Source organism: Molossus molossus, unplaced genomic scaffold (genome assembly GCF_014108415.1).
Source record: "Molossus molossus isolate mMolMol1 unplaced genomic scaffold, mMolMol1.p scaffold_m16_p_2, whole genome shotgun sequence".
Taxonomy (NCBI): Eukaryota; Metazoa; Chordata; class Mammalia; order Chiroptera; family Molossidae; genus Molossus; species Molossus molossus.
This window is the reverse complement of record NW_023425355.1, coordinates 65935943-66080121: the sequence shown is the minus strand read 5'-3', so window position 1 is coordinate 66080121 and position 144179 is coordinate 65935943. Positions and strand designations below refer to the sequence as shown.

The 144179-nt window shown below is 36.4% G+C and overlaps 1 protein-coding gene and 2 pseudogenes across 4 annotated transcripts; 1 reads left to right on the top strand and 2 right to left on the bottom strand.

The window, feature by feature from the left end:
* Positions 1 to 18724: 18724 nt before the first annotated feature.
* LOC118635336 lies at positions 18725 to 20088 on the bottom strand (annotated as a pseudogene).
* Positions 20089 to 25019: 4931 nt separating this feature from the next.
* Positions 25020 to 25751, bottom strand: LOC118636649 (annotated as a pseudogene).
* A 35931-nt stretch (positions 25752 to 61682) lies between these two features.
* MBNL3 (muscleblind like splicing regulator 3) lies at positions 61683 to 138849 on the top strand. Of its 4 annotated transcripts, XM_036270690.1 has the most exons (9): positions 61683 to 61934; positions 114025 to 114189; positions 125821 to 126012; positions 127079 to 127315; positions 130899 to 130944; positions 132553 to 132588; positions 135151 to 135242; positions 136442 to 136515; positions 138377 to 138849. In XM_036270690.1, the coding sequence occupies exons 1-8, from the start codon at positions 61758 to 61760 to the stop codon at positions 136496 to 136498; spliced, it is 1002 nt and encodes a 333-aa protein (XP_036126583.1). In that variant the 5' UTR covers positions 61683 to 61757; the 3' UTR covers positions 136499 to 136515; positions 138377 to 138849. The 4 variants fall into 4 exon arrangements, with proteins under 4 accessions (XP_036126583.1, XP_036126582.1, XP_036126581.1 ...); XM_036270689.1 differs by lacking the exon at positions 136442 to 136515 and having other exon boundaries at positions 61722 to 61934; positions 130794 to 130944; XM_036270688.1 differs by lacking the exon at positions 138377 to 138849 and having other exon boundaries at positions 61758 to 61934; positions 130794 to 130944; positions 136442 to 136498.
* Positions 138850 to 144179: the final 5330 nt, after the last annotated feature.

Below are 144179 nucleotides of genomic sequence, written 5' to 3'. Positions count from 1 at the left end.
CCTCGCCAACACTTGTTGTTTGATGATTTGTTGATGGCGGCCATTCTGACAGGTGTGAGGTGATACCTCATTGTTGTTTTGATTTGCATCTCTCTCATGATTAGTGATGATGAACATTTCTTCATATGTCTCTTAGCCATTTGTATGTCCTGTTTGGAGAGGTGTCTATTTAGTTCCTCTGCCCATTTTTTAATTGGATTCTTTGTCTTCCTTTTGTGGAGTTGTATGAGCACTCTATATGTATTGGAAATTAACCCCTTATCTGATATATCATTGGCAATTATGCTCTCCCATACAGTGGGTAGCCTTTCGGTTTTGATGATTGTATCTTTCGCTGTGCAGAAGCTTTTGAGTTTGATGTAGTCCCATGTGTTCATTTTCTCCTTTGTTTCTATTGCCTTAGGTTTATTTTTACATGAAAATAACTTGGGTTTCCTTGGATCCCTATAAAAGGAATTTAATAACACGTATCCAGACTTCTGAGACTTTATTTACTTACTTTTTTCCCCTTTATTTATTTTAGAGAGAGAGGAAGGAAGAGAGAGAAACAGATAGAAACATCAGTGAGAGAGAATATCAAGTGGCTGCCTCCTGCATGCCTCACACTGGGGATTTGGTACACAACCTGGGCATGTGTCCTGACCAGGAATCAAACCAGCGACCTCTTGGGGCATAGGTTGAAGCCCAACCACTGAGCCACATCTGCTGGGTGAGACTTTATACCTTTATCTTCCTGGAGCAGGACAGTCTTAGGAAATAGGAAGTAAGAAAATAAAATAAACAGCCGGTGATTTTCTGTCATTAAGGGTCCCTTTCAGATTTGCTTGGTATAAATAGCAGTATAGAATTAAACCACAAGAGATGTCAGAGGTCTGTGACTTCCCTGGACCCTTGACATTTATGCTAGCAGGCCTGGCAGAGTGACATAAGCTCTTGGAGCTCTTGGGTGGCAGCTTTTTCAACAACCTTCACCTCCAGGAATGTAGTCTAATTTTTTTTTTTCTTCTTAATTTATCCTTATTGTTAAAGCTACTACAGATGTCCCTGTTTTATCCCCCATTGACCCCCTTCTCGCCACTCCCTCCCCCTCTTACCTTCCCACACTATTATCTGTGTCTATTGGTTAGGTATTTATGCATATCAGTTATTTGGTTTATCTCTTCCTATCCCCTCCCCGCCCACCTTCCCTCTGAGGTTCCTCAGTCTAACAACCAATTTGTACTTCTGAATCCCTTCACTTTTTTCACCCATCCCTCCAACTCACCTCCCATCTGGCAACAAACAAAAAAGTTTTCTGTATTTATGAATCTATTTTTGTTCTGCTTGTTCATTTTGTTTGTAGATTCAATTGTTAATAGATATGCATTTATTGACATTTTATTTTTCATATTTTTTATCTTCTCTTTCAAGAAGACCCTTCAACATTTCATATAATTCTTGTTTGGTGGTGATAAACTCCTGTACTTTTTTCTTGTCTGGGAAACTCTTTATATGTCCATCATTCTAAGTGATAGCTTTGAAGGATAGAGTAATATTGGTTGTAGGTCCTCCTTGCTTTTCATCACTTTGAATATTTCTTGGCACTCCCTTCTGGCCTACAAAGTTTCTTTTGAGAAATCAGTTGACAGTCTTCTGGGAACATACTTTGTAGGTAACTACTTTTCTCTTGCTGCTTTTTTGCATTTTAATTATGATACATCTTGGTATGGGCCTCTTTGTGTTCATTTTGTTAGGAACTCTGTACTTCCTGGACTTGTATGTCTGTTTCCATCACCAAGTTAGGGAAGTTTCTGTCATAAATTTTTCAAATATATTTTCAATTTCTTGTTCTCTCTTCTCCTTCCAGCACCCTCTTGATGTGAATGTTGGTGTGTTTGAAGTTGTCTCAGAGGCTCCTTACCCTATCTTCAGTTTTTTTGGATTCTGTTTTATTTTTGCTGTTCTGATTTGGTGTTTTGTGCTTCCTTATATTCCAAATCGATGGTTTGCTTCTAGGCTTCACCTACTATACTATTGATTCCCTGTAAATTATTCTTTATTTCAGTTAGTGCATCCTTCATTTCTGACTTGTCTTGAGGTTCTCACTCAGTTCATTGAGCATTCTTTTAACAAGTGTTTTGAACTCTGCATCTGTTAGATTGCTTATCTTCATTTTGTTTAGTTCCTTTCCTGGAGTTTTGCTCTGTTCTTTCAGTTGGGACATGTTTTTTGTCTCATTTTGGCTGTTTCCCTGTGTTTGTTTCTATGTATTAAGTAGAGTTGCTACATCTCTTAGACTTGGTAGGGTGACCTATTGTAGTAGGTGTCCTGTAGGGTCTGGTACCATAGCCTTCTTGATTACCCTGGATGAGCAGTCAAAGTGCACCCCCCACTGTGTAAACTGTACACCACCTTTCAGTTGTAATTGAGTCTTGATTGCTGTTGGCCCATCAATGGGAGGGATTTACTCAGGCTGATCAGCTGCAAGGCCTGGTTGTGACCACCGACAACCAACCTCTGCCTACGTAGGAGGATCAGCTGTGCAGGGGCCCACCACACAGAGCAAGACTTACTTCAGCAGGGCTCTGTTATCCAATGAGGTCACCCCTTGAGTGTGTCACTTATGAAGGTTATTGGGTGGTGGTGCTTTGACGTAGTCTGATGCTGTACACTGGGTGTGTTGGCTCTGAGGCCTCCCAGGAGGTGCAGGCCAAGGTCAGCTACTGCCTGTGTTCTACCTGGGGACACAAGGCATAAGCTACAAAGCTATCTGCAGGTGGCTTCTTCTTGTGGTGAGCTTAAAGGCGCCAGGCAAGGCCAAGCTGTGAACTAAGGCCTGCTGCTGCTAGTGCTGGGATAGATGTATGGGGCTCGCTGAGGCCAGATGTTGCTTGTTTGAGAGATTTTAGGAAAATCCAAAGCATGAACCCAGAGAGGTCATTTCTATAATAAAGCCACTAGAAACAGCTTGGCTGGGCCCAAAAGTTGGGTGGGGCAGGGCCTCAGGGAATCACCAGGACAGAGAAAACAGTGTGAGCGAGGTTGCTGGAGTCCCAGGTATGGTGCTAGTCTACTGTTTCCATAGGCATAGGGCTCATCAAAGGAACAACAGCCTACACCAGCACATCTGTCCAGGAGAAAGCTGCCTCCCCAGCTCTTGCCCTAAAGACAAACTACTCAGCTCTTCCCAAATGTCTTTGGTGACTTTCAAGCTTCCTTCTCTGTGCTGGAGCCTGGAGGGAGTGAGTCAGAATAAGTCTGTGCAGGGGACTTTTAAGAGGAGCTGCCTGGGACTCTAGAAGCCTCAGCCTCCCTCAGCCTCAATCCCTGCTGTTTTTTGTGTGTGTTTTTTTTTTAAATTTTTTTTCTTTGTTGATTTTTTAGAGAGAGAAAGGAAGGGAGAGGGAGAGAGACATAGAAACATCGATGAGAAAGAACATTGATTGGCCACCTCCTGCATACCCCTCATTGGGGATTGGCCCACAACCTGGGTATGTGCCCTGACCAGGAATCGAACCATCAACTTCTTGGTGCATGGGTTGACACTCAACCACTGAGCCACATCTGTCAGGCTCCCTGTTGGTTTTTAAAGCCAGGAATCATAGGGACTTCTCTTCCTGGCACTGGAACCCTGAGCTGGGGGACCTGGTGTGGGACTGGGACCCTTTGCTTATTGGAGAGGACCTTCACAGCTGAGCTATTCCTCCTGATTTTATCTGCCATACATGGGCGTGGGACCAGCCCTCCCATGCCTCTACACCTCCTATCAGTCTTGATGTGGCTCCTTTAATTTCGCAGTTGTAAGACTTCCATTCATCTGTTTCAGGTGGTTCTGAATGACAGTTGTTCTTTAGTGTATTTGTAATTTTGATATGGTTGTAGGAAGAAGTGAGTACCATTTTTACCTATGTCACCATCTTGACCGGAAGTCCTCAAGTAGTCTACTTTTAAATCAATCTTAATATCTGTAGGAGGAGTTTATATATAGGAATACAATTTGAACCCCTATTTTTACACCCATTAAAAACATCCTATAATAGGTATTTATTTAGAGTCAACTGACGTTTATTGAACAATGACTATATATTATATGCTCTACTAGATGCTTTTATTTTGTTATGACAAAATTTTCTTTAACTGTGAAATACAATTGGTTCTAGCCAGGCAAGTAGTCTCTTTGGCATCTCATAGGTATCAAGCCAAGGTTATACCTTTAATTCTTTGCTCATATTTTAATGCAACCTCACCCCTCATACATAATAATTTCTTCATTATCTAGTCACATTATTTTCATCATTTGGAGACCATGTCATGACCTCATGACCTATGGCCTGCCTCTTCCATCAGTGAAGACATTTATTTCCTTATAGTTCAAAGCCAACATTGATCTCTCACTCATCTTGATAGAACCAACACCAGTTTAGCTATCTGGTGGATGGTGTTGCAGTAGCACAGGAAATATCAGAGGATGTGTGAAATTATGTTGAGTGAAAGTGCTGCTAAAAAGCCATGTAAAAAAATCTAGAGCAAAGTTGGATTAAATGTGTCCAGAATATAGAGACAATAACAGAGCAAGACCTTGGGAGTCAGTCTCTTATACCTAGGAGTGGCCAGCCAAGGCACCCCAAGGAGAGCACCAGAAGAGGAATCTCTTTGTGATACAGAAGAAAAGGAGAAGAAAATTTCTAAAAGAGCGGGGCAATCAATAAATACCATCAGGATTATATAAATTGATGCTACTGGTTTTGGTATTTAAGAGGTCTTTTGTGATATTTTAGAGATAAGAAGTCAACTTAAAAGGTTAAGAATTAAATGAAAAGTTGGGAAATGAAAGTGGTAATAATTACTTTTTTGAGATATTTGATGATTAATTATGAGAAATGTTGGAACTTCACAAGGAAATATGATCAAGGGAAGGAAGAAATTTGTTTTTAGGTTAGCAGTGACTAATATATGCTTACTGGCTGTCAAGGAGGCCAAAGTGAAGCAGAATTTGATCTTTGACCCTATTTTTACTCATCAAATGTAGAATATAAGACGTGTCTCTAAATCACCAAATATGTATTGAGTGCCTACCCCACTTGCCCAGTATCTTTGTTAATATGCACTATATTATGGTAAAGTCTGATTAAGTAATCCATGAAGAACTCTGATATTTATTCCTTTTGCCCTTAAGATGCAGGATTCAGATTGTAATAAAAGGAAAGGGATAGGTTTTTGCACCAACTGAAAAAAGATGGTGAAATTTAACCAAAATATTAGCTCAGATTGTTTTTATTTATTTATTTTTTTAAATCCTCACCAGAGGATTTTTTAAAAATTTATCTTCAGTTTAAGTGGGAGGTAGGGAGGGAGAGAAAGAGAAGCATCGACCAGAGAGGGACACATTGACAGGTTGCTTCCTACACGACCCCGACTGAGGCCAAGGATGAACTGCAACCAGGGTAGGAGCCCTTGACTGAAATCAAACCCTGTGATTCTTTGGTCCATGGTCCAAAGTTTTAACTGCTGAACCAATCCGGCCAGGGCTGGATAAGATAGTTTTTAAATGGCAAAACAATGCTACTGAATTAGTAAAAATGTGACTGACATCTTTGTATGTCCGGCTCAACAAAAACAAAGAGAAGATGGAGAAAGCTATTAAAAATAATAAGGATTCAATTTTAACTACCAAGGATGTACTTTTATTCTATCATTTTCCTTTAGACTCAATTTTAGTATCAGCCTGTCATAAAGTTAGAAATTTTAACATGGGAAACACCTTCCCTGTGTTGCATCGGGCAACTTCAGTTTTTCAGGGATTTTATATTTTAACCTATAATTTAAAAAAATAAACCTCAGGTCCAGATTTATTTCCCCTAATTTTAATCACCCACCCCACTCTGTCTTCCAGAACATATTTTGTTCTTTTTTCAGAAGCTTATGATTATTGGTATAAAATATCTCTAATGTAAGTCTTGTATTTAATGTCTAGGTTGATATTGATTCTACTGAAAGAGAAACGTTTGCTGTTTTGTAGTTCTTAGAATCCTTTTTACTCTGAAAAGAAAAATGAAGCCCAGTCCTTGTAGCTCAGTTTGTTAGAGCATTGTCTCGATATGCCAAGGTTGTGGGTTTGATGTCTGGTCAGGGCACATACAAGAAGCAACTAATGAATGCATACATAAGTAGAACAAAAAATATCTCTCTCAAAATCAATCAATAAATTAAAAAAAAAAAACATGATGCAAACTTTGTAACATGTTTAAAAACTTAAAGTTTTGAAGTTATTTTTTCCCTCCCCACCTTTATTGAGGTCTAATTAACAAATAGGAAATATATATATTTAAGGTATATAATTTAATGTTTTGATGTATGTATACATTGTGGAATAAACTCCACAATCAAGCTAATTAAAATATCCATCATTTTACATAGTTAACCATTTTCTTTTTCTCTCTCTTTCTATTTTTTTTTGCAGTACAATACTTAACATCTACCTTATTAGCAAATCTCAAGTGTATAATCTGTATTGCTAACTATAATAAAAAATACTGTCTATTAAATCTCTAGAATTTGTTCAGCTTGCATGACTGAAAATTTATGCCCTTTGACCAACATCTACCCCTGATCTTAACAGCCCCATTCTATTCTCTCCTTCTATTGACTATTTTAGATTCCACATGTAAGAGATCATATAGTTTATATCTTTCTAATATCTGACTTATTTCACTTAGCATAAGGTCCTCAAGATCCATTCATGTTTTCACAAATGGCAAGATTTCCTTCTGGTTTAAGGCTGAATAATATTTCATGGTGTATATACCACATTTTCTTTATTCATTCATCCAGTGATAGACTATTAGGTTGTTTTCATATCTTGGTCATTGTGAATAATGGTGTAAAAATATTAATCATCTAAACCAGTATTTCCCAAACTGTGTTTATTTCGCCACATATTCTAGGAAAAAAGAAGTTTGTTTACGTGGAATGCCTGTGAATGTATAGTTAAAGGGATTATCACATTCTGAGAATTAAATTGCATTAAAGTTACATTCCCCCAAAATATGTATTTTTATTTCAACTTTTATAGTTTTATGCTGTATTTCAAGTTACTGTGCAAACACTAATGATTGATAAGAATTTAAGAATACTACATCAACAGGATTCACAATAGTTTAAAAATATCTTCCTGCCAAGAAAGCACACTGCACAAAATTAGCAGTAACTTAGATGAAATGATTACCCCTACTCCAGAAAAAAAAAAAAAATTGTTAAATGTATTTCTAAAATGACTGTGAAAATTTTGGTATTAATTTCTTGTTTATGATTTCTAATTTAAACTTCTTCCTTACCATTTTATACTAGAGAAAATAGATTTCTATAGTATAAATAGAGAAGCAAATCAAATGGTTTCATATTTAAGTTATTGATGATATCTTTTTACTTTGTTTAAGAAAAAATATTCAGCAAAACCAAACTTATAATAATAGCATAAATAGGCTTATTAAATATGTGATCAACAATTTTCAACTCTTTTGCTTTATAATTGGAAGGATTACAAAGAAAAGCAAGTTTATTTGGTTGGTTTAAATTAAGTCTATTGTTTTGACAGAATTAAACAGCTTGATAATCAAGTTGTGGACTCTGTATCTCTTAACTAATTAACTTAGTCTGACATCTCTTCAAAGGCTTTGTTCCATGCTACCAATTAACTGTACCTCTTAGGCATCTCAGCACCTCTTTCAGGATATGCTTTCTGGTATATTATTACAATTTCTTATTATATTTAGTAAAGGAATTGAATTTGCAAATGGATTGTTTTTGGATTTCATTAGTATCGATAATAACACATTCACAGAGTCCTTTTTCTTAATGCAATTATAGTTTTAACAACAAGGTTTACACGTTGAAATAAAAATGATTAAAATTGTTAATAATTAAAATAAAAATACAGTCCAGCTGGTGTGGCTCAGTGGCTGAGCATCGACCCATGCACCAAGAGGTCACTGGTTCTATTCCCGGTCAGGACACATGCCCAGGTTGTGGGCCCAATCCCCAGTGGGGGTCATGCAGGAGGCGGCCAATGGATTTTCTCTGTCATTGATGTTTCTGTCTCTCTCTCCCTCTCCCTTTCTCTCTCTCTAAAATCAATATTTTTTTTTAAATAATATAAAAATACATAGGAAAATATTTTTTCCAAAGGTTTTTACTGTGTTATCTTTGTTTGTGGGTTTATTATTAATATTGTCATAAATACCAACAAAATGACAACTTGTTTGTTGAGTTTCAAATGGAAAACTTGCAGCAAAAAAGACAAAAGTGAGTGATAGAGTATTTCCAAACAAACCCCTCTTAAAATGGCTTTTCAGTAAAAGCCTCTGCCTCCACTTATGCCAAGCTACATTAAGTTGAGAGGAACATTCACTTTAGGATGCCAAGTACCTTGTCTTTTTCAAAGGTAGGGAAGTCTGGTTTTATGGGACTTGCAGCCTTTGAGAGGTAATCTTTCACTTTTTTTTCAAATTCAAATTCCGTTTGATTTCTCTTGTGTATATTCATCATCGAAGATCCCTCTTTGTAAAAGGAAAGCTTACATTGGACTCTAGCCTCAGTTCCTGGTACAACGTTAATGTTGCTAAACACCCATGCTGACATCCAAAAATCTGTAGCCCCTTTTCTTGGCAAAAATTTGATTTTTCCAATATTCTAATTGAAAATTGTAGCCTCATATATACAGAACATTTGACAAAATAAGGGAAGGGGGCAAATTTATCTAACTCCAGAAAACAAACTACATAAATTCATATAAAAAAGAAAATCTGCAAAAATATATGAGGAAAAGTTAGGTATACCGGTTGTGTGTGACTTTTGCAATTGACTTTTACAGCATATGGATTCTGGCATCCTTCCAAAGCAGTGGCTAGGAAATCACTCACTATACTTATAACCTTGGATAATTATTGCAGCAATAAATTATATTAGACATGGTATCTTCTTTTTGTTTGAAAAGCACATTTACAAATTACATATTTATTAGAAGTTTATAGTAGGGCATCCAAACTATTAAATGCACCCTCCCCCCAACACATGCACACAAACACACATAGGAACAGTTTTAACTTCTATGTAAACCTGAGTTCTGTACTAGATTGTAGTTGGATTGTGAGTATGTGGTGGCTATGGATCTTTTTAAATTGTGTCTTCCCATGTACTATCTGGCCACTCCCTCCCTAACCTGTCCCCAGCTTTTTGTTGTCCATGTCCATTGTTCGTGCATACATGCATAAAAGTTCAGTGGTTTATCTCTCCCCCACCAACTCCTATTCTGGGGATTGTCAGGCTGTACCCCACTTCCACGTCTCTGGGACTACCCCATTCTTCAGACTGTTATATTCATTATATTCCACAAATAAGTGAGATCACATGATACTTGTCTTTCTCTGTTTGGCTTGTTTCACTTAGGATAATGCTTTCCAGGTCCCTCCATGTCATCTCAAAAGATAATAGATCTTTCTTTCTTACAGCTGCATAGTACTCCATTGTGTATATGTGCCACAGCTTTTTTATCCATTCGTCTACTGATGGACATTTGGGCTGTTTCCAGATCTTAGCTATTGTAAATAGTGCTGCTACGAACATGGGGATACATATATTCTTTCTGATTGGTGTTTCAGGCTTCTTAGGGTATATTCCAAAAGTGGGACCACTGGGTGAAATGGAAGTTCAATTTTTAATTTTTTGAGGTAACACCATATTGTATTCCATAGTGGCTGCACCAGTCTGCATTCCCACCAGCAGTGTACTAGAGTCCCCTTTTCTCCACACCCTCTCCAACACTTGTTTTTTGATGATTTGTTGATGGAGGCCATTCTGACCAGTGTGAGGTGATACCTCATTGTTGTTTTAATTTGCATCTGTCTGATGATTAGTGATGTTGAGCATTTCTTCATATGTCTCTTGGCCATTTGTATGTCCTGTTTGGACAAAAGGTGTCTATTTAGTTCCTCTGCCCATGTTTTAATTGGGTTCTTTGTCTTCCTTTTGTTGAGTTGTATGAGCACTCTATATATAGGAAATTAACCTCTTATCTGATATATCATTGGCAATTATGCTCTCCCATACAGTGGGTAGCCTTTCCATTTGTTTTGATGATCTTTCGCAGTGCAGAAGCTTTTGAGTTTGATGTAGTCCCATGTGTTCATTTTCTCCTTTTTTCTGTTGTCTTAGGTGATGTATCAGTGAAAATTCTGCTGCATATGATGTCTGAAATTTTGTTGCCTACACTTTCTTCTAGGATTTTTATAGATTCATGAGTCACATTTAAGTCTTGCAAAGCTAGTCATATGCAGACAAGCCACTATGCTTGCAATTCTGTTAGCTGCCACTAGGTGGTGGCTGTAAATTGTAACCATTTGGGCTTTCCATAAGTGAAAAATAGTGAGAATAGGTTTATAATATACAACTAAATCAGGTTTTTTCTTTCTTTGAAAATTAATTTATTATTAAAATTGTCAGTACAAATATTTAGTTATCAATTATAGACAGATTGATACACAATTTTAACAATAAAAAAATGAAAGTGCATAATTATGGGTACCTATCTCCCGCCAACTTTTGTTATTGATCATCTCAAAATACTCTGTTTTAAGCTTTAGGCCATATGCCTATACATAGCTTTGTGTAGGCTTTCTGCTTATAGCTTTCTCTTCTACTGCCCTAGTTAATTGTTTTGCTGATAGTTCCAATTGTCCTAAATAACTAAAGGCTGAATTTTTTAGGTTTCAAGTGATGTATTATTTGTTAGCACTTTTGATAATAGGAAAGAACTTGTCATGTACTCAGTGCAATGCCAAACTATGCTTGGTTCCTTTTCAGCCAACAGTCGTAAGATTTTATCCCTTCTCCCAATAACACATATACACACACCCTACGTGCACGTACCCCACCACCACCACCACTATGCACTGGTTTTCAGCATTATTATATAAACATGTAGATATGTGGCTGGATCTTCCTTTGATCTCTGACAAATTCTGTCTTGGTCTCTCTTCCACCAGTGAGCTGCCAGCTTCTGTCTCTCATTCTCACTCCTCCTTTCTTTTGGACTTTGATGCTTGGATTGTATTGAAAAGCCAATTTGTATCAAATGATAAAGATTATCTATTCTATTTTTCTTTTTTAAATTAATTTACTTTTGTTACAGACATTTCTTCTTTTCCTCCACTGATTCCCCCCTCCCACACCCTCCCCGCTTTGACCTCAACTTTGTTGTCCATGCCCATTGTTCATACATACATGCATATAAGTTCTGTGGTTTATCTCTCCCCCACCACCCCCTCTTCTGGGGATTATCAGTCTGTACCGCACTTCCATATCTCTGGGACTACCTCATTCCTCAGACTATTATGTTCATTTTGTTCCACAAATAAGTGAGATCATATGATACTTGTCTTTCTCTGTTTGGCTTGTTTCACTTAGGATGATACTTTCCAGGTCCCTCTGTGTCGTCTCAAAGCATGAGAGATCTTTCTTTCTTACAGCTGCATAGTACTCCATTGTGTTTATGTACCACGGCTTTTTTATCCAATCATCTACTGATGGACACTTGGGCTGTTCCCAGATCTTAGCTATTGTAAATAGTGCTGCTATAAATATTGGGGTACATATATTCTTTCTGATTGGTGTTTCAGGCTTCTTAGGGTATATTCCCAGAAGTGGGATCACTGGGTCAAATGGCAATTCAATTTTTAATTTTTCGAGGTAACACCATAATGTTTTCCATAGTGGCTGCAATAGTTTGCATTCCCATCAGCAGTGTACAAGAGACCCCTTTTCATCTATTAACTTCTTTAGAAGGTTCCTGACAGTTTTATAGTCTGCTATGTAAAAGGAAGCTATCACTCTGTTTCTTCTTTTGAAAGCATTTATTTCAACTTCCAGTTCAAATCAACAGAATGGTTTTAAGTAGAGACATAGTGACTTAAGTTATTTGAAAACATGTATTTTCATTATGAAAATTAAGAATTTAAACATGAAGAGAGGAAGAGAGAGAAATTAAAATGTCTCCAAGGTGTAGAACACATAGAACAAAGTGTTCAACTCTGGCTATTAGTACTTAGCTCTTGCACTGGCTGTATCACTAACTCTCTTTGTGACTGAGACCAAGTCTTTTATCTTTACAGTACTGTTGTCTTGTCTGAAAAAAGTGGGAATTGGTCTGTAGATCATCATTCTCCACATTGTGAGTCTGTGACTCAAGTTCACATTAAAGCAAAAATGTGGAGAATGCATCTGAGTTTCAGGTCTGTTTGAGTTTGTAACTGAACAACTCTACCAATAAAAAACACAGATGTGTATGCATAATGAAGATGTATAAGTTTGTTGTTGTTTTCTTGCATTTCTTGACCTGCTTCTATCAATGTATCAAGTGCTTTGCCCTTGGGAGACATGGGTAGATAGAGTAGTCTCATATTCACATCAAAAGAAATCTGCAATTTTTTTTTTTCATTTGTTTAGATACAGACATTGTGATTTACTAGAAATATTACCTTTGGCCCAGCAGGTGTGGTTCAGTTGGTTGAACATTGTCCCATATACCAAGAGGTCACTGGTTCGATTTCTGGTCAGGGGTACATGCTTGTGTTGTGGGCTCTATCCCCAGTAGGAGGTGTGCAACAGGCAGCTGATGGATGTTTTTCATAGATGTTTCTATCTCTCTATCTCTCTCTAAAGTCAATAAAAACATATTTAAAAAAAATTATTTATTTATTTTTAGAGGAAGAGGAGGGTAGAGGGAGAGAGACAGGAACATCAATGAGAGGGAACATCAATTGGTCGCCTCCTGCATGCCACCTACTGGGGATTGGGCCCACAACCTGTGCATGTGCCCTGACCAGGAATTGAACTGGTGATTGCTTGTTGCATGGGTTGATGCTCAACCACTGAGTCACACCAGCTGAGCAATAAAAACTGATTTTAAAAAAAGAAATATTACCTTGCATAAGAGAGTATTCTAAGAGACCACAGCTTGTCATTCTATATTTCTTGGAGTTTGTGGTTATAAAGCAAGTGAGATTCAGAAGCTAATCATATACTACCTCTAATAATTTAGAGATGTGAGAATGTTGCTCCAACTAGATTATAACGTTACTGAGGAAAGATCATCTGCCTCATATATGCATTTTGTGTCACCCAAAAACCAAATGCAGTGCTATGCACATAGTACACAAGTTAGGAATGCACTTCCTTTCTGATACTAAGTTTCTGACTCATGACATCTTAGCCTTGTTTGGTGATTTTGATATTCTAATCCAACTTCAGATGTAATGTGGTAGAAACCAAGTGAAGAAGAGTGTACTACCTAGTGAAGCAGTCCAATGCACTGTAGAAAAGCCAGCCCTACGCTGTGTTGAGCTAAAATGTGTATCTCCTTGACTCTCTATAGTTTTTCACCAATAGAACCTTCTAAAGAAACAGAAAACGAGTCAACTTCTTGCCTTTATTTTTTTTCTTGTTCATTTCTAGAGTTTCTCATTTTTAAGTATTTATGTAAAGAACTTAATTGGCTTCAGAGTAAATACATAGCAAAACATTAAAAAATTAGTCATCATAAAGTGATGGGATGAGGTCTGTCAGATGCCTATTTCCATATTGAGCAAGATGAGTTCAGGTGATTTATTTCAGACGCAGTTGATTAGTGTTAAATTTGCACCATGCATTATTCTAAGTGCTTTACAAATATTAACACATTCCAAACTACAAAACAAACCTATGAGATAGATATTATTATTGACACCATTGTATTGATGAGGAGATGAAGTACAGATTGTTTAGGTAACTTGCCCAAGGTATTTCAACTAATAAGTGAGAGGTAGTATTATGAACAAGGCCTTCTGCCTATCTTCTCAACCATTATGCTATGGTGGGATATGTTTCATGGTTTATTTGTTTTTAAAGCAGGGATATTTCATTTTTTTCTCTTTTTTGTTCTCATAGGTAAATACCTAGTTGTTTAAATTTTCCATTTTTCATGAGACATTATTTACTTAATTTTAAATTGTTTCCCTTTTAAAGATCTGGAAAAGGTACTGCTTAAATATCTGAAGAAGATACTGCTTTTATTTACTCTGTTTTTGCTAAGTTGAAGCACTATACCTTTATTTTGATTATATAAATTTTTTTCCTAATTAATTAACTGATGTTGTTAATATCTGCATAAATTTTACTCTAGTCTCTAAGGATGCTGTTAGATCAGCCAGCTGTTTTCTGTCCTTGGGGAGGCTCTTTACTTTTTCCCATCTACGTCCTTTGTACCCTCCACAATGAATTTATTTAAATGTTCACTTTAGCTAAGATCAAGTATAAAACATCAAATAAATACCATAATTTGTTTATTTATATTTTTCATTGTCTTTAAATTCCTAACAACCCACCTATGATGTCTAACCCCAGTTCTATATCATTAACTGGGAACTTGGGCTTATTGAGTGCCTACTTCATACCAGAGTTTTTTTACATTTGTCATATGATTTAATTCTGCTAGGAAATGGAAATTCTGAGGTTAAATATTTTGACCAAGGTTCAAATTCAAGTGTTTGTGATTCTATAGCTCATTCTTTACAACACAGAAAAACTAACCTTTCTTTAATTTTTTAGGCCCTAGTTCCCTCATATATGCAATGACAACAAGTATATTGAGAGCATACTAAGTGTCAGGCACCAGGCTAAGTCCTGTCCCAAATTAGTTCACAGAAATAGGTGCACAACTATGATATAATGGGATCAGAGTGGATACTTCTAGTCAAACAGTGCTTTGAGAACCTGATGATCCCTTCTTCTTGGTGGAGTTGAGAAGCAGGCTTTAGAAGAGCAAGGTTGATTTCTTCCTTTCTAAGGAGGTACATTCATACATTCCATAATTATATATATATATATATACACACACACACACACACATACGTATGTATGTATCACTTGAAATCCATGAGAACAGGAACCATGTCCGATACTTTGAACATAGTACTTAATTTATATTTGGAAAATGAAGAAAAGCATTAGTTTTTGTAAATAAACTTTTGCCTATACACAACTGACGATACAAAGATTTTTAGATGAATAACTACTATGTTATGTGTACTGCCATCTTTATTATTTATATAATATTCAACTCAGCTAGTATTTATTGAGAACCTAGTTGTGTAGGTACTGTGTTGGGAGAGGTAATAGTAAATATGCCTATGGTTCTATTGATGTTTAAATCAAATTAGTGTTCTTGAATTCCACTGAACCTAGGGCAGTTTATTTTTTTATTATTAATTTATTTTTGTAAAAGGTGTTTCTCCTTTTTTCTCCATTGACACCCTCCTCCCCATCCCCCCCCCCATCCTATAACCAGTTTTGTTGTCTGTGACCATCGGTTATGCGTACATGTATATAAGTTCTATGATTTATCTCTTCCCTCCCACACACCCCCTCTTTTTAGGGTTGTCAGTCTGTACCCTACTTCCCAGTCTCTGGGTCTACCCTATTCCTCAGACTGTTAGGTTCATTATATTCCACAAATAAGTAAAATCATGTGATATTTGACTTTCTCTGCTTGGCTTGTTTCGCTTAGGATTATATTTTCTAGGTCCCTCCATGTCGTCTCAAAGGATAAGAGATCTTTCTTTCATACAGCTGCATAATATTTCATTGTATTTATGTACCACAGCTTTTTTATCCATTCGTCTACTGATGGACATTTGGGCTGTTTCCAGATGTTAGCTATTGTAAATAGTGCTTCTATGAACATGGGGTTACACATATTCTTTCTGATTGGTGTTTCAGGCTTCTTAGGGTATATTCCCAGAAGTGGGATCACTGGGTCAAATGGAAGCTCAATTTTTAATTTCTTGAGGTAACACCATTTTTTTTTCCATAGTGGTTGCACCAGTCTGCATTCCCACCAGCAATGTACTAGAGTCCTCTGTTCTCCACACCTTTGCCAACACTTGTTGTTTGATAATTTGTTGATGGCGGCCATTCTGACAGGTGTGAGGTGATACCTCATTGTTGTTTTAATTTGCATCTCTCTGATGATTAGTGATGTTGAGCATTTCTTCATATGTCTCTTGGTCCTGTTTGGAGAGGTGTCAATTTAGCTCCTCTGCCCATTTTTTAAATTGGGTTCTTTGTCTTCCTTTTGTTAAGCTGAATGAGTACTCTATATATTTTGGAAATTAACCCCTTACCTGTAATATCATTGGCAATTATGTTCTCCTATATAGTGGGTTGCCTTTCCATTTTGGTGGTTGTTTCTTTTGCTGTGCAGAAGCTTTTTTGCTTGATATAGTCCCAAGTGTTCATTTTTTCCTTTGTTTCTGTTGCCTTAGGTGATGTATCAGTGAAAATTCTGCTGTGTATGATGTCTGAAATTTTGTTGCCTACATTTTCTTCTAGGATTTTTATGGATTCACAGGTCACATTTAAGTCTTTTATCTATTTTGTGTTTATTCCTGTGCATGGTTTAAGTTGATGGTCTAGTTAATTATTTGCATGAAGCTGCCAATTTTCCCAACACCATTTATTAAAGAGGCTGTCTTTGCTCCATTGTATGCTCTTGCCACCTTTGTCAAATTAATTGAGCATAATGTCTTGGGTTCATTTCTGGGTTTTCTGTTCTGTTCCACTGGTGTATGTGCCTGTTCTTGTGCCAGTACCAGGCTGTTTTGATTACAGTAGCTTTGTAATATAACCTGATATTCAGTATTGTGATCCTGGTACCTACTTTGTCCTTCTTTTTCAAGATTGCTGTAGCTATCCAAGGTCTTTTTGGTTCCATATGAACCTGTGAAGTATTTGTTCTTGTTCTGTGAAATATGCCGTTGGTATTTTGATGGGGATTACATTGAATCTATAGATTGCTTTGGGTAATACGGACACTTTAATGATGTTAATTCTTCCAATCCATGAACAAGGTATGTGCTTCCACTTTTTTATATCTTCCTCTATTTCTTTTTTCAATGACCTGTAGTTTTCTGTGAATAGGTCCTTTATTTCTTTGGCTAAGTTTATTCCTAGGTATCTTAATTTTTTTGCCACGATGGTAAATGGGATTTTTTTTTAGTTTCTCTTTCTGTGACTTCATCATTGGTGTATAAGAATGCCGTCAATTTCTTGATGTTAATTTTGTATCATGCTATTTTGCCAAAATCACTTATTAAGTCTAGTAGATTTTTTACTTCTACATATAGTATCATATCATCTGCGAATAATGACAGTTTCACTTCCTCCTTTCCAATTTGGATCCCTTTTATTTTTTGTTCATGCCTGATTGCTGTGTCTAAGACTTCCAGCACTATGTTAAATAAGAGTGGTGAAAGTGGGCATCCCTGTCTTATTCCTGTTCTTAAGGGAAATGCTTTTAGTTTTTGCCCATTGAGTATGATGTTGGCTGTAGGTCTTTCATATATGGCCTTTATTATGTTGAGATATGATCCCTCTATTTCCACATTGCTGAGCATTTTTATCAGAAGTGGGTGCTAGATTTTGTCAAACGCTTTTTCAGCGTCTATTGATATGGTCATGTGATTTTTATTTTTCATTTTGTTTATGTGGTGTATCACATTTATTGATTTGCAAATATTTTACCAGCCTTGCATTGAACCTAGGGAAGTTTTGCTAGAATGTTTTAGATGGAAGCCATACTGTAGTGCTTGCAGGAGTTATTGGGAGTGAGGAAGAGGAGGTATCAGATGGGACATATTTCAGCAATGAAGACTTAGGAAGCTGTCCCTGAGAGAGATAAAGAGCTGACCTGTAGAAAAGTCACATGGATTTTTTTTTGCAGGGGTGGAGAGCAGAATTTCAACTTAAGAGATAATGGGAAGACATCTGGAAAACATGGTCAAGAAATGGATGAGTTCTTCATTATATGGGTTGACCTCTAAATCAGTAACCTTGTGGTCATAAACATAAGTTTTAAAAAATGATGTGTTTATAAACATGGATTTCAAAGTTCATGTCACTAAGGTTATCTTTTAAAACTTTGTTTGAAATTTTGAAAGTAAAATGTAAAAACAGTGGGCTGCGGCTTATTAAAGTTTATACATCTTAACATCTAGTTTACTAAAGTAGTCTTCAATACATATTTGTTCAGGGAATATATTTGTGAGAGATAAATTATAAGGAACTACTATTGATGTGCATTCAATAGTTGAATATTAGCTGTTTAGCCTGAATGATTTAGTGTACTTCCTTTACTTGCCTGATGGTAATGAGACAGATTTTATTTTTCATGGTTACTTACAAATCTAGAATTCTTAAAATACTTATACTCTGAAGCATCTTATTTGACTTTTGACAAACCGGATAACCCAAATTGTGCTGTTCCAGTGATTACTAATATGAAAGCCACTTTGTTACTTGTGATTTGAATGTTTTGTTGTTGTTGTTTGTTTGTTTTAGCAGATTAATGAACAATTTAATTTTTTCTTAAAACTAGTATTCAAGAAAGATGAACCCAAAATGCATCCTTGTATACTGACCAAAATAACTAAATACAAATGAAGTCAATAGTGTACCCCATAGCATGCTGCAGTGTATGTCAGTGAAATGAGCCCTACCCCACCCAGAGTCCGGACCCCCTGGCAAACACAGATATATGATTATGCACTGCGTAATGATACCATTAGGTGAGAACTTTGGTTCATGCTGTCGGCTGCCAAAGAGGTTGCACTCAAAACTGGAAGCCCGGGCAGTCAGTCAGCGGTGGTGGCTCATGGCATCATCTGTGCTCCTTCCACAACACCAGGTTAATACTGTGGTCAGGCATGCTTGTGGCAAAGACCAAGCCTGTGTCATTGTGCCCATCCAGACCATTCAGCCAGAGAGCTTTGCCTGCTAGGAAGCTTGAGCCTCTCTTTGATTTCCTGTACTCTGGTAAGGGCCAGTGACTAATCAGGCTCTGTCCGCAAATATACATGTAGCGGTTGTCAAACATCAGGGCAAAGACATCTCCAAAACCAAACAAGGCCAAGTTTGCTATCTCAGGAGTCTTGATGACTCTGAGAATATCGTAACTGGCAAAGTCAGGTTTGTAGAGGCCTAGTGCTGAACTACAGACGATGTATTTGCCATCAAAATGAAGTCTTGGTTGCAGACAGATACTTCTGTCCTCAAAGACAGTATCTTTAAACACATGCAGTTGATTTCTCTCCCATTTGGCCAAATCTTGATCTCATATTTGTCTGCATTTAAGAGGATGTAGTTTCCAGAGCTGTGCAAGAGCTTTTTTGCACTTCTGCAAAACCACCTTGGTATCCCATTTTGTGTGCCTGGTGAGTGTGTTCAAGTATATCACAGCAAATAAAGCCCATACTTTTCACAGTGAAGTCTGCAGAACCACTCACCAAGATATCCAGTTCATCATTGTAGTCAACACTGAACACCACCCCTGTGTGCCCCAGAAAGTGCTGGGTCCTGGCTCCAAAACTCGATTCCTAGCAGGCCACAGTGTTGTCAAAGGAACCTGTCACAATCTTCTGCTCAATAAACTTCACCACCTCACAAGCATGGATCTGGATACCATAAATGCACTGTCCTGTGCTCACATCCCACAGTTTTGCAGACAAGTCATCTGAACCTGTACTTATCCTCCATCTTTGTAGAAAGGTGCATCCACTGTGGCACTGTGCCCAATTAATGATGAGGTTTCAAAGGCTTCATGGTCCTCCAGTTGCTTCATTCTCAAAATAGCCTTCAAATAAACCTTCTTCCAATGCAAAGAGTCCTGAACAGAGTCATCTATCTGTCAACCCAAATTTTTACATGCAGTTTGACACACCTCTGTACAGGAACTTACCACCTATTCCAATGTTTAGAAACAAAGCAGCATGTGAGTAAAGTCTGCGGATCGAGCCATTTTAACAAATAAAAACTAAGTTCCAAGGACAGGGGTTTGAGGAAGTCCCGCTTGAGGAGAGTCTCCAGGTTATTGGAGAGATTACTGAGCTGGACTGCCCCACTCAGACTAATCAGGTGATCCAGTTTCATTCTCTGCAAGTCCATCAAAGAAAGAAATGTAACAGAAATCTTATCAAGCCATGTCTCAAAGTCCTTTCTCTCCATGAGGTTATAGAAAAATTTATCTGAGCGAGTGCCCTGGAGCCCTGGACCTCCCACAGGGCTCACACCTCCAGAACATTGCAGCGGCAGGGTCAGCTCTGCTGCTTGCCCTGTCGCCTGGACCAGCAAACGCCCCTTACCGTCCACAACTCGCAGGGGAGCCGGCTTGAATGTTTTTAGTGATACTACTGTTTAGTTGTACATAGGATTAATAATACCATTCATATTTAGACCCTGGGAATTTAAGCTCAGTTTCTGTCTTTGTGAGTTAAAAAAGTTTGTATTATGCTGAGAACCTTTATGATCTTTTGTGAAATTACATTGTTATTTACAATAGAATCAAAGTATTTTGGTCTCCTTCATTGATATATGGAATTATATAGCAGTCAAGTTTAATCATTTAAGTCATTCAGTACTTGGTGATATAGATGATAGAATATTAACCTTAATTTCCTCATCATCCCTGTGAGGTATATTTACCTGATTTTATTTATTTTTTTTCTTAATTTATTTTGTTACAGATGTTTCTCCTTTTTCCCCCATTGACACCCTCCTCCCCACTTCTGTCCCCCCTTAACAGTATTGTTCTCTAAGTCCATTGGTTATGCATATATGCATATAAATTATTTGGTTTATCTCTTCCTGCCCTCCTAGCCCATTTCCCTCTGAGTCAGTCTGTTCCCTACTTTCATGTCTCTAAGTCTATTTTGTTGAAAAGCTTATTTTGTTCATTATATTCCACAAATAAGTGAGATCATGTGTTGTCTTTCTCTGATTGGTTTATTTTGCTTAGCCATGATTCTTAATCTATAGGTATCTTCTGACTTTCCATATATGTTGGTACTTATTTTAGTGTACAGATTTCTTCCTGGCTATACTTAAGCATTTTGCTTGAGTTTTGCTCTCAAATTCCTGCTTTCTTTTCAGGCTTTTACTCAGATCTTGTACTGAAACCTTCCTGTGGAGAAATTTTTATTTTATTTTTCTAGTGTTTATGATTTGTATTCTCCAAATTTTGATATAGCAAGCTTACACATTAGCAACAGAGAGAGGACTCTTTGAAGGCGCTGGCTACGTTCACAGTTTTTTTCATAATTTCTAAATCTTGGTTCAAAGCTTTCACTTGGATTTGGATATCCATTTATCTTTTGTAAATAAGTTTTATTATTGGGGGAAGAATTTAGTAATCCCAAAGGCTTTTATACTTACCTTCTGCCAGCTGGATGCCAGATTTCTGGGCCACATGTTCTTTTGAATAGCAGATTTTAAACCCAATGTGTCAAGAATTTTCTAACTTATATGCCAGACATGTATGAAATGATATATTCAAAAATTATAACCAGTTCAGGATTCTCTGGCTTCCATAGATAGGCAGTACTGAACTTTTACATTATAATTTCAAGAAGCTGGGAAGAACATTGAGAGCCTGAAGATTTTTAAATTAGTGTTCATGACTCTATTATTATGACATCTGAGAACTTTAAAGATTGAAAAACTCAATATCACTATTTGGTGACAAGTTTAGAGTTGAGATTTGCAACAGATATATATTTTTTAAATGAGACTTTAAGAGTGCTCCTTGTTATTATCTACTTTGCATGGTGTTGGAGTGAATGAATGAGATAATGAATATAAAAACACTTAACACAGTGTCTGGCCCAGAATAAAAGCACTGTAAGTATTAACTGTTATTAACATCTAGGAATACCAATTTATTCTGATTGTGTTTTAGTGGTTATTTTGTAAATCCTAAACTCACTTTTGGAATTTTTACTCAATAAAATTCCCAATATCCTAATTGATTAGAAATTGATATGGAAAAATTTTAAATTTAAGTATATAATATTATACTAGTTGTATTAGTTTCAGGCATACAATATGGTGATTCAACATTTTTATCCCTTACTATGTGATTGCCCCAATAATTCTAAGTCATCTGTCATCATGAAAACAAACCACAATATTATTGACTGTATTCCCCTTCACACTTTTCACTTATCCCCCTATGCCCTCTGTTTTGGTAAACATCCCTATGGTCTTTGTGTTTGTTTGTGTGTTTGTTTAAATATTACATATAAGTGAAACTATATGGTATTTGAATTTCTCTATTTGATTTATTTCACATAGCATAATACCTCCTAAGTTTATTCATGTTGTTGCAAATGGGAAGATTTAATTCCTTTTTAATTCTGTGTAATATTACAGTGTGTGTGTGTGTGTGTGTGTGTGTGTGTGTGTGCCACTTCTATATACATTCATCTATCAGTGGATATTTAGGTTATTTCCATATTTTACATATTGTAAATAATGCTTCAATGACCATAGGGTGCATGTATCTTTTCAAATTAGTGTTTTGTTTTCTTTGGATAAATACCCAGAAGTGGAATTGCTAGATCCTGTGGTAGATCTAGTTTTAATTTTTTGAAAAAGCTCTGTACCATTTTTCGTAGTGACTGTACCAATTTGCAATTCCACCAACAGTGCACGAGAGTCCCCTTTTCTCCACATCTTCACCAACATGTTATTTATTGAATTTTTAGTGATAGCCATTCCGACTGGTGTAAGGTGGTATATCATTGTGATTTCGATTTGTATTTCCCTAATGACTAGTGACATTGATCATCTTTCCATATATCTGTTGTCCATCTGTATACCTTCTCTGGAGAAATGTTTTTTTGTGTCCTTTGCCCATTTTTTGATGGGATTGTTTATTTTTTGTTAATGAGTTGTGAGTCCATTGTATTTTTTAATATCAACCCCTTATCATACATACCATTTGCGAATGTTTTCTCCCATTTCATAGGTCGTCTTTTTATTTTGTTGATGGTTTTATTCACTGTGCAGAAGCTTTTTAGTTTGATGAGGACCATTTGTTCAATTTTGCTGTGTTTGTCTTGCTTGAGAGAATATATTTAAATAGATACTATTACGTTGATGGTACACAGTTTATTAACTATATTTTCTTCTAGGAATTTTATGGTTTCAAGCCTTACATTTATATAATATTCTGTGTGTATGTTTATCCTGACCAGAGGATAGTAGAAGAAATGATCTTTCATAAGATAAACAGGAAATAAGAGATCAAAACCTTTAACATTTGGTTAACAGGAGAAATATGTTAGATGATATATTTTAGCTAGCAATAGACTTTGGCCAGGAAGGTCAGATTGTTATAAGCTGGTAAACTGAGTCTGATTCAAAAAGCTTTTCAGAAATTAAAGTGGATCAGGTAGAGTATGGTAGAAAAGAAGAGTCCAAAGTTTGGATAACCTACATTAGAGAAGCAGTTGGGACAAAACCATATGTGCCAAGAAGATGGTGTTCTCTGAAACTGAAAGAGGGTGTCAAAGCAGTTGCATTGAAATTAATGATTAGATACAGACCAGCAACAGTCAATAAATCCTTATAATTTCAGAGGCAAAGTACTGCCTTTCCCCAGGGATTCAAAGCTACTGAGAGTGCCCTTCTGGTTTTCAGTGGTGTGAAATGCAACCACAACCAGGAATTAAGCTCCAATATATATGACTTGACAATGAAAGCAATGAATCAGGACAATTAGGTTAAACTTTTGGGAATCTGCCTACCCATTCTGAACACAGATTGCCAAGATACCAGATATGATGTAATTAGATCATGAGCTCTTCATATGTACACTAACAATTATGTCATTTTAGCCAAGTAGATGAACTTTTCTGGTCAAACTAATAAAAGGATATTTTATTCATCACTGGCTTTGATAACTGTTGTGAGCTCATTTAGAGTTATTTGGACTATTTTTATATTTGATGTGGACTTGGTTTTTGACACTCTCCTTTTTAAAATCTGAAATTGATTTAAATTACACACCATACAAAAGTTGGCATATAAATTATTTCACTATTTTTTTAGTCAAACCAGAGTTGGAATTGATAGATTTCACAGAGTTGTTTTTATTAAAGATGACTATTACTTTTCAGGATTAAGGTTTGACTTTCTATTCTCATGGTACAGTAGAACCAATCTTCTTTCAGGTCTCCACTGCTTTGAGGGTTTTGTAATGTTTCCTTTGAGACTTGTTGAGATTGACCTTGAGAAATAGAATAGAACTATTATATCTGAGCCAAGAAGATGACTTTATAATGATTTTATTATAGTTACACAACCGTCTTTAACATTAGCAAGAACACTGACTGCTTACTTGTCCAAAATTCGAAGAAATGTTTAAAAGCCAACTTATTTTACATTTTCTTTAAATTTCTCTCTAAAGAAGGGTCCATCTTTCCAATCCAGCATAAACCACTCTGAAAAATCAAGAGAAAAAATGGAATTCTTATTTTAGAGGTCTTTAAGGAAGGATACTCTAAGGCCTGTGTGAATACTGGGACATGTAGAACGTAAGGTTCTATACTGTCTGTGCTCCCAAAAACTGTATTTGTAACTGTTTACTAAAGCAGCCATCTCTTCAATTAACTCTAGACAATATATATATATAACATATATATATACTTTACCAATGCATATAATATGAATGTGAAATAATGCCTCTAGTAGGAGTAACTTGAGACACAAAAGGTAGAACTCTTGTGTACACTTAGATAGAAAACTTACTTTCCCAGAAAACTCCCTTTCAGTGCACTAGAAGTATTGTCATTGATGTATTAAACTACTTGGTCCTTGAAATCAGAGTACATTTGGTCCTCTATCTACATTTTGAGCCACAAAGTGTTTTTCTCTATCTGTTCACTATTTTTCTAAGTACTTCTAATGAGGTGTAGGGACTTTATTTTATTATATATATATATTTTTACTTTCCCAAACATTATTAAAGAAAAATAAATGATAGTAAATCTCTAAAACATAATTACTTTTCTGGGATTCTTCCCTTGAAAATGTGGTGTTTGATTTCAAAACATATACCAGGGCATGCCTTGTTTCCAACTGTACTAAGTAGGCGAGAGGCTGAAATCCTAAAATGTTCATCTTCCAACTTTCCCCAGTCTGTAGTCTACTGTTGGATTGGCAATAATTGCCTGAAAAGCTACTATGGCTTCATTATTTTTTGTCTGTAGATATCTGAGCTCTTCTATATGCAACAATCTCAGAATTTGAGCAGCTGCATTAAGAACTGCATCTCCTGTGTCAAAACCAAGAATATGCTTGTCTAAAGCAACAGGCAATCCCTCTTTTGCTTGACTTGCTTTAGCAATTGCTTCCTGTGTCAGGCGCTCTTGCACAAAAATGCGAATTGCCTTGAGCATTACCAGGTAATCATCATGTCCTTGAATATGAAGGTTAGCCAAAGCCATTACACCAGCCTTAAAATCAGGATTATTAACATCCAAGTTGATCAATGGCTCTGCATTTTTAGCTGCACTGTCAGCATTTTTTTGTATTATCAGCTACTGAGTTCTTGTATTTTACAGCATTATCTCCATATTCAAGTCTAACAGCTAAACAAAGAAGCCAGTCAATTTCTTCTTGTCGATCTTGAATCTTGAAAGGACAGTTAACATCTGTGAGATAATTTTCAAAGAACTTGGCCAGTCACTGTTGTGGATGTTTCTTAAATTACCTCTGTCTTCAATCTTGTAGTGTCTGATTTTCTGGTCTTCAAGCCAAACAATGAAGTTTCTAAATTCTGTTTCGTCTTTGCAGTTGAAGCCCGCAGGGTTGTGGTAGTCAAGGGCCATTAGCTTGCCTCAGATCATGGTCCCAACTTCTCACTCTAGTCCTCAGGGCTTCCTCCAGGAGTTGACAGGCGAGAAGCGACGGACTGTGGGCTACGAGCAGCGAAGGTACCAGCGACATGGCGAGGGGCCTATTTTTTTTCTTTTTAAACTTATCTTTATTGTTGAATGTATTACAGATGTCCCTCCTTTTTCCTCCTTGACCCCCTCCTCCTCACTTTCACCCCCATCCTGCCTTCCCCACACTATTGTCTGTGTCTATTGGTTATGTATATATGCATATAAGTTCTTTGGTTTCACTCTTTCCATCTGACCTCCCCATTTCCCATTGAGTTTCATCAGTCTAAAAAGCAATTTGTACTTAATCCCTTCATCTTTTTCACCCATTCCCCCAAACCCCCTTCCCATCTGTCAACCAACAAAATTCTCTGTATCTATGAATCTGTTTCTGTTCTGCCTGCTCATTTTGTTTGTACATTCAAGTGTTGATAGATATGTATTTATTGCTATTTTATTGTTTATATTTATTTATCTTCTTCTTCTCCAAGAAGACCTTTCAACATATCATATAATACTGGTTTGGTGGTGATGAACTCCTTTACTGTGTTCTTGTCTGAGAATCTCTTGATATGGACATCGATTCTAAATGATAGCTTTGCAGGATAGAGTAATCTCGGTTGTAGGTCCTTGCTTTTCATCACTTTAAATATTTCTTGCCATTTCCATCTGGCCTGCAAAGTTTCTTTTAAGAAATCAGCTGACACACAGGTAGAAAGATGGTTGCCTGCAAGACCAGAGGGAGGGTGTGTGAGAGAGTGAGTGAGTATGTGAGAGAGTGTGAGCAGACATGAAGGTGGACAACTAAAAGCCTGCAGTGCAGGGAAGTGTAGATGAAAGTTCCTGTGCTGTGAACAGGAGAAGCCGGCTACCATGGTAAGCAGCCCTTCAGGGCACTTCTCCCTGCACCACTGGGAGGTCCCACCATTTTAGAAGATCCTGGGTGTTCCCTGGGAGGAGGCAGTGGGAGCAGCTAGGGCCCAGCAACCTGAGCCCACAAGTGCACCTGGCACCATCGGACCAGTAGACATTCTGTGTCAAAACAGAACAATGCACAGTAGTGGAGCACCCAAGCTACTTGTATTAGAAGCAACAGACAGCCTGGAGCTCAGCACCATCCCACATAGTAGCAGCCTAATCAGGGTCGAGATATACCCGCAGCAACAGAGGCTGGGGAGCATACATCCATCCCCAGGCAAAAGAAACACAGAAGAGCAGCTGAGACCTATCCCCAAAAACTACAACAAAAACTGAGCAGGATTTGAACCCCACTGGGCAGCAGCATGCCCCAGCCACCAGCGGCTGGACCTGGGGGTCCAGTAGCTTACAAGTGCAGTGGGAAGTCAGAGCCCCAGAGAGACTGGTGCTATCCAGCAGATCACCATCACAACCTGCGGGGTGCTGGGGTACCAGAGAAGCCTGTGTGACCCAGCAGGGACTGTGCAATGCAGTTAGGCACAGAACCTGTGGGGTGCTGAAGCACCAGCGAGGCCTGTGCGACCCAGAAGGGACTATGCTATGCAATTACACCCAAGACCTGCAGGGTGCTAAAGCACTAGAGAGGCCTGTGCTACCCAGCAGAGACTGTATGATCTAGTTACCCCCAGGAACTGCGTGGTGCTGAATGACCAGAGAGGCCTGTGGAACCAGTAGGGACTGTACGATCTAGTTACCCATGGGGCCTGTGGGGTGCTGAAGCACCAGAGAGGCCTGTGCAACCCAGCAAGTACTGCACAATCTAGTTACCATAGGGATGTGCAGGGTGCTGGGGCACGAGGAAGGCCTGTGTGACCCAGCTGTGCACAAGCTAGGCATAGAGGATGTGAAAAATGAAGGTGAAGTGAATAAAAGCTATGAAGATGATCTCCCCGGACCAAACAGGAATTACAACAAAAATAAAGACAAATCTTCAGAAAAAATCAACAGAAAAGCAGCAGTACAGGACTATATAACCAGGGACATTGGAAGGATCTGCAGAGGCGTGAGAATATGGGAGGCTGGGAACCCATGAACAGCAGCAATATTAGCTGTGAGCAGCACCCTTGGGGAATAAAGACCAAGCCTGCTCCACAGCACAGAGAGACATGACAGAGTGCTAAAATAGCCACAGCCACTCACCTGGGGGCTACAGCATAAGGAGGGCAGACTGGGTTAGATCTCTGTGGGGACACCTGGGATTTGGAGGGCACTCTGAGTTTTTGCTGTGTTGCAGCCAAAAAGAACAGTGGCCAGTGTGCTCCTTCCCAGAGCTGTGGGGAAAAGCAGCAGGCCCTCACTTCGAATATTCAGCCTTTACCTAGTGAGGCAAAAAATGCAAATGAGGCCCATTAATAACCAGCATCTATCCCACTCTCTGGAAATCCTCTTATGCAGAACACCAGGGCCACATTCCAAATCACTGAGTAACTGAGAATACTAGGTACAAGGAAAAAAACTAGAGGATAACTGAACCTTTCCTGGGCTTGCAACTCTACCCAGGAATGTAAGACTTGACAGTATGTGTTTAACGTGGGCCCATCCAGGCTCATCCAAACCCAGTAGAGGGAGCCACAAACAGCAGAACATCAACACCCACAGGGAAAATTTGGCAGTCTCCAAACCCACTGAGATAGCCAAAATGGTGAAACAAAGAAACAAATCCCAAATGAAAGAACAAGAGAACTTTATCAAAGATGAGATCAATGAAATGCAGCTAAGAAAATTATCAGAGGTAGAGTTCAGAGCCATGATCTTAAGAAAGCTCAACAGCATGAGTAAGGACATCAGCACCATGAGTAAAGATATGGAAAACCTTGAAAACCAACCAAGTGGAAATGAAGAAAGACATAGCAGAAATAAAGAACACATTGGAAGGACAAACCAGCAGAGTAGAGGAAGCTGAGGACCAGATCAGTGAATTAGAAGACAGGGTAGAAAAAATCAACCAATCAGAAAACCAAAAGGAAAAAAAAAACAATTAAAAAACAAGAAGATAGCTTAAAAGAACTATGGGACAACAGGAAACGTAATAACATTCATAACATAGGAGTCCCCAAAGAGGAAGAAAATGGGCAGGAGTTAGAGAATATATTTGAAGAAATAGTGACACAAATCTTTTCTATCTAGGTGAAGGAAGAAGGCATTCAAATTCAAGAAGCACAGAGAGCCCCAAGTCAGAAGAACCCAAACAAGCCAACAACAAGTCATATAGTAATTAAAATGCCAAAAAGTAAAGACAAAGAGAGAATCCTAAAAGCAGCAACAGATAAGCAACAGGTTACCTATGAAGAAAACCCTATAAGGCTCTCAACTGACTTCTCAACAGAAACACTACAGGCCAGAAGGGAGTGGCACGAGTAATCAAAGTCATGAAAAACAAGGATCTGAATCCAAGACTGCTATAGGCAGCAAGGCTACCATTTAAAATAGAAGGTCAAATAAAGAGCTTTTCAGACAAAAAAAAAAAAGGCTAAGGGAATATATTAACACCAAATCAAAACTGCAAGATATGCTAAAAGAACTGCTGTAATTAGGAGAAGTAAAAGGAAGAAAAATAGAACTACACTAAACAAATATGGCAATACATAAGTACATATCAATTATCACCTTAAATTTGAATGGTTTGAATGCTTCAATAAAAAGACACAGAGTAGCTGACTGGATAAGAAAGCATGACTCACATATATGTTGTTTACAATAACCCATCTCAAAACAAAAGACTCACATAGGTTGAAAGTGAAAAAATGGAAAAAAAAAAACCTTTCGAGAAAATGGAAAGCAAAAAAAAAAAAAAAAAGCTGGGGTAGCTATACTCATATCTGATAAAGTAGATTTCGAAATGAAGACCATAACCAGAGGCAAAGAAGGCTACTACATAACATTGAAAGGATCTATCCAACAGGAAGACATAACCATGGTAAACATATATGCACCAAATTTAGGAGCACCAACATATATTAAAAATCTTTTGTAGGACTTCAATGGAGAAATAAACAGCAATACAGTCATAACAGGGGACTTCAGTACCCCGCTGACATCACTGGATAGATCTTCTAGACAAAATATTAACAAGGAAATACAGACTCTAAATGAAGTGCTACTTCAATTGGATTTAAGAGATATCTACAGAGAATTACACCCCAAAACTGCAGAGTTCACATTCTTCTTTAGTGCACATGTGACATTCTCAAGAAGAGACCACATGTTAGGGCACAAAATAAGTCTCTACAAGTTCAAGATTGAAATCTTATCAAGCATCTTCTCAGATGACAATGGCATGAAACTGGAATTCAATTGCAACAAGAACAAGCAAAGAAATTTGAAAATATGGAGGCTAAATAGCATGTTACTGAACAATGAATAGGTTAGCATGGAGATCAAGGACGAAATTTAAAAATTCCTGGAAACCAATGAAAATGAACACAACACAAAATCTATGGGATGCAGCAAAAGCCGTTCTGAGAGAGAAGTTTATAGCACTACAGGCCTACCTCAGGAAGCAAGAAAAATTTCTAATAGACTATCTAACCTCACAACTTAAAGAACTAGAAAGCAAACAGAAAGAAATCTCCAGAGCAAGTAGAAGGAAGGAAATAGTAAAAATCAGAAAAGAAATAAATGACATGGAGACCAAAAAAAAAAAAAAATTCAAAGGATCAATGAAACAAAGAGCTGGTTCTTTGAGAACATAAACAAGATTGATGGACCCTTAGCTAGACTCACCAAGAAACAAAGAGAGAGAACCCAAATACACAAAATCAGAAATGAAAGAGGAGAAATAATAACTGATACCAAGAAATACAAAGGATTGTTAACAGATATTATGAACAATTATATGGCAACAAATCGACAATCTAAGCAAAATGCACAAGTTTATAGAAACACATAGCCTTCGAAAACTGAACCGGGAAGAGATAGAAAACTTGAACAATCCAATAACAACAAAAGATATTAAAGATGTAATCAAGACTCTCCCCAGCAAACAAAAGCCCAGGCCCGGATGGCTTCACGAAGGAGTTTTACCCAACATTCAAAGAACTAATACTCGTTCTCCTCAAACTATTTAAAAAAATTCAAGAAGAAGGAACACTTCCAAAATCGTTCTATGAAGCCAGGATAATTCAAATTCCAAAACCAGAAAAAGACACTACAAAGAAAGAAAACTACAGACCAATATCCCTGATAAACATAGATGCTAAAATTCTGAATAAAATACTAGCAAATTGAATCCAGCAACAAATAAAAAATAATAATAATAATAATTCACTATAACCAAGTAAGATTTTTCCCAGGATGCAAGGCTTGTCCAATATTCGCAAATCAATAAATGTTATACACCACATAAACAAAATGAAAGAAAAAATCATATGATTATGTAAATAGATGCTGAAAAAGCAGTTGACAAAACCCAGCACCCATTTCTGATAAAAACGCTCATCAGTGGGGGAATAGATGGATTATATCTCGACATAATAAATGCCATATATGAAAGACCTACAGCCAACATCATACTCAATGGACAGAAACTAAAAACATTTCCATTAAGAACAGGAACAAGACAGGGATGTCCACTTTCGCCACTCTTATTTAACATAGTACTGGATGTCTTAGCCACAGCAATCAGACAGGAAGAAAAAATAAAAGGGATCCAAATTGGAAAGGAGAAAGTTAAACTGTCATTATTCGCAGATGATAAGATAGTATATGTAGAAAATGCCAAAGACTCCATCAAAAATTTACTTGACTTAATAAATAAATTTGGCAACGTAGCAGGATACAAAATTATCGTCAAGAAATTGATGGCATTCTTATACACCAATGATGAACTCACAGAAAGAGAAACTAAAAAATAATCCCATTTACCATTGCAGCAAAAAATTAAGATACCTAGGAATAAACTTAACCATAGCAATAAAGGACCTATTCTCAGAAAACTACAGGTCATTGAAAAAAGAAATAGAGGAAGATATAAAAATGTGGAAGCACATATCTTGTTCATGGATTGCAAGAACTAACATCATTAAAATGTCCATACTACCTAAAGCAAGCTATAGATTCAATGCAATCCCCATTAAATACCAATGACATACATCACAGAACTATAACAAATACTTCAAAAGTTCATATGGAACCAAAAAAAGACCTCGAATAGCCACAGCAATCTTGCAAATGAAGAAAAAAGTTGGATGAATCACATTACCAGATTTCAGGTTATACTACAAAGCCACTGTAATCTAAACAGCCTGGTACTGGCACAAGAACAGGCATATAGACCAGTGTAACAGAACAGAGAACCCAGAAATGGACCCAAGGCAATACGCTCAATTAATATTTGACAAAGGGGGCAAGAGCATACAGTGGAGTAAACACAGCCTCTTTAATAAATGGTGTTGGGTAAATTGGACAGCTACATGCAAAAAAAAAAAAAAAAAAATGAAACTAAACCATCAACTTACACCATACACAAGAATAAACTCAATATGGATAAAAGACTTAAATATAACTCATGAACCCATAAGAATCCTAGAAGAAACTGTAGGCAACAAAATTTTAGATGTCATACGCAGCAGAATTTTCACTGATACATCACCTAAGGCATTAGAAACAAAAGAGAAATTGAGTACATGGGACTACATCAAACTTAAAACTTTCTGCACAGCAGATGATACAATCATCAAAATGGAAACGCAACCCACTGTATGGGAGAGCATAATTTCTAATGATATATCAGATAAGGGGTTAATTACCAATGTATATAGAGTGCTCATACAACTCACCAAAAGGAAAACAAAGAACCCAATTAAAAAATGTGGTGAGGAACTAAATAGACACCTCTCTAAACAGGACCTACAAATGGCTAAAAGACATTTGAAGAAATGCTCAACATCTCTAATCATCAGAGAGATGCAAATTAAAACAACAATGAGGTATCACCTCACACCTGTTAGAATGGCTGCCATGAACAATCATCAATCAAAAAGTGTTGGCGAGGTTGTAGAGAAAAGGAGACTCTAGTACACTTCTGGTGGGAATGCAGACTGGTGTAGCCAGTATTGACAACAATATGGTGTTACCTCCAAAAATTAAAAATTGAACTGCCATTTAACATAGTGCTCTCACTTCTAGGAATATACCCTAAGAAGCCTGAAACACCAATCAGAAAGGATATATATAACCCCCATGTTTATAGCAGCACTATTTACAATAGCTAGGATCTGGAAAGAACCCAAGTGTCCATAAGTAGATGAATGGATAAAAAAGGCATGGTACATATACACAATGGAGTATTGTGCAGCTGTGAAAAAGAAAGATCTCTTATCCTTTGAGACTACATGGAGGGACCTGGAAAGTGTCATCCTAAGCGAAACAAGCCAAACAGAGAAAGACAAGTATCATGTGATCTCACTTATTTGTGGAATATAATGAATATAACAGTCTGAGGAATGGGGTAGTCCCAGAGACGTGGAAGTGGGGTACAGACTGACAGTCCCCAGAATAGGAGGTGGTGGGGGAGAGATAAACCACAGAACTTATATGCATGTATGCATGAACAATGGACATGGACAACAAAGCTGGGGACAGGGCTGGGATGGAGGGGGGAGAATAGTGGTGGAAAAAGTACAGACATCTCTAACAAAAATAAATTAATTAATAATTCAAAAAAAGAAATCAGCTGACAGTCTTATGGGAGCTCTGTATTAAGTAACTAATTTTCTCTTGGTGCTTTTAAGAACCTTTTGTATTTTGGTAATGAATTGTCTTGTTGTGGACCCCCTTGGGTTCATCTTGTTTGGGACTCGTTTTGCTTCCTGGACTTGTATGTCAGTTTTCTTCACCAAGTAAGGGTCTTGTCTTTATTTTTTCAAATAGGTTTTCAATTTCTTACTCTTTCTCTTCTCCTTTTTGCACTCCCATGATGTGAATGTTGGTACCCTTGAACTTGTTTCACAGGCTCCTTATACAATCCTCATTTTTGGGGATTCTTTTTTCTTTTTGCTGTTCTGATTGGGTGTTTTTGCGTCCTTGTATTCCAAATTGATGGTTTGCTTCTTAGTTTTACCTACCCTGCTATTGATTCCCTGTAAATTATTCTTTAGTTCAGTTAGTGTAGCCTTCATTTCTGACTCGTTATTTATTATGCTATTGAGGTCCTCACTGAATTCTATGAGCATCCTTATAACCAGTGTTTTGAACTCTGCATCTGATTGATTGCTTATCTGCATTTTATTTAGTTATTTTCCTGGAGCTTTGTTCTGTTCTGTCATTTGGGACATGTTTCTTTATCTCCTCATTTTGGCTGCCTCCCCGTGTTTTTTTTTTTTTAATTATTATTATTAATTTATTTTTATTACAGATGTTTTTCACTTTTCCCCCATTGCCACCCTCCTTCCAATCTCCCCCAACCCCCACCCAAACTCTAGGTTTGCTGTCTATGCCCATTGGATACACATACATGAATATAAGGTCTGTGGTTTATCTCTTTCCTCCCCCAACTCCTCTTCTGAGGTTTTTCAGCCTGTACTCTGCTTCTATGTCTCTGGTTCTATTTTGTTCATCAGTTTGTTTTGTTCATTGTATTTCACAAATAAGTGAGATTATGTGATACTTGTCATTCTCTGCTTGGCTTGTTTCACTTAGGATAATACTCTCCAGGTCCCTACATGTCATCTCAAAAAATAAGAGATCTTTCTTTCTTACAGCTGCATGGTATTCCATTCTGTATATGTACCACAGCTTTTTCATCCACTTGTCTATTGATGGACGCTGGGGCTGTTTCAGATATTAGTGATTTTAAACAGTGCTGCTATGAATATAGGGGTAAATATATTCTTTCTCATTGGTGTTTCAGGCTTCTTAGTGTATATTCCTAGAAATGGGAATATAGTCTCAAATGGAAGTTCAATTTTTAATTTTTTGAATTAACACCATTGTATTTTCCATAGTGGCTACACCTGTCTGAATTCCCACAGGCAGTGTACTAGAGACCCCTTTTCTCCACACCCTCGCCAACACTTGTTGTTTGATGATTTGTTGATGGCAGTCATTCTGAAAGGTGTGAGGTGCTACCTCATTTTTGTTTTAATTTGCATCTCTCTGATGATTAGTGATGTTGAGCATTTCTTCATATGTCTCTTAGCCATTTGTATGTCCTGTTTGGAGAGGTATCTCTTTAGGTCCTCTGCCCAATTTTTAATTGGGTTCTTTGTCTTCCTTTTGTTGAGTTGTATGAGTACTCTATATATTTTGGAAATTAACCCCTTACCTGATGTATCATTGGCAATTATGCTCTCCCATATAGTGGGTTCCCTTTCCATTTTGATGGTTGTCTTTTTGTTGTGCAGAAGCTTTTCAGTTTGATGTAGTCCCATGTGTTCATTTTTTTTCTTTGTTTCTCTGGTCTTAGGCATTGTATCAGTGAAAATTTTGCTGCGTATGATGTCTGAAATTTTGTTGCCTACATTTAGTTATAGGATTTTTATGGATTCAGGAGTCACATTTAAGTTATGTCAACTTCTCTTTCTGGCACTGGAACCCTAAGCAGGGAGCTTGTTGTGGGACAGAGACCCCTCACTCCTATGGGAGGACTTTCCCAGCTGAGGTGCCCCTCCTGATTTTTATCTGCCACATGTGGGTGTGGGACCAGCAGGTCCTTACCTCCACCCCTCCTACCAGTCTGGATATGGTTGCTTCTTTAATTTTATAGTTGTAGAACTTTCATTCAGCTCTATTTAAGAAAGTTCTGAATGATGAATGTTCTGTAGTTTAGTTGTCATTTTGATGTGGTTGTATGAGGAGGTGAGTACAGTGTTTACTTACACCGCTATCTTGACCAGAAGTCTAGAGTAGGGACTTTGAATTGAAACTGAGAATCTGAATTTATTGGCTATAATACCAGTGTTGAATTCATGTAAGGAAGCCTTCATTGAATGCCTACTAGATACAGTGATGAATCCCTTTATACCAGTGATTTTCAACCAGTGTGCTGCAAGAATTTTTAAAACATGAAATACCTGACTATTTAGTCAGGAGCACTGACCTCTTTCCCCTAACATTATCAAGTAAAAAACATGACAGCCCACACAATAATAGACATCCTGTATGAATGAATAAAAATTATATCTATTTTTTTCGTATTGGCAAAAATATTTTTTTGATGTGCAGAATTTTAGTATTTAGTTTATGTGTGCATGAGATAAAGAAGGTTGAAAATTGCTGCTTTACACCATTTAATGTGTTAGATGCTCCTTTTGTTCACCTCTTTGACAAATAATCATCCTTATGTGATTGACAAGTTTGACTACAGACTTACTTGAGCTGTTTATCTGTATTCCAAGAATAAATAAACATTTAATGATAGCTTTTGATTATTGTTTTGCTGTGTGTGTGTGTGTGTGTGTGTGGGTGTGTGTGTTCGTGAATAGTGAATGCTCAACCAAATCTCACCAGTGAGAAAATTGGCCTTGAAAATTCAGTTGAGTTAAATTCAGTATGTACTTTGGGAGGACCATGAACCTTTTCAAACCACTGGAGTGCTAGTTAAAATCCTGTAGCAGGAATTTACAGGGTGCCATTATAGTTTAAAAGTTATCATTTTAATTTAACTCATGGAGTGAACTTGTTCTGTAACAAAATCTAACTGAAAGAAAATCATCATTGAAATTTCAACTACATTTTAAAAAAGCATTTCCATTATAGAAATTAAGATTGAAAAATATTTGAGTCAGTAACAAAAATAGGAATACAATTGTTTGTCTTTAATAACTGGGGTCTTTGATAAGTGGGTAGTTTCAACACTTCTTCCTAATAACTATTAACTTGAACCAGTCACTGAAATCTCTTGGCCTCAACTTCAACAAGTGAACAATTGCCTGCTCAATTAGAGGTTGCCATTTAAGTTATTCTATAATCCTGTGTGCATTAATAAAGATGATACAGAATGCTTTTTAAAATGCAACAGAAAGCTTTACTTTTCAGTGTGTTTCTGTACTTACTTTTCTTGCTGACCTAACATGAATCACTGCCTGTCTTGGCCTAAGAGAGTCTGTGAATTGGAGAGAAACACTCTCACCTGCATCCACTTCCTTTCACCTTTGGTTCCTTGAGAATATGTTGGATGCATAAAGTTTGCTCAGATTGTGTGTCATAGGCTACTTAAATAAAACAATTTTCCAAGAGCAGATCATTGTAGCATACTACATTTATGGCCACAAAGTTTTTACTCTGTTTAAAATCTTTGAGAGAGGCTTCTGTTTTATAACACAGATACACTCTTTGTGTCACTTTCAAGGTCCTTCAGAAGCTAACCACACATTATTTCTCTTCCGCAGTATGAACCTGCCATCCCAGTCAGCCCACTTATGCTCACAATCCTACAAATATCAGGTGCCCAAACTTCTCTTCTCACACTCACTCTTGCTGTTCTCTCTGATGTTTCACCCTCACTTAAGTCCTCATTATTTAAGGCCCAGCTCCACTTTCTCCTGTTTGAAAACTCTCTTAACTACTCCAGGCCTGAATGACATTCTCTTCTCATTGTTTTTGTTGTTAATGCTACCGAATTTTGTTCTTATTTGTCTAGATTGTTTGCTTTTATTTTATATTTTTTGTTCTTGCCTCCCCAGCTCAGTAGAGGCTTCTTGAGTGCAGAGGCAGTGTCACAGAGCTCTTCTGGATCCCCAGAAGCAAGACACACAAGTCTGTGCATATAGTTGGTACACAATAATGTTTGTTGACTGATTGATATTTCCCCACATGAATATTTTAAAGGCCAAATTTTCATAAATTTTAGGGAATTACAATAAATATTTGTTAAATGGATAAAATGAACAATGGATATATTTACTTGTTTATTTTCACCCTTCCCCCATCCTCATCCATAGCAAACCAATTGATTGTATGATTCTCAGGACAGGGATTTTCTTTTGTTAACTTTTGTATCTCCAGCACCTACACAAGTGCCTAAGTCATACTAAATGCCCAATAAATATCTGTAGAATTAATATTCAGCAAAATCACCCCACATATATTAAATGCAATGAGTCTTGTGACTCATTTTGTATTTTACTAATCTCAAATACTTGAACATTAAAAGACATGAATTGCCAAATGTGTTACATTTCCATTGTCTTCAAGTTTAAATCCAGTATTGGGTGAATGAAGATGTTTTACTGGCATGGGGACTTCTGTCCCATGTACATAAGCAAGCAGTTAACCTATACTGTTTAATAACAGCTATGTTTAGAATCTATATTTTAAGTTGTTCTTATATTAATTTGGATTAGTTAAAAATATTTAAATGACAGTTGTTAGCAAGTTCTTATAATTTTGTATACTATTTAAAAAGAGATAAACCTTTGGCCCTGCTGGTGTAGCTCAGTGGTTGAACGTCAACCCATGCACCAAGAAGTTGCTGGTTCAATTCCCAGTCAGGGCACATGCCCAGGTTGTGGGCCAAATCCCCAGTGAGGGGCATGCAGGAGGCAACCAATCAATATTCTCTCTGACTGATGTTTCTCTTTCTCTCTTCCTCTCTCTTCCTCTCCCTTCCTCTCTCTCTAAAATCAATAAAGAAAAAAAACATAAAAAAGAGACAAACCTTTAAAAAGATAACTTTTTTTTTCAAGTAATGGCATGCTCTTTATTAAATTCTGTGTTTTTAAATGTAGTAAATTTTATAAAAAGATATTTTATAAAAAGATATTTTCAACATGTAATGCATTTATTTTATTCTTAATTTTTAAAATTAATTTATTTATTTTTGTTACAGATGTTTCTTTTTTCCCCCCACTGATCCCCCCCCCACCCTGACCCCAGCTTTGTTGTCCATGACCTTTGTTCATGCATACATGCATATAAGTTCTGTGGTTTATCTCTCCCCCACCACCCCCTCTTCTGGGGGTTGTCAGTCTGTATCCCACTTCCACGTCTCTATGACTACCCCATTCCTCAGACTGTTATGTTCATTATATTCCGCAAATAAGTGAGATCATATGATACTTGTCTTTCTCTGTTTGGCTTGTTTGGCTTAGGATAATACTTTCCAATTCCCTCCATGTCGTCTCAAAGGATAAGAGATCTTTCTTTCTTACAGCTGCATAGTATTCTATTGTTTTTATGTACCACAGCTTTTTTATCCATTCATCTACTGATGGACATTTGGGCTGTTTCAAGATCTTAGCTATTGCAAATAGTGCTGCTATGAGCATGAGGTTACATATATTCTTTCTGATTGGTGTTTTAGGCTTCTTAGGATATATTTCTAGAAGTGGGATCACTGCGTCAAATGGAAGTTCAATTTTTAATTTTTTTGAGGTAACACCATATTGTTGTCAATACTGGCTACACCAGTCTGCATTCCCACCAGCAGTGTACTAGAGTCCCCTTTTCTCCACACCCTTGCCAACACTTGTTGTTGGATGATTTGTTGATGGCGGCCATTCTGACAGGTGTGATGTGATACCTCACTGTTGTTTTAATTTGCATCTCTCTGATGATTAGTGATGTTGAGCATTTCTTCATATGTCTCTTAGCCATTTGAACTTCTTTGACAAAAACCAGTCACATACATTGCTAAAGCTGTTTGAAAGAGACACTGTAGAACCTATCTGTATTTCTTTCTATCACCATATGTATGAACTAAGATGGGTCTTTTAATCATTGCAAAAAATTAAATAACTTATTTGCTTCTTGTAAAAGATATACTAAATTTAGGACTCTGGGAGTATTGTGGGAAAATGTAATTAAGCTTTTAAAAATATAATGAAAATGATTCTGCACATAGACAAAATATCCTTATTTTTACATTTTTTTTTTTCGGAGAGAAAACTCAGTTTTCCATAGGATGCCTGTGAAATCATGGTTTCCATCTGCAGTGCTAAGCACTTCTCATAGGCCTTAAATAACGAATATTAGTGGACCACTAACCCTAACAAGCAAGGGAGATAGAACCTAAAGCAAATACGAAAACTTGAAAGCTTTTAAACTTTGTTAGTCTGCCTATTCAAGCAGCATGTGGCAAGTGTGTCATATATTTGTAGAGCCAAAATAAATGGCCACAAGAAATTGCAAGGTAATACAGATAGAAGGAAAGTTTAAAATCGAAAGAAAGAAAACATTTGTTTTCATTGTTTATTCAGGAGGTTGATAAATGTATTTAAAGAAATGCCTCTTCATATATTCCTTTAGGTGCCAAATAATATTTTTGTGATCTTCTGGACCAGCCATCGGCAATGTTTCTGTTATATGCTGGTTTGTGGAGAGAAAGCAAAAGAAAGGAGGAGACAAGGAAAATGTAGGAAATGTGGGCAAAAGTAGCTGCTAGCAAACACCAATCAGAAAGAATATATGTACCCCCATGGTTGTAGCAGCACTATTTACAATCGCTAAGATCTGGAAATAGCCCAAGTGTCCACCAGTAGACGAATGGATAAAAAAGCTGTGGTACATATACACAATGGAGTACTATGCAGCGGTAAGAAAGAAAGATCTCTTATCCTTTGTGAGGACATGGAGGGACCTGGAAAGTATTATCCTAAGCCAAACAAGCCAAACAGAGAAAGACAAGTATCATATGATCTCACTTATTTGTGGAATATAATGAACATAACAGTTTGAGGAATGGGGTAGTTCCAGAGACGCGGAAGCAGGGTACAGACTGACAATCCCCTAAAGAGGTGGGAGGTGGGGGAGGGATGAACCACAGAACTTATATGCATGTATACATGAACAGTGGACATGGACAAAAATCTGGGGAAAGGGCAGGGAGGGAGGGAGAGGGGGGAATCAGTGGGGGAAAAAGGAGAAACATCTGTAACAAAAATTAATCAATAAAAAAAAAAAAGTAGCTGCTAGCAGTTGCCGTGCAAACAGCTCTGGAACAAGCTACTATTTCCAGTAGATAAGTAGAAAATATTTATTCTTTTGTTTTACCAAGACTTCCATGACAAAAGTTGTGAATCTTTAAAAAAAATAAAAAATAAAGGAGATATATATATATATCTCCTCCTTTTTAAAAAAGAAGCACTTAATGAATCCAGTGTGTATGTACTTTTAGAGTAAAAACTTGTATATTTCCTTATGTTATGGCTTATTAAGAATTCTTATAGGTGAACATTAATTAAAAGTCAAAATTAACTTTCATTTTCAAGGAAGAATGCTTTGGAAATGTTTATATGACTCAAAGTGAAGTCTCCTTCACCCCATGCCCAGTTCAGTTTCATGACACTGATTTTTAAACAAAACATTTCAAAGATTAACCTACTATCCAAAGATATAGGCAGAAATTATTTGGGTATTCCACTTTTTTTTTTACTCTAAATACAGGATAATCTGCTGCTGTCAAATGAGCAGGGACAGATTATTTGTTATGGAACCTGAATGCTCTACAGATCAAGAATTCCAGGTATTAACATTTCAATTTAAAAGCTAGAATTGTGAGGAAATAATCAACTTTACAGGTCTAATAGATTCAAAACTGACAGAGGTGGCCAAAGTTCTTCCAGCCTCGAAGGTGCTCATCTGACAATACTTCTTGTTAGTGTGGTACAACAGAAGGGTTAATGTTGAATTATCATTTAATCTTTGACTTTTCAAAATAAGAATCCTAGCGAATGCTATAACATTCTAACTTTCAATGAGAAGATAGAGCTAACAAAACTGAGTAAGATATGATCTCTACCCTGAAGGAATTTACAATCTAATAACAGAGAAAAGCTAAGGGCTATAATGGAAGAAGGTGATACATGCCATAGGGGATACAGTATTTGTGACATGCTTAAGAGGGTGGGCTCTGAATTCAGACTACTTGGGTTTGAGCCATGGTTTGATCATTTACCAGTGACATGAAAATGTGCAAGTTCAAATTACTAAACCTCTATCCACCTCTGTTTCCCAATCTTTTAAATGGGAGCAGTACTGCACTCTCCAAGAGGGATCTGGTGAGCATTAAAACTTCATGCAATTCTAAGATATTCCTTTTGGTTACTATGCTAAGGTGTTTGAATGTGTGTTTAAGGGTGTTCTTAAGTCATAGTAGCTGGTGTACCATTCATGGTGATTTAGATGCTGATGTTGAAGTTAGAGTACCAGTGTGTGCTTCTAGAACTTTATTAACTCTCATAAACACTTTGCTTCTCTGTGTCTTGTTTCTCCTCTACTTAAATGAGCAAAGGAAGTTCCATGACAGCAGTGACCTTACCAGTCTTATTTAACATCTAAAACAGTGCTTGGCACATAGTAGATGATAGATAAATGTTGGTGCAGCACAACTCGGGGATATTATGAAGATGGTGATACCACAGACATTAATGTAATTTTGAGAAAAAATAATGGGTACTACCACAAACATGACTGGATTTTCTTGTTTAAGATTCCCAAGAGAGATAATAGATAAGAAATGACCTCTATTACAGTTCCCTGCTGGGATTTAATCATGAATTTGGAGTCAGAGGATCTTGCCTCAACTTGTGGCTCTACCACTTAAGGCTTTGTAACCTCAGATAAGTAACCTCTATGAGCTTTCTTCATCAGTATTTTGGGGTTACCACCCTTGCTTTAGAGTATTTTTTAGAGCCCCAATGATGAGTGAAATAAAAGCTCTTGTAAATTGCAAATACTATAGAAGTACAAATGTGCCAAGCAATGGTAACTTTATGTTCTACAATAGAGGACCACAAATCATAAAAAAGCAAAACTGTATTCCTATTACTCAAGTCTAAGGTAATGAAGATAAAGATGTATTGTCCCTCAAAATTGATCTTATTTAAAATACAGAGAAAAATGGACACACTCCCTGTTTCTTAAACACAGACAAGCAGAGCTGCATGAGAGAAATTATTTTCATTGTCACAACAGTTACCTTTAGTTGTTGCATCTAGCTTTTTATATGCCAGCTCCAAAAATAGTTCCAGTCTAAAGGCAGTGTTTTGAGGATTTGGCAAGGGACCCAGCAAAGGTTACAGGCCGAGTTAAGAAAACAAATATGAAAATTCCTTCTTCACTTACTATCTTACATAAATTGCATGGCCAGAGTCCATTTTCTGTTTACATTTTCATTTGTAAAAGTTCAAAATTTAATTTATTTATTATTTATTATCTGTTTCTATACTTCATGAAACCCTGTAGAAAAATATTTCTCCAGTCTGTTTGTATTTTGAGCAAATTACACACACACACACACACAGTTACACACACACACACATACACAAACACTCTTTTTCTTTCAAATGTGTTTGGGCAGCCTATATAATTTAGTTGTCAAAATTTTCTTTAAATATACACTTATTACCTCAGAATATACACATTTACAGTATTTTCCATTATACACTAAGTCAGTTACAGTACGGGACTTAATGTACTTTGTTTTTTTTATTTATGTTTATTGTTGAAAGTATTATAGATATCCCCTCCTTTTCCCTCACTGACCACTTCCTCCCATTCCAACCACCCCCTGACTCCCATCCCAGACTTCACTGCACTGTTGTCTGTGTTCATTGGTTATGCATATGTGCATATAAGTTCTTTGGTTTATCTCTTCCCACCTCCTTTCCCCTTTCCTCTGAAGTTCCACAGTGTGTTCCCTGCTTCCATGTCTTTGGATCTATCTTGTTCATCAATTTATTTTGTTCATTAGATTCCCCATATAAGTGAGAAATAAGCCAGTAAGAGAAAGACAAGTGTCACATGATCTCATGTACAAGTGGAATTTAATGTACTCTTTAAATTCAGTTTAGCAGCGCTAATTACAAGAATTTGTGTCTAAGGAAAATCTAAGAAAAATAGGTATAGCCAATGTCATCAATCATGAAGCTTTATTTATGTCTGTTTTTTTTTTTCATGTCTCTGTAGACTTTTAAAAATATAATAACATTATTAATATAAAATACATGTACTATTCAATTTACCCACTTAAAGAGTACAAAGTAGTGCCCTGGCCGGTTTGGTTCAGCGGTTAGAGCATCGGCCTGCGGTCCGAGAGACCCGGGTTCTGTTCCCGCTAAGGGCGCATACCTCGGTTGCAGTTTGTCCCCAGCCCTGGTCGGTTGTGCGGGTGGCAGCCACTCGATGTGTCCCTTTCACATCGATGTTTTTCTCTCTCTCTCTGTTCCTCTCTCTCCCTCCCACTCTACCTGAACAAAGGATGGAAAAATGTCCTCGGATGAGGATAAAAAAAAAAAAAAAAAAAAAAAGAGTACAAAGTAGTAAATGGGACCATTATCACTATCTAATTCGAGAATCATTTTTTCTTACAATATTTATTAATTTATTTCTGTTACAGATGTTTCTCCTTTATCCCCCCTAGACACCCACCTCCTGATCCCACCTCTCCGAGCATTGTTGTCTATGTTCATTAGTTATGCATACACGCATACAAATTCTTTATCTCATTCTTCTTCCCTACCCCCCTCGCCCCTCTTCTCTGAGGTTTGTCAGTCTGAACCTTACTCCCTTCTGTATCTCTGGGTCTATTTTCTTCATCAGTTTATTTTATTCATTATATTCCACAGGTAAGTGCCATCATGTGGTATTTGTCTTTCTCTGATTGACTTATTTTGCTTAGCATAATACTCTCCAGGTCCCTCCTATGTCCTCTCAAAGGATAAGAAATCTCTCTTTCTTACAGCTGCATAGTGTATATGTACCACAGCTTTTTTATCCACTCATTGATTGATGGACACTTGGGCTGTTCCCAGATCTTAGCCATTGTAAATAGTCCTGCTATGAATATAGGGGTACATATATTCTTTCTGATTGGTGTTTCAGGCTTCTTAGTGTATATTCCTAGAAGTGGGATCACTGGGTCAAATGGCAATTCAATTTTTAATTTTTTGAGGAAGCACCATATTGTTTGCCATAATGGCTTCACAAATCTGCATTCCCATCAGCAGTGTACTAGAGTCCCCTTTTCTTCCCACCCTCCCCAGCACTTGACATTTGATGATTTGTTGATGGCAGCCATTCTGGCAGGTGTGCAGTGATACCTCATAGGTGTTTTAATTTTCATTTCTCTGCTGATAAGTGATGTTGAGCATTATTTCATATGTCCCTTGGCCATTTATTTGTAAGTTCTTCTTGGAGAGGTGTCTACTTAAGTCCTTTTCCTATTCTGTAATTGGATTGTCTTCTTTTCTTGAGTTGTGTGAGTATTCTATATATTTTGGAAGTTAACCCCTTATCTGATGTATTGTTGACAATTATGCTCTCCCTTATAGTGGGTACCCTTTCCATTTTGATGGTTGTTTCCTTTGCTGTGCAGAAGCTTTTGAGTTTGATGTAGTCCCATGTGTTCATTTTTTTCCTTTGTTTCTCTTGCCTTAGGCATTGTATCTGTGAAAATTCTGCTGCGTGTGATTTGTGAAATTTTGTTGCCTATATTTTCTTCTAGGATTTTTATGGATTCACAAGTCACATTTGACTCTTTTATCGATTTTGTTTTTCTTGTGTATGGTGTAAGTTAGTGGTGTAGCTTCATGTTTTTACATGTAGCTGTCTAATTTTCCCAACACCATTTATTGAAGAGGATGTCTTTACTCCACTGTATGCTCTTGCCCCCTTTACCTAATATTAATTGAGCATAATGTCTTGGGACAATTTCCAGTTTCTCTGTTCTGTTCCATTGATTTGTATGCCGGTTCTTGTGCCAGTACCAGGCTGTTTTGATTACAGTGGCTTTGTAGTATAACCTGATATCAGGTATTGTGATCCCTCCCACTTCGTTCTTTTTCAAGATCACTGTGGCTATTCAGGGTCTTTTTTGGTTCCATATAAACTTTTGATGTATTTGTTCTAGTTCTTGAAATATGTCGTTGGTATTTTAATGGGGATTGCATTGAATCTATAGATTGCTTTGGGTAGTATGGACATTTTAATGATGTTAATTCTTCCAATCCATGAACAAGGTATATGCATCCAGTTTTCTATATCTTCCTCTATTTCTTTTTTCAGTGACCTGTTGTTTTTCTACAAATGGGTCCTTCACTTCTATGGTTAAGTTCATTCCTAGGTATCTTAATTATTTTGGCACAATAGTAAATGGGACGTTTTTGTTTCTCTTTCTGTGTGTTCATTATTGGTGTATAAGAATGCTGTCTATTCCTTGATGTTAATTTTGTACCCTGCTACTTTGCCACATTTGTTTATTAAATCTAGTAGATTTTTTATGGAGTCTTTGCAGTTTTCTATGTACAATATCATGTCATCTGCAAATAATGATGGTTTCACTTCCTCCTTTCCAATTTGGATCTTATTTATTTATTTATTTATTTATTTATTTATTTATTTATTTATTTTTTATGTCTAATTGCTGTGACTAAGACTTCCAGTACTATGTTAAATGAGAGAGGCAAAAATGGGCATCCCTGTCTTGTTCCTGTTCTTAAAGGAAATGCTATTAGTTTTTGCCCATTGAGTATGACATTGGCTGTAGGTTTTTCATATATGGCCTTTGTAATGTCGAAATATGATCCATCTATTCCCACATTGCTGAGGTTTTTTTTTATCAGAAATCGGTACTGGATTTTGTCAATTTTTTTTCAGCATTTATTGATATGATCATGTGGTTCTTATCTTTCATTTTGTTTATGTGGTGTATCATATTTGTTAATTTGCAAATATTGTACCAGCCTTGCATTCCTGGGTTGAATTCCACTTGGTCATGGTGAATAATTTTTTAATATATTGCTGAATCAGATTTGAAAATATTTTGTTAAGGATTTTGTCATCTATGTTCATCAGGGATATTGGCCTATAGTTTTCTTTCTTTATAGTGTCTTTAGCTGGTTTTGGAATTAGAATTATGCTGGCCTCATAAAACGAGTTTGGAAGTCTCCCTTCTTATTCAATTTTTTTTTTTTTATTAATTTGAGGAGAATTGGTGTTAGTTCTTCTTTGAATATTCAGTAACACTCCTCTGAGAAGCTGTCCAGGCCCTGGCATTTGTTTGCTGGGAGATTCTTGATTGCTTCTTCAATTTTCTTAGTTGTTATTGGTCTGTTCAAGTTTTCTATCTCTTCCTTGTTCAGTTTTGGGAGACTATGTGTTTTTAGAAATTTGTGCATTTTGCCTTGTTTGTTCAATTTGTTGGCTTATAATTGTTCATAGTATTTATTAATGATCCTTTGTGTTTCTGTGGTGTCATTTGTTACTTTTCCTCTTTCATTTCTGATTTTTTTTCTTGAGTCCTCTCTCTTTATATCTTGATGAGTCCAGATAAGGGTCCATCAATCTTGTTTATTTTTTCAGACAACCAGATCTTGGTTTCATTGGTATTTTGAATTGATTCTTTAGTCTCTATGTGTTTTTGTTTTTATCCTCACCTGAGGACATTTTTGCATTTACCTTCAGATAGAGCAGGAGGAAAAGAGAGAGAGAGAGAGAGAAACATCGATGTGGGAGAGACACATCTACTGGTTGCCACCCACATGACCCCAACCAGGGCCGGGGTTGAACTGCAACCAAGGTAAGTGCCCTAAGTGGGAACTGAAACTGGGACTCTCTGGTCCACGGGCTGATGCTCTAACCACTGAACCAAACCAGCCAGGGCTCTTTGTTGTTTATTTGTGCTCTGACCTTAACTATTTCTTTTCTTCTACTTTCTATGGGGTTTTCTTTGCATTTGCTTTCCAGTTCTTTAAGTTGTGAGGTTAGATAGTCAATTAGAAATTTTTCTTGTTTCTTATGGTAGGCCTGTACTGCTATGAACTTCCCTCTGAGTACTGCCTTTACTGCATCCCATAGAATTTGTGTTGTTGTGTTTTCATTTTCATTGGTTTCCAAGAAGTTTTTAATTTCTTCCTTGATCACCTCGGTAACCCATTTATTGTTTAATAGCATGCTATTTAGCCTCCATATGTTTAAATGTTTTTGTTGTGATTGATTTCTACTTTCATGCCACTGTGATCTGAGAAGATGCTTGATATAATTTCAATCTTCTTGAACTGGTAGAGACTTAGTTTGTGTCCTAACATGTGGTCTATCTTTGAGAATGTCCCATGTGCACTTGAGAAGAACGTGAATTCTGCAGTTTTGGGGTGTAGATATCTATTAAATCCATTTTACCTACTTCATCATTTAGAGTCTCTGTTTCCTTATTAATTTTTTGTCTAGAGGATCTATCCAGTGATGTCAGCAGGGTGTTGAAGTCTCTTGCTATGTTTATATTGTTGTCTATTTCTCCTTTGAAGTCCTCCAAAAGTTTTAAAATGTATTTTGGTGCTCCTATGTTGGATGCATATATGTTTACCAAGGTTATAACTTCCTGTTGGATAGATGGTTTCAATATTATGCAATGTTGTTTTTTTTTTTGGTCTCTACTTATTGCCTTCATTTTGAAGTCTGTTTTATCAGATATGAGTATCACTACCCCATATCTTTTTTCTTTTCTGTTTTTTTTGGAATATTTTTTCCATCTCTTCACTTTTAACCTATGTGAGTCTTTTGTTGTGAGGTGGGTCTCTTATAAACAACACATATATGATTCATGCTTTTTTTTTTTTATTCAATCAGTTACTCTGTCTTTTGATGGTAGACTTTAATCCATTTACATTTAAAGTGATTGTTGGTATGTACTTATTTATTGTCATTTTTTGTATATTGTTGTTCTATTTTTCTTCTTATTTCTTCTACTAATTACAGTAGTCCTTTTTACCATATCTTGCAGTGCTGGTTTGGTGCTAATATATTCCCTTAGCATTATTTATTTATTTATTTATTTTTGTCTGGGAAGCTTTTTATTTGACCTTCTATTTTGAATGCTAGCCTTGCTGAGTAGAGCAGTCTTGGATTCAGATCCTTGTTTTCCATGACCTTGATTACTTCATGCCATTCCCTTCTGACCTTTGTGTTTCTGTTGAGAAGTCAGCTGATAGCCTTATGGGGGGGTTCCTTTGTAGGTAACCTGTTGCTTATCTCTTGTTGCCTTTAAGATTCTCTCTTTGTCTTTAATTTTTGTCATTTTAAATATTATGTGTCTTGGTGTGGGCCTCTTTGGGTTCTTCTTACTTTGGGCTCTCTGTGCTTCTCATACTTATAAGCCTTTTTCCCTCATCAAGTTACAAAAGTGTTCTGTCTTTATTTTTATATATATATATTATCTAACCCTTGTTCATTTTCTTCTTCTGGAACTTTAGTCATATGTATGTTGCTTAATTTCCAGTTGTCCTACAGTTCTCTTAAGCTGTCTTCCTGTTTTTATTTTATTTTTTAATTAATTTTTAAAATTTTTATCACAGATATTTCTCCTTTCCCCCCAGACATCCCGCTCCCTAACCCGCCTGCTCCCCAAGCATTGTTGTCTATGTCTATTGGTTACATATACATGCATGTAAGCTCTTTGGTTTATTTCATCACTTCCCCCGACCCTCCTCCTCTGAAGTTGTCAGTCTGAATGGTACTCCTATCTATGTCTCTGGTCTATTTTGTCCATCAGCTCTTTTGTGTGTCTTCTTATTTTTTAATTGTTTTTTCTTTTTGGTTCTCTGAATGGGTGATGTGTTCTACCCTGTCTTTTAATTCTCTGATCCAGTCCTCAGCTTTCTCTACTCTGCTGGTTATTTCTTCCAGTGTGATCTTTATTTCTGCTATGTCATTCTTCATTCCTGCTTGGTGGTTTTCATTTCCAGTTGGTCAATTTTCAATGTTTCTATATCTTTACTCATGTTCTTGAGTTCTTGATTCATGTTGGTGAGCTTCCTCATTATCATCACTCTGAAGTCTACCACTGATAACTTGCTTAACTGCATTTCATTTATCTGTTCTTTGGTAGAGTTCTCTTTTTCTTTCATTTGGGTTTTGTTTCTTTGTTTCATCATTTTGTCTGTCTCAGTGGATTTTTGCACCTGCCAAAATGTGCCTGTGGGTGTTGGTATTCTGCTGGTTGTGCCTCCCTCTACTGTGTTCAGATGAGTGTGGGAGGACCAACATTAAAAAACACTGTCAAGTCTTACTTCCCTGGGTATATTTGCAAGCCCAGGAAAGATTAAGTTATCCTGAAGCTTTTTGCCTAGAGGCTATAAGTCTCAGTTACTTGTTGAGTCTTGTGTTATAGCCCTCAACTGAATGAAAAATCCCTCTGGTGTTCATGGTAAGTTGATTTCCAGTGGGTGGTTCAGATGCTTGCTGGCTGTTAATGAGCTTCAATTTGCATTTCTCTTTCCTGGCTGGGTGGTGTCAAATTATTGAGGGAAGAGCTGCTGCTTCTCCCTGGAGCTCTTTGAGTAAGATGCCTACCATTCGGTGGGGGAATGATATAGCACAAAACTCCCATTGTTATTCCAACTCTCCAAGCTCCCAAGTCTCCACAGAGTTCCAGTCCAGTCTGCCCTCCCTCTGCCAGAGTCCAAGGTGAGTGGCTGTAGCTAATTTAGTGTGCTGTCCTGGGCCTCTGTGCTGTGGAGCTGGCTTGGGATTTTAACCCTGAGGCAGCTGCCTCAGGGTTAAACAGCTGCTGTCTGTGGGCTCCCATCCCACCCTCTCATGCCTCCACAGTTTCTACCAGGTTCCATTTAGTGTTGTCTTTATGTCCCTAGTTATTGCATCCTCTCCGGTTGCTTTTCTGTTTTGTTTGTTTGTTTGTTTTCCCTGATGATTTGTCTTTATTTTATTTGTAATTCTAGTTTGGTACTGGGAGATGGTCTGTGTAGATTCTATACACTCCACCGCCATTTTGGAATTTAGTTCCAGAATATTGCCATGATCTCCAAGGAGACTGCATACCATTAAGTTGTAATTCTACTTTGTCCCCTTGCCCAGGCGCTCACAAGCACTAATTTGCTTTCTGACTCTATGGATTGCTTAGTCTGGATATAAATATAAATTGAACCATGCAATATACGGCCCTTGTGACTGGCTTCTTCCATTTAACATAATGTTTTTGAGGTTCATTCATGTTGTAGCATCTATCAACATTTCATTCCTTTTGATGGTGGAATAATATTACATTTTGTGGATATGGCACATTTTGTGTATCTATTCATTTGTTGAGAGAAACTCTGGCTTTTCTTCTATTTTTTGACTATTGTGAATAGTGCTGCTGTGAACATGACTGTATAAATATCTCTTTGAGACCCTGCTTTCAATTATTTCAAGTATACACCTAGGAATAGAAGTGCTAGGTCATAAAGTAACTGTTTAACATTTTCAGGAAGTGTCAGACTGTTTTCCACAGCAGCTACACTATTTTATATTCCCACCAGCAGTGTAGGACAGCTCAAATTTCTTCTCCATTTTTTCTTTTATTATAGCTATCTTGAAGAGTATATATATATATTTTCCCCCAAGAGGTCATGAGGTCATTTGCATGGCAACCTTAGTTCTCTAGAACATGCTTCTGCATGGAACATATTGTGAAATGACCCCTAAATAAATAAGAGAAGTCATAGACCTTCTGCATGAAAGCCCTGCACTTTGTTGCCTGAGGGCCCTCATTGACTGAGTAACTAACTCTTATTCAACATTTATGATCGGCTATTACAGAATGCTATCATGTTGACAGTCCACTGTGACAAGTAAGAGCACAAGTCTAAACCCTACAATGTACACCTAAAATTAATATAAAATAACACTGAATGTAAACGGTAACTGAAAAATAAAATTTTAAATAAATAAATATATTTTAAAGTAAAAAAAAAATAGAAGTGACAAATATCAAGTTGTCACTGAAGAAGAAGCACTATGATACTTCCCAGGACATTTATGACTCTAAGTGTTCAACCAGAGGGCAAATTGTATTCAATACTTTTTATAAAGCCAACGCTACATATAGTACATTTTAGAAAAAATTTTATGAAGAATGGAATTAAAAGCAAAACAAGGAAAAATGGCGGCAGAGTGAACGGAGCTACACAAACCGTCTCCCAGAACCAAACTGGAATGACAACTATAACACAGACAAATCGACAGGAAAAAGCAACAGAAAAGCAGCTTGGAGGACCATATAATGAGGGACACTGACTCCATCCCGGTAGGATTGCGAAGGCGCCAGACGGGGGCTGGGAGCCCAGGGTCGGCAGCTGGGCAGCTCGGCAGCTCGGCAGCGGACTTAGCTGGGAGAAGTGCCCTCGGGTTACACTCCCAGGTGGCTCCACAGCGCAGCCGGGACAGAGGCTGAAACAGCCACAGCCACTCACCTTGGGCTCCGGCGGAGGGAGGGCAGACTGGACCGGAACTGTGTCGGGACACTCGGGATCTGGAGGCCGCTCAGAGCTTTGGTTGAGTGCAGCCACCCAGGACTGTGGCCACATTGCTCCTTCACAGAGCTCTGAGAGAAGCAGCAGCCCGTCCCTTGGAGATCCAAACCCACCCTGTGGGCCATTGAAGTGCTAATTGAGGCTCACTAACGACCAGCATCTGCCCCAACCGCGGGAAATCCCCTTCTGCTAAGCACCTGAGGGAGCTTTTCAATCAACTGACAACCCAAAACTCATCAAGTAACCTAGACTGCTAGCTTCCAGGCAGAAAGCTAGAGGATAACAGTACCTTTTGGGCTGGCAACTTTAACCAGGAAAGTAAGACTTGACAGTGGTGTTCAACGTGGGTCCTCCCTCGCTCATCTAAACACAGGAGAGGGAGCCACAAACAGCAGAACACCAACACCCACAGGGAAAACTTGACAGGCTCCAAAGCCCACAGTGATAGCCAAAATGGTGAAACACAGAAACAGAAGCCAAATTAAAGAGCAAGACACCTCCACCGAAGATGAGATCAATGTGGAGCAATTAGGCATGTTAACAGAGCTAGAATTCAGAGCCATGATCTTGAGGAAGCTGAACAGCATGAGGAAGGACATAGAGACACTGAAAATAAGCCAATTGGAAATTAAAAACCAACAAGAAGAGAAAAAAATGATATATCAAAAATGAAAAACACATTGGAAGGTTTAAAAAGCAGAGTAGAGGAAGCTGCGGACCGGATCAGTGAATTAGAAGACAGGGTAGAAAAAAATCAACCAATCAGAAAACAAAAGGAAAAAACTATTAAAAAACAGGAAGACAGCTTAAGAGAACTATGGGACAACTGGAAACGTAATAATATTCACATCATAGGAGTCCCCGAAGAAGAAGAAAATGAGCAAGGGATAGAGAATATATTCAAAAAAATAGTGAGAGAAAACTTCCCTAATTTGGTGAGGGAAGAAGGCATTCAAGTTCAAGAAGCACAGAGAGTCCCAAGTAAGAAGAACCCAAACAGGCCCACACCAAGACACATAGTAATTAAAATGCCACAAATTAAAGACAAAGAGAGAATCCAAAAAGCAGCAAGAGATAAGCAACAGGTTACCTACAAAGGGAACCCCATAAGGCTCTCAGCTGACTTCTCACAAGAAACACTACAGGCCAGAAGAGAGTGGCATGAAGTAATCAAAGTCATGAAAAACAAGAATCTGAATCCAAGACTACTCTACCCAGCAAGGCTATCATTCAAAATAGAAGGTCAAATAAAGAGCTTCCCAGACAAAAAAAGGCTAAGGGAATACATTAGCACCAAACCAGCACTGCAAGAAATGTTAAAAGGACTGCTGTAATTAGCAGTAGAAATGGGAAGAAAAATAGAACCACACTAAACAAAAATGGCAATAAATAAGTACATATCAATAATCACCTTAAACGTAAATGGATTGAATGCTCCCATAAAAAGACACAGAGTAGCTGATTGGATAAGAAAGCATGACTCATCTATATGTTGTTTACAAGAGACCCACCTCTCAACAAAAGACTCACATAGGTTGAAAGTGAAGGGATGGAAAAAAATTTTCCAAGCAAATGGAAAGCAAAAAAAAGCTGGGGTAGCAATTCTCATATCTGATAAAATAGATTTCAAAATGAAGACCATAACTAGAGACAAAGACGGCCACTACATAATATTGAAAGGATCTATCCAACAGGAAAATATAACCTTGATAAACATATATACACCCAATATAGGAGCACCAAAATATATTAAAAATCTTCTGGAGGACTTCCAAGGAGAAATCGACAACAATACAATCATAGCAGGGGACTTCAACACCCCGTTAAGAGCACTGGATAGATCCTCTAGGCAAAAAATTAGCAAGGAAACAGAGATTCTAAATGAAGCACTAGACCAAATGGATTTAATAGATATCTACAGAGAATTACACCCCAAAACTACAGAATACACATTCTTCTCAAGTGCACATGGGACATTCTCAAAGATAGAACACATGATAGGACACAAACTAAATCTCTACAAGTTCAAGAAGATTGAAATCATATCAAGCATCTTCTCAGATCACAATGGCATGAAACTAGAAATCAATTGCAACAAGGACATGCAAAGACATTTCAAAACATGGAGGCTAAATAGCATGTTACTAAACAATGAATGGGTCAACGAGGAGATCAAGGAAGAAATTAAAAACTTCCTGGAAACCAATAAAAATGAACACACAACAACACAAAATCTATGGGATGCAGCGAAAGCAGTTCTGAGAGGGAAGTTCATAGCACTCCAGGCCTACCTCAAAAAACAAGAAAACTTTCTAATTGACTGTCTAACCTCAAAATTTAAAGAATTAGAAAGCAAACAAAAAGAAAACCCCAGAGCAAGTAGAAGGAAGGAAATAGTAAAGATCAGAGCAGAAATAAATGACATAGAGACCAAAAAAAACAATTCAAAGGATCAATGAAACAAAGAGCTGGTTTTTCTAAAAGATAAACAAGATTGATGGACCCTTAGCTAGACTCACCAAGAAACAAAGAGAGAGAACCCAAATACACAAAATCAGAAATGAAAGAGGAGAAGTAACAACCAACACCACGGAAATACAAAAAGATCATTAACAACTTCTATGAACAACTATATGGCAACAAATTCGACAATCTAAGCGAAATGGACAAATTTCTAGAAACACACAGTCTCCCAAAACTATTCCCGGAAGAGATAGAAAACTTGAACAGACCAATAACAACTAAGGAAATTGAAGAGGTATTCAAGACTCTCCCAGCAAACAAAAGCCCAGGCCCAGATGGCTTCACGAGGGAGTTTTACCGAATATTCAAAAAAGAACTAACACCCATTCTCCTCAAACTATTTCAAAAAATTCAAGAAGAAGGAAGACTTCCAAACACGTTCTATGAGGCCAGCATAATTCTAATTCCAAAACCAGAAAAAGACACTGCGAAGAAAGAAAACTACAGGCCAATATCCCTGATGAACATAGACGCCAAAATCCTGAACAAAATATTAGCAAATCGGATCCAGAAATACATCAAAAAAATTATTCACCATGACCACGTGGGATTCATTCCAGGGATGCAAGGCTGGTACAATATTCACAAATCAATAAACGTGATACACCACATAAACAAAATGAAGAATAAAAACCACATGATCATATCAATAGACGCTGAAAAAGCATTAGACAAAATCCAGCATCCATTTCTGATAAAAACGCTCAGCAATGTAGGAATAGAGGGATCATATCTCGACATAATAAAGGCCATATATGAAAGACCTACAGCCAACATCATACTCAATGGACAAAAACTAAAAACATTTCCATTAAGAACAGGAAAAGACAGGGATGTCCACTTTCGCCACTCTTATTTAACATTGTACTGGAAGTCTTAGCCACAGCAATCAGACATGAAGAAAAAATAAAAGGGATCCAAATTGGAAAGGAGGAAGTGAAACTGTCATTATTTGCAGATGACATGATACTATACATAGAAAACCCTAAAGACTCCATCAAAAATCTATTAGACTTAACTAATGAATTTGGCAAAGTAGCAGGATACAAAATTAACGTCAAGAAATTGACGGCATTCTTGTACACCAATGATGAACTCACAGAAAGAGAAACTGAAAAAACGATCCCATTTACCATCGTGGCAAAAAAATTAAGATACCTAGGAATAAACTTAACCAAAGAAGTAAAGGACCTATTTGCACAAAACTACAGGTCATTGAAAAAAGAAATAGAGGAAGATATAAAAAAGTGGAAGCACATACCCTGTTCATGGATTGGAAGAATTAACATCATTAAAATGTCCATACTACCCAAAGCAATCAATAGATTCAATGCAATCCCCATCAAAATAGCAACGACATATTTCATAGAACTAGAACAAATACTTCAAAAGTTCATATGGAACCAAAAAAGACCCCGAATAGCCACAGCAACCTTGAAAAAGAAGAACAAAGTAGGTGGGATCACAATACCAGATATCAGGTTAAACTACAAAGCGACTGTAACCAAAACAGCCTGGTACTAGCACAAGAACAGGCATATAGACCAGTGGAACAGAACTGAAAACCCAGAAATGGACCCAAGGCAATACGCTCAATTAATATTCGACAAAGGTGGCAAGAGCATACAGTGGAGTAAAAACAGCCTCTTTAATAAATGGTGTTGGGAAAATTGGACAGCTACATGCAAAAAAATGAACCTAGACCATCAACTTACACCATACACAAAAATAAACTCAAAATGGATAAAAGACTTAAATGTGACCCGTGAATCCATAAAAATTCTAGAGGAAAATGTAGGCAACAAAATTTCGCACATTATACGGAGCAGAATTTTCACTGATATATCACCTAAGGCAACAGAAATAAAGGAGAAAATGAACACATGGGACTACATTAAACTAAAAAGCTTCTGCACAGCAAAAGAAACAATCATCAAAATGGAAAGGCAACCCACTATATGGGAGAACATCATTGCCAATGATGTATCAGATAAGGGGTTAATTTCCAATATATATAGAGTGTTCCTACAACTCAACAAAAGGAAGACAAAGAACCCAATTAAAAAATGGGCAGAGGAGCTGAATAGACACCTCTCCAAACAGGACATACAAATGGCCAAAAGACATATGAAGAAATGCTCAACATCACTAATCATCAGAGAGATGCAAATTAAAACAACTATGAGGTATCACCTCACACCTGTCAGAATCGCCGCCATCAACAAATCATCAAACAACAAGTGTTGGCGAGGGTGTGGAGAAAAGGGGACTCTAATACACTGCTGGTGGGAATGGAGACTGGTGCAGCCGCTATGGAAAACAATATGGTTCTACCTCAAAAAATTAAAAATTGAACTTCCATTTGACCCAGTGATCCCACTGCTGGGAATATACCCTAAGAAGCCTGAAACACCAATCAGGAAGAATATATGTACCCCCATGTTCATAGCAGCACTATTTACAATAGCTAAGATCTGGAAACAGCACAAGTGTCCACCAGTAGATGAATGGATAAAAAAGCTGTGGTACATATACACAATGGAGTACTATGCAGCGGTAAGAAAGAAAGATCTCTTATCCTTTGAGACGACATGGAGGGACCTGGAAAGTATTATCCTAAGTGAAAGAAGCCAAGCAGAAAAAGACAAGTACCACATGATCTCACTCATGTATGGAATATAATGAACATAACAGTCTGAGGAATACAGTAGACCCAGAAACATGGAAGTAGGGCACAGACTGACATTCCTCAGAAGAGGGGGTGGGAGGGTGGGGGGTGGGAAGAGATAAACCACAGAACTTATATGCATGTATGCATGACCAATGGACATGGACAACTAAGCCGGGGATGGGGCAGAGGTGGGGTGGTGTGAGGGGTGCCAATGGGGTAAAAAGGTAAAATATCTGTAACAAAAAAATAAATAAAAATATGCATAAAAAAAAAAAAAAAGAATGACTCAGTGGACTTCCAGTCAAGATGGTGGTATAGGTAAACAGTATCGCATCCTCCCACAACCACATCAAAGTTTCAACTAAACTACAGAACAACCATCATTTAAAACTGCCTGAAATCCAGCTGAAGTCCTACAACTATGGATTTAAAGCAGCAGCTGCATCGAGACTGGTAGGAAGGTAGAGGTGGACTGGCTGGTCCCACACCCACATGTGGCGGATAAAAATCAGGAGGATACCTTGGCTGGGAAGGTCCTCCCTGAGGACTGAGGGGTCCCCGTCCCACACCAGGCATCCCGCTCACGGTTCCAGTGCCAGGAAGAGAAGTCCCCGTAACTTCTGGCTGGAAAAACCAGTGGGAACTGAGGCTCAGGGAAGCTGAGGTGGCTGGAACCCTAGGCAGCTCCTTAAAGGGCCCGCACACGAACTTATCGGACTTACTTCCTCTAAGATTGGAGGGGAGGCAGCTCTAGGGGTGCCAGAGACATACAGGGAAGAACTGAGCTGTTTGGCATTGGAGCAAGGGCTGGAGAGGCAGCCTTCTCCAGTCCAGATGTGCTGTCAGTGGCCTTTGTGCCTTTGGTGAGCCCTTCCCTGGGGCGGCAGACAGCCACCATATCTGGGACTCCAGCAACCTGGCTCACACTGGTTGCCCCGCCCTGGTGATTCCCTGAGGCCCCGCCTCATCCAATTTCAGGCCTACCCAAGCTGTTGCCAGTTGCTTAACCATTGGATTGGCCTGTCTTGGATCTTGCTTCAGGTTTTTCTAAATTCTTTCAAACAAGCAGCATCTGGTCTCAGATAGCCCCATACCTCTCGTTAAGTAATACACAGAAACAAACACAGAGAGGCAGCCAAAATGAGGAGACAAAGAAACAGGTCCCAAATGAAAGAACAAAAAAAAACCCCAGGAAAAGATCTAAGCGAAATGGAGATAAGCAACCTAACAGATACTGAGTTCAAAATACTGCTTATAAGGATGCTCAATAAACTTACTTAGGGCCTCAAGAGCATTAGAAAAGACCAGTCAAAAATGAAGGAGGCACAGTCAGAAACGAAGGAGGCACTAACTGAAATAAAGAATAATTTATACAGATTCAATAGTAGAGTAGGTAAAGCCAAGAAGCAAACCATTGACTTGGAATATAAGGAAGCAAAAAGCACCCAATCAGAACAGCAAAAAGAAAACAGAATCCAAAAAAATGAGCATAGTGTAAGGAGCCTCTGGAACAACTTCAAGTGTGCCAACATTTGCATCTTGGGGGTGCCAGAAGGAGAAGAGAGAGAACAAGAAGTCGAAAACCTATTTGAAACAACAATGGCAGAAAACTTCCTTAACTTGGTGAAGGAAACAGACATACAAGTCCAGGAAGCACAGAGAGTCCCAAACAAGATGAACCCCAAGAGGCCCACACCAAGACACATCATCATCAAAATGCAAAAGGTTCAAGACAAAGAGAGAATCTCAAAAGCAGCAAGAGAAAAGCGGTTAGTCACTTACAAGGGAGTTCCCATAAGTCTGTCAGCTGACTTCTCAAAAGAAACTTTTCAGGCCAGAAGGGAGTGGCAAGAAATATTTAGAGTGATGAAAAGCAAGAACCTACAACCAAGATTATTCTATCCTGCGAAGCTGTCATTTAGAATCGATGGACATATAAAGAGTTTCCCAGACAAGAAAAAGTTAAAGGAGTTCATCACCACCAAACCGTTACTATATAAAATGCTGAAGGGTCTTCTTGAAGAAAAAGATAAAATGTATGAACAAACAAAACGGCAATGAATACATATCTATCAACAATGGAATCTACAAACAAAATGAACAGGTAGAACAGAAACATTCTCATAGATACAGAGAACATTTTGCTGGTTGCCAGATGGGAGGGAGGTAGGGGGAAAGGGTGAAAAGGGTGAAGGCATTAAGAAGAACAAATTGGTTGATAGACTGACAAACCTCAAAGAGAAGGGGGTTGGGGTGGGAAGAAATAAACCAAAGAATTTATATGCATATATGCATAACCAGTGGACACAGACAACAGTGTGGGAAAAGGTGGGAGGGAGGTGGGAGTGGAGAGAAGGGGGTCAATGGGGGAAAAATGAGGAACATCTGTAATACATTCAACAATAAAGAAAAAAAAGGAAAAATAAATAAATAAAAAATAATAATAAAAAAAGAATGACTCACTGCCCTGGCCAATTTTACTCAGTGATTAGAGCATTGGCCCACGGACCAGAGAGTCCCGGGTTCAGTTCCTGCTAAGGGCACGTACCTCGGTTGCAGTTTGTCCCCGGCCCCAGTTGGGGTTGTATGGGTGGCAACCGCTCGATGTGTCTCTCTCACATAGGTGTTTCTCTCTCTCTTTTCCCCTCTCCCTCCCGCTCTATCTGAAGATAAATGCAAAAATGTCCTCGGGTGAGGATAAAAAAAAAAAGAAAAAGAATGACTCAGAAAAACACATGCTTTGCTTTGGAATGTATAAGCTTGTATGGGTTTTCTAGATACTTAATTTCCCATTGGCATCTGAAAAATTAGGTGATACTGAGCTTCATCTTGAATGTGGAAAGGACAAATAAAAAATTCAGATTCTATAAAGCTATAGAAGATATTGTTTAAAACAAGCAAATGAAATGTTTTGAAGAACTTTAATTCTACTTTTTTGATAAAGTTAACAGTTGATTTGCCTGATACTCAGAGCTTACTTTTGCTTTAGAAAAGCACTGTTATTTCAGTATTTGTTCATGGCATAATGCCAGTAAATTAACCTTTCATCTGTCTTATCAGCTGAATTGCTAGAATTTGTTGCTAGTTGACACTGGGTTAAACTACAAACCATAAAGCTGCACAGTATTTAATGTATAAGTGAACAGTGCTTTCTGTCTCACTTATTTGCACATGCTGAAATATTTTTTCTAAGTTGTTATAATATCCCTTCGTGGACACTAATAACTAATAGAGCATACACAGAAAAAAAACAAAACAAAACAAAACAAAAACACAGGATCTTTTCAAAGGATTTCTTTATCTGAAGCACATTAAACATTTGTAGCCTCTATCCTACCTTATTTTCAGTGGGTCTCCAGCTAGTTATATCATGACCATTTTATGTGATCATCAACAATTACATTTAAAGTACACACACAGAGTTACGTTGCAGAACAACTTAAATGTTTTTAACAAGTCCTGTTTGGGGGATTATGAGAGCAAATTATCAAACTCTCAATCAGAACATAGTAAAGCCAGTTAAAAGACAGGTTTTTGGTAGCCTCTATAAACTTGAGAAATGCAGGTGCATCTTAACTGCATAAGAATCTGTCATGTCAGGCTCTGGAATTTTCTGTGCAGTGGACCCCAGAATGAATTTCTGCCCCCAAACAGATAAAAATAAGCATTCTTTTTAGTTTAAATTGGGTTGTTGCCTTGTCTTGTATTGCAACAGTGAATCTTAGTATTTGCTAACTTTTACTATGCACAATTCTGCACTGAAAAATACCCATTTTATTGACAATGCTTGTACTATGTTGCACTGTCAGTATTTAAATGTTTCTTGTCTTAAATAGGATATAGTTTTTTCTTTTTCAAATCTAGAGTTTAAATCAGAAACATTGTACTATATTTGCTAATTTTATTTTATGTTTTTCTTTCAGGTTTCTGAGAAGTGTCTTTTCTGAAAACTCTGCTGCTTTGATTCCACTCTAGAGCTGCCACTTTATAAGCTCCTTTCTGTACGACCACCACCCCAAAACCTGGTGTGCTTGTAGTTCACCTTCAGCAACTTGTTCATTCTTTTTATTTCTTTCTCAGTTTTTCATAGTCAATTTCCCACATCCTGATTTTACAGCAAAATTTTTTTTGCAGTTGTAACATCCTTATCATTCTTAATCTTTAAAGTCAAGAAATAGGGAGAAAAAACTTGTCTCGCTATGAACTAAGACCATTCCACAAACTGAAAGGCAGCCAACAGCATATGCTTTTTGTCAGAATACTTGAAAACATCAACTGGAGAGCACATAATTCTTTTGAAAGTCCATCAATTATATGAAGTAACTTTGGCAGAAGAACAAAATAAAGCACTCAATATTTTAAGGTTTACGGTTGCCTGCTTATGAGTTGGTCTTTAATTTGATTTTTAGTTATTCTGATACAATTTTTATTGTATAATTGGCTTTTTGTTTGACTAGACCTAACTTGACTTAAATGAAAACCTGAGTGCTAATGAAGAAACATTTCACCAAAGCAACCTGTGATCTCTTTACATTTAGCTTGAATTCATTTTTAATCTTTTAACATCAGTAATACTGTCCTAGAGAGGGTGCACTTGGTTTTAATTTTGCTTTCAATATGACGGCTGTCAATGTTATGCTGGTTCGTGATACCAAGTGGCTGACTTTAGAAGTGTGTAGAGAATTTCAAAGAGGAACCTGTTCTCGAGCTGATGCAGACTGCAAGTTTGCCCATCCACCAAAAGTTTGCCATATGCAAAATGGTCGTGTGGTGGCCTGTTTTGATTTTTTAAAGGTGAGTGTCGTCTAAATGTGCATAATGTTTAAATTAAATCTGTTGATTTCTATTTTTTTTAATATGATGTGCTTTGAAATTGGTAAAGTTAATAATAGCATAAAATCAGTTTAGCTTTTTGTTTGTTTGTTTTTTAAGGCAGGATATAGACCTTGTATTTGTACAACTAAGCCAGACTAAAGTTCACCCCATCAAAGTCACTGATCAGGAGTGATAGACTTAAAGAAAAAAAACCCTCAAAACTCAAGAATTTTTGTAAGGATGAGAAATGTCAGGCTTGCCATATTTCTTTGTGTACGATTTAGGTTTTGAATACAGTGATCATAATCCTCATATAACCTAGAGAAGTCCTTTACTGAATTATGTTATCAAAATACACTTGAGGGACCAGTCAACTTTCTAAGAATCAAGTCAGACCTAGAGAGTATAAGGAGAAAATCTCACTACCCAGAAAGAAAATGATGGCATTTTGAGATTTCTTAGTCAAAGTATATTTTGAATGTTTAACTGAAACATATCACTGTAAAATTAGGTCCTCTCTTTTTTTTCTTCCTGAACTGCTTTTTGACCAATTTCAGATTTCTCAATACATTTTATAAAGAAAGCCCTATCGCCAAGATCAACATACCAAAACAATATGTACTAGAGAATAAACAAAACATGAATGCAAATAAGGTATTTTGTAGAATAGAACATATATAATTGCAGAACAAGAAAATGCACTGATTTTAATGTTCTATTCATAGCTATCCTTAAATTAAGGATAAAGATGTATCAATTAAAGCAGAGACATAAAAAAGCAATAAATCCCTGGTTTAACTAAGATTTGCTAGAATTCATTAAAGATATTTTTTCAAAACATATTAAAATGAATTAAGCTTAACATAAACTTTCTAATTTCTTGACATTATTTTATACTTATCATGACAAATTTTACCTCATTAACATTTTTATTTATTTATTGGCTAATAGAGATGTATTTCTTTGTGTAGTCTTTTCTTCAGAAAATGTTTATCAAGTGATATACTATTAAGTAGTTACTTTTACTTATTTACTTGTTTACTAGTCTTTGTTACAAACCATTCCAGTTCAAGAATAGAAACGTGTTGCCATAAATATAGTGGTAATTTCTACCATTAAAAATGTCTGGATTGCTCTTATTTGCAGTAACTATTATGACTAAAGGGCTTATTCTGTTTTCTTTATTTTGATATCATTCAAGTTTCCTCTATAATTATTTTATGTATTATTTAAGTCTACTGCTTCAAAACTGGGCAGTGCCATGAAGTGGAAAGGAGCACTGGATTAGTTGGGAGAAAATATGTCTTTCATCCAGTCCATACAAAAGATCTGGCACTGTGCTAGGCACTTTACATATTTTTTTTCCAGGAGATCTGGGGTACAGTCCCAGCCCCACTATTGACTTTAGCTACTTAATCTGACACAACTTGAGTTCTTTCATTTCTAACAGATGGGCACTCTTCTTTACTTATCCTCCACGATTATTGTGGAGACTCCAGTAAGATAAGATAAATGAAAAACCATCTATTACTATAAAAGTGAATTAAGTGAGAGGTTTTCTTATTATTAGCTAAGATATTTTTAGGAGTCTTCAAAAGCAGTTCTATTAAGTTAGAGTTTATTATTTAAAACTACATACACATGTTTCAAATGTATATGCCCAAATCTAGTTGCCTGAGTGCCATGTTACTTCTTCAAACTTAGTATAACTGTTTTTATGGTCTACTCTTTGATACAGAGTTCCTTCCAGGCTTTGTAATGTCTATCTTCCCAGGCAACTGGTGGAAGGAGACATGAGATATTCCTAATCGTTGTTATAGTTCAGATCAGTTCTTCTACTTAAAGACAATAGAATGCCATAAAGGAAACATTTTGAGGAAAGTAATATGGAAAGTGATTATTAACAAAATGCATACTGCATTATCACATTAAAACATCGAAAATTCAGAAACTACATAGATAATGGCCAATAAATATTGAAGAGCCACTTAGTTATTTAAATATACTATCTATTCACTGCATTGAGAGTTTAAAAAATAATTTTGCATTTTGTTAATACCTAATGACCAGTCACACAGGATATAGATGGTTTACATCATCATTACCTTCTCAAATTTTAAGAGAACCTTAATGTTTCAAATATACAATGGCTTTCAAAAAATTACTTTGCTATTTAGACAGTACATTTGTCAGAGTTTCATGTCTGTACAAAATATTTATAGTTCTATTCTTTCGTATTATGCCTTATTCATGGTATGCTTGAAATGTATGCTAAGTTGAGGTTAACTGACCGATGTGGATTGTACTATCATATCTATAATACATAAATAACACACCTTAATGGTTATTGCAAACTCCTTGAGTTCGTATAATTGGAATACCTTTGAAATACATCTGTACACTGTTTTGCCTTTTATGAGTGGTTAAATAACTAAAGCAATCATTTGAGGAGTTTTGGGTTATTTTATTTTATTTTATTCTAAGGACTCCTCTAACACTAGGTACTCTACCAGATGATGGTGGGTTTTTGCCTTCATAATAGGCACAATAAATATAATGTCGTATATTGACTCCATAATGAGAGAATATTATGAAAATAAGGAGGGCAAACTTGATGGCTAATTGTGCACTGTGCTGAAGTGCTATGCCTATGACTCTGTGAATGTTGAGTGTTCAATGATGAAGGATGCCCTATCTTCAGATGGAGCCCTAGAGTGTACAACCCATTAATTAATTTCCAACTACATAAAAGAGTATGGTGTTATGTTGATATGCAGCTGATTTTTACTCAGTTGCCTAGTCTTCCTGACACAATTTATTTAAAAATTTTACTCCAAAATATTGTTTTACCCATTCTGCACCAAATTTTTGATATTACAGTTTACCATTTATTTGAGTTGGTATTTTCAGTGAATTTCCTTGGTTGTTAATGAAGCATCATCACTAAAAATACAAACATAAAATCTTTGAGAGTATTTTCATAGCCAAGAACATTATCTTCATGTATTCTGCTTCAGCAATGTCATCTTGAACCTTTGCTTCCACACCTGAAGCAGCGTGTTATCACCTGTTTTCCAGAAAGAATATAAATACTGTCATTATTTCATTATGACATATCAACACCAATCACACCTGTCCAACCCACTCATCACTTGGGGTAGTTTTGTAACAAAAAGTTTTTGGGAAAGGCCTTAACAGTAGACATAATCAGAGAAAAGTCATGTCAACGCATATACATTCCTAAAATGTTTAAATTGGGTGAGGAATGCATATAAAATAGCACTACACTATTTTCAAACATCTCATATGATCACAAACATAATATTTTCACAAGTGAAACCTTTTCTACAGACCCACAAATGTGAATCTATCCTTGTAGGTCAAATTGTCCTCAGTTACCAGTATATTTTGTACTAGTATCACTAGTCACAGAAATTTTCACTAGGCTTAAATTTGATCATTTTTTTACTGAATATTTACCTCTTCACTGTTTGCTAAGGGAAAATTTACCAGGAGCAGAAGACTCCTAGAAACATAATCCCAAGGGTTGCTAGATTATGAAAAATTTTATAACCATTTTTTAGCCTTATCAGAAGGGTCTGCTGCACTATAAAGACATAAAAGTAGCACTTGTCATTCTTAAACTCAAGGAAAATAACATTAACTTAACGATCTCCATTTTTTTTTTTTATACTGACCTTAAAAAGTAATTATCTTTGGTGAAAATCAATGTTACTCTGGCCATTTCAAACACCACTTGAACGTCTCATGGACAGAGACAATAGTATGGTGATTGCCAGATAGGAGGGGCGTGGGAGAGGTAGAAGAAGGGAAAGGGGGATAAATGATGATGGAAGGACACTTGACTTGGGATGGTAAACATACAATACAATGTGCAGATGATGTGTTATAGAATTGCATAACTGAAACCTGTATGCTTGTATTAGCCAATGTCTCCTCAATAAATTCAAATAAAAAATTTGATAAAACACTTTTGAAAGTAAAACAGAATTGCAGTTACTACTTAAATATATATTGATAGCTCAGCCACGCTTTTTATTAATCTATTTTGCTACAGATGTTTCTCCTTTTTCCCCCATTGACACCCTTCTCAAGATCCTTCCCACCCCATCCCCAGCTTTGTTGTCCATGTCCATCGGTTATATATATATATGCATATAAGTTCTGTATCTCTACCCTCCCACCCCCTCTTCTGAGGATTGTCAGTCTGTACCCCACTTCCACGTCTCTGGGTCTACCCTGTTCCTCAGACGGTTATGTTCATTATATTTCACAAATAAGTGAGACCACGTGATATTTGCCTTTCTCTATTTGGCTTGTTTCGCTTAGGATAATACTCTTCAGGTACCTCCATGTCGTCTCAAAGGATAAGAGATCTTTCTTTCTAACAGCTGCATAGTACTCCATTGTGTATATGTACTACAGCTTTTTTATCCATTTGTCTACTGATGGACACTTAAGCTGTTTCCAGATCTTACTATTGTAAATAGTGCTTCTATGTACATGGGGGTACATATATTCTTTCTAATGGGTGTTTCAGGTTTCTTAGGGTGTTTTCCTAGAAGTGAGATGACTGGGTCAATGGGAATTCAATTTTTAATTTTTTGAGGTAACACCATAGTGTTTTCCATAGTGGCTGCACCAGTCTGGATTCTCACCAGCAGTGTACTAGAGTCCCCTTTTCTCCACATCCTCGCCAGCACTTGTTGTTTGATGATTTGTTGATGGTAGCCATTCTGACAGGTGTGAGGTGATACCTCATTGCTGTTTTAATTTGCATCTCTCTGATGATTAGTGATGCTGAGCATTTCTTCATACGTCTCTTGGCCATTTGTATGTCCTCTTTGGAGAGGTGTCTATTTAGTTCCTCTGCACAATTTTTAATTGGGTTCTTTGTATTCCTTTTGGTGAGTTGTATGAGTACTCTATATATTTTGGAAAGTAACTCCTTATCTGATGTATCATTGGCAGTTATGCTCTCCCATACAGTGGGTTCCTTTTCCATTTTGATGGTTGTTTCTTTTGCTGTAGAGGCTTTTGAGTTTGATGTAGTCCAATGTGTTCATTTTCTTCTTTGTTTCTGTTGCCATAGGTGATGTATCAGTGAAAATTCTGCTGCGTGTGATGTCCAAAATTTTGTTGCCTGCATTTTCTTCTAGGATTTTTATGGATTCATGAGTCACATTTAAGTTTTTTTTATCTGTTTTGAGTTTATTCTTGTGTATAGTGTAAGTTGGTGGTCTAGCTTCATTTTTTTTTTTTTTTTTTTTGCAAGTAGCTGTCCAATTTTCCCAACACCATTTATTGAAGAGGCTGTCTTGACTCCACGGTATACTCTTGCCACCTTTGTCAAATATTAATTTAGCATATTGTCTTGGGTCAATTTCTGGGTTCTCTGTTCTGTTCCATTGATCTATCTGCCTATTCTTGGGCATGTAACAGGCTATTCTGATTACAGTGGCTTTGTAGTGTAACCTGATATCTACTATTGTGATCCCTCCTACTTTGCTCTTCTTTTTTAAGATTTCAGTGGCTATTCAGGGTCTTTTTAGTTTCCTTATAAACTTTTGGAGTATTCGTTCTAGTTCTGTGAAGTATATCATTTGTAGTTTGATGGGGATTGCATTGAATCTATAGATTGCTTTGGGTAGTATGGGCATTTTAATTATGTTAATTCTTCCAATCCTTGAACATAATATATACTTTCACTTTTTTAATATCTTCCTCTATTTATTTTTTCAACAATATGTAGTTTTCTGTGAAGAGGTCCTTTACTTCTTTAGTTAAGTTTATTCCTAGGTATCTTAATTTTTTGCCACGATGATAAATGAGATTTTTTTTTTTTTAGTTTCTATTTCTCTGAGTTCATTGTTGATGTATAAAAATGCCAGTGATTCCTTGATGTTAATTTTTTATCCTGCTACTTTGCCAAACTCATTCATTAAATCTCGTAGCTTTTTGATGGAGTTTTTAGGGTGTTCTGTGTACAGTATGATGTAACCTGCAAATAATGACAGTCACTTCTTCTTTTCTAATTTGGATCCTTTTATTTTGTCTTCATGTCTAATTGCTGTGGCTAAGACTTCCAGTACTATGTTAAATAAGAGTGGGAAAGTGGGTATCCTTGCCTTGTTCGTGTTCTTAAGTGAAATGCTTTAAATTTTTGCCCATTGAGTATGATGTTGGCTGTAGGTCTTTCATATATGACCTTTATTATGTTGAGATATGATCCCTCTAGTTCCAGATTGCTGAGCATTTCTATCAGAAATGGGTGCTGGATTTGGTCAAATGCTTTTTCAGTGTCTATTGATATGATCATATGATTTTTATCTTTCATTTTGTTTATGTGGTGTATGACATTTATTGATTTGTGAATATTGTACCAGCCTTACATCCCTGGGATGAATCCCACTTGGTCATGTTGAATAATTTTTTTGGTATTGCTGGATTCGATTTGCTAGTATTTTGTTCAGCATTTTGGCATTTGTGTTCATCTGGAATATGGGCCTGTAGTTTTTTTTTTTTTTTTCTTTGTAGTGTCTTTTTCTGGTTTTGGAATTAGAATTATGCTGGCCTCATAAAATGAGTTTGGAAGTTTTCTTTCTTCTTGAATTTTTTGAACTAGTGTGAGGAGAATAGGTATTAGTTCTTCTTTGACTGTTAGGTAAAATTTCCTCATTAAGCTGTCCAGGGCTGGGCTGTTGTTTGCTGGGAGTTTCTTAGTTACATCTTCAATTTCTTTTGTTGTTATTGGTCTGTTCAAGTTTTCTATCTCTTCCCGGTTCAGTTTTGGGAGACTGTGTTTCTAGAAATTTGTCTATTTTGCATAGATTGTCAAATTTGTTGCCATACAATTGTTCATAGTATGTTTCAATGATCATTTGTATTTCTGTGGTGGTGTAAGTTGTTACTTCTCCTATTTTGTTTCTGATTTTGTTTCTTGGTGTGTCTGGCTAAAGGTACATTAATCTTGTTTATCTTTTCAAAAACAAGCTTTTTTTCATTGATCTTTTGAATTGTTTTTTTTTTTTTAGTTTCTACATTGTTTATTTCTGCTCTGACCTTTGGTATTTCTTTCCTTCTACTTGCTTTGGGTTTTTGTTTTTTTGTGTACTTTCTAGTTATTTAAGTTGTAGCATTGAAAAGTCAATTAGGAATTCTTCTTGTTACTTGAGGTACGCCTGTAGTGCTATGAACTGCCCTTTCAGGACTGCTTTCACTGCATCCCATAGATTTTGTGTTGTTGTGTGTTCATTTTTATTGGTTTCCCAATAGTTTTTAATTTCTTACAATGAGATTGGTAACCATTCATTTTTTAATAACATGCTATTTAGCCTCAAAGTGTTTGAATGCTTTTGTGTGTTTTTGTTATAATTGAGTTCTAGTTTCATGCCATTGTGATATGAGGACTTGTGTGATATGATTTCAATTTTCTTGAATTTGTAGAGACTTAGTTTGTGTCCTAACATGTGGTCTATCTTTGAGAATTTCCCATGTGCACTTGAGAAGAATGTATAGTCTGCAGCTTTGGGGTGAAATGTACTGTAAATATCAATTAAGTCCAAGTGATCTGGGTCGACATTTAAGGACTCTATGTCCTTGTTAAATTTTTGACTAGAAGATTTATTTAGTGGTGTCAGTGGGGTGTTAAAGTTACCCACTATAATCATATTGCTATTGCTCTCTCCCTTGAAGTCCTCCAGAAGTTTTTAAATATATTTTGGTGCTCCCATATTTGGTGCATATATGTTTACCAGGGTTATATCTTCTTGTTGGATTGATCCTTTTAATATTATGTACTGACCTTCTTTGTCTCTTATTATGGCTCACGTTTTGAAGTCTATCTGTCAGATATGAGTATTGCTAGACCAGCTTTTTTTTCATTTCCATATGTTTGGAAAAATTTTTTTCCATCTCTTCACTTTCATCTTGTGTGAATCTTTTGTTGTGAGGTAGGTCTCTTGTAGACAGCATATACATGGGTCATGTTTTAGTATCCAATCAGCTACCCTATATCTTTTGATTGGAGTATTTACACCATTTACATTTAATGTTATTATTGATATGTACTTATTTGTTGTCATGATTATTCTTTATACCTGTGTTTGTCTCTCCCTCTTTATTTCTCCTTTTTAAAATGATTCCTTTGGCATTTCTTGCAGTGCTGATGGTTGTAGTAAATTTTTAGCCTTCTTTTGTCTATAAAGCTCTTTATTTCACCTTCAATTTTGAATGATAGCCTTTCTGGATAAAGTAGCCTTGAATTCAGTTCCTTGCTTTTCATTACTTTGTATACTTCATGCCATTCCCTGATGGTCTGCAGTGTTTCTGTTGAGAAATCAGCTGAGTCTAATGGGAGCTTCCTTGTAGGTAATATTTTGTCTCTGTCTTCCTGCCTTTAAATTCTTTGTCTTTAATGTTTGTATTTTAATGACAATGTGTCTAGGATTGGGTATTTGTTGGTTCATCTTGATTGGGACTCTCTGTCTTTCCTGAGCTTGAGTGACCTATTTCTTCAAACAGAGTCTCTATTCCATACTCTGATTCTTCTCCTTCTGGTACCTCTATGATGCTGATGTTACTTTTCCTATTGTCCCAAAGCTCCCTTGAGCTATCCTCCTAATTTTTACTTGTGTTTTTTGTTTGTTTGTTTGTTTGTTTTTTAATTTGCCACTCTGATAAAGTGTTTTCCTCTACCTTGCCTTCTAATTTGCTATTTCAGTCCTCAGCTTATTCTAATCTGCTGTTAAATTCTTCCAGGATATTCTTCATTTGAACTATGACATTTTTCACTTCTAATTGGTTCTTATTTATTGCTTCTATATTGTTTTTTATGCTGATAAATTTTCTGCTAAGTTCATTGTAGTTTAAATTGTTTAAGCATCCTTTTATACATTACTTTGAACTCTAAATTTGATAAATTGCTTGCCTCCATTTTTTTTTTAAGCTCTTTTTTTGGATATTTCTCCTATCTTTTATTTGGGGCCATTTTCTTTGTTTCCCCATTTTTGCTCTTTGTTTTGTCTGTTTGTTTGTTTTTTTTTTTGTTTTTGTTTTGTTTTTTTTCGGTGTATCAGATAAGACTGCTATGCCTCCCAGTCTTGTTAATTTGCTCTTCTTGTGGGACCCAGTGGAGCAGTCTCCTTGATCTTCTGAGTTGTGTGTTCTAGGAATGATGTTATATGGGCTTCCCTGCTGAATTTGGGTCTTGATTGCTGTTGTCCATTTGTCAGTGGGATCAGCCCTCATGATTGTTGACTCTTAAGTCTCAACACTAACCCTGTCATGCCAACTGTTATATAGTTGTTTACAGAAAAGAAAAAAAAAAAAAAAGGCAAAACCAGACCAAACCAAAAAATACTGTAGAAAATATCAGCAACAAAAATTAAAAGAGCAACAACCTCAACAAAAATATTAAAAGACAATCAAAACACACACACACACACACACATACACACACAAAATATAGAAGGTGCAAGACCAAAAGAATTAGAGAAGGAAGAAAGAATATGAAAGTAACAACTGTAGACACCAGAAATAGGGTAAGTATAAACATGAACGTTAGAAAATAATGAGTGAAATAGTAATAATATAAAGAAAAAGATGGCATGGCGACAGGCAGGAACTAAGGAAGGGTGAGTGTGTGAAAGAGTGAGCAAGTGTGTGAGAAAGTGTGAGTGGATGTGAAGGTGGACAACCAAACCTGAGCAGTGCAGAGCCACAAATCAGAAAGTTCCAGTGTTGTGGACGGGAGCACCCAGCCACCACAGTAAGAGGCCCTTCAGAGTGCTTCTCCCTGTGCCACAGGAAGGTTCCACAATTTTGGAAGATCCTGAGACTTCCCTGAGAGGAGGAAGTGGGAGCGGCTAGGGCCCAGCAACTTGAGCTCACCAGCACACCCGGCACCATGGGACCAGTGGACACCCTGTGTCAACACAGACCAGTGCACAGTAGTGGAGCTCCCAAGGCACTAGTCTCAGAACCCGCAGACAGCCTGGAGCCCAGCATCATCCCCCATAGTAGCAGCCTGACCAGAGTAGAAATATACCCCAGAAACAGGCTGGGGAGCAGACATCGACCCCCAGGCAACAGAAGCACAGACCAGCAGCTGAGACCCATCTCCAAAAACTACAGCAAAAGCTGAGCAGGAGTTGAGCCCCACTAAGCAGCATCACTCCCCAGCAACCAGCAGTGAGACCTGGGGCTCCATAGAGGCCTGTGGGGTCCAGTAGCCCACAAGAGCAGTGGGAAGCCTGAGGCCAATACAGACTGGTACAATCCAGCTGCCCACCCCTGGAACTGCAGCTTGTGGGGCACAAGAGAGGCCTGTGTGACCCAGCAGGGACTGTGCGAACCAGTTACCCACCAGACTGCAGGGTGCTGAAACACCAGAGAGGCCTGTACAACCCAACAGAGACTGTGCAATCTAGTTACCCACAGGACTTGCAGGGTGCTGAAGCACCAGAGAGGCCTCTGTGAACCAGTAGGGACTGTGCCATCTAATTACCCCCAGAACCTGTGGGGTGCATAAGCACCAGAGAGGACTGTGCAACCCAACAGGGTCTGCGGGATGTAGTTACCCACTGGGCTTGTGGGGTGCTAAAGCACCAGAGAGGCCTGTGTGACCAAGCAGGGACTGTGCCATTCAGTTACCTGCGGGACCTGCAGGGTGCTGAAGCAACAGAGATGCCTGTGGACCCAGCAGCATATAACATAGGCATATAGCCTGGTCCAAAAGGGACTGTGCGATCCAGTTACCCACAGGACCTGCAAGGTGCAGGGGCACCAGAAAGGCCAGTGTCATCCAGCTGTACACAAGATAGGCATAGAGGATGTAAAATGGACATGGAGAAAACAGGAGCTATGCAGACAATTTCCCAGGACCAAATGGGAATTACAACTAAAATAAAGACAAATCCTCAGAAAAAAAGAAACAGAAGAGCAGCAGGACAGGACCATATAACCAGGGACACTGGTAGGATAGGCAGAGGCACAAGAGGGTGGTGGGCTTGGAGCCCATGGATAGCAGCAGTCTTAGCTGTGAGCAGCACCCTTGAGGAATAAAGACCAAGCCCACTCCACAGCATAGAGAGCCCAGACTAAGCACTAAAATAGTCACAGCCATTCACATGGGGCTTACAGCAGAGGGAGGACAGACTGTACTGGAACTCTGTGGGGACACCCAGGAGTTGGAGGACACTCAGACTATTTGCTGAGTTGTGACCACAAAGGACGGTGGCCAGGGTGCTCTTTCCCAGAGCGGTGGAAAAAAGCAGCAGCCTCCTCCTTGGAGATTCAGCCTTTCCCAGGTGAGGCAAAGAAATGCAAAGTGAGGCTCATTAATAACCAGCATCTATCCAACCCTCTGGAAATCCTCTTATGCAGAACACCAGGACTATATTCCAAGGCCATGAGTAACTGCAGAACACCAGGACTATATTCCAAGGCCATGAGAAACTGAGACTACTAGTCACCAGGAAAGAGCTAGAGGAAAACTGAACCTTTCCTAGGCTTGCAAATCTACCCAGGAAAGTAAGACTTGAAAATGGTGTTTAATGTGGGCCTACCCAGGCTCATCCAAACCCAGTAGAGGGAGCCACACACAGCAGAACACCAACACCCACAGGAAAAATTTGGCAGGCTCCAAAACCCACTGTGATAGCCAAAATGGTGAAACAAAGAAACAAATCCCAAATGAAAGAACAAGAAAACTCTGTTGAAGATGTGATAAGTGAAATGCAGCTAAGAAAATTATCAGAGGTAGAGTTCAGAGCCATGATCTTGGGTTCTCTCTCTCTGTTTCTTGGTGAGTTTAGCTAAGGATCCATCAATCTTCTTTATCTTTTCAAAGAACCAGCACTTTCTTTCCTTGATCCTTTGAATTGTTTTTTTGGTTCCCATGTCATTTATTTCTGCTCTAACCTTTACTATTCCCTTCCTTCTACTTGCTCTTGGGTTTTCTTTTTGTTTGCTCTTTAGTTCTTTAAGTTGTGACGTTAGATAGACTATTAGAAAATTTTCTTGGTTCTTGAGGTAGGCCTGTAGTGCTGTGAACTTCCCTCTACAAACTGCTTTCCCTGCATCCCATAGATTTTTTGTTGTTGTTTGTTCATTTTCAGTGGTTTCCAGGAAGTTTTTAATTTCTTCCTCGATCTCCATGGTAACCCATTCATTGTTCAATAACATGCTATTTAGCCTTCATGTTTTTAAATGTCTTTACATGTTCTTGTTGCAATTGATGTCTAGTTTTATGCCATTGTGATCTGAGAAGATGTTTGATATAATTTCCATCTTCTTGAACTTGTAAAGACTTAGTTTGTACCCTAACATGTGGTCTATCTTTGAGAATGCCCCATGTGACCTTGAGAAGAATGTGAATTCTGTAGTTTTGAGTTGTAATTCTGTCAATATCTATTAAATTCATTTGATCTAGCTTTTCATTTAGAGTCTGTTTCTTTGATAATTTTTTGTCTAGATGATCTATGCAGTGATGTCAGTGGGGTGTTGAAGTCCCCTGCTATGATTGTATTGCTGTTGATTTCTCCTTTGAAGTCCTCCAGAAGACTTTTAATATATGTTGGTGTTCCTATATTGGGTGCATAGATGTTTATCAAGGTTATATCTTCCTGTTGGATAGATCCTTTCAATATTATGTAGTGGCGTTCTTTGTCTCTAGTTATGGCCTTCATTTTGAAACCTACTTTATCAGATATGAGTATTGCTACCCTAGCTTATTTTTCCATTCCATTTGCTTAAAAGATTTTTTTCCATCCCTTCACTTTTAACCTACGTGAGTCTTTTGTTGTGAGGTGGGTCTCTGGTAAACAACATATATGTGAGTCGTGTTTTTTGTTTGTTTTTTTTTTTTTAATCCAGTCAGCTACTCTGTGTCTTTTTATCAGAGCATTCAAACCATTTATATTTAAGGTGATAATGATATGTACTTATTTATTCCCATTTTTGTTTAGTGTGGTTATACTTTTCTTCCTATTTCTTCTACTAATTACAGCTTTAAGCATATCTTACAGTGTTGGATTTGTGGTAATGTATTCCCTTAGCCTTTTGTTTGTTTGTTTGTTTGTTTGTTTTTGGTCTGGAAAGCTCTTTATTTGACCTTCTATTTTGAATGATAGCCTTGCTGGGTAGAGTAGTCTTGGATTCAGATCCTTGTTTTTCATGACCTTGATTACTTCATACCATTCCCTTCTGGTCTGTAGTGTTTCTTGTGAGAAGTCAGCTGAGAGCCTTATGGGGTTTCCTTTGTAGATAACCTGTTGCTTATCTCTTGCTGCCTTTAGAATTCTCTCTTTGTCTTTAATTTTTGGCATTTTAATTACTATGTGTCTTGTGTGGGCCTGTTTGGGTTCTTCTTACTTGGGGCTTGCTGTGCTTTTTGAACTTGAATGCCTTCTTTCTTCACCAAGTTAGGAAAGTTTCCTGTCACTATTTCTTCAAATATATTCTCTAACACTTGCCCATTTTTTTTCTCTTCGGGGACTCCTCTGAAGCGAATGTCATTATGTTTCCAGTTGCCCCACAGTTCTCTTAAACTGTCTTCCTGTTTTTTAATTGTTTTTCCCTTTTGGTTTTCTGATTGGTTGATTTGTTCTACCCTGTCTTCTAATTCACCGATCCAGTCCTCAGCTTCTTCTACTCTGCTCTTTAGTCCTGTCAATGTGTATTTTATTTCTACTATGTCATTCTTCATTTCCACTTGGTTGGTTTTCAATGTGTCTACATCTTTACTCATGGTGCTGATGTCCTTACTCATGCTGTTTGAGCTTTCTCAAGATCATGGCTCTGAAATCTACCTCTGATAATTTGCTTAGCTGCATGTTATTTATCACATTTTTGATAGAATTCTTTTGTTCTTTCATTTGTTATTTGTTTCTTTGTTTCACCATTTTGGCTATTTCAGTGGGTTTTGGAGCCTGCCAAATTTTTCCTGTGGGTGTTGGTGTTCTGCTGTGTGTGGCTCCCTCTACTGTGTTTGGATGAGCCTGGGTGGGTCCACATTAAATACCACTGTCAAGTCTTACTGTCCTGGGTAGTTTTTCAAGCCCAGAAAAGGATCAGTTATCCTTTAGTTTTTTTCTGAAGGCTAGTAGTCTCAGTTACTCAGAGCCTTGGAATGTAGCCCTGGTGTTCTGCATAGGAGGATTTCCAGAGGATGGGAAAGATGCTGGTTGTTAATGAGCCTCAATCTACATTTCTTTGCCTCACCTGGGAAAGGCTGAATCTCCAAGGAGTGGACTGTTGCTTTTTTCCACAGTTCTGGTAAGGAGCACACTAACTACTGTCCTTTGTGGCCGCCACTCAGCAAATTGTCTGAGTGCCCTCCAAGTTCCATGTGACCCCACAGAGTTCTAGTCTAGTCTGCCCTCCCTCTGCCGTAGCCCCCATGTGAATGGCTGTGGCTATTTTAGTGCTCTGTCCGGGCTCTCTATGCTGTGGAACGGGCTTGGTCTTTATTCCCCAAGGGTTGCTCACAGCTAGGACTGCTGCTGTCCATGGGCTCCAAGCCCACCACCCTCTTGTGCCTCTGCAGATCTTACCAGTGTCCCTGGTTATATGGTTCTGTCCTGCTGCTTTTTGATGCTTTTTTCCAAGGACTTGTCTTTATTTCAGTTGTAATTCCCATTTGGTCCTGGGAGACCGTTTGTGTAGCTTCCATGCACTCCACCTCCATTTGCACATCCTCTATGCCTATCTTGTGGGCAGATGGGTCATACAGGTCATTCTGGTGCCCCTGTACCTTGCAGGTCCTGTGGGTAACTGGATCGCACCGTCCCTTTGGGGACCAGACCCTATGCCTATGTTATGGGCTGTTGGGTAACACTGGCCTCTCTGATGGTTCATGTTGCTTTCAGTTTTATACCCCACATATGAGTGAAATCATATGGTTCTTGACTTTTTCTTTCTGACTTATTTTGCTTAGTATAATATTCTCAAGATCTATCCATGTTGTTGCAAATGACAGTATTTCATTTTTTTATTATGGCTGAGTAGTGTTACATAGTATGTTCCACATCTTCTTTATCCAATCTGCTATCCAATGACACTTTTGTTGTTTCTATGCCTTGGCCACTGTGAACACAGCTGCAATGAACATAAGGTTGCATATATCTTTGCAAATAAATGTTTTTGAGTATTTTGGGGGATAGATGCCCCTAAGAGGGGTTGTTGGGTCATATGGTAACTTTATTCTTAAGTTTTTTGAGGAAATGCCATATTGTTTTCCATAGTGGCTGTACCAGTTTACATTCCTATCAGCAGTTAATAAGGGTTCCTTTTTCTCCATAACCTCTCCAACACTTGTTATTACTTGTCTTGTTGATAATAGCCAAGTAGCCATTTTAACAGATGTGAAGTGATATCTTATTATACTTTAAAAACATTTTTTATTTATTGATTTTAGAGAGAGAGAAAAGGAAAGGGAGAGAGTGAAACATCTATGAGAGAAAACATCGATTGGCTGCCTCCTGCATGCCCCCTGCTGGGAATTTGGCCCACAACCTGGGCATGTGCCCTGACCGGGAATCAAACTGGCAATGTCTTGGTGCATGGGTCAGTCCTAACCACGGAGCCACACTGGCCAGGCTCATTATACTTTTGATTTGCATTTCCACAATAGCTGGTGAAGTTGAGCATCTTTTATATTATCCATTGGCCATTTGTATGTTTTTGGGTTGTTTTTTTTTTTGAGAGAATTTTCTGTTCAGGTTCTCTGCCCATTTCTTACTTGAATTGTTTGATGTTTGCTGTTGAGTTGTATGAATTCTTTATATATTTTGGATATTAACCCCTGTAGGAGCTATTTTTCTAATCAGAAACAAACAAACAAACACCGTTTCTAGAAAACAGATGTAAAGACAAAGCTGGTTTTTCTCAGTGGTTAGAGTTGTCAGCCTTCAGACAGAAGGGTCACACGTTTGATTCCTGGTCAAGGGTGTGTACCTAGGTTGCAGGTTCAATACTTGGACCTGGTAGCAGTTGTACAGGAGGCAGCCAATTGATGCCTCTCTTTTACATCAATGTTTCTCTCTCTCTCTCTTTCCCTTCTTCCCTGCCATTGTATGTAGAAAAAAAAAATCAATAGAAAAATATCCTTGGGGCAAGATTAACAAATATATGTGTGCATGTGTGTGTATAAATTTCATTATCTAATGAAACTCTTCACATGTTGGTGTATTTTCTCTCAAGATTTCTTTTAGTGACAACTGTTTCTCTTAAAAAAAAAGATTCATTTGTTCCATCAACTCCCAAAGGATTCTTGTACCTATGAAGGAATAATGTTTTTAAAATATGCTTACTTTAAAATATACCATTCCCATTCTGACTGATTTGGTTCAGCAGTTAGAGTCAATCCATGGGTTTGATTCTTGGTCAAGGGCACATGCCTGGGTTACAGGCTCAATCTCCAGCCCCAGTTGGGGTTGTGCAGGAGGCAACCAATTGATGTGTCTCTCTCATATTGATGTTTCCCTCCGTCTCCCTCCCTTCCCTTCCACACTATCTAAAAGTCAATGGAAAAATATTATCGGGTAAGATTAACATAAATAAATAAATTTAAAAAATAGACCATTCTTCAAATAACAAGTAGTCATCAGAAATTATGTTTATTAGAACTATCCCACAATAATAATAATAATAAACTCTACCTTCTATTGACTGCCCACCATATACCAGAAACTTTTCATATGCTTACTCTAATCCTTACAATAACCCTGTATAGACTTTACTTTTGGATGGGTCAGGTTTCACCAGTATGTGTTCTTGGCTAAGTTTCCTTGTTTGTGAAAACATAGAACCTACTAACGACTACCTGTGTAGTTACTGAGCATTCAAATAAGATGATCCAAATTAAGTGCTTGGAACAACACCTGGCTCATCATAAACACTCAATAAATATCTTTCCAAAAAATAAATTCTGGGTGCCCTGAAAATTTAAACATGAAAAATAAAATTACATCATGACAGTACTAGAATAACATGTAGGTAAACACTTATAATCCTGTGTGAGGAAGACCTTCTAAGCATTCTATCAAAGGCAGAATCAATAAAGCCAATGGATGATTAGAACTGACCACACAATAAAAATCATTTCTGAATGGCATAAAACACCACACAAGCAATAATTTGAAAAAAAAAATGTGACCCATATGTCAGATTATTTTAATATGCAGTGAGTTTTATGAATTAAAAAACCCACAAACATTAAAAAATATTTTCTTAATAAAAGAAGCAAAGGACATAAACAACATAGCAAGACAGTCTGATGTAACTAATTTGTTCTCTTCAACACTTTGAGCATATTTTATGAGCCCTATTGACACAAATGCTCTGATCTAACCTCTATGTTTCAGCTGTCCTTGTCACAATGAAATACTCCCCCTTCCCCACCCTGCCTCAATCCAGAAGACCTTCATGTTCTGCTTTAGTCCTTTGTGCATTGTTTGCATTTTTTTTCACAAAAGTGTTACTTCTAATCAGAAAAAAAAGAAAGATAGAAAAAAATATTTTAGACAGTGTTAGCCTTGGGTAACCAAAATCATCTTCATAAAAGAAAAGGTATTATATTAAAAATATAGTATTTGCATACTCAAGTCCTGAGAGAAAAGCTAAGAATTTAGTTGAGCATTTCTGCTACAGCCTGGGGCTGAGAATAAGGAATATTATTGTGTTTCAAATAACTTCCTTCTTCTTCTCCAATCAGTGTTTATATCTATATTTGATTCATTCACTCATTCATTCATTCATTCATTCATGCATTCACTGGATAGGTACCAACTGAGCACCTTTTGTGTGCCAGGCATTGTGCTAGCCATAGGATCTAGCAGTGTCCTAGAAACATCCTCTGCTCCCATGAGCTGACTGTATAGTTGGGGGAGAAGCAGGCAAAAAAGTAGTAAATGTTCATGTTAATAACTTATTTTTAGGTGTGAAGAAAAATAAAGCAAGGACACAGAGAGCAGCAGGGGCTGCTGTTTTATTTTTATTTTTTTAACTTTATTTTTTAGAGTATTACAGATGTCCTCTATACCCCCCCCCCCACCCTGCATTCCTCCCTTTCACCTGGTTTCCATCCAGGCCCAGGCCTTTACCATCCTATTGTCTGTGTTTATGGGCAATGCATACATGCATATAAATTATTTGGTTAATCTTTTGTTTTTCTTTATTGATTTATTTTAGAGAAAGAGGAAGGGAGAGCGAGTGAGAGATAGAAACATCAATGAGAGAGAACATCAATTGGCCACTCTTGCATGCCCCCTCCACTGGGGATTGAACCCACAACTGGGCATGTGCCTTGACCTGTAATAGAACTGGCAACCGCTTGGTGCATGGATCAACACTCAAACACTGAGCCACATCAGCAGGGCTGGTTAATCTTTTCCTGTCCCCCTAACCCCACTCCTCTGAGATTGTCAGTCAGGGGCTGCTGTTTTAAATAAAATGCTCAGGAAGGCCTCTCTAATGAGGTGATATTTGAGGAGAGGCATACAGGAGGTGAGGGAGTGAGCTATGAAGATTTATGAGAACATTCCAGGCAAAGAGAACAGTAACAGCAAATGCCCTGAGGCAGGGATAAACCTGGTATGTTTGAGGAAAATCAAGATTACTGGGGTGGGTACAGCTGGTGTGGCTCAGTGGTTGAGCATCAACCCATGCACCAAGAGGTCGTCAGTTCGATTTTGGGTCAGGGCATATGCCCAGGTTGTGGGCCAAATACCCAGAGGGGGAGGCATGCAGGAGGTGGCCAATCGATGTTCTCTGTCATGGATGTTTCTGTCTCTCTCTTCCTCTCCTCCTACCTTTCTCTCTCAAATCAATAAAGAAAAACATTTTTTAAGTGAAGGAATTACGCAAAACGACAACAATCCCTCATAGACATGGACAATAGTATGGTGATTACCTCAGGGAAAGGGGATGAGGGTAGGTAGAAGAGGGTATGGGGGGGATAAATGGTTATGGAAGGATACTTGACTTGGGTTGGTGAACACACAATGCAATATAGAGATGACATATTATAGAACTGTATTTCTGAAACCTATATAATTTTATTAACCGATGTCACCCTAATACAATAAAAATTTGATAAAATTAAGTACAAAAGGATATGCAGTGAGATTTCCCTCTCATCTCATTTTTCCAGTTAACCTGTTGACTTTTCAACCAATATATTTAGTTTTCTCTCTCCTACAGATATTTTATGTATATACATGCAAATACAAGGTGGGCAAAAGTAGGTTTACAGTTATGAGTATGCAAAACAGAATTTATTTAGCAAGTAAATAATGAAGGACGGCAATTTGAGCACTTTTGAGATTGTACCTAAGTGCACTGTGCCATTGTGATACTCTTTTGAGTTAATAAAGCTATTGTAATAATCATAGCCTGCATCTCTTTTTCTCTGTGAACAACTATAAACCTACTTTTGCCCACGCTCCATTTTTTACACAAATAGTAGCATATGGTTCTCCTCCTTGCATTTTTAATTAAAATATTAAAAGTAAGAGGATGGGGAAAGATAATGCCATGTTGATATTAATCAAAAGAAACCTGAGGTGCTATATTTATATTAAAGATAAACAGAATTGCACAATGATACTGGGTTCTAGTTAGTAACTGTTACTCACAGGCATATGTAAATACTTTATGTAGATACTAGTATTCAACAAATAAGTGAATTGATAATAGATAAAGATAGCCAAGTTTCTCACCATCAGAAAAAAAATAATTAAAAATAAGGAAAAGGCAAGGCTATAATGAATCCTGTGATATGGATTTAAGTGGAAACATCAGTATGAGCTCCTCTTTAATTTAATATGTATATGGACATACAGGTGTAGAAATAGATATAGATGTGTGTATGGATTAGTAGGCTTAAATATATTTTCTAGCTCTGTCTTAGGAGGACCTAGAAGCAATAATACCCCCATATTTAATAAGCACACCTAGCTCCCAGATCCTGGTTTCTAATAGCATTCTTCAAGAAAGAAACCAGGGCTCCTGGGAGTAATGGCTAATTCTGGATCAGTACAGGACAATATAAGGTGAATCTGTAATGCTTTGTGCTAGGAAATAAAAAAGTTTGGAGCATGACCAGAGCCAATCTGAAGAAGCTCCCAATGGCCAATGCATCAAGATTATTGAAGATAAGGAAAGACTGAGGAACTGTCACAGATTGGAGGAAACATGACAAATAAATGTAATGTGGTATCCTGCAATAGAAAGGATATTAAGGGGGAAATTTGTGAAATTCAAATAAGGTTTGTATTTTAGTTAATAATATTGTAATAGAGTTAATTTTCTGGTTTTGATAACAGTGCTATGTATGGCATGCAAGTTGTTGACATTTCAGGAATTTGAGTGAAGGGTATGCAGGGACTCAACTAGTTTTGCAATCTTTTGTAAGTCAAATTATTTAAAAATAAAATGTTTTTAAAGATCTAACTTTTTAAAGTCTTACACATGCATCTCCTGTCTTGTAATGCTCAGAAATACAGTGCAACATTGATTTTTGTTTTTACTTCTTTTTTTAAAACTTTGGAAATGGTAAGGAGAAAAGTGAAACTAATGAAATGGCTAATTCTGCGATTGACTTCATCTGGTTGAGTCAGATAGTTAAATAGTTAAGAAAGCATTCATATCCATAATAGCATTTCACAAGCCCGCAAATCAAGAATTTTGACTTTAGAAGGAAGACCATTCCATTCAAATTGTTACCATGTAAAAAACCGGAGATAAAGAGTCACTTGCCAAAGGTCACATAAGCAGTTATCACAAGAACCTGAGGACTCCTATGTTCTTGTAGTCATTTTAGGGTTTTGTCCCCTGTGGAGAAGATAATGGAGTAAACAACTGGGCTATTGTTTTATTAAACAAAATCATCTGGTTTTATCTTGTTCAGACTGCCCTATGTTACATTGGTATGCACTGCTTGTGAAATTGTGTTGCTCTCCTTCACTTTTTGTACTTCAAAAAGGGTGAAAAGCCAACTTTTCCTTTCCTAATCCTTCCTTCACTTATTGTTTCATGACAGTGTAAACTAGATTAATACTTTAAATTAAGGTTCATATTTAGTACTTTGACAATCATTTGGGCTATTAATTTTGAGAAAGGGGAAAAGAGACAAGGTGCTCTTTATTTAGACAGTTATCTTACTTAGTGATACTAAGCTTTGTTTAATTGCTGAGTCAGGACACTGAGCTATCTCTACTCCCTTGTCCATTCTTCTCCCTAAATCCTGCTTTGTTGAGTTAGCCAGAATTGGGTATTATAACTGCCTTTGGATCATGTACATCTCCATTGCATGAAACTCTTTGATGTCTGATTTTGTTATATACTCACTAGTATAATGCCCTGGCCAGCTAGTGAAGTACCTGTCACAGGTCAGCTGAAAATATTGCAGTCGCAGTTCAGCCTATTATAGATCAAATATTGTTTTGTAAAATAACTGGAATCTAACTCAACTCATTTAAAATGTTGTTTTATGGGAGCATAGCTCAAAATCTTTTTCTCTCCTCCTTGAAGTTAAGTTTGCAATTCTCTACCTGGTGAAAAAGGAGCTGTGATATGGTCATTATTAAGATTGATATTTTGGCCCTGGCTGGTTTGGCTCGATGGTTAGGGCATCGGCCCTCGAACCAGAGCATCCCAGGTTTGGTTCCTGCTAAGGGCACATACCTCGGTTGTAGTTTGTCCCCGGTCCTGGTTGGGGTCATGTGGGTGGCAACCAGTTGAGGTGTCTCTCTCACATCGGTGTTTCTCTCTCTCTTACTTCCTCTCTCCCTCCCACTCTATCTGGAAAAAAAAATGATACTTTGTTACAAGAACCCTATTTAGTACAAGAGATCTGAAAATCTGAAATTTGAGAACTGTCTACTATTTTGTCAACTCTTTTGTTTGGAAAAAACTCTTACATATCAGGGAAATATATACCTGATTCCACTTGATTATTAAATAATTCTCTTCATGTTGCATAGCTCTATGAAATTATTATATATATTATCTTTTTCTCTATTTTAAGTTTTGTGAAATGTAGATAAAAGGTACTTCTGTGCATATGGAAATAGAAATAATTCTTCTAGGAATGTGACTTTATTTATAGAACATCATTTACTTACTGCTGTTTTTGCCCTTAACAGATTAGCTTTCTGCTTGTAAAATAGGTTACCCTATTTTCCTCTCTCAGTCTCCTGCTTGATTGTTGACCTATAGGATTATATATGCCAGAGGATTGTTAGCTGTCTGTTATTTCCTCATTATCTCAAAATAATCTTTTCATTTTCTTCTGTATTTCCTCCACTATGTAATCAGTATTTATTTTCTTAAAATCATTTTGTTGTTGCTGCTGTCTAATCTAGATTTGCAATCCTGCTTGGATTTTCAATGCTTTTATTTTTGTGCCTTCAATTCTCAAGTTTTACTGCTATGTGTAATTACAAGTTTAACTCACACTTTTTCCTGTGTTTCTTCATATTGTTTTCTTAAAAGTACATAAATGAAAGAAAGATCTCTTATCCTTTGAGACGACATGGAGGGACCTGGAGAGTATTATGCTAAGTGAAATAAGCCAATCAGAGAAAGACAAATACCCCATCATCTCACTTATTTGTGGAATATAATAAACAGAAAATGCTGATGAACAAAATAGACCCAAAGTCATAGAAAGGAGTACAGTTCTGACTGACAAACTTCAGAGGAGGGAGTTGAGGGGAGAGATGAGATATACCAAAGAACTTACATGCATGTATGTGTAACCAATGGACATAGACAACAATGTTTGGGGGGAGAGGCAGGATAGAAAGGAGGGTGTCTGAGGAGAAAAAAGAGAAACATCTGTAACAAAAATAAATTAATTAATAAAAACATGAGGGAAAAGCAGTTAGTTACCTACCAGGGAGCTCCTATAAGACCATCAGCTGATTTCTCAAAAGAAACTTTGCAGGTGAAAAGGGAGTGGCAAGAAATATTGAAGTGATGGAAAGCAAGAACCTTCAACCAAGATTATCCTGTAAAGCTGTCACTTAGAATCGATGGACATACAAAGAGTTTTCCAGACAAGAAAAAGCTAAAGGAGTCCATCATCACCAAACCATTATTATATGAAATGTTGAAGGGTCTTCTTGAAGAAAAAGAAGATAAAAAATATAAACAAACAAAATGGCAATAAATACATAACTATCGACAACTGAATCTACAAACAAAATGAACAAGCGGAACAGAAACATTCTCATAGATACAGAAAACATTTTGTTGGTTGCCAGATGGGAGGGGATTTGGGGGAATGGGTGAAAAAGGTGAAGGAATTAAGAAGTACAAATTGGCCCTAGCCAGTTTGGTCAGCAGTTAAAGCATCAGCCCGCAGACCAGAGAGTCCCGAGTTCGGTTCCCACTAAGGGCACATACCTTGGTTGCACTTTGTCCCTGCCCTGGTTGGGGTCATGTGGGTGGCAACCACTCGATGTGTCTCTCTCACATCAATGTTTTTCTCTCTCTCTTCCCCCCTCTCTTCCTTCTGCTCTATCTGAAGATAAATGCAAAAATGTCCTCAGTGAGGATAAAAAAAAAAATTTTTTAAGTACAAATTGATTATTAGACTGACAAACCTCAAAGGGAAGGGGGTTGGGGGCGGGAAGAAATAAACCAAAGAACTTATATGCATATATGCATAACCAATGGACACAGACAACAGTGTGAGGAAAGGCAGGAGAGGCGCGGGAGCAGGGAGGAGGAGGTCAATAAAGGGAAAAGGAGGAACATCTGTAATACATTCAACAATAAAGATGTTTAAAAAATAAAATAAAAACATGAAAAATAAATAAATACAATATCAATTTGATTAAAAATAAAAAATAAAAGTAACTAAATGATTCCATTTGTTCTTTAACCTTTCGTTTTCTAAATTCTACTATTTTGATTTAACCATGTTGTCTCTAGAGTTAAATAATTTTTTCAATGTCTTATTCATGATGAGTCTGTATAATATTGCTTAGTATCATGTCTTATCTGCTGTTTAGTGAAGTAGATGTGTCTATAGGATCTATCAATTTTGGTCATAGGCATTTAAGTGCATGGTTTATTTATTTATTACTTTATTGATTTTTAGAGAAAGCAGAAGGGAAAGGGAAAGAGAGATAGAGACATTAATGAGAGAGAACATCAATTGGCTGCTTCTTTCATGCCCCCCCCCCCCCACTGGGGATCAGGCCCACAACCTGGGCAGGTGCCCTGACTGGGAATTGAACCGGCGACCTCTTGGTGCATGGGTTGACGTTCAACAACTGAGCCACACCAGCCAGGCTGAAGTGTATGCTTTAAATTTAATTTTTTTTTTTCTTTCACAACTGGGCATATGTTTTTCTATTGAAACTCAAATTTGTATTTATCCACTGGAAATTTGTAGAAAATAAATTAGCCTTTTATTCTTATCCATGATCTTGTGGATAGACACTGGATAGTGAAGACAGTTTCTACATTCTAAAAACCATCCATTAGTTTAAAAATATAGATAAGAGTCCACAATGATATAACTTAAATATGATTTAAGTATGAAAAATTCCTTAAACTAAAACATAGCCTATGTGTCAGCCATGATTTGTTAGCTAACTGTATAGCACTAAGGTTTTTTCTTTTTTCTTTTTTAAATTTATCTTTATTTTTAAAAGTATTAGAGATGTCCCTCTTTTTTTCCCCCCTTAACACCCTCTACCTCACTTCCCCCTCCAACGGTCTTCACCGCACTGATGTCTGAGTCTATTGATTATGCATATATGCATATATGTTCTTTGGTTTATCTCTTCCTGCCCCCTACCCCACTTCCCTCTGAGGTTTTTCTGTCTATTCTCTATTTCCATGTCTCTGGACCTATTTTGTTCATCAGTTTAATTTGTTCATTATGTTCCACAAATAAGTTAGATCATGCGGTACTTGTCTTTCTCTCACTGGCTTATTTCACTTAACATAATAATCCCCAGGTCCCTCCATGTCATCTCAAAGGGTAAGAGATCTCTCTTTCTTACAGCTGCATAGTACTCCACTGTGTAGATGTACCACAGCTTTTTTATCCACTCATCTACTGATGGGCACTTGGTCTGTTTCCAGATCTTAGCAATTGTAAATTGTAGCACTAAGGTTTTAATTTCTTTCTTTAGCATGCAGAAATGCAAACAAAAAAACTTTTCTCTATGACTTTAAATGCTTCACCCATCTTTTATGCATCTAGGTATATTGAATAGGCAGCATTGTAGTATCAATCATCTCTTATTCATTTCCAAATACTTTTTGGAGGCTACATTTTTTTAAGATGACATTTTTTTATTGCCACATTGTCACATTGCCTTAATATTTTTGTTCACCTTATTTCAGAAAGATAGTTAACACTGCAGTAACAATTTGAAGCTGTTTATGTCTTCAAGAGCTCTGTGTTCTGGTGTTAAGTATTTGATGAACACCTATCCCAGAAGTTGTTTTTCTGTTGTTAATGTTTCTGCTAATCACATGCTCCATTAGATATACTTAAAAATTTTCCAGCTTTTGTAAAAACATACTCTATATAGTTTTTGCAGTTTCCTTTCTATTAGCCTTGAAAGCATTTATACAGAAACAAATTAATTCTTAACTTCAAAACAACTGAAAAGATTTCAAATCTTGTCTGTCTGATTTTATTTTGCTAACACCCACTAGAGGAAGGATTTATTTTTTTCCAACTTTATTGAGATAAAATTGATATATAACATTGTGTATGTTTAGGGTGTACAACATGATAATTTTATACAAGTATGTATTGTGAAATGATTACCACAGTAAGGTTAGTTAGCACTTCTATCACCTCACATAATTACCTTTTTTATTTTTTGTGGTAAGAACATTTAAGATCTCCTGTAGCAACTTTTAAGTATATAATGCAGTGTTATTCACTGTAGTCAGCTTGCTGTACATTAGATCCATAGAATTTGTTTTAACTGGAAGTTTGTATACTCTGACTAATATCCCCAGCCCCTGGTAACATCCATTCTACTCTCTGATTCTAAATTTAGCTTTTATAGATTCCTCATATAAGTGATATTATACAGTATTTTTCGTTCTGTGTCCTACTACCTCTGTTTCTCTTTATAGAAAGACCAGCAGCAGTGTTCACTTTGTAGGACTGTTGGTTGTGAATTACTACAAGGATTTTATAAATGTCAGGGGTCATTTAATGCTGAAAGTTCTATAAAACCCATTCAGAGTTCTATATACATTTAATTCCCCAAAGAAATGATCCATCCAGCAAACATTTATTGAAATCTATTACTTGTTAGGCACAAGGCTCAGTACTGTTCAGAATACAACATTATGGAAGATGCAGGCCCTGTCTGACCTCTTAGTATGAAGCTGTTTGTGTTATTTGCCCAAACCAGGTACAAACTAACTGCTAAAAGAGTCTAAAGGGAGAGGCAGGAGTTGGAATTACGTATAGCTGTACTGATTAAAGATGTAATCATGTGAGAGGGGCTGTTTGAGATATTTTTTGAAAGAGGGATAGGAAGACATTCCAAGCAGAAGGAATACCCTGAACAAAGATAGAGGGGAAAACTGTGATGTGTATTTGGGGAGTTGAGCATTAAGTCAGCCTGGCTGAAGCATAGAGCTTCTGTTGGCAGAGAAGTAGCCTCAAAAGTTAGTGAGGAGCTTAAACTTTATTTTGTAGCTCTGAGGAATCTGACAATTTTTAAGTGATGACATCATCAGCCTATGCAAGATGAATTGGTAGAGCAAAAGAGACTGGCAAGAGGGGGACTTCTGAGAAAGCTGTTTAAGTATTAAAGGTAAGAAATAACAAGAATTTAAATTAGGTGATGGCAGTGGGAAGGGAAAGCCAGTAATGGAGCTGAGATACTGCTGAAGTCAATATAGTTAAGTAAGAGGAGGTTGACATTCTATTTCAGGCTATGACTATTGTGCTCATCTTGATATCCAGTCTGCCATACTTGTTTTGGTTTCACATTAGATGCTGTCTTGTTTCCCACTGTATCTTTTGTGCTAGCACATATAGCACATATTAGGAGTTTAAAAATTATTTGTTAAATGAAACATGAGCTTATTGAATCATTTTAAGAGAGGGAGAATAAATATGGGCTCCCCTGCAAGGTGCCCAGTCATCTCTCCATCTGCATTTGTACTTCCACTCCTAGTTCACTTAAGTGTTGTATACACCTATTTTCAAACTTTTCTCATTCAACCACATTTTAACCTAGATTTGATGACCTACAGATTGCTGTTTTTTGTTAATTTAATTATGTTCCTTAACATTATAGACATGTTCTTTGAACAGAGGCTGATGAATACTCTCCAAATGTTGCATTTTGAGTGCTTTTACCCTATATATGGATTTTTAAATCTTTGCTGAGTGATCATTGATAAATATTATTTTTAAGTAATTAGTATGATAATCTAGTAATATTAAAGCAATTTTTTTTTGCCTTTAAATGTTTGAAATTGAATTTTATAGCAAATGGTAAGCTTTTAAATCAAAGTATTCTTGGAAACCTGATTAGTACTAATGTCATTCTGAGTCATAATCTGCAGAAAAGGGTTTTGTGTAAAAGATGACTGTCTAGTCTAATAGAAATATATTTAGTTTAATTACTAGCTATTGCTCTGAATGTACAGGGATATTTTCAAAGTCTAATAAGTTTGATCATGGAAAGGCAAAGAACAATTCTCAGAGAGAGCCCATGCATTGACATTTTAAAATATACTTAACTAGAACCTTCAATAACTAGAAAGTAATCCAAACAATCTGCTTTTTTAAAAAATTAGAAAATAAAAAATGGGAAAGTAATTTCAAGATGTTATTTTTTTAAATGACCTCTAGACTTATTAGCTACATCTTGGAGTTTGTGCAATCAGTTCAGTCTCTTATATCTTTTACATCTTCATCTCCATTTTTGCATAGTGATTTGTTTTTCAGAAAAGATGACCCTGAGGCTTTGGGTCCAGTCCTTAGTACTCAAGATATGATTCAGGTTTGGGCAACTGACTCTTTCAGGCACAGGAAAGGTGCCTGGAACATTTTAGAAAAATGTTTCAATAAAGAAAGGAACTTAAACTTGACTATTGTAGATAACGCTGTAATGAACATAGAAGTGCATATATTCTTTTGAATTAGTGTTTTGAGTTCCTTCAGCTATATTCCCATCAGTATTTGTGGAATATAATGAACATAACAGTCTGAGGAATGGGGTAGTCCCAGAGACGTAGAAGTGGGGTACAGACTGACAATCCCCAGAAGAGGGGATGGTGGGGAAGAGATAAACCACAGAACTTATATGCATGAACAATGGACATGGACAACAAAGCTAGGGAAAGGGCAGGGAGGGAGGGGGAGGGGGGAATCAGTGGGGGGAAAAGGAGAAACATCTGTAACAAAAATTAATCACTAAAAAAAAAAAAAAAGAAAAAGAAAGCTATGGTAAATTTACACAATGGAATATTTCCTGGCCCTAAAAAAAGAAGTAAATCTTACCTTTTGCAACAGCGTGGTTGGACCTGGAGAGTATTATGCTAAGTAAAATAAGTCAGTCAGAAAAAGACAAATACCATATGATTTTACTTATATGTGGAATATAATGAATAAAATAAACTAACAAAATAGAAACAGACTCATAGATAACAGAGAACACACTGAAAACTCTCAGAGGGGAGAAGGTTTGGATGGCTGGGTGAAAAAGGTGAAAAGATTAAGCAAAACAAAACAAAACAAAACCTCAGGCCTCAAACAGAGACAACAGTATGGTTATTACCAGATGGAAGGGGGGTGGGGGAAGGAGAATTGACTTTGGATGAACACATAATACAATATATGGATGATGTATTATAGAATTGTATACTTGAAATCTATATAATTTTATTAAGCAATGTTACTCCAGTAAATTCAATAAAAATTTAAAAAAGAAACTTAAAATTATTTTAACTATTTAGCAGCATTCAGCTGATGTCATTAATATTTTAATGATATACATAGTTGTGGCTTGCATATGTTTAATAAGCTACTGACAGCTAAAATTAAACCATGACTCTCACTTTTCCTAAATTCTGAAGACCTCACTAGATGGCACATGACATTTGCTCCTTCTTTGAAGTATTAGTGATAAAAGATATTTAATCATATTTCACTTGTTTCTCCCCCAATTTTCCAACTAGAGAAACATAAGAAAAAAATCACATTACTTGCAAGTCAGAGATTGTAGAGAAAAAGGAAAGAAAGAGAGAAGGAAATAAAAAAGAAAGAGAGAGAGAGGGAAGGAAGGGAGGAAGGGAGGAAGGAAAAGGTAAACTTTGGAGACACCTATTGAGAAAAGCTTCTCATTTTGAAATACTTCAGCTCCAATAATAATGTATTTGAAACAAAATCAAAATAAAGGTGTAATGAATAAAATAATATACTAATGAAAATGTGGTGATAAAAAAAAGTAAGACTCCCAGGAAGATCATTATTTATGCCATTTTTATCACACATTTTCCATTATAAACTCATCTTTTCTTGAAGCGAAAATGAAGATCTGTGATTAATTATGGCTCAGAGATGTCTCATTGTTCCTACCAAATTTGCTCCTCCTCTTTCTCAGTAACACCAGTAAATCCACCACTAGTCATCTTTGATTTCTACCCCATAGTTTTTCTTTGATTTCTATTGCTAAGTAGGCCAAATGCTAGAGCACCTCCCAGTAACATTCTTCATGCTTCTGCAATTGCAGGAGAGATAAGATATGTAAATTCCTTGTGGGCAAGTTTCATATCCTGTTCTTCTTTAGGTCTTCCACAGTATCAGCAGTCTTTTCACAAAGAGGTCCTTATTAACCGGTATGCTTTCTTTTATCAGGCCATAAGAACAATGCAATTCATTACTTGTCCTATTTACTGTGGTTGCCAGAAAGCTCAGAGCTAAATTTTCTGCCCAGTTGAAGCAATTCACCTTAGTCTAGATTTTTTTATGTTTTTTTTTAATAAATATATTTATTTATTTATATATATTTATAGATTGTTGCTATTATCTCACCTTCACCATTATATCACTCCACCTCTTCAGGCTTATAATAATGATATATTGTAAATGTATATTTCTTGTAAGTGATATTAAGGCTTTTCTGGGAAAATATAGTTGCATAAATAGTGAGAAAGCAAAGGAGCAAGGGAAGGAGATAATTCTGTTTCTGAATTTCTTATTTAAAGTCTATTAAGCTAGCTGAATGTTTTTGTTTTTGTTTTCGTTTTGCTGTGTAAATGGATTGCAGGCATTCCAAAATGCAAACTGGCGGCTTCAGTTTTAACAGGCTTCAGTGATACCCAGAAGTAAACTAGGTTCTACTGAGACTACTCTTAATACATAAACAAAAGAGTAATGAATATTTGGATCTCCTTACACATGTTTTCTTTACAATTAAAATGACATAGTGTTGTATGCAATGTACTGTTTTCTTACAGCATACCTGCAGGGTACAAATTATGAACTTTGGATTTAGTGCTTGTTTTGAGGTCTGGGAATCTATTGATGCTTCAGCTGTTTGTCCATGCTGAAATGCCACAGTCAGCACTGGGTTGTTTGCTTAGTTGATGTGAAAAGTATTTCCCTCTTAGCTTGTCTTTTTCCAGATATTATTTTGGGTAGTGAGGAGAAGGGGCAATCCTTACAATTGAGTAAGGTTTCTGCAGTGAGTGAAGGTATGAATTTATTGGGAAACTGAGGAGAATGTACTACAAAATCCTTTATCTGCTTAAATTTGGGTATATAGCAGGCATTTAGAAAAAAACACCCTGGGGAGGTATGTAGAGCAAATGCAAGCAACATGTCTTACAGAGCTCATAAGCTCATATATTTAACTTTATATCTAATACCACTCAATACTTTGTAAACAGAAAATGAATGTTTCTGAGGAGTAGTAGAGTAGAAATTTGAGAAGCCCAGTCCTTTCTTTTTTGAATGTTTTAGACTGGTCTTTTTTTTTTTTTTTTTTTTGATACTCACCTGAGGATATTTTTCCATTTACCTTCAGATTGAGAGGGAGGGAGAGAGAGGGAGAGAAAGGAAGAGCGAGACAAACATCAGCATGAGAGGAACACATCAACTGGTTGCCTCCTGCACAACCCTGACCAGGCCCAGGGACGAACCACAACTGAGGTATGTGCCCTTGACTGGAATCAAACCCGTGACTCATTGGTCCATGGGCTGACGCTCTACCACTGAGCCAAACCGACCAGGGATGGTCTTCTTTTTAAAAATATGTATGTTTTTATTGATATTTTAGAGAGAGAGAAAGGGAGAGAGAGAGAGAGAAACATTGATGTGAGAGAGAAACATCAATCAGCTGCCTCCTGTACGCCCCCCACTGGGGATCGAGCCCACAACCTGGGCATGTGCCCTGACCAGGAATGGAACAGGGACCTCTTGGTGTACGGGGACAACACTCAGTCCACTGGTCCACATTGGTGGGGCAGACTGGACTTTTTTGATATGACTTCTAACATCATTACTGAGGTCAGAGATGTAGAATTAAGATATCAAAATCACTTGATATTTGAATTATCACTAACGTATGAAAATTGCTTAATAAATAGCTAAATCCGTTGTTGGATAGGACAGTATTCCCATAGAGAAGAGGTTCTCAAAAGAGTTCTTGGCAGACTAGCAGCACCAGCTCTCCCTAAGAACTTGTTATAAATTCTCAGGTCCCACAACACAACTGCTGGATCAGAAACTCTAGAGATGGGTCTGAGAGTCTGTGTTTTACAAAGTCTTCCTGGTGACTCTGATGAACACTAAAGTTTGAAAATTATTGGTTTAGAGAAAACCATGCCAGTCCAGGAGAGTATCAACTAAGGAGGATATTTCTTTTATATATATATATATTTTTTTATTTTTTATCCTCACCCAAGGACATTTTTCCATTTTTTGTTCAGATAGAGTTGGGAGGGAAAGAGAGGGAGAGAGAGAGAGAAACATCAATGTTAAAGGGACACATCGAGTGGCTGCCACCCACACGACCCAACCAGGGCCAGGGACAAAGTGCAACTGAGGCACGTGCCCTTAGCGGGAACCAAACCTGGGTCTCTCCAGACCGCAGGCCAACGTTCTAATGCTGAGCCAAACCGGCCAGGGCAGGAGGATATTTCTCAGTTTCAGAATTCTCAGCAGCCTGTCCTTCAATGCTTCTTCCTTCCTTTTACCCACTTTTCAAATGGCCTTGTTCTTGGGCTATTGTTTATGTTCAGATGCAATAGAAATAAAATGGTGTCTGTTCTGGAAGACTTATATACACTCAAACCTCAGTTGGAACGTCTCCCATCATGAACAATTCAGTTCTCTACCCAGGTGTCAAGGAAAAACAAATGTCTTGGTTGTCAACTTTAGTTCTTGACCTGACAGCACGTTCATGCTGATATGTCAGCATGAAAAAACGTGTCTCTCAGATCACAAAAAAAGGTGAGAATGCCCCATTATGAGTCAGTTTAGCTAAACATCTCCTTGTTAACATCTCAGGAAAATGTGCTGTGAATTTTTTTTGTTTTGCTTTTGTTGCTAGCAAATGGATAATTACACAATTTTAAAACATAAGGAGGCCATCAAGAGTGCCAATGTTGAGACTTTCGGTCAAGATGGCAGCATAGGTAAACTCAGTATCATGTCCTCCCACAACCACATCAAAGTTACAACTAAACTGCAGAACAACCATCATTCAAAGCCACCTGAAATCAAGATGAAGGGAAGTCCTACAAGTACGAAATTAAAGAAGAAGCCCATGGAGACTGGTAGGAGGGTGGAGGCAAACGGGCTGGTCCCACACCCACGTGTGATGGATAAAAATTAGGAGAACACCTCCGCTGGAAAGGCCCTCCCTGAGGACTGAGGGGTCTCCATCCCACATCAGGCCCCAAGCTCAGGGTTCCAGTGCCAGGAAGAGAAGTCCCCATCACTTCTGGCTGGAAAAACCAGCAGGAACTGAGGCTTAGGAAGGCTGCGGACTGAGAGCCCTAGGCAGCTCCTCTTTTTTTTTTTTTTTTTTTTTTTATCCTCACCCGAGGACATTTTTCGATATTTTGTTCAGATAGAGTGGGAGGGAGAGAGACAGAGAGAGAGAAACATCGATGTGAAAGGGACACATTGAGTGGTCGCCACCCACACGACCCAACCAGGGCCGGGGACAAACTGCAACCGAGGTACGTGCCCTTAATGGGAACTGAACCCGGGTCTGTCCAGACCGCAGGACAATGCTCTAACCGCTGAGCCAAACCGGCCCGGGCCAGGCAGCTCCTCTTAAAGGGCCCATGCATGGACTTATTGGACTCACTCCCTTTAAGCTTGGAGGGGAGGCAGCTCAAGTGGTGCCAGAGACATACAGGGAAGAACTGAGCTGTTTGGCACTAGAGCGAGGGCTGGAGAGGGAGCTTTCTCCTGGACAGACATGCTGTCAGAGGCCTTTGTTCCTTTGGTGAGCCTTTCCCTGGGGCGGCAGACAGCCACCATATCTGGGACTCCAGCAACCTGGCTCACACTGGTTGCCCCGCCCTGGTGATTCCCTAAGGCCCCGCCCCACCCAACTTTCAGGCCCACCCAAGCTGTTGCCAGTTGCTTAACCATTGGATTGGCCTGTCTTGGATCTTGCTTCAGGTTTTCCTAAATTCTTTCAAACAAGCAGCATCTGGTCTCACCTAGCCCCATACCTCTCGTTAAGTAATACATAGAAACAAACACAGGGAAGCATCCAAAATGAGGAGACAAAGAAACAGGTCCCAGATGAATGAACAGAACAAAACCCCAGGAAAAGAACTAAGCGAAATGGAGATAAGCAACCTAAGAGATGCTGAGTTCAAAAACTGCTTATAAGGATGCTCAATGAACTTAGTGAGAACCTCAGTGAACTTAGAGAGGGCCTCAAGAGCATAAAAAAGGACCAGTCAGAAATGAAGAATGCACAGTCAGAAATGAAGGAGGCACTAACTGAAATAAAGAATAATTTACACAGATTCAATAGTAGAGTAGGTAAAGCCAAGAAGCAAACCATCAATTTGGAATATAAGGAAGCAAAAAACACCCAATCAGAACAGCAAAAAGAAAAAAAAAAAATCCAAAAAAATGAGCATAGTGTAAGGAGCCTCTGGAACAACTTCAAGTGTGCCAACATTTGCATCTTGGGGGTGCCAGAAGAAGAGAGAGAACAAGAAGTCAAAAACCTATTTGAAACAACAATGGCAGAAAACTCCCTTAACTTGGTGAAGGAAACAGACATACAAGTCCAGGAAGCACAGAGAGTCCCAAACAAGATGAACCCCAAGAGGCCCACACCAAGACACATCATCATCAAAATGCAAAAGGTTCAAGACAAAGAGAGATTCTTAAAAGCAGCAAGAGATAAGCAGTTAGTTACCTACAAGGGAGTTCCCATAAGACTGTCAGCCGATTTCTCAAAAGAAACTTTGCAGGCCAGAAGGGAGTGGGAAGAAATATTCAGTGATGAAAAGCAAGAACCTACAACCAAGATTATTCTATCCTGCAAAGTTGTCATTTAGAATCGATAGCCATATAAAGAGTTTCCCAGACAAAGAAAAGCTAAAGGAGTTCATCACCACCAAACCATTATTATATGAATGTTGAAGGGTCTTCTTGAAGAAAAAGATAAAAAATATGAACAAACAAAATGGCAATAAATACATATCAACAATTGAATCTACAAACAAATAAACAAGCAGAACAGAAGCATTCTGATAGATACAAAGAACATTTTGTTGGTTGCCAGATGGGAGAGGGGTTGGGGGAATGGGTGAAAAAGGTGAAGGGATTAAGAAGTACAACTTGGTTGCTAGACTGACAAACCTCAAAGGGAAGGGGGGTTCGGGGTGGAAAGAAATAAACCAAAGAACTTGTATGCATATATGCATAACCAATGGACACAGACAACAGTATGGGAAAAGGCAGAAGTGGGGAAGAGGGAGTCAATGGGGGAAAAATGAGGAACATCTATAATACATTCAACAATAAAGATAAGTTAAAAAAAAAAAAAAGAGTGCCAATGTTGCTAAGGGTGTGAAAGAAACAATGATCACAGGAAACTGAAGAGGTAGAAAACCTGTTGTTGATTGGCTTTTCGGAGGCAGTGATATGTGAAAAAGCGAAGATGCTCTATGTTGAGCTCCTCAAAGACACCTCTAGAAAGAGTGCTAAAAGTGATTCCTTTAAGGCTAGTAAGGGGCAGTTTGATAAATTTAAAAAAATAAGTGTTTGTTTATAGATTAAACAGCACATTAGACATGTAGTGTATATAAGAAACGTTAAAACAGAATAATTTGGGGGTCTGGAACAAATTAATTCAATTGTTAAAACAGAATAATTTGGGGGTCTGGAACAAATTAATTCAATTTACATTATTTCTAATCGGAGAAAATGATTTGGTTTTTGAACAAATCGCTTCTCAAACAGCCTTCCAGAACCATTTAAGTCCTAGGTTCCACTGTGTATATCTTTCAGAGGCTTATTATGCTCCCGATCCCTACCCCACAAAGAGAACCATAATGTTTACTAGCTAGTAAGGCTTAATTAGAGATAAGACTTTGAAACATTCTGCACAAAAGACAGCAGTTTAGTTCTTCTTAACCCAACATTTCTCAAAATTCTTTGATCACAGAACCCTATTTTTGTGGAGCATATAGAAACTTATCACAGAACATTACATCACAGATAGTGGGCAAAAGTAGCATCAGTGTCTAAATGTATGAAACCAAAAAGAAAAAAAATATTTTTCTATTATAACCCTTTGGAAATATTAGTGACTTTTTAAATATTCCAAGAGCCCTATTGTAGGGTGTTTCTAGCTGCTATAAGTGAAATTTCAAAATTTTATATGCAGCAAGTGTGGGGATATATATAAATATATATATATTCATTGGTTCTAATGTGTATTATATATTTATATGTATTATATATTTGTTAGATTTTAACAATAGAAATATATGTATGTACATATATATCATATATTCAAACATGTTTCACATTTATATGAGTCAATCTTGGCTTCTAAGAGGTTGGCATACTGAGATAAAAATAAAAAATAAAAAATTAGCCCTGGCCAGTTTGGCTCAGCGGTTAGAGCATCAGCCTGCAGTCCAGAGAGACCCGGGTTCGGTTCCCGCTAAGGGCATGTACCTCAGTTGCAGTTTGTCCCCGGCCCTGGTTGGGTCGTGCGGGTGGCAGCCACTCAATGTGTCCCTTTCACATCGATGTTTCTCTCTCTCTCTCTCTTCCTCCCACTCTATCTGAAGAAAAAATGGAAAAATGTCCTCGGGTGAGGATGAAAATAAATAAAAATTAAAAATAAAAAATTAGTTCAAAGATTTATAAACAGTTTTGTAATGAAATTCGATTTTAATATTTGACCAATTTATATAAATAATATTCAAAATCCTTTTGCTACAATTAATTACTTGTTAGTATTTTAAGTACCATTAACATCTTCTCTTCTTGTCTATTATTTGTTTTGCTTTATTATTCTAACTTAGCAGGGGTAAAAAAAGACTCCCTGATTTCTTTTAATCATTTTAATATTATAAATAAAATATAACAGCAGTTTGGCAAAGTAAAAATTTTAAAATGTACCAACCAAAAAGTGCGATGCTCCAAACCTTTTTATAAAATATAAATTATTTAAATGTTTAGTCTTGTTTCTGAAGAGAATTTTTATTATGAGAGACCTTAAAATAAGAAGCTTGTGATGGTAGACATGTGTCTCTTAATTAGATAAACAGGTCTCCCTAAGTAAACATTGGCTTATTGCCAGTTGAAAAGGGAGCAGTAATTCTTTTATCTTTTCAGTTATTTGCAAGGATAAGATTAAATCCTGAATCGGCTTCTTTATCCTCTGCTAGTTCACCTATAATACCACTGAGCTGTGGGAGCAGCAACTGTTTAATATCCAGTTTAAGAAGAGAGGTGTCCTTGGCTCTTTAACATTTTATATAAGTTTCCTCTCTACGCATACGATAATTTACATTACTCACAATATCAAGAATTACTCATATAATAATGCATTGCTTTTGTGGAGAAGTGGCAAAACATAGTTTGTAATCTGTCATATTTTAATACTTAATTTATAGTAACAATTTTAGTTCTATTTTAAAGAACTAAAGAAGATAAATATGTCTATTTTTTACATTTTGTAGTGATTTAATTTTTAAAACATACTAAATTTCAGTTTATCTTTTTATTTGTTCATATACCTCTGAAGGATATTGGGGCAGAAGTGATTTCTAGAAAAACTGATGAACATAATTGGAAAATAATTTAGCCATTATGTAAAGGTAATCAGAATCCAGGGAACTTACATCCCAGCCTAGAACTCTTTCTAATAAAATATTGAAATCATATTAAATTTTAGATTTATTGCTGCTTTGTCTAGGAACAAATGTGTGAGAAGTCAAAGTATGAATAGCCTGTGACCTGAGTCCAAACAGTTGATTGATTTCAACACTGGATTTGTTGTTATTGTTATTTTCCCTATCACATTATCTTTAAAAGTATAAGTACACTTCTAGATTCTGCATGCCCAATATTCCAGTCACTTATTATAAAATACAGATTCCCAACTATCCTCAGCAAGTATTTATAACACTTTGTTTTTTAAAAGCTGTGGGAAATTCTAAATGATAAGTTATTTTGAATAGAATTGATGTGTTTATATTATTAAAGCAATTACTTGATGTATGCATGTATGATTTGTATTTGAAATCTTTAGTTTTATTTACTTACCCCAAAATAAACTGGCAATATAGAAAAGAAAATAAACATAACTCTTGTTCATTTCTTACTTTTGAAGTACTGAAAAAATCAAAGCCTAGTTCCCAGGCCCACAAATCATCACCTACTTTGTACCACCTCAAAGTATGTGCATTCTCTGGTCACTTAAATAAAATTCCCACTACTACTGGACTTTTGGTTGTGTAGTCTTTTGTGAAGTGGTGTTGTAGTATATGTGAATTCTCATTTGCCTGTGCTCTTAATGGAATGATACACTTCAGAAGAACACTGTGTACTACTTTATGATACAGTTGATTTGTTGTCATTGTTTGGACATTTTCTCTGCTTTGTAATAATGTTGAAGCTATAGCACTCAGACATTTGTGGTCTGAGAAAACCTGCTTCTAAATGGCACTACCGTGTTTTTAAATTTTGTTTTTCTTTATTGACTTCAGAGAGAGAGGAAGGGAGAGGGAGGAGAGAGATAGAAACATCGATGAGCGAGAGCATTGATTGCCTGCCTCCTGCATGCCCCCCACTAGGGATTTGGCCTGCCATCAAGAGAGACCCGGGTTCGGTTCCCGCTAAGGGCATGTACCTCAGTTGCAGTTTGTCCCCGGCCCTGGTTGGGTCGTGTGGGTGGCAGCCACTCGATGTGTCCCTTCACATCGATGTTTCTCTCTCTCTCTCTCCCTCCGACTCTATCTAAACAAAATATGGAACAATGTCCTTGGGTGAGGATTAAAATAATAATAATAATAATAATAATAATAACGTAAAAAGAGTCATCTTTTAGCATGATAATGACAGTCACAAAATGCACACAACCAACTCTTTCACTAAGCTCCACTTCCATCTGTTCCCTATGTCCACTGGATTTTGCTGGACTGTTCTTGTGTCAAGTCATAGTTGTTTGTATTTAAACTCTCATAACCCAACTCCTGATAATATGACCTGCTTCTCCCAAACAAATTGGCAAAATTCTATTGTGCAAATATTTAATAAAAAGCTGAGCTAAAAGAGGACAGGTTTATACTAATCGTTCTGCTTCAGTAAGGATGAAAGACTTAATGCATATAAAGCACTTTGAACAGTGCCCAGCACATAGTAAATACACAATAAAGTTAATTGTGATTATTCAGGTGTACATACTAAAAAAAAAAAAAAAAAAGACATTCAGTTACCTTGTTTTACTTATTATCAAGTCGCCCAAGATCCCTAGATGCTTAACAAAACATCTCATTCTCCACAAATATGTCTTAAATAGTTTCTGGAAATGCCTAACAGCCAGTTGATGTGCAATAATCTTAGAGGGGAAAAAAGAGGCCCAGACAATAGAAATATTTGAACTGTTTTATTCCTCAGTTTAGTTAATGTCAAAGTATTGTGAGGTAATAGCATACTGGTTAGGAATGTAAACTCCAGGTCCAGAGCACCTGTTTCAAGCCCAGCTCTGCTATATTAGATCCGTCACCTTGTGTCTGTTTCTTTAACTCTCTGTTTCTCAGTTTCTCAGTAAACTGGGTTTTATTGTGAAGATTAAATGAGGTAAAGGACTTTGAACAGTATCTAACACATGATAAATACGTAATAAAGTCAGTTCCTATTATTCAAGTAGATGTGGTGTGCAAACAAAGGGAAACAAGATCTCAGAGTTCTATAAATCCCTTAAAGGGATTTTGTCATTATGACCACTTTCAAGATATTAATGTAAAATATAATTTTATGGAGGCCTCAACCTGGTCTCTAAATATGTGTCAGCAATTTCCACATGCCAAGTACATGTGCTAAAACTATATATACAATTATTCTCTAGCACATTTATAAATGGTAGGATTTAGTTCACTTCTAAAGGTCATTTGACCTTATATCCCAGAGTCTAGTATATAAAGTCAATGTGAAACATGAAACAAAATAAAACCAATTAAATGATTATATTTAGTAGAAAAATAAGTGTAAAAGATTGGCACAACTGCCCTGGCCTGTTTCGCTTAGTGGTTAGAGTATCTGCCCACAGACCAATGAGTCTTGGGTTCGATTCTGGTTAAGAACACATACCTCGGTTGCAGTTCGTCCCTGGTACTGGTCGGGGTCATGCTGGAGACAGCCAGTCAGTGTGTCTCGCTCAATTTGATGTTTCTTTCTCTCTCCCTCTCTTTCCCTCCCTCCCACTCTATCTGAAGATAAATAGAAAAATATCCTCAGGTGAGGATTAAAGAAAAAAAATATATTGGCACAATGATATTTTACTATACTTAGTTTATTTCACTGTATCCCTTTATAAAATATTTTTTTTCCAGAATTAAATTTTATTTGCTTTATATGAGACACATAAACTGGATTCATTTTATTTTTCAGAAAGACATGTTTTTTTTTAGTTTTCAGGGAAGGCACAATAAAGCTATAGTAGATCTGTTTTATTTTATTTTTCTCCTTACTAAAATAAGGGGACTATCACATGCCCCTTGAACATTTTTTATGGTTAATATAGAGGGTATGTTTTTAAAGAACACTATATCCCTATTAGTGCATTTTTCTTCCAATAACTCTTGTTCCAGCTGTTGAAACTGACTTGAGTTCAAATGAACAGATTTTTGAATTACTAATTAACTTTTTCTGTTCTTTGCTTTGCTTTATTTTTCCTTGTTTTAGATTTGAGATAGGCATTCTCCGGTAGAGGTCATATTTCAAATTCTTCTCTGTAAGGATATGAAACTTTATGGTTGAGGATTGATTTATTTTAAAACATAAAACCTCCACTTATCATTTTATCTTCTTTAAACTAATTCCATTTCTAGTCATATTGTTTGTGGATAGCCTTGTTTAGGTTCTTTAAAAACCAGAAAGAGTTTCATCACCATCAAATATTAACTTCTCACTGAAAGCAGGTGAGTTTAACAAGGTTACTATATTTACTAAGTTAGACTGAGAGAGGATACTTTTAAAATACACATATTTTTAAAAGTAATCTCAGTATTTTATCTAGAACTTTGTCAATTCTGTTCAAATCCCTGAAACATACATTCTGGATGAAACAATATATTTGGTAGCTATTCACGCCAGGCAGCATAGATCTTTACACACACACACACACACACACACACACACACACACACACACACACATCTTTAATGTTGAAAGTATTATAGATGTCCCTTCTTTTTTCTCCCCATTGACACCGCCCTTCCCTCTTTTGCCCCACCCCCCACCTTCACCAAGTTGTTGTCTGTGCCCATTGGTTATGCCTATATGCATATAACTTCTTTGGTTTATCTCTTCCTGCCTCACCACCCCCCTTCCCTCTAAGAGAACAGAGAACAGACTGATAAACCTTAGTTGTTATTTTTAAAAGAAAAATAATTTGTATCAGTAAATTGCTTTCTTATGTTTGCAGAACAAAACAAACATTAAGTTGGCCTAATTTTCAAATGCTTTTTAAAAGAATCTTTGGCAAAAAGAAAAACCATTTTATTTAAATATATAATGCGTTTGGAGTTTGGAGCTTTTTAGGGGGGTGAGTATTTGTCTGATACTCTAAAATGCCTACAGTTTTAATGACAAGTTAACATAAAGGTTTCAAAAATACTTTTGGTGATAAAAATATATTATATTATTAACAAAATGTAGTTGTAGTCTGTGCCTCAAAATATTTTTATGGCAGTCCATGTCATCAAGTAAAATTTCTGCTTGGAATTGTATAGTTGGTATTAGTTTGGTAACGGGGTAGGAGTATGAAGAAAATGCTTATTTTAAGGTAGATACATTTTGCTCTATTTAGTGTTTGAAACATGATTTCACACTTATGAATTTAGCTGGACCCTGTAAACAGCCACAATTTTAAATTTCTTTATCTGAAAGAAGATTTATGTTTAGCAAAGGAGGAACTGATTTTCATCTTTGTGCCTCTAATTTTAAAAAGCATGAGGCAAATCAATAACTATATCTGCCCCTAATATAACCTCTGGAGGGTTACGTGTCTGGCTATAGAACTGTAATTATCTATTCTTAGCAGCATACTGAGCTCTGCAAAGATACATTGTTTAAATCTGAAAAATAATCAGTGCCTTTCTCACCTTATACCCTCCATATAAGTTTGCAAGATATTTGTCTAAATTTAACTTTGTAACTTTCACTTTCTTTTTATTTAGAGACAGGAAATTTAATTTTACCAAGTGGAAACCCCAAAATTTAAGTTGAGAGCAAAATTAAGACTCTTGGGAATTGACGGGACCGCCAAATATGTTCTTACTTCCCAAGATTTAGTGCAGTTAAAACTCACTTGAGTCCCTTAAGTCATAGAAAACTTAAGCTAACTGGAGTGGGTTCAAGGGACAGAAGTCATAGTGTAGGAAATCCAGTTAGACAGATAAGACTCGCAGTTGTAACTTCAGAAGTTGCCTAATAAACATTCAAATAAAAGAAGAAAGCCCTAGAAGCCATTTGGAAATATCTGATAGAACTTAAAGCTTTGGCAAGGGGTGCTGGGAAGATGATTGTGGGATCTTTCTTTATAGCAATCATAGGAAAAATCACCATTTTGTTAGCTTTGGGGAAATCAAGTAAGCAGATCTTCGAATAATGTTGTTTTGTTATCAAGTTGATGAGGGAGAAAAATTTATTCCTGGCCAGGGCCACTATCTCTGTGGAGTTTGCATGTTTTTCCCATCCCTGTGTGGGTTTTCTTTGGATCCTCCAGTTTCCTTCACAGCCCAAAGATGTGCATGTGAGGCGAATTGGGAGAACAGGAGTGTTTGAGTTGTTTCAGTCTGAGTGAGTGTGAGGGTGTTAGTGCACCTGTGATGGAAGGGTGTCTTGTCCAGGATAGGTCCCACCTTGTGCCAAGAGCTGCTGGGAGAGGCTCCAGTCACCCATGAACCTGAACTAAAATAAACAAGCTGGAAGATAATTCCCTTATTTGTTTTGATTCATCTTTTTTATATGTATGTATAGCTACCATTTATTTTCATGTTTAATATTACAAGTGTTTTGGGGTCTTTACTTAGAAGGTTGATAATGTTTCTGTGACCAGAATTATGCTGTAGGAACTTAACTGGTGTTTATATCTTTTAGCCTCTGGTAAAATTGGTTTTCTTATACATTATTTCATTTAAAGGCTCAGTTTCCAAGAACCTGTTGACAAAGAGAGGACTTACTGTATTAGCAAAAATGTTAAATATCATTTCAATGGAAGACCCAGTTCTTTGGAGTTCACTATATTTTCCTATTTAGGAGGAAAAGAGAAATGGAAAGTATAAAGGAAAACTAACTTAACTTATAGAATGACACAGGGCTTGGTTTGAGTTTTAGTAGGAGGTAATTGAATTAGATCAGTATTTTCATGAGGATACCCTAATGAGATACATTAAAAGGTGTTAAAAAGAAGAATGGTCCTGGTCAGGTGGCTCAGTTGAAGCATAGTCCCGTACAACAAAAGGCTGTGGGTTCGATTTCCGGTCAGTACACGTATTAGGTTTTAGGTTCAATCCTCATTCAGGGAGCATACAGGAGGCAACTGATCAATGTTTCTCACTCCCTTCCTCTTTCTCTAAAGTCAATAAACATATCCTCAGGTAAGGATAAAAAAAAAAAGAAGGATGGTTTCTGTGATTAAACTATGTTGGGAAATGCTGAGTTAACAAAAGTAATTAGGTTTCTTTACTGTAGGACATATAAGAAAGAACATTTACTATGCTCTCGTGTGTTGTCAGTCTACAAGAGAAGAATATAGTTTGCCATTTCTTACAAGTATTTAACCAGGCAACTCAGTTTTTGAGGCTTCTTGGGAATAGTGATCTGTGGTACACATTCTGGCAAATGCTGGACTAAAAGATCTCTAAGAGCCTTTCCAACTTTACTGTTTAATATTTCTATGACGTGTTGTCTATTATCATATAAACTTCCTCAGTGAAGTACAATTTCACTCTTTCTGATAGTACTAATTTTGAATCTTCGATAATTCCAACAAAGGAGTCTGCATTCTAAATGAATATAAAATAATTTCAGGATTGCACCTAGAAACTGATTCCTAAATGTTCAAAATTGCCACTTTTGTGAATACACACACACACACACACACACACATATATATATATATACTGTAGGACATATAATATATATATATATATTTTTTAATGTGGAGCTACTATGGATTGCCATTTTTCCTGAATAAATGATTTTGTTCATTAGAATTAATCATGCCCCTCTACTTCTCCCTGTCTTTTAATATGCATGATCAAGGTTGACTGAAAAAGAAATCTATGCAAAAAAATATCCATGACATTTCTGCATGTTTTGAGTAAATATCTACATAAATCTTTTGTGTGCATATAGAAACATGATGCTTAGCAGTCATTCTCCTGGGCTTCAATAAATGATTGTTGTTTGAATTTGAGTATCCTGCAGACAGAGCTGAAAAAAAAGTTAATCTGTTCTTCTCACCACTCCCCACACACATATAAAAACCTTAAAACATAAAAGTCTTATTTTCCTGTAATAATTCATATGTTTCAAAATTTTGTATAAATTTGGTCAGTAGTTAGGTGTGGCGGTCACTCACCATGCCTGTCTTCTTCCTTACCTAAAGGAGGAGCTCTGGCAGATATCAAAGTCATTTGAATATACACTTGCACCACTCTGGGTGGGAAAGCTGAGTGGCTGACAGAGTTAGGAGCCCTGTGAGGTTTTTTTGTGGGAGGAGCCATAGAATCAAAAACTGCTTTCCCCAACAGTCAACGTCCTTAAATTCCTTCTAGCTGGTCAGGTAAGCTGGGACTGAGAGTGCCTTCTGGTTTACTCTGGGCAACTGAAGGCCAAATAGAACTGGGGCTGATTCCATGGAGAGGGCTGTTTACAACTTTAAGGTAAAGGGGATAAATTGAGTTTTGGAGAATTTGACCCTATTTAGCTCAACTCACCAAGGTAGAATAATTAATAGGGAGAGGGTTGACATATAATACATTGTTTTCAGCATATTTATACTAAAAAGTTATTTGTTGTTTATCTGAAATTCAAATTTGATTGGGAGTCCTGTATTTTCATATGATAAATTTGGCAACCCTAGATAGGATTCTAGACAGAAACCCTAGCTGGGAAGAAAGAGCATAAGTAGCTGGTTTCCTCTTTGTCCTTGTTCTAAATTCCTGTGGTAGATGACTGGATGGGGTGTCCAGAAAAGGGAAATGAGGGATTCCTACTAACAATAGATTTGACTGACTCTTGGCCGAGATACCCTTTTATGTTGGTTCATAACAAATTATATGTAGTAAATAGATTTTGAAGTTGCATGATTTTATGTGTATTTTATTTCTTAGAGTAATACATTGAATGTCATGATTTTTTCTTTCCTTTTTTTGTTATATTTAATGACATTTATGTTCACTTCCATCAACTACTTTAAAGATAACTTCCATGAATACTTAACATCAAAAATGCCTTTAAACTTTTGGTAACTTGGTACCAATGTTCTTCAATTGTCTCTAGGTTTTAATTTGATTCTGCTTGGCTGTTTTTTAAACAGACATGATGTATTCTTGAGGAGCTTATTATTGAACAGATATTCATTTAATATTTTTTAAAGCGATTGAAGATATTTGATTAGATCGGGAGAAATTGGGGAGAGGGCAGGAAGCATATTTGTGGTAGTGGTGAGGCAGGCTTGGTTTCACTGTGAACAGCAACTGTGATGTTTTGTTATTTGCCCTTCAAAAAAATTCAAGTAAAAAAATTAAGGTCATGATTAATGGAAAACAAATGTTTAATATGAATGCAGCTGATTGTATGTCTTGAAGTACAGGGAAACATTTTTCTTGTAAGAAGCCAGTATATGCAGTAGAGATACATAAGAAGTCTCCATCTACATGATTATCCCAAAGCCAGGTATTCTACTTTTGTCCAAGTAGCTTCTGGGAATTTGACTTGCAGCTTGTTCAGAGAAATGTAGGGTGGGGGTGGAGCAGTCTGAGAAGGCAGTTAGTTTATTCTAAGCGAACCCTGGAGATGCAGTGCTCCCCCTAGGCAGGTCCAGATGCCCTCTAAATATGAATATTCTGCAGGTTCCTTTATTCAGCTCTGTGGCGTCCTATATCCTGGGGGTTCCTATGACCACAGACCCCTGCAATTAAACCAGAGTTAGTGTCTGTATACTTCATAGATTCTTGACACTTCTGGTTCAGTTATGCTGAATTATCAGAATATTTCAACCATATGGTCACAAACATCTCTGAGTATATATTCGTAGTGGAAAAAGAGATGCAAATTAGTTATTTTCCGGGCTTGAATAGGATAACAGTTCATTTGGAATAGATCACCAGGAACAACCTTAGTCATGTGTTGGCTATGCCTCTTTTCTTGGAAGAAGAGAAAAGAACTTACGAAAGGAAATAGCAAGAGAAAGAATTAGGCTTCTAAGGCAGACTTAGTGTTAGGCACTATAAAATTATTTTCACAAAGTTTATTCATTCAATCAGCAAAGTTTTATGGAGTGGCCACTATTAAGCAGGCACAGAAACATTCCTGGAGATTCAAAGATGAGAAAGATATAGCCCTGCCTTTAGATAAGCTCAAAGTCTAATGGGAAGATAGGCATGCAAACAATTTATCACAGTGTACACAGTGATAAGTCCAACCATAAAACTGAGTACAAGGTGCAGCTGGAGGCACAAAAGGAGAGATAAGTGGGAGTGGGGGTGAGGAGATGGGCCCAGGAAAATTTTTACAGAGGAAGAGTCATTTGAACTGAAAATCCATATTGGGTAGTGAGAATCTGAAAACTTGGCTTCTGTCCTTATTGGGCTGCTTATTAATTAGGATAAGCCACCTCATCTCTTTCTCTGTGAGATAAAGGTGCACAAGGTGTTCTTAAAATCTGTTTCATCCCTAAATGTTGCAATTTTGGTAAACAAATTATCTTAGTGGGCTATTTCAGAACAATGGTGTGATTGTTGAGCCTATTACTCCCTTCATCTTTTGGAGGTCACAATTTGAAAGCTTTCTTGAGACAGATAAGCAAGAAAGTTATTCTGGTTTGCTCCACAGTCATTGCCCTGTATATGTATATCAGTGCTGACTACAGTGGAGGGTGTGTGTACTTGGCTGGCCCTCTCCATGGGGTCTTCGTTCAGCCTCATTAATTTTGCCTTCAATATATTCAGGAAATGGTTTATTATAGACATTTTTAAAAAATGTCTTGTCTGTATCCCAAATTTAAATTAAAACCTGAATGCAAGATTGTAAAGATGCTATTTGTGCATATATCAGTATTCATAGATGCTACAGCATTGGAGGAGAAAATAACATAGATTATATTTGTTTTTTAAAGATAGAACTCTAAAAGGAAGAAAGTGGGAATTTGTCATTAGTATGCTGACATCTGGCTAATATTCAGTCTATGTTGATATGCCTCACTTTTAGCTCTTTCATAGTGTTTCTAACTTTTAATAAGTCTACAGTGGTTTTAGGAACCCAGCAACCTAGTACATATGATTTGTAATTTTAAAATTGCTGGTACATCCTTTGAGAGGCCATGTCTAAGCATGTACGTAGGTTTCAGTGGGGTAATATAAAATCAATAAGATTTTTTTTTTTACATTTCTTTTTTGCTTTTTTAAATTAATTTATTTTTGTTACAGATGTTTCTCTTTTTCTCCTCATTGACACCTTCCTCCCCATCCCCCCCACCCCGTCCTTGGCTTTGTTGTCCATGTCCATCGGTTATGCGTACATGCATATAAGTTCTGTGGTTTCTCTCTTCCCTCCCCCCACCCTCTCTTCCGAGGATTGTCAGTCTGTACCCTACTTCCATGTCTCTGGGTCTACCCTGGTCCAATATTTCTTTTTAGTAGATGACCATTTAAATAGAATAACATTTTTTTCATAGAACAAATCATCGATTCATTACCTTATTTAACTTTTAACTTTTGGTAGGCTAGCAGAGCAGTGAGATATCTTTGAAAATGTAATTTAGTTATTCTATTTAGGAGGAGAATTTTCCCCCATAATTCAGAATGTATTTGAAGAAGCAAGTCATTTTGCAAACATGTGTTTCTGTTAAGATACAGTGGGTGACAAAGTCTAATTATCAGCTTCATAGGGTCCTTTTCTTATTCTGATTGACGGTAGAACTTTCTCTCATGAGAAAGTATATTTCACAGGGTTTTTCTACAACCAAGTATATGGTAACCCTTGTATCTGACAATATCGCATAGTTAGTTCCCAAGACTTAGGTGGAATTTGAATCTCTACAATGCTGTTTTCTCTCTTAAATCAAAAGCTTTGTACTCATTTTTGAAAAGCTTGGGGGTAGGGAAAAATAGATTGAATTTTGGAAGTTTCATAAATACTCTGCAGCTTTTTTTTGTGTCTGACATCAACTTTTTGATGCAGATGCATTTTAGAAATTTAATTGACCATTTTCTTCCCCTGCTGCTTTTTTGGATGCATTTTCAAAAAGAGTAGATAAGAGAGGGAATCTGGAAGATCTATAGGTGTAGTAGCACTTATTTCAGCAGAGAATCACTTTCCTATTTAATCACTTTGTTATTTTCTTAAGTCAGTTACATAGTGAAAGGCTAGATGACAATGATTTGTTTTTAAGGCCAAAAGAAGTAGAAAAAGTAAGGCTAGCATAAATGTCTGTGCTCTAATCCCTTCAATACTTTTTAAATTTTTTCATGTGTATGTGTAGGGGAAGGAGAAAGAGATTTTCATGACTTAACTAATTTTTGCTACTATTTTTAGGATATAGCCAGCTCTGCCAGTAGATGGTGACTATCATAGACACAACATTTGTAATGGTTTATGACATCATCTAATACTTTGCACTGAGCACATGGAAACTCTGAACCTGGGGGTCTAGAAAGAGGACATGGAGCACTATTGACTTGGCTTGGGAAACCTGAGGGGTGACTTTTTTTTTTTTCAGACCAAGAACCTTTCTGGGCTTTCATAGATCCAGTGTGAAAGGATATTTTATGACACATTCAGAGTGCTTAGCTAGTCTTAGGAAACCTTTCTAGTTCATAGACTTTTATTTTTAAAAGAACAAAAACAATAGGTGGTTATATATTGTGCTGGGCAGTCTTTTCCCTGCCTCCACCCTATCATTCAAACATGCTTACCAAAAAGTCTTAATTCCCTATGAGGATTAAAAGCAAATATTAGCCAATGTCAAAAAAGGTTTGCCCCCTCCCTCCAAACTCCAATTAAAATATTTTGATATATAATTAACTCTGTGTCTCTTGAAGAATGAATACTATACAGAGTAGATTTATTAATATCAAATGTGAATATAAATATATTTTTCTGAGTTCTAAAGTAGTTTTTTAAATAAATAAGGGGTTTGGTTTTCTTTTGAAATATTGTGTTCCACAGATAACATTCATATTAAATTATTTGCTCTTCTCATCTACTGCTTAGGTAGAAAATGCAGATATTTTTGTTTTGTATAAACTTTTTTTTTTAACATAATCAAAAGTCTCTGGTAAGGTACTATTGCTGTGTACCAGCATTGCTATAGAATTAAATTATGGATTCTGTCATTCAAAAGAGAATCGTTTCTAAATCAAGTAAAATATCATAAGATGTATATATATATTTTTAATATCATGGTGCCTCATATTTCATAGTTTAGTTTTAAATCCCAACTTGATGTAATTTTTAAAGAACAATTCTTTCTTTTATCCTATTTCTGTATACTGTTTTGCTTTGTTAAAAAAAATGTCATTAGTTTTCCAGGATAAAAGCTTAAGAGCCTGGGTGATGTGGCTCAGTGGATTAAGCATCTTCCCCTGGACTTAGAGGTCCCAGTTGGACTTCTGGTCAGGGCACATGCCAGGATTCTGGCTTGATCCCCACTGGGGGGCATGCAGGAGGCATCCGATTGATGTTTTTCTCTCACATCGATGTTTCTCTCTCTCCCCTCCTCTCTCTCTAAAAAAAAATCCATAAAAACATATATTTTGAAAAAGCTTAAGAAAAGTAATTATATGTTAAAGATAATCACATAAAAGCACAAAGGCAGGTAGTAATTCTTTATCTGTAGATTGGCAGGACATGTGCTAAATACCCCGTTTTCTCTCTCCTTTCCTTTCTCCCCCCTCTCTTGATTGCATTCAATGCAAATGATGTTAAAACTCTAAATTGTAACAAATGTTAAAATCCTAATGTATTTCTTTTGCTTTTTAAAAAAATAATCTATTGTTTCTAATTTCTGAGTATAAGATACAGTCCTCAATATGCAGCTTTTTTTTTGGAGGAGGGTTTACATATTGTGTTCTGTATAAATGTCCATTGTTGTGTTTGCCACTTGTCTGGGAAAGCTGTCACGATAAGTTTACAATTCTAAAGCAATCCTGCTCATCAATTGCTTAATTTCTTTTTTCATTGCTGCTATGTAACTGTCCTAAAGTATGGGGATTTGAGCAAGGGTCCTAAATGTGAGTATGCAGTAAAGGAGAAAATATTGTAAGGGGAAGAAAGGTCAGGAGTAAGTTCTTTAGACCTGGTAGGGGGCAGAATTTCCAAATGATGCTGCAATTAGTGATAAAAAGGACTGAAGTTCAAAAGAGGAGTCACATAGAGATTTAAGATCTGAGCAATTACTGCAATATATAAAATTTTGCAAGAATTCCAGTTTCTCAAGGGAAAAGAGATTAGAGAGGAGAGCAAAGGATTTAGGACCAAACTTTGGGGAAATCTTGAATGTTAGACTGTGGGAAGAAGAGAAATGCTGAAATATAAAATAGCATGCTTTGCTGTGGAAGCCACCAAGTATCACTGCTTTCTGAGCCAGATAACCTCAGTTATGCTGTGTTGAAACTGAAGAATCTAGGGACTAAAATCTGTGTGACAGTCTTTACCTTGGTGCAGGTTGTGGTAAGTATAAAGAGAAGCTCATGTTATCTGTTGGGAGGCATATTAATGGGGAAAAATCTTCATTATTGTGATTTTTAGCACACATAAAATTTTTCTTACAGCTCTTATATGTGCTGAAATTATATAGCTATTCTTAGGCTACTTTTATGAATTTAGGAAGATTAGGTTAATCCCATTCTCAACTCTTACTACTAATAAATTGTTCCTTTTCCAGGTCTTGCAGAGAAATGTAAAGGTACAATTAAACTAAGATATTATTTGATTTTATAAATCATTTAATTTGAATAAAAGTAAATTGATCAATGGAAGAAATAAAAGGAAAAACCTAACAGAAAACAATAGTTAAACCTTTAATTTCTCAAGCTATGTATTAAGTTGTACTCATCTTCTTGTCAGGGGAAGTAAAATAATAGAGCCACCTTGTCCTAATTATGTAATATTTAAAAGAGTTGCAGTGCATCTGGTTTTGCATTATACATAGCTGTATAAAGTTTTGAAGGAGACAACTTGATTCTCAGTGAAATAGGAATGCTTTAGTAACAAAATAACCAATTATGGAGAAGCGATTATGTAAACCATTTAGATATCATAAATAAGGAAATGTTCAAAACACTTGATGAACTAACTCATTTTCTCCTGGGAATTCAGGAGGCCTAGCAACTTGTATTCTTGGATCAAAACAAAAAAATTGCCTTTTTTTCTTCATCCCTCTCTAGCATCTTTAGGGGGTAAATTGCTTGCAGTTTTGCTTGTCGTAAAAGAATTATGGTGAACCTAATAATGTAAATGATTATTATTATTATTATTATTATTATATAAATGCTTTATATAATGCTCACGAGTTAAACACAACAACAGGCCACACTTGACAATGTAGTAAATATCTGTCCAGTTTTGCCACCACATAACAACACCATACTCAGTAGCCATGTCAACATTTAGGCAACACCAAAGACACTTGATTCCACAAGACTGACATACTGTTCTGTTGGAAATGCCTAAATCATCAATAAAACATCCAAGTAGCTGTGACTCCAAAATAAACTTTGATCTCAATTATCCAAGTGATCTAGAGCCATTGCCTCTGGAACCTAAAGAATAACATGGCTGCCAGGTGTAGAGATTTATTCTATGGTTAACAGTATGTCAGTGGATTTCAGGATTTATCTTACATTATATAGATTCAGGAAAAAGAACTTTAGACCCCAAAATGTCCAGAATAATGGGTCTAAACTTTAGAAAATATATTTATGTGTATATAGTATATTTATATATTTTTCTCCACCCCTCAATTGAGGGAAAATTTAACAATTTTTTCTTAATTTTCTTGATTGTTTAATATACTTTATTCCTAACCATATCATATTTTTAGAAATATTAATGAAAATTAGCCTAATTCTTCATTTTTAGGGTCGGTGTGCTAGAGAGAACTGCAAGTACCTTCACCCTCCTCCACACTTAAAAACACAGCTGGAAATTAATGGACGGAACAATCTGATTCAACAAAAGACTACCACAGCCATGTTTTCCCAGCAGATGCAGTTTATGCTCCAAAATGCTCAAATGTCATCACTTGTAAGTCACAGCATTGTCTTTGAAAAACTGTGTATTGAGTGCCTTATTTTAAAAAGAATATATACGTATATAAAAATATATATATTGGAATAACCTTGCAGGGCCTTTAGGAAGTTAGTTACAGAAGGATTTAGGACACACACTAATATATTAATTGATACTACAATGCTGTCCTGAATGTGAAGGGAGCAATCAGGAGTGTTTGATTTTATTTATTTATTTAATTTGTTTTTCTTTATTGATTTTAGAGAGAGAGGAAAAGAGAGGGAGAGAGAGATAGAAACATCAATGAGAGAGAACATCGATTGGCCTCCTCCTACATGCCCCCCACTGGGGATCGGGCTCACAACCTGGGCATGTGCCCTGACCAGGAATCAAACTGGTGACCTCTTGGTGCATGGGTCGACGCTCAGCTACTGAGCCACACCAGCTGGATAGGAGTGTTTGACTTAAAATCTGGGTTGTATTTAAGCATGAATTCAATTTATAGAATATTAACAAAGGAACAGGGGCATTTTAAGATAAGGAGAATGTTTGATTATTATTAAATGATGTGAATCTGTAAATTCTAGCATATTAATAGAAACAGTTTTTGATGGTGGTTTTATTGTTACTTTTTATTTTGAAATAATTTTATATTTAAAGAAAAATTGCGAAGATAGTACAAAGAGTTACCATATTATCTCTCACCCAGTTTCACCCTCTGTTAATACATTTCCATGGTCTCATCAAAACTAAGAAACTGACATTTACACATTCCTATTAACTAATTTCCAGACTTTATTCAGATTTCATCATTCGTGTACTCTTTCTGTTCCAGTGTCTCATCCAAGGTACCACAGTGCATTTATTTGAATATGTTTCCCCTCTCTCCTCTGGTCTGTGACCATTTTTCAGTCTTTCCCTGTTTTCTACAACCTTGAAAGGCTTGAGAAATACTGGTCAGATATTTTACAGTGGTATTAATTTAACCTTTGCAGAAATTAATAAGATTATGGTGTCATTCTAGACCAGTATCTACTATTTTTATGGTTCAGTGAACTTAGATTATTTAAAAAGCAATTTTTCCTATTGAGAATTCATCTTGTTTTGCTACCTTAAAATATTAAGGTGCAGTTTGGTCTTTCAGAGGTAATTGAAAACTCCCTTTTCTACTGAATTTACCAGGTCTTAAATTTAGTTCAGTAGTGTTTCATTCTAATTTCAGCTGTCCTACTTGCTTTAAATCTTTAACGAGATACTAATTTGAAAGAGTTATGTTATCTTTATTTGTTATCTATTTCATCAGCGACTAAGTAATAAATGCACTGAAAGATGTATATAGCATTTAAATACAATGAAAATGTGGGTGCTGAGAATGGATTGACTATCCCATTATAAAGTTGATTCTCACAATTCAAGGAGATATGTGTAGATTGGGCACCCCTTAACTAGTCTATATGTATAGATAATGCACAAAACAGGTGGTGAGGACATTGATGAGCCACTAAAATTTTGTAGTACAATTTTCATTTCCCAGAATGTCTAGACAAATTTAAGTAAAACAACAACAACAACAACAACAACAAAAAACAACACAGATTTTATGTTCTATACTATTAGTATGCCAAAAAAAAAAAAAAGATTTGCCTTGGAATTCACTGTTGATTAATTATATTATAAAATAGTTGCTAGAAGCTCACCAGTGAGCTCCTCATAGTTCCCCTTTTGCCTTCAGGATTACTTTACATGGTTGAACTCCTTCAAACTGTTTCCTAGGCTTTCACACACTGAAATATTTCAATTTCTTTTTACTTCTAAAGGGGTAGGGAAAAGAAAGTCTACTAGTTACTAAAACAGGATTAAAAAAAAAACAAACAACAACAACAACAAAAAAAACCAGAAAATTGAATGTGCTCAATGAGTCCAGAAAATGTAAGTAGATGGGGAATAAATCAAGGGAGTTCACCATCCTTACCACTTCTCAGCCTCTTGTGGGATGTCCCAATTTCAGACTGAGGAAGGAACAGGAGCCAGATTTTATCACACTCTTGAGCCAGCTTTTCCTATGGAGTTGGAGTATATGTCTTTTCACAAGTCAAGGGACAGCATCAGAATAGCAATCAAATGTCCTGTTTCAGGGAATCAGAGCAAGACCTAGGGTAAAGTAGGGATAAAGACAGAAGGCTGACTATTCATTTTCTATTCAGACTCCAATAGAGTCTCTTATTAGACTCTGAAAAAACTACTCCCTATTCCCCAGTGTGACCCAGCTTTTTTAAAGTCTTATAAAAGATACATTGAGTTTTCTGACCTCTGTGACTTCTAATTTGACTCTTAATGCTTTGTATAATAGAATACATTTCCCTTATTTCTTCAGTAAGTATAATTTTAGATTTCGGGCTTTAGAACATGACACACAGTAGAAGTTTATTTTATAGCATATCACAAAATACAAGACATTACTTAGAAGACCCCAGGGAACAATTGGAAATTGCTTTTCTAACTTGTAGATTATTTAACAATAGCTGTTGTGGTGTGATAAACTGATAAAACATTATTTTTTGCAGTTATATCGTGTAAAAAAATTAACCCCACAATGGTTGATATGATCCTGTTTTGAGGTCTAGAAAGCTGCTTTGTAGGCATGTTGAAATTGAGATAGTGACAATTTTAAGTGACATTTACTAGTCTGATTTGAAAGAAATGTTCTTTATTATGGATCTTGATATTACTATAAAAGTAACATATGATTACTTAGTTTCTTTGGTACCTACTCTCCCCAAACAATTCTCTTTCCCTTTTAACACCCTCCATAATCTGAATATTTTCTCGAAAATAGTCAAGCTTTTGTTTAAATTTTCAGTCCTAATGTTTGTATGGTTACATATTAAAACCTACTTGATATCATGGCTTGAACTTCAGGACTTTTCATAAAACATACTTTGATCTGTTTCAAGGATACCAGAAGAGCACATCTGCCTTTAGAAAACTGAGTATGGTTTGCTTATTATAAGCCCTCAGATAAAGGGAATGTCAGCCTAAATGGGATGGTAGGTAGAGAACAGATTCTGTTCAGTGTGACTGAACAATGAATAAAAGTCACACCTAGTCAATTTGGGTGAAATGCTTGCTGTAGCAGGCAAGTTTGTTCACTGTATTTAACAGGCCTGAATTGACATTTGATAATATAAAAATCTACCTCTGAAAGCTTTTGTGAACCCTATTGAGGAGTTTTAGCAAGTGAGAGAAACAGTGTGACTCTCTAATGTTTTTCAACATTATTTAAAAAAGAAAATTTCTGATGTTCACAGCAAAAATTTATTAAGTTTAATAACTCCTCTTGGCATTATTAGGGAGGCCAAAATGAGTACTGTACAAGAATTTTAGGAAAAGTAGACACACTGGGTTACTCTCAAACAAGCTAATGGTTTAAAATTTCAGTTTCACAACTGGGAATTTTCATTACAGGGAGAAGGAATCTCACTGTTGGATGAAATGTATGGATGTATAAAGTGGACATGGTATTATAAAGTTATTTAAAAATTTTTGATTGAGGTATTTTGCATAAGTTAGACCTGTCCATATCTAGTAAATTTCTTTAGATTCTCTCTGAATGTGCTGATTCACATGGAGGCATTCCTTTACACACAGGTAAACTTGACGCAGTCATGTATTTACCTGATGATTTATTTAGAGATTATTGGCTTGGCACACTTGGCTCAGCCATTGGGGTGTGCCAAAACCCCTTGTCTGCTTGATGCTTTTCATGGCTTACACGCCTGTGGCCAGGTTATGGTGTCCCAAACTGCAGAGGCTATAAGCATGGGTTTCACCCCAAGCTTTTTCTTTATCAAAGATAGAATCATGTGACGACTGCCTGGACCCTCCCCACATTTTTACATAATTTTCATAATCCTATTTACAAAATTCATTTCTCATAAACAAGCATATGTTTTTTCTGACATTGATAAGATAAGAAATGAAGGTTGTGTGACACTTCAGAACCAAAAGGGTAAAAATAGGAAGTTCCGGTAGATAGGAAAAAGGGAGATATACTAATTAATAAATATTATCATTATTTTTAGACTCTAATGTTTCTAATGTTTTTCTTCTTTTTTATATAGGAGCTATAAGCTAAGAATTATTTTATGAAACTTTGGACTAAAACAGTTTTAGGTGACTTGAAGTAAAATTGCAAATTATTTGTTTACTTTTTGAGAAAGTTTAATAGTTAAATGATTTATTAGTTAAAGACAAAAAGATAATATCTTTCCCTCACCAAGGTACATTATACATTTGGCATATTCACATCAGAGGTACATTTTTGCTAGTTCACATAAACTAATTTTATTGCCTGAATTCTTTCTCTATTATCATGGCTTTTTTTATTAAAAATTATGATGAAAAAAGTGGGCAAGGTATTTTGCAGATTTTGAGGAAAAGGAAATTATGTCTGTATTCCAGATTAGTAATTTCGTGGTCAGTATAAAAATTATAATATATTTTAATGGTGGTTCTTCAGTGGGTTTCTCAGTTCACCCACTTGCAAAATGACAAATGATGACATTTAGCTGTTTCATATCGATGTGGTGACATTAAATGTTTTGTAAAGTGCTTTTTGCAAAATGTTGAAGTCAGTGGATAACATGCATTATGTAATTATAAGGCTAATATGCTCTTAATATAATTATGACTGTCATTACCATGTTAAGTTTCACATTGACTGAAGCTGACCAAATCACATTACAGGAGTACGTGGAGTGAAACCATACTATGAGCCCACATTTCATCTAGATTTCACTACATTCTCTAAAATATTAGAGATTTTACTCATAGAAACTGAAGCCTATCATTGTTTATTTGTTTAACAAATAGACTTACCTTGAGGTTAGTGAAGGCTCAAGGCTCCTCATTTGCATGAACTCCTTCCAAGGGCCTTGGAGAAGCCCAAACAATATGTTTACAATGAGCTTATAAAAGGTGCAAAATATATTTCTGTATAAAGTTCTCCTCCCCAACTCTACTGAACCCTACAGATCCTGGATTCACTCCTGATTGCAATTACTGGTCCAAAGTAGAGAAGTTTATTCAGATCCTTTCCCAAGGTTGTGTATGTTACACTGCTTATAGCTTCTTTTATAGTAAAACAAAATAAACTACACTAACAGTAGGTTTTCTGCCTTGTGCCAACTATGTTAATACACAATGTGAAATCCTTTTTTCAAAAGTTAAACAAAAATGCTACAGTTTTGCAGACAAACAGAGGGCATTTGTACATATCTTTTACATAGCTCAGTTTCTTTGATAATGATAAATCTCAACGTTCTCCCTGTATCCTCCCTTATATTTTCCCATGGGATATATTAAATGTAATCTCCTCTCAGTACATTTTGTGTCCTTTTCCCCTGGGGCTAGTTAGCTCAGTTGGTTAGAGTCTGGTGCTAATGAAACCATGTGGGCCTGTCAGCTTCCTTGATCTTGGTCATGGTCTAAGCTGTAGCCAGCTACCTCAAAATTGCTTGCTGTTGATCACCAGTGAGATGAAGGCAGGAAGTTGGGAGAGCTCTGTAAAAAGCTTTTTCACTGATGGAAGATAAACAAAACAACAACAGTAGCAATAAACAAAACCAATGCTTGACAATTTCACCTATAAAGGATGATTTTTTTTTTTTCTTATTGAAGCCATCCCCTTGCTCAGATCTCCATCAGGAGACCTAGTATAAATCCTGTGGTTGCCCCTGTACCTGATAATAATCTTAGTTAAACAGCCCCCCCCCCCCCAAAAAAAAAAACCCACTAATTTTCCTTAATATCCTGTAAGGATCTAGTAAATATTTTAAACCCTTCTTTACCTAGTCTCCTCTCTTAAACCATTCTGTGGAGAGCAGTCATATTAACAAGTCACTAGTTTCCTGGAACTAAACATTTTGTGATAAGAAGTTACATATTGTTTTTCTCAGAACTCTTCATTGAACACCTTTTGGTACTGATGACTTAGCCACTACAATGTAAAAATGCCTACATACATATGTGTGTATGTGTGCACCCATGGACATCCACACACATGTGTATGAGTGTATAAAATACCTTGTGCTTCTCATACTGTTTGTTGTAGCATTTAACACTTATATCAAAAGACAATTTGTGAGTGGCATTCTTCTTAAAGTCTCTTCAGTACAGAGCAAAACTGATGATTTGTCCACTGCTTTCATTCCTTGAGTGTTTCTTTTGCACTGTGATTTTTTTTTTATCCTCACCCAAGGACATTTTTCCACTTTTTGTTCAAATAGAGTGGGAGGGGGAGAGAGAGAGAGAGAGAGACATCTATGTGAAAGGGACACATCAAGTGGCTGCCACCCGCACGACCTACCAGGGCCGGGGCAAAACAGCAACTGAGGTACGTGCCCTTAGCAGAAACCGAACCCGGGTCTCTCCAGACCGCAGGCCCACACTCTAACCGCTGAGCCAAACCGGCCAGGGCTGCACTGTGATTTTTTAATTAGTTTTTTCTAATTGGTAATCATAAAATAAGTCAATGGCTTAGGGATACCTTTTCACTCAATTCAGTAAATATTTATTGAGAATATACTCTGTGCCAAACATTTACGAGAGCAAGAGGTGGATAAAAAGGTGAACTAGAAACAGTCTCTACCCTCTAGGAAAATATGACAATAGTAAGATGGTGAATTAATGTTTTTGTGACCTCCTTAATTTCTGATATACACCTGATTCTCTGTATTTGTATAGCTTTGGGCTTTTCTTTTATTTCTCCATAGAGTTATCTTGCTATTAACCATTTGAGGTTTTGTTTTCATTTATGTTATTTTGGTGATTGTGGTGGTGGTTTTTGAACACCTGGTCATAATCCTTAGCATCCATTTATCCTGGACTTGCACTGATATGTTTATAGTCTCCAGTCTCTCTGTGGGTTTTTTGCTTTTCTGAGATCTTGCCATTCCTCTCCTCAAAAAAAAAAAAATCTAAAATATCTATAATTTGTTTCATACCTTTTGTTTAAATTGAGTAACGATTTGATTTTTTAAAATACTTTTCCTTTCCTAGTGGGATGTTAAAGTTAATTTAATTGTCATTATTATTACATTGTGGTTCACCAACAAATAATTTTTCGGTCAGTTCCTGTTCACTTCTCAGGAACAACGTCAAAATTATCTTGCTCACATAAGGAGAAATAATTTGCCCCCTTGCCAGATCCTTGCCTCTAGTCATCATCTGGTGTTAATGCTGATCTCTTTGTAGGTTCTCTATTATAACTCCTGGCTTACTTTGCAAATTCTCATCCACCAAGTACAGGCAGATCCAAACCAGGATTTGTCCTTTCTTGTATGCTATACTTTACACCTTTTATACCCACAATAATCTATTGATCATTCACCTACCTGTCTACCTTCAATGCTTCCTTTTACTTGGAGAATTCTGTGACTAATAAGGTCAAAAAGTCCAGGTCTAGGTGAGAACAACTATCCAATTTTGACCCTTGAACTTATTTTTTTCTTAGTTTTTTCTCTGGAGCCATGACTTATTCATGAACAAGTATGATTAGCACATAAACACCACTATCTGCTTGTGTCTGTTTATAAAGTTAACTCTAATTACCACTGGACCAATTAAATAGTCAAGGTTATATGGGCCTCCCACCATGCCTTTTGGCCATTTCAGTGAACGCAGAAAATCACACAAAGGGTTTGGAGATGACCCAACAAAAACTGCGAAACCAAGATTATTCATTTGTGCTCCATGTGAACAGTTACCAAAGTCTGATAGAAACTAAAATTATACATTTCAGTGTGCTTTGGGATAACCTAAGGATAGAAATATGCATGGTGATAGTGAAACTGGATTCATTTTATACTATATAAATGCTTGTAAATGAGCAATAAAATTAGGTATTATGAGTGCTAGTAAAAGTTAAGAGGACTATTTTCTGGTAATAAAATTGAATCAACAGTCCTGGCCAGTTTGGCTCAGTAGTTAGAGCATTGGCCCACAGACCAAAGAGTCACGGGTTTGATTCTGGTCAATTGATGTGTCTCTCTCTTTCTCCTTCCCACTCTGTCTGAAGATAAAATGTTCTCTGGTGAGGATTTTTTAAAAAGTCTAAAATTGGGTCAACAAATGGTTACCAAATGTTTACAATCCTATGAAAGAAAATGTTTAGTCATCCACCTCTAGATAGGACTTCAGAGATGGAAAGCCTCAATTATTATATTCCTTTCAGGCCAGGATTAACCAAAGTGACTTAAAGAATTTTGCATTCATTCCACGATAATTGTAATTGACCTTGATATTATTGAAGTAACTACAAGTAGATCTAGGCTGCTGGGGAGACACAAAGACTGATTTAGCTAACATTTACTTTTTATTTCTTTATATTAGCTTGAGGAATAACGCATTTAAGTATTAAATCAATGTTTCTAAAATGTGTGTGTAAATTGGACATATCTATTTGAGGCATAGCTTTTCATCAAATTATATTATTTTTCAGTGATGCTTCAGAATCCTTTAAGACCAATATGTGATGACTCCTCAAATTTTACCTTTATATAGGATTACATCTATCCTTGTCACTGAGTAGTTATTATTAATAACAAGTAGTTAAGAACCCTAATTTTAGTGATTATTTAAAAGAACATTTCAGTGAATATGTTAGTATTGGTTTCTAAAGCCAAACTTTTTCAACTTCTAGAATATTGCCACAAGTATTAAATTTACATCAAGAGATTTGTATATAATTAGCATATTAATCCAGAAATTGATGGAGTGCTTTATTTTTGGGAATCCTTTAAATGACTAAATAGTAAAGATTTTAGGCTTTGTGGTACAATGGGAAAATTTGAGGATATTATGTAGGTACTTCTATAATAAGAGAGAAAACAAATATCCACAACTTTTTATAAAAAAAGAAAGCAGAAGATAACCAAGAAAATTTTACCCTCAAAAAAGAAGGAAAAGTTGGAAGTTCAGAACTACTATAAATGGGAAGCATTGCTTATATGTACATTAGACTTAATTATTATTAATTGATCAGTATGTATTAGTCATTAATGATGTTTTTAATCTGGAAAATCGACTTGCATGCAGGTCTTTCTTTTAATTCAATAGTTTTTTATTTTATTATTTAAAAAAATTTCTTTATTGATTTTAAATAGAGAGGAAGGGAGAGGGAGAGAGAGAGAGAAACATCTGTGAGAGAGAACATCAATTGGCTGCCTCCAACATGCCCCCCACTGGGGATTCAGCCCACAACCTGGGCATGTGCCCTGACCGAGAATCCAACCAGTGACCTCTTGGTGCAGGGGTTGATGCTCAACCACTGAGCCACACTAGCCGGGCTCAATAGTTTTCTCAATGTAATAATGGTTCTTCTCAGTTCTGTAAAAAGCAAAAGCAAAAAGTATCCAGGAGAATAGGATGGTGACTTTAGTGAGAAATTTACTCTGAAAGAGAGAAAATGGAAGTTCAACAAAGAGTACTATTGTGTGGTTCAAATATGGAGATTTTATAGAGATTCTTTTTGATTTTGAAAAAAAACATAAATCATCAAATTGATAAAGTCTGCCTTTTTGTGGAAGTATGCCTGGGTGGATGTTTTCAAGAGATTTCTATTACATTATATAAGATAATATTGTGTCAGCTAATTCCTGGAGCTTCATATCTTATTTAGTAAAAAATATGACATGCCTATATAGCTTCTCACATCATAGTACCTTGTTAGGCTAGGTCAGCCCTTGGCTGACTGTCCTCAAACCTTAAAACCCCTCCCAGACTGTTCTATCATCTTTCTTGGCACCTGGTATTGCCTTTTTCTTCTTAAAATTCTTGGCCCTCATGCCCTCTCTACTCACCCTAGTAAGTCTTGCCAGTTGGGGGGGGGGTTGTTGGTCCTTCCTAATTGCCAATTAGTTAATTTGATAAGGAAGCCCTTTCTTTCAAGTTAAGTGTGGTTTATAACAAGGACTTTATTGAGAATGCTGTGATGGTGAACATTTAAAGTCAGACTAGGGGTGATATAGGGAATATATATTTATCCTCACTGCATACTCCACAACCTCCTATTCTCTGTGTATTTAGAATTGTCCCTGTTAATGTGATTTAGCAGAAGGTGTGGGCACAAGGTGGTTATCAGTGTAACAGATTCATTAATTTTTTTAGTGAAAGAAATAAAAAGAAAGCAAGAAAGAATACATGCTATTAGTAATACCTACTGGAACACGGCACTACTTCATATAGTTTTTGTTGAAAATGTACTACATTTAACCATGATTTAATTTCTTTAAAATGTTTACATTTATTTTTAAACTTTAGCATTGATTATATCAGTCAATCAGTCATTAAGTATTGGGTACTACAGGGGAGACAATACAACTACCAAAGAATGATAACCATGTTGAGAAGTAAAGATAACCACATGTGGAAAAAAATGGAAAACAGCACAGTAAAGTGATAAATTCTGTGGTTACTGAGAAATAATAAAAAAAAATAAAAAAATATATATATATATATATCAAACTCTGAGGTGAAAACTTTTTAAAAATAGAAAAAACAGTAAGAGCCTTGGTATTCCAGTTTATGTACTTATACTCTTGTTATTTTATTTCTTCCTATCTAACAGGGATCCTTGTAGTATTTTTAGAGCTTCCTTTTGAACTATGGATATCATCTGGCCCCGTAGATAAAGACAAAGCTAGGCAACTCGGATAAGTTTATAAAATGGGACTATAAAAAGTGTTTTAATTATCATACCAATTTCATTTTAAGTAGTTGGCATGAAATTGTTACAGCTCATATATATATATATATATATATATATATATATATATATATTCTTCACCTGGCTTTTTCCATTTATTTTCAGTCAGAGTGGGAGGGAGAGATAGAAAGAGAGAGGAACATTGATGTGAGAGAGATCGGTTGCCTCCCGCACATCCCCTACCAGGGCCGGGGACCAAACTGCAACCGAGGTACATGCCCTTGACTGGAATCAAACCCGAGATTCTTTGGTCCGAGGGCTGATGCTCTAAGCACTGAGCCAAATGGGCCAGGGCTACAGCTTCTACATTTTAAATCTACCTCTTTCTTCCTCACTAATTGCTGTCTTCTATGATTAATAGTAGACCAAGAGAAACAAGTGACTGATAGGGCAGGTGGGAACTGTGGTAGGACTGGCGGCCTTAGAGCCAAACAGTACTGATGGGGAAGAAGGAGGAGGAGGGTGGAACAAAGGGGGTTTTCAGAAGAACCTTAAATCTGCCTACATAGGTAATACCTATGGAAGGAGACAATGATATATTATCTGTATAATATATCATTAGTGACATGGTTTTTAGGTAAAAATGAAAGTGCTAAAGAAAACACATTTGGAAAAGAATCCATCAATGAGGTAAAATTTGGGTAACTCGTGATTATTAAAAATTAGGTGATCTGTTTTGTCAGTTTATCAATAAATTTGATTCTCAAAGGTATTTATTGTTTTAAAAGCAACTCGTAATTGGAATTAGTATGAGACTCAAAATAGATCTGAGAAACAGTGGCAAATTTTGATATGCTTAGGCTTTCTAAAAGAATGTCTCTTTGTGTATTAATAGGAATAATCTGTTTACCTCTAACACTTTTTTTCTTTCAAACATACAGACTTCCTTTCCTATGACTCCATCACTTGCAGCTAATCCTACCATGGCTTTCAATTCTTACTTACCTCATCCTGGGATGGGCCTGGTTCCTGCCGAATTTTTACCAAATGCACCTCTTCTGTTTTCTGGAAACCCTCCTCTCGCATTGCCAGGAGCTGCTGGTCCAAAACTGATGCGTTCAGATAAACTGGAGGTATTTGTGTAGAAATATATAAATACTTATGTGGTTGATATTAACCTTATGCATTAAAAAATCCTTAGAGCCCTATGCTTTGAATGTTTTAAATAAATGCACCTGAGTTTTTAGTTAATGGAGTATAACCTCAGAAAAATGTTAAATATTTTACTACTGCAATTATACCCTTCTGTGAAGTGCACTGATGCAGTTGTACAGTAGGTCAAAGAATGTCTTAGTTTACCTTGCCACAGACTGCATCTCTTTTGCTATAGCACAGTGAGTCTGGTGGGAATGCTACTTTTACACAGGCTCTAGCTTTATAGACTGGGATTACAAATTTGTTGAATAATTTGCTAGAATAATCAAACTGAAAAAAAAGTAGACTACTCTATCTGTTAATGCAGAATGTAATTGAGTCTCATAGTATCTGAACCATTTTTAACATTTTTGAGAATGATGTATTAGATATTAAATATCCCTTGATGCCTAAGAAAAGAAAATATAAAATAAATTTCAAACAACTTTCTGATTTATTGAACTCCTTCAAACATCTCTTAATTATCATTCTTCATAAATTGAAATAAATAACTAGTCAATATTTTACAAAGTCAGCTTTATTGGCAGCTCCTTAAATGCCTGATAGTGTATCATAGTGAAATTTGACTGTACACAATCATGATCCACAGGTCTGCTTTTGGAAAAGCACATTGCTGTGTGATAAAGACTCATCTCGGACCTTAACAAAATAACTCCCTTTTGAAAACTTAGCTAGTAACACTTTAGGCTGAATTAAATGGAAAGCTAAAAATTGGTTTTCAACAATGCTTTTAAGCACTTTTATTTCAATGTTAGAAAAACAGACAACTTTCCTTTGGACGTACTGATTTTTTTTTTTTTTTCTAGGAACCAAAATTTTGTCTATGTTTACATCTCATAGTGAATATGGCTTTACATTATCCTTGAGCTTTTTAGATTTTTCCTAGATGACAAAGTAATGTATACTATTGCTCTTACATTCACTGTCAAAATAAATTAAACCTAATCATTTTGCAAGTCATCAATGTGATTTTTTTTCTTTAAGGTTTGCCGAGAATTTCAGCGTGGAAATTGTACCCGTGGTGAGAATGATTGCCGCTACGCTCATCCTACTGATGTTTCTATGGTTGAAGCAAATGATAATACTGTGACCATCTGTATGGATTTCATCAAAGGCCGATGCTCCCGGGAGAGATGCAAGTACTTTCATCCTCCTGCACACTTACAAGCCAAACTGAAAGCATCTCATCACCAAATGAACCACTCAGCTGCCACCACGATGGTAAGAACAAGCCAGGACTTGTGGACTGTTTACTTGAGGGTAAATTATTAGTATATTCTCCAATGTGTCTAGTGTCTTATAGCCGTAATCTTGGGTGGTCATGAATGGACCTTAATATGAATAGCCAAGGTTACGAGCTGGAAAAGAGAACCTCTTTATTCTACTTCATTCACTAACATTTTCAAAAGGTAATCATTCAAAAGCTTTACTGATAATATTAATCTACTGTTCTTTTTCTCCCATATTTTAGAGAAAGAGCACATTATATAATTTGAATAGTAAATTAGTTTTGAGTGGTTTTCATAGCATAACTAGCCTTAGTGACTAAAAAAGGCAGCAAGCTGCCTCTCTGCCTATGAGCCACCTTCATGGGCACTTTACTAATAATTCCCTTAGTGCTTTTAAAAATGGAGGACTTGAAAGATGGGATAATAAGTAGGCTTTCATTTCTCAAAGGTTAAAATTCTTTTTCCTCTCTGGAGGAATGGTTTTTTTTTTTTTCTTTTTTTTTTTTTTTTTAATCCTCACCCGAGGATATTTTTCCATTTTTTGTACAGATAGAGTGGGAGGGAGAGAGAGAAAGGGAGAGAGAGAGAGAAACATCGATGTGAAGAGACACATCGAGTGGCTGCCACCCGCACGACCAACCAGGGCCGGGGACAAACTGCAACCGAGGTACGTGCCCTTAGCGGGAACCGAACCCGGGTCTCTCCGGATGGAGGAATGGTTTTAAGGAAGTAGCCAGCTGAGGCTGGGGGCGTGGGGGGCATTTCTACATGGTTGGGAGAAGAGGCAAGAAGAGGAGCAAGTCAGCTTTGGGGAAAAGTTAATTCTAGTTAACACTGAAAGATAGGAAAGATAATACTAAAAATATCTGCATACCATACTACTGTGTGATAGGTTGAGAAACAGGAATTATGATTACTTGTTTGTCACAGCTGTCAATTATTTTGATAAGTTGCTTGCTATTTCTTTTTTGGCTTGGGCCTTTTCTTGTGTAATAGGGTATAATAATCCAATAAGTGACAGAACCTTGAGGAACCTCATTTCCTGGCTGTGGAAAAAAACTACAGGACCCTGAAGCCCCTGACAGAGACCTTACCTTTAATAAGGGAAATACATTTGTTTCCAAAACCCCTATTTGTTAATAATGTTTTCCTCATAATGAGTTAAAATCTACCTTGCTATAACTGGAATTTAGGCTTATTATACAAAGTACGTCAATTCCTATTCCATATGAATGATGACTCTAAAGTCTTTTTCTCTAAACCAGATAACCCAAACTTCTCTTGGTATATTATGGCTTTAAGGATGCAGGACCAATTTTGGACTTGCTACACTTTCTCAATACCCCTCTTCTCTCAAAACTGAACCCATTACTTCACAAAAGAGCTGAGCACCAAAGTAGAACAAACTTATTTTCTCCTTTGATCTGGACAATGTTATGTTAATTAATGTTAAAAAAAGAAAGAAAAGACTTCACCACATGTTTTTATCTTAAACTCTGTTGAATGAGGGAATCTTAAGGTATGAAAGTAGGAGCTATCCAGAATGATTAATGCAGAATTTAAGCCTTCTAATTTTGGATTATTTCTGTTGGTGGCACAGAGTTCAGAAACAGCATGGACCTATTATAAAGAAGAATACATCTGGCCCCTAAAAGTTAATGTTCTCATATGAGTGGGGTGTATAAACAAAGGCATGCTTGTACCTTTTTTACCTGTCTCACACTCAGGCATGGGGCCTTCATATGTATGTGCTCATTTCTGATCATTTGGGTGTGTTTGATAACATGCACATAAGTCAGCCTCAAATTTCCATGTAGAAATTTAAATATTATGTAGTTGGCCTTCAACTGATTTTTTAGAGAGAGAGGAAGGGAGAGAGAGATAGAAACATTGATGCGAGAGAGAAACATCAATTTGCTGCCTCCTGCATGCCCCACACTGGGGATCAAGCCTGCAACCAGGGCATGTGCCCTGACCAGGAATCGAACCAGGACATCTCAGTCCATGGGATGATGTTTAATGCACTGAGCCACACTGGCTAGGCTAGAAATGCTTTCTAAAAGAGGTATTTTTACACTGTTCATGTTCATGTGTATAGCTCAGGTTGATTTCGCTGAAAGAAGCTTGAATGCATTTAAAAGAAAAGCCAGTCAGAGCAAGAGAAGTACCACATGATTTTTCTTATTTATGGAACATAATGAACAAAATAAGCTGTCAACCAAAAGAGATGTAGAGCCATGAAAGTAGGGAACAAACTAACAAACCTCAGAGGAATGGGTGGGGGTGAGAAGAGATAAACCAAAAAACTTATATGCATACATGCACAACCAATGGACACAGACAATAGTGTGGGGAAAGCAAGAGGGGGGTGGGAGTGGGAAGGAGGGGGTCAATGGAGAAAAGGGGAAATCTGTAATACTTTCAACAATAAAAAATAAAAGAAAGGTTGATGGGTTGATGTTTAGTTTCCCAAAGAAAAGACTGATTCCTTTATGCTTTCTTTATCCACAGGAGTAAGGAGGCCATTCCTTTTTAGTGTGTGAAAGGCTAGTTACTCAGCACAAGTGTCCTTGTCTTCTTAAGAATTTGAAGCACACATAATTGCTGCTGGGGCATGTTTTAAGTAATGCACAATTTGCTGAGGAAAAAAAATGTAATGACAAACTTCTCCAATGAATCTGATGCAGGGACAAATTTGACTGATTATTATAAACACAGTGGGATTTTGAAAGAATTGTAGACATAAAAGGAGGATTTTAAAATGCTAATACAGTTTAGAATTAAACCTTAAAAGGACTGTACAAAGCAAATGGCACACACTGAAATGCAGAGCAAGCCTCTATAAATGAGAATTGCCTTAATTTTGCTATCTATGGTATTTGAGTGAGGTGGGTGATGGGGGAGTAATAATTCACTTGCCTTTTTCTTACATTTTTGTTGGGAGAAATACAGTTATAGACTTTGCATTTGAAGTACTTGTATAAATTGGATTTTGTTTTATAGGGCTACAGCATCTGATTCCAAATACTTATAATCTGTTTCATCACCTATATACCACTTATCTCCTAAATCCATATCAGAATTTTAACTGGAAGAAATCTCTTTCCTGCTATAGCTGTTGCCTCCACTAATCTCATTTTAACAGATTAGTAGATGAGCATCTCTGAGATGTTAATTTTAAATGCTTATTTGCTGTTAACAGCTTCCTGTCACATCCTGCCCAAATGATGAGGTCTTTTTCTGTTTGCCTAAATTAGTGAAGTTGAAAAGCTTCTTTTTTTCCTTGTATGTATTTTTCTGTTTTGAACTAAATCCTCATTTAGTGAACTGCTTCATCTCTGCAGTTGGTTACCTTGCTCAATGGATATCCTTTCAGAGGGTTCTCACACTATTCCTTAGGTAACTGTTGTTTGAGTACATTTTTTTTTACTTCCTTTGGTACTATTTATTAATCTAACCCTCCTTTCCAGGGCCTACAGCCTGGTGCATTTCAACTGATACCAAAAAGATCTGCATTTGAAAAGATCAATGGTGCCGCCCCAGTCTTTAATCCCAGTGTTTTCAATTGCCAACAGGCTCTGGCTAATCTGCAGCTCCCTCAACCAGCATTTGTTCCTGCAGGTGAGAACAGGGTTCTGGACACTGTCAGTGTAATGATGTTGTGAGTGTACACAATGCACACCAGCTTCCAAAGAACTTTTATACCAGGACTGTCAACAGGTCTTTTGATAGGAAATAAAACAGGGTAGTTATGTTTGATCTGCTACTATATGTAAGAAAACTTTGTTTCTGTGATTCCTGAAAATTGATCATTTAAAATCAAACTAGGAAACACTGTCAATATTTTTCTTTTTAGCATTTCTTAATTTTTGCTTCTTATCATTGATTCACTTGGTTCAGGCTCAAACTAATTTCTTGACTCTTAGGTATAATATTCAATGACATTAGTCTGCCCTAAAAAGAAAAACTCTTTCCCATTTTCAGCATTGAAAATATATGTAGTCTAGGTATCTTTGATATACCGAAGATACTTACAATAAAACTACCCTTAAATTTATATAGTATAGTATAATATACAGGTAATGTATAGTATAATATAACTGGTAGTTCTAGCCTCTAATTCTTAAACCAGTTAATATAAAAAACATATCAGTTTTTCTTACATATTTTATATTTTGAAGTATATTTTATCTTCTACATTCAACTATATTTAATAGCTTAACATTTTTGTACCAAACTAGATAAAAAATTTTAAGTCAGAATTTTCTTCAAATATATATGAGGGAAAATACTTTTCTTCTAGTCATTCAGTACTTTAAGAATTAGCATATAGTCTCTTAGGAATACATTTATAATACTAACTACCCAGAGAATAGTAGATTTTCTTACCAGAATTACAAATGCCCATTTTTAGAAACTATTATTAAATGAAAATGACATGATTTAAAAATTAATTTATAAAGTCTTGTTAATTGTATAAATATTCTAAATGCATAGTATTATATGCCTGGACTTGAAATAACACCTTTTGGTTAATCAGTAAATTAATCAGTTAATAAATTTTGAAAAAAGCTATAAAAAGTGATTTGTCTAGTTACTAGCTGCAATAATTCTCATGCTATCATTTAAAAGACACAATTTTAGATTTTTTTGCTGGATTTGTATAATTTAAAATTTATATTTATAAGCCAAAATATCTGAAGAATCCTGTCCTCCTTAATTAATAGCAAATTATAAACCTCTCAGGCTGAGAGCCCCCTTTTGATGAAAAGCCTATTTGCTTTTTCATAGTCAGGTTTTCAGTTACAAGTAGAATAGGCAGTGATAATAGATAAATGCTTTAAATAGAACTATTGGCACCGGTACAAGATCTTGGTGAATATTTTGAAAATAATTTACGTAATAAGTAAAATTCTGCCTTTCATGATTAAAATTACTTAGAATGTATTTGTCAAAAATAAATAAAGGATATAATTTAAGTGAGATAATCCTCTCAAAAAAATTAATATTCATTTTATACCTAAGAATCTAAGAATTACATTGATTACCTAGGTTTAAGATTTTAAAACTAAGCTATAATTTTAAACATAGATTACCTGAATTTGCATGTTCTAATTAATTAATATTGCAGAGAATATCTTTTTAGTTAAAAATTATTTCTATCAGTAAAGATTAAATAATGAAATATCTCTTTTCTTTACTTTTCACGCTTTTCTGCATGGTGTATAGGGCAAATACTGTGCATGGCACCTGCTTCAAGTATTGGTAGGTTTTGTGCAAAAATTCTCAACTTTTTCTAATCTGAAAATTTGTGATTTTCTGTTGTGACTATGAATGAGATGAATGGTTGAATGATGTGGTTGGACATTTTCTGAGTATTTAAAGTTTACTATGGTGCTGTTTCACATCATTGTGAAATCACAATGGTCCTGCATTCTCAAGACCTAGTTAGTTGTCCAAATACTGACCCTGCCATTGCCCTATGCTAACCCTAAAAAGTGTAGCTGAACTATTTTGAAACATTTCTTTATCTATCCAGAATGCACAATTTTGTTCTCAGCTTTACATTTGTTACTAAGAAATTATAGAAATATTTAAAATGCACAATTTCTAAAGTACAAAAAATTCCTCCAATAAAAGTTACCCATAATATCTAAATTATTCAGCCCTGGCTGGTTTGGCTCAGCGGATGGAGCGTCAGCCTGCGGTACAGAGAGACCCAGGTTCGGTTCCCGCTAAGGGCACGTACCTCGGTTGCAATTTGTCCCCGGCCCTGGTTGGTCGTGCGGGTGGCAGCCACTCGATGTGTCCCTTCGCATCGATGTTTCTCTCTCTCTCTTCCTCTCTCTCCCTCCCACTCTATCTGAACAAAAAAAAATGGAAAAATGTCCTCGGGTGAGGATAAAAAAAATTAAAAAAAAATATCTAAATTATTCAATACTCAGATATTTAGAAAGGATGAATTTACCAAACTTATAACATTCTGTAATGTTCTGTGATGGGTTCTATAATGTTCCCTGTGCATGGAAACTAGGCATAACAGAATAATTTCAAAGTGACTCTTTGGGGGTATATGATTTTTTAACCAGTTACATAAAATACTTTAATTAACCACCAATACAATGTGGTGGCCATCTCAAAATCATTTTTTACATCACTAATACAAAAGAAAAGAAAATGACTTGGTTCCTTATCTAGAATCCTTGGGGAGTTCACAGTTCCTATAGTCCCCATGAACACCAGGAACAGAGGAGGAGAAAAATAACTGTTTGATACAGGGAGAAATTATTCCACCCCAACCCACCATCTCATATTAATCCAGTTCCTTTCATCCTTTTTGAGACTTTGCAATATTTTGATCTCTATCCCATTGGTCAAACAGAGTAGATGTGAAGCCCAAAAATAACTAAGAGGCTTATTGAGATAAAACAAAAAGTCAAAACGACAACCATATAGTAATAACAACACTCACTGGCTACAGAGGTGAGGTCTCTGTTAGTGAGGGGTTGGCTGTCCCCTGTAAGAATAAAAAATATTTCCATTCATAATAACAGAGCACTATATGCACATGGTTAGAAGAACAAACTTCTGCAAGTTTGTGAAGTGTGTCTTTGTCTTCACATTTTTGACTCTGCTCCCTTATCCTTTCACCTAAGAACTCTGTGTAGAAATGTAAACTGCATGCTTCAGTAGTGCTGCTTCCTGTATAGTTGCTGTGCTCCCAAAGGGGATGAAAAGAGTGTTTTTAGAATTGATATGTTGTACAATAAAGAATGTCTATAAGTAATGGATTGCTAGAGATAGGCATAAGGAATACCAAGAGTTTCTGTTAATCAACATTTGGGGTACAACTGTGGCTTCTGTGACATTGAATATGTTGATTTTCCTCTCTCTGGCTCATTCATTTCCTCTGTAGACTTTCAGAAAATTTGAATTCAATCAACATAGATGCAAATTATTATACAAGAATGCTTGCCAGTCACCATTAATTCCTTGGTTTGCTTTCCAAAATGAGCTAGAAATGAAAGATGCATCCACAAGGCTTTTAAAATGAGGTTGAAACTGGAAAAGGCAAAGAGAAAACATCCTGAAAGAGATGTTGTAGTTGCTAGCTATTGGACCTCTAATATTCACCATGAGGACAAGATTTTGGCAGATATTTTCTATGTAGTATCCCATGTGTTTGTTTTATAGTCTAAGTTTTAAGGGGTTTGCCATAGGTATACTTAAAAACCTGAATGTGTAAGCCATTATATTCTTCATATCTGCTCCCCTACCATATACCCACCAGCCGTAGTACCATATTTTTTTTTTTTTTGCATGTAGATCAGGTAAGTGTAGATATAACTGTCCTTTTGAACCTGCAAATCTAGTGACAGCACTAATGTCTATAAGTTAGTGAACCCAAACACTTCCCTACTCCCCATTTTGAATGTGCAACTCAGTTACTTGTCTGTTTAACTAGCTATTCATACAGATAGCCTTGGTAAAATCAGATTTTACTATAGCAGCCATTATAACCCTTCTGGAAATTTGGCCTTCTAAGTCAAATAAAATGTGATTCTACTAAAAAACTAAATGTTGAAAATAATTTTTTAATGTAAACTATAATTGGTTTCCCCTTTTCTCTTTTAAAATGTTTTCCCATTCTGTGCTGTGTTGCTTTGTACTGACTGTGATTGCATGTTGCACCCTGGTTTCTCCATCATGATGGTGTCCCATGGCTTGTTGCTGTGATACCTACCATACTCCATTACATCGTTTATGTCATGGCTGCATAAATGGTTCATCCTCCTGCGTGTTGCTTCCATGGTTTCCTACTGAAAGTGCCCATGATGCACTGTGCTACACCTACCACTGTGTCTGCAGCATCACCTGTCACCAGCATTCCCTTTGCTGCAACAGCTACAGGCAATCAGGTTTGGCGATTTACTTCACCTAGGTAACCACAGGGTGTTGGTAAGACACAGTCTATGCTTTTTTGGATTGGTGAGAGACATTGGTCCATGATCTTGTTTCCTAAGATGTTGTTACATTTAGAATTTTTATTTTTGTGTTCATTCTGGAGCAGTGATTTTCAGCCTGTGTGCTGTGGCACAATAATGTGCTGCAAGAATATTTAAAACATGCAATACCTGACTGTTTAGTCAAGGGCACTGTCCTCTTTTCCCTTAGATTGTCAAATAAAAAATGACAACAGCTAACACAATAATGTATGACTGAATTAAAATTATACCTATTTTTTGTCAGATCGGAAAAAATATATTTTTGGTGTGCTGCAGAATTTTAGTAATTAGTTTATGTGTGTCATGAGATGAATAAGGTTGAAAATCACTGTTCTTCAGGGATGTATCTGCTTTGCTAGTTATGCTGAGATGGATCAACAGAGTTTTCTCATTTTCAATCAGTTACGAGATATCTCTCTTGATGTTATATATACAATTGCTACTACACCAATCCTTAAACATATATACTAAATGTTTCTTAAATGCTTCTTCATTGGTCAAGAGGTGAATTTGTTGTTTTATTTTATTACCATTTTTGGTTGTTGTGTTTCAACTTTGACTTAGTACAGTCATCACTTTTACCTTCATATCTACTGGAAATAAAGCAAGTTAACACATTTCTTTCCAAGGCACAGATATTCCTATAATTATCTAATAATTATGTCAGAAATTTCTTCTTATACTGACATTATGATGTGCTTGTATTTTTTTGAGTTCCATTTGCTTTAGGTATTTACAAGTAGCATCACAAGGGAAATTATAAATTTGGGGGAGTCTTGAAACTGTAAGGAGATACATACAATAGTTATTTTGCAATATTAAGGCTGTCTTACCTTATTAAAGTGCTAACCATGCTTCAGGACTGCAAGTTCCAGTGCTATTTCAATTACACGTATGATAACCATATTATACACAAAACATTAATTAATTGAGGAAATAAATCACATTTCAATTTGTGCTTTGCAAAATTAACTATTACTGGATATGGTTAATATGTCTAAATTTTCCTGTAAATTGATTATGGGATTGATTACCATGTCCAAGCAGTGAACAAAATAAATGGAATTCCCTCAAGAAACAATCTTAATCTAAAATTTCTTTTACTACCATAGATATCCCCATTATCAATAGATGAACTGAATAGCAGCATGTTTGTTTCACAGATGTAGAAGTTACCTGTAGAAGAGTAAGTTTCTTTAAGTATTAATATAAATTATATGTATAGGTTATATTTTTTTATTTGCACAATTGCATTTGTTAAAGCTTTGGTAAATACTTTCACTAACAGACATTGCTCAGAACTTAAAATCTTGATTTAAAGCATTCTAAAATTTCCAAGTTGAAATGAAGACAGCATATATGCAATTTTATATAAAAGTGACAGCTGGTATGTGTTTTTCCAATAAGCTTATAAATTCTGAAATGCCATCCTATTATTAAAGGGGTATAATATGTTAACCAAAGACAGAGATCACTTTTCAATTTTAATTGGTTAAAATTTTTCTAGTTTCTTTTAAAAATTAAATTTAAGCAAAGTAGTTTTGTCCCAATTTGACTGAGATGGTTATCTTAAAGACAGTAAGCAATATGCTTCTCCTATATCAATGCAGAAAGTAGTGCTTTTACAGTCTGCCACTTCGCATTACTTCCCATGTAAGTCTATCAGAATTGCTCCAGCTCTTTTGAAATTTGAGTGATGTAATTTAGTAATTTAATCATTATTTTCATTCAAGTCATGGCTTTTTTGGCATGTAATTTTTGTTGCTATTGTTGGATTTTTAGCACTTTCACCTTTGATGTCCTCTTTGTCTGGTCCAGAGCCTGTAATAGCATACACTTAATTTGAACAATCATTCACTTGGAGTCTGTGACTTTTGAAGCCACTTAGAACTCCTAGGTATATTAATTAATTAATTAGTTAATTAATTAGAGGGACTTATTGAACAAGTGTATCAGTTCTGAATTGCATACATTAGTCATTGAAAGCTTGAAGTTCTCACAACCAGAGTGTGTCATTTGGTTGAAGGAGCCAACAGTCCTATTCTCTTGATGGGCTAGTTCCCCAGAACCTGGCTAACATTTTTTTCCTGTTGAAGACACCAGGCCCAGAACACTAACTGTTCTGGACAGAACCTGTAGCTGACTGTACATTAGATAAATAGGTTCCTTCAATCATAAGAAATGTTTTTTTTTAAAGATATATTTGAGTACCTGGAATATCTGAAGTAGCTTTGAATTGTAATAGTTTTCAGTGGTATCATTTGGAATAGTGGCAACTTGGGAATAGCACCAAACATGAAATTGTGGATTTTGTAAATACTTCTCTGATTCTCATTGGCTGCTTCACCTCAAGGTAAACAAAAATTGTCAAATTAACTTTCTAACAGAACATGTTTGGGAGTAGTGATTCCTTTTTGTTTGATTCCATTAGAAAATGTAGAGGGATTTGACACACCATGACCACTTTAATATGTAACAGATGCTGAAAATCTCGCCAAGGTTCAAAAAATGTAATTTTGTATAAAACTATATAGTACCTAGGTTTCATGCTTAGTCTCCAATACATTCAGATAACATGTTCAAAGTTTATTTAATATTTGCATATTTTGAATGTTTGGAATCAAACATGTTTTTGTTTTGTTTTTCCCTTCTATTTTCCAATTACAGTTGACATTCAATATTATTTTGTATTAGTTTCAGGTATAAACATGATTTTTTAATATGCTTGTTGAAGGAAGTGGATAGATGGGTGGATGTTCATCAGAAAGTTTTGGCATTGTGTAGATAAAGCATTAAACAACTAAGTGCATCTTTGTTAAATTAGGGCAATTCTGCGCATTAGTACTCAATGAGAACCATATACTTTAGAGATGAATCTTTAGAGACCATCTCCAACAGCCTCTTTTTTGTAGATGTTGAATATGAAATGCAGAGTGGGGTATAATATCTTGGTATAGTGCACATAAAGAACTGGAACAAGAACCGAATATCCTGCCTCCTGCTTCAATAACCCTTAAATTTTTCTCACTCTTTTTTTTCCATTTTAGTTGAAATTCTGAACAACAGAGTTATGGAATATCAGAATCTCTCCATGAAAACCTCCATATGGCCTTTCTGTGTATATTCTTGTATGTCTTTTTCTCCTAACACAACAATAAACATCGTGCAGTCAATAGATTAAACAAAACAAAAATACCAATACATTCAAATTAAAAAAAAAATAAAGCATTAAACAATCAATGGAGATGTCAAAACAAAACATAAGTAGAAAACTAACTACTATCTATCTTATTTTAATTATTAGGTAGAAAACTACCATAAAATTTGGTAATTTGCCATACTATTCTTTGTGATTTTCTAATACCTATTATGCTGAATGAATCTCCACAGTGGATTTTGGATTACTGTGCATTCTTGGTGGGTAAACGTTCATCTGTTTTGAAGTGTTACCTTACTGTTTGTTTACACAGTAGCCTACTGGGTTGATTTAAAATGTAAAAATTACATCCAAATACCATTTTCCTCATTATTGTATTGCACTGTATTGTGGTATATTGTGTTGTGATAGGTTTTTACATACTACAGAGTTTTGCTGTAATTTTGTGTGGTCTTTGGTTTCAACTAACTGTTATTAATGGGAAACAGAAATATGTGTGCTTGAAAAATATGACAGGTTAATGGAAATATGATTTCTATGTTTAGAATATTTCTGTAGGTTTCTTGGGGAAGACATTTAAAAGACCTCACTTTTGAGTGTTCACAAAACCTGTTCATAAACATGCATGTGAATAATTTATACCTAAAGATCTGACCTTGCATAATATGATCCATTAGTAGATTACCTGTGAGAGAGACATTACCTGCTAAAAACAGGGAACTTCATAAAACATTAACCCCTAACTTCACTCTTTAAAAAGCTTGAAAAAACTAAAATTTACATTTAAATAAATTTTTCAGCATTTACACTAAAAAATATATATAAAGTGCCCATTACATTTTTTTGTGGCTCAAGGATCCTATCTCCCAGGTTGATTGTCTAAAATAGCCATTTGTCATCTTCAGCTGAAAAACTGATACTTGGAGGCTGAAAGGTTTGCTAATTACAGGTAATAAATTAAGCAGGGAGATGAGGGCCTGGAGATACTTTTTACTTATTGAGGGAAAGCTTGTAAAAATCATTGCAATGTTACCTTTTATACAAAAGCCATTTCTGAATGCAAATGGTTCATGCTCTTGAGACTACTCTGAATAATAAGTAAAATGCAATGTAGCAAAAGTCAGTCAAGGTGAGAGAGAACTGATTCTAAGTGTGGCCTTCCCTCCCCAAATGGACAATCTTTCCTATTGATCACAGATGGAGCCTGAGTATAGTTTTGAGAAATGTTTCGGGTGGGGAGGAGGATAGGAAGACATTTAAAATTATTTTTTGATTTATTTAAATGTTCTAGGAAGGATGTCCACAGTTGACTTTAGCTCCAGTTCAGCTGAGTTTTCAGTTTTTTAAAACACTTCAGTGGAGGAGCAAGCTCCTGTGATATATGACAAGTATTGCCCTCCCCAAACTTGATTAACAACAGAGTCTTTCTCATCATAACCAATGTTGATTTGGATTCATTTGTTTTTATATGTATTTAAAAATTATAACAAAGAGGTTTTGAAGACCCTTTGGATGAGTCAGTGTGGCTGCACTCCACAGAGCTGAGCTGAATTCACATTACTAATTCTTATGAAATAGTTTTATAACCAAGTAAAAGAGTAATTAATTCCTGTTATATGATATACTTCCTCCACTTTACTCAGTTATTAAAGTTACTATTATTATACAGTGGTGGAACCATATGACATTTTGCATCAACTTAAATTTAATATCTTCTACTAAATATATATTCTCTCACTGGTAAGTATGAAATCACCAAATTTGATGTGTATAACATGTTTGTTTTCTACTTCATAAAAATGACAGAGAAAATCTGATTTAGAATACCATAAACAGGCTAGTAGTGTTTGAATCACAGAACAATGGAATTTGCAAAACCTTTTCACAGATGATGAAACTGAGGCCCAGGGCATGTGACTTGCCCCAGGTTACCTACCTAGTTGGGGACAGTTGGACCCACAAATGTCACCTGACTTCCAGTTGTTCATCTGTTTCACATTGTTTGTGCTTTAGTACATTTGAGACTACATCCCAAAGCTGGTCAATTAGCTCCTTAATAGTTGATATCCTATTGATCTTAATTATCAATTCATGTCATGATCATCAGTGATTTCTAAATGGTTTTGATTGTATGGAGCCATTGCCATTTGTTTATTGTATTGCCAGGAGTTAAAGAACAAGACATGTCCTGACTTTTATCTATTGATTCTTTGAACCACTTAATTTCCCTTTCCTCAAATCTTAACATTGTTAGAGAAGAAAGGAGAGTACACCTTTGTGAAGTTGCTTGTGTTTGGAACTGAGTTTTGTTACATCTGTGCCACTGCCTTCCCAGAAGGGCAGATCTGATCACAGGATTCCAGGAAGGATGCACCTGAGCTAGTCTGGATGTATTCCTAAAGGAGATAGATATGTTTTCAGGCTAAAATGAACTTCTTTGTGTAGTTTAATATTTTGGTGCAAAATGCTGTCTCATTTAACTTTTTAAACTGCTGATGAAGACATACATAGGTAGTAAACCTAGAGTACAGCTGTTTTCATGTTGCTTTAAGAACTGAAAGACATTATTAATTATTTAATTTTTAGTAAGAGGTTTGGTTAGGACTATTTAGGGTAGTTGAATTTGGCTGCCACAATTTTTACGTTGTTGGCACTTTTAACATTGCTTTATAAGTGAATTTAAAGAAATAAAAGTTAAAGCACTCAAGTTTTGATGCAGATTGCAAAATAATTTTGACAAAAATGCAATTTTAAGATAACACGTTTAAAACAGTTGTGCAATGACTTGTTCAACTTATCTTTATTCAAGAAAAGAAAGATTAGTCATTAGACTATAAATTTTCAGATAAAAAGAGAAGTCACAAAACTAATGAGTGACACTAAACAGTAATTTACTGAATGAATTGTATATATAAAATTCTAATCACTTGTGATTCTTGGTCAAGATTTTTTAAGCTTTGTAATTTACAAGGGCCTCTATTTTTACTTATCCAACATTGTTTTTGTTTGTCTTTCTCAGCATTTTGCAAAAATATGCAAGAGTGCTGAAACTTAGACAAAATAAGTCATGTACACAGAGAAAATAATCTAAAAATTATCTTTTAAGAGAGTTTTAGTAGTGTCAGTTTTTAAAAGCACTGTGACCATAAGTATAATTTTAAAAGATTATGATTAAATCAAAATTAAGTGGATTCATAAAATTGCTATTTAAATACAGTATTTGCTTTTGCAATTGGAGCATGACTCTAACCAGCTATTGCATTTCATTTCACTTGTATAGTCTTTAATTTATAGTTGATCATGATGTGAAAAGCCATCTTCTCCCTACTCCATCAGTCTCTTCTATTCGTTTTTTAACATAATCTTGCCACAGTGTTGTCCCACACCACTGGGCTGTTTTTACTAATTGGTAGCCTCACCAGCTCTCAGATTTGGGAAAAAGCAAGTGCCTCCTCACTACCAGCAGCAGGAACCAAATAAAATTAACCTTTACAATTTGCATCTGTTTTTAATGGCATGTCCAGTAAGCATAGTAATGTCTGAATAAGGAAGCCATTGGCATTAAATAGTATTAAATAATATGTAAAGAAGGCCTGTGTGCTACTTGGAATGTTATTTAGTTCCTTTCCCACTCCTTTGGAGAGAGTAGATAAGAATGCTCTTGGGTAAAATGCAGCCATAGGTTTCTGAGTTATTTTAATCTGTAGGGTAGGCTGTTATGAACAGAACGATTAAAAACTGGAATCCCCCAATTTTTAAAATCTCTTCTACATTTCACACACATTGAAATGGAAATAGGGAAATATGATTTCCCAATTATGTTTAAGAGATTTAGAAAGATAGTGGCCTAATTTTAATTTTACCAGTGTCTGTTAAAAGTAATAAAATAAATAGTATGTAAAAGGGTGTAACTTTAAAAAAAAATTAGTTGATAGCCCAATCAATCTGTAAGTATAATGATAAATTAAAGTTTTTAGCACCAACTCACTAATTGGTGCCATGTTTTCATTTTTCTTGCTAGTTTTTAAGGTTTAGATTTTATTACTTTTTATATCTCTAAGTAACTAATCAATTTATTTTAGAAGGAGAGTTAGAAAAAGTTTCACATTTTACTACATGTATTCAATCTTCTTGGGTTCTAATTTGACACTGAAGAATGACAAGATATAGATTATAATTTATAACTATTCTTTACAGTTCACAGTTTAAGAACAAATTTAACTTTATATACAGATAATTTTAACTAATTATGTTTAGTTGTTGCTTTAGCAACAAAACTACAACATGGCTACCTTAAGATAGTTTTTTTGTGTGAAAATTTTACTTGTAAACTATACATGGGTTTTTGACAGTATGAGCATACAGAAGATACATTTCAAATCTCAGAAAACATATGGTTACTTTTCTTTTTATCCCAAATTCTCATGTGAAAGCTGAATGTGTGTCCTTGTGTGACTTTTTCATCAACAAGTTTGCAAGACATGGATTCTAGAATCAGGCTTTATAGCTTATAAAAATTTATTATGTGGATAGGGTTATTCCACAGTATTTAAGACTTCAAAACACAATTGTTATATTTATAATACATTACCTGACTTTTTTCATAACTTCATTTATTCAAAGTTGTTCAAGTGGCATAGCTGTAACTGTAAAAATTCTCTTTTCTGAAATTATATACTTATACAATATATCCAAATGAAGATTAAAGTATAATGAAAACTTATTATGACATTAATTCATTTGTAAAACCATACATAAAGATACTGTGGAATGATGCCTTAACAGTGTTTAAGAGACATATGCTGCAGTTAACTGATTGTCTCAGTTAGGGTGCGAATGTGTGAGACACACCTTTTTTGCACTTATGTACATAGTCCATGAAAGCAATCTTTAGAGCTTTTTTTTTTTTTAATATAAGAAGTCTGTACAGATAGTGGAAAAGTTAGTAAGAGAGAGTTATTTCTAAGGTCTTGAGAAGGAGGGATTTTTTTGCTGCAAGTCTTAACTAAAACATGATGCTTTGCTGTTGAGGAGGCTTTCTGGTTTGCTATAGCTGACCAAAAGAGTAGACTGGTAACAGGTAGCAGCTCAACTTCAGCTAACAGTACTTCATCTTTTAGCAAGACCACAAACAGAGATTGTTTGCTTTTTAAATTAATCCTCACTGTACACACACACACACACACACACACACACACACACACACATACTAGGCAGGTTTCTAGCTGAGATTTTTTTCAGTGATTGCAAGTAGTGAATACCCTGTAAATTCCAAAATGAATTTTCCCATTATGGTCAAATTAGGTTACATCTTTCACAGAAAATTATATATATATATCAGTTACATAAATTAATATTTATTTAAGTGACAATCAGATAGTTAACATTTACCATTAATTCCCCTTCATGATCTAGGACCAAAACCAAATTGGCAACAACTGAAAGACTTAATTTAACAGTTAAGTATGGCCAGTATGTGGAATTCCATTCCCTTCAACAAAGGAAAAAAATGCTCCTGACACAACTTTATAAATGGCTTTATTTGCCTTATACCTACATGATCAGTGGAAACAGTTTTCTGGCTTAACCTTTACCAGATTAGAATGTACTTCATTGTGGCACTTCAGCCTCCCACTGTTTTAACTAAACAGAATAGAATCAGCCAAAAATTTACGTATGTAGGAGCTACAAAC

Coding starts and splice junctions, on each gene's coding strand:
- MBNL3 (XM_036270688.1), top strand. CDS start 61,758: ATGACGGCTGTCAATGTTATGCTGGTTCGTGATACCAAGTGGCTGACT. Junction 61,935..114,024: donor CCTGTTTTGATTTTTTAAAG/GTGAGTGTCGTC, acceptor CTTCATTTTTAG/GGTCGGTGTGCTAGAGAGAA. Junction 135,243..136,441: donor CAACAGCTACAGGCAATCAG/GTTTGGCGATTT, acceptor TTACTACCATAG/ATATCCCCATTATCAATAGA.